We start from the raw sequence: 141,889 nt of genomic DNA, 5'->3' as shown, positions 1-141,889 counted from the left end.
AAAATGAGAGGAAACTTCAAAAGGTGTTAAATGGGATCAGGGACAAACAAAGTGGAACTAAACTTCAAAGTCATGTCCAATGCTTCCAGAGGTTTCTCAGGAGCTCAAGAAGCCAATACAATCCCTTGTTTTGTTTGTGTGGATCAGCTTTGCAAAGCCCAACCTGTCAATAACAGATTTGGACCATCCCAGACCAGAGGAAATCAATGCCATGAGGTCTCCCAGAGCTGTGTTTAATTTGGTTCTTGCACATCAGATGAATGATTCCTCTTTGGTGCTGGTTACACATTCCTGGCAAATGATGGATGGAAACTGGTTCATCTACTCCCTTCTTCATGACATTTAAAATTGCAAATGACCAGGAAAAGGCTCCAAAAAGAGCATTTTTCAGCTTTCAGAAGAGACCATCAGCTCTCTCCACCTAGTAGAGGAAAAAAATCTTTTATCTAGGTACTTTTAAATACGATGTGCTGGGAGCCAGAAGTGCTCAGACAGGACAGGGATGGTGGGATGTGCACAAGGACTCAGCCATGGGTGGTTCCTCACTTCCCAGCCCTATGACCAACCCACAAATTTTGCGGCATGATACAAATTCAAAACCTAACACTTAAAAAGTAATGGAAACGATTAGCAGAGCTACTTGACAGCCCTTGCCTGGATAAACCCACATCCACACTTAGTCTGGAGTGGATTTAAAGTCTTGAGGACTGTGGGACCTTCCTCACAAGAGGATCACCTCTGCACAGGATCTGCTGCAGAACAAAGGGTAACTCTCCACCTCTGAAAAGAGCAAACAGGAGACAAAGGCTTTAACAAGAAGGAATTCACTGAGTCTATGCAAATCGCGAGGTCTGCCTTAATAGGGTTAACAAAGCTTTGTTAGCACAGAGAGATGCAGACGGAGGGGAGTTTTTAGGGTTATTAACTCTCATACCTTGTTGGCTGGGATTACCATGCAGCAGAGAAATGTGATTTCTGTATGATGCATTTGTTTGCAAGGCCTGGGGCGTTTCAGAGAGAGGACCACCCTCGGATTGGAGCTGTTCGCTCAGGATGAGCAGGAGAGGATTCCTAATTCCTCCTCCTGCTCAGTGGAGCAGTTGGATGTCTTCAGCAGAGGAATTCGCTGAGGGTCGAGCAGCAGGGAGATAACCTTGCCCTGCAGGGATGGGCCATTTTCTGTATTCATCAGCCATTCCCTGGCATGCAACAACAGCATAGCAATGAGCTGCTCCCACCCTTTCCTCGCCTCTCAGCATCCTAGGAGTCAGGCAGAAGATCAAGCTAAGCTTGATAAACCTAGCCCTATTCTTTCTCTTCACTTCTCAGCTGAAAAATAAAGCAGAAAAAAAAGAGAAAGGAAAGGACTGGAGAGTGGAAATTCCGTGGGGAGCAACAGCTTTAAGGTCATGAAGCCAAGACAGGAAAAAGCTGCAAAGACAAAGCTTAACAACTGTGGATCTTCCATATTCCAGGTTCTTCACTGATCGTATCTAGTCAGAGGTTTCTCTCTTTTCTTTTCTGCAAGCTTTTTTTTTCCCCCCTTAAAAACTGTCTTTCCAAATGTTTTTGTTTGTTACAAATGAAACAAGAGGAAGCTGATTCACAGAGATGCAGGTGCCTCTGTTCTGGTGGGTCCGTACAGTCTGAAGCCTCAGAGGAAGGACAAGAGAAAGAACTTAGGTTTCCAGGAATTCATGAAAACAAGATAGGTGAGCCAAGGTGATAAATAATTATCCTTTTGGTGTTTACTTCAAAGAAATGGGTGAATTTAATCCTTTCTGTAGCAGGAAAGAGCAGTCTGAACCCCTGTTTGTGGCTCAGCAGGGAGTGAATACTGGGGGGCTGTTAATACATATGGAAAATTTCCATCCCTTTTTCTGCACCTCATGGAAGTGCTAAACATCAGCTTCAGCAGCACCAGCAAAGGAATAAAGTTGGGAGCAGCCTGCTGCACTCCCTGCCTGTATTTACTGCAGAGAGAATGACTCCTCCTTGTCAGGACTAATTCCATAATGGGACTGACAACCATTTAGGGGCTGAGTGGTGTCATTAGATGTGCCTCGCCTGCTCTCCAGCTACTTTTTCTGGCAATTTGTCAAAATTTGTCTTTCAAGATGTGCGGGAGGGGACGAGGGGAGGAGGGAGTGCAAAGGGTTGTCTATTTCCAAGCCATTCTTACAGGGGAAAACAAAATCCTGCCAGCTGAAGGGGTCGCTTGGGTGAGGCATGGAGAAGAGAAGGGAGTGGATGGGGAAGCAACCCCAGATCTGCTCCTGATCACAATGTGTCGATCCCTGTTGTTCCCACACACTCCCCTGAGCATTTGCAGGTGTCAGTGAACAGGCAACAGCTCCTGGTGGGAAGGGAACCCTTTTCCTGCACAGCAACACTTAGAATTTTTCACACACCCAGAGAAAGGCTGGATCCTTATTTTCATATCACTCTTGTGTCCATTTTTAGATGTAACAGTGCACATTCATCCAGGGTTTCCCTCCTGAAATTGCAGAGGAAGGAAGTGTTAAGCCCATTACAAATACACTTTTTGACTGACAGCTTAAAAAAACTTCAGATTGTGAAGCAAGTTGTCCCCATGTCAGATATTAATTACTTACCATTATTCACTGTGGAAAACAAAAGATGTGGTAACTCTCAGACACTCGTGTCAGCTTGACTTTGATCAAGGGCAAACAAAATAGGGAAGGAGAGCATCGTGCTGTTTGAGCTGGAAATGCAGTTGAGGTTTCATTTTTTGGGATCTCACCCTGAGGCCACAAACCAGCATGGGCTTTGCTGGAGCAGCACTCTTCCCATGGCACCTGGGCTGGCAAAAGCTTTGCACTTCCCATTAGTAAGTAGGATAACAAACATCACTCTTCCTTTGGACAGAAAGAAACCAATATAATGAGAGATGTGGGTAAAACTCAACCAAAACCTGAAAGAGCCTGAACAGGACCCCCTTGACTTTGTTCCACCTGCTCACCATAGTCTGGCATTGCCTTCTCTGGCTCTCCATGGCCAGAAGAGCCCCCTTGGTCCCAGCAGCTGGGGAGATGGCTGTGTCCCTCTGCAGGTGTCAGCAGCGGTGTCCAGCTGATCTGTTCTGACAGCAAATGAAGATGTTCTCCCCTCTTCCCCCATGGATAGCCATTCCTTAAAACAAGTTGGGTTTTTTTTTTCAGCTCTCACACTGGAAAACAGCAGAGATGCATTGAAATGATCAAACTGGCTCGGGGAGGATGGTTAATCACCTCTAGGTGTGTGACACGTCGGAGCCTCACTGCAGTGATACAGTTTTATGAATCATGTTCCCACGGGGCACAAAGGAACTGCACAGTTTTGTGTAACAATATGCATTTGGGTGATAAATCTCCCATGTACTTTACCTGGATGGCTCCACAGTTCCCCACAAACACTGTACCTGATGATTTTTATATATATTTGGGGGAATTTTTGGGTCCATTTGCACATACAGTTATCAGGGTTGACAGAAGTTATTCTTAGGAGAGAGCAGGCAGGCTGGGATTTAAAATAAATACAGATGTTAGAGAGAATTCATGTTGATAAAATATTTCAGCTCTCATTTTGGTGTAAACCAAAAGGCAGTGGTGGGTTATTATTTTTCCAGTTGTCAGGTGCAAGTTAGATTTACACAGTGCTGAAGGAAGAAGGTGGAGGAGAGTGGAAGAGAGAGCTGCTGGGCTCTCAGCAGCCCCAAGCTCTCACTTGGAAATAATAATTTATGGAGCTGACATTCTGGGGACAGAAACCTGAGGGCAAGCCAGCCCTGCGAGGGGAAGGACACATCTGAGAGACGTGAAGTGTGAGGTCCACATTGCCGTGAGTGCTGCCATATGTGATGGATGGGCAAGAAGTTCAAGCAAGTGCAATAATGGATTATGAAAGCTGTCCTCACTCTGGGAAGAAGAATTGCCCAGGTGCTGAAAGAAGCTGCAGCAATGGTGCCACAGGGAATGAAACCTTTATTTCTGTCACTGGAGCCCTGCCAGGAGGCTGTGTTTAGGATCTGCATGTCAGAGAGATTCTGCACTGTCCAATTTCTTTTCTGTCTCCTGGATGGTGATTGATTTACTGACCTTGAGCCCAACACCTCGCCCTGTGAGCAGCACACAGCCTGTCCCTGCTCTTCGTCCAGGCTCTTACCTTTTAAGTTATTTCTCTGTGCATAATCCAGGAATCTCATTTGATTTCAGTACAAAATAACAGGTTTTTGCTACTGCATAGTGTAACATGGGCTGAGCCTATTGCAGGGACTTGAGAACATGCATGGAGAGGCATGGAGAAGGGAGAAACACCTCTACTATTTAGTCATGCCTCAGAAGCTGAAAGACAGGGCTCTGCTGTCCCAGGGCATGTGGAAACTTGGTGGGGAAAGGTAAAATGAGCCTCCTGACATTTCTGAGGAGGCTCAACCATCCCAAGGGCGTCCTTCCATCCCGGCTGGGAGCCTGGAGAGGGAAGGAGTCCTGCTGTATCCCTGCTCTGGAAGGAGGAGGGATGTGAGCTCTGGCCTCCCTGAGCAGAGCCCTGGAGCAGCAGCTCAGCATCCCAGCACATCACCAAGTCCTGGTGCTGCCTGCAGAGCCTCCCCCAGCTCGGACATGGCCAGCTGGGCTTGTTGGGCTCTGCCTGCTCAAACTCCGTGTCCTGGCCCTCCTCCCTGCACAGCCCTTTGCCCGCTTGTCTTAATCACTTCGCAATCTCTTTTTCCCTCGCCTGGCTGCCCTCCCCCTTCCCTCCCCTCTCTTTTATTTCCACCTTTCCCGACATTTCCCCTCCTCCGTCCGCCTCCTCTTCCCTCTCCCCGCCTCGCATTGTCCTTCCTTTCATTCCCGATCCCTCTAAATCCTTTCTGACGTCCGAGCTTTTGTTCCTCTCCCTCCTGGCCCTGCTGGGACCTGCGCTGCCTCTCTGTTTGCAGGCATGCCTATACAAACCCCGTGTGTGATAAAGGCTGCACAAGTGCCCCTCTCAGACCCGTTTTCCTTTTGCAGAGCATCCCGTCCTTTGTGCCAAACAAATGACTCAGCGCTGCCTCTCGCTCGCTGCTCGAGAAAGGGGGATGCAGATGAGCTGCCCAGGCTTCGGGCTCAAATCTGTGCCTCGAAGATGCCTCCAAGTGAAAACAGCAGTCAAGCAGCGAGATGAGAAGGAGGAGAAATTATCCAACAACGTGAAATTAACTTAGCTTTGTTTCCCGCTGCCTGGATGGACCAGAGGCCAGACAAAAATCATCTCCTCTCTTGCGCTTGCCTACCACGTGCATGCAAAGGTTTCCCAAGGGTTTACCCACTCCCTTTGTGTAACTTGAAACATAATCATATTACAAACAGAAATCGCAGCATTTGGAGCTTTCAGCTAAGTGTTCTTGAACGGTCACTTGTCAGTTCGACTCCAGCATCCTTTTTCAGTCACTTTATGCCATGGCATTTCAGCTTGAAGACAACCAGCTGCATCTTTCAACATTGCCCACTTGATCTGGCTGCCAGTTTCTCTCTGACTCACAGCATTTTATTTTAAGCAAAAGAAATCATGAAATATTTATCTTTTTTCTTTGGGAAACTTGAAACTGGAGGAAAAATGTAACATTTTTGCTTTTTCTCTTCCTCCTCCATGTCTCTGAACTGCTCCATTCACTTTCTCTGGGATGAGAGAACTCACTTTACAGATATTGGGATTTCTTTTTGGGACTCTCAGTAACACAAAACCCCTTTCACCTTCTGCCTGTCCCCACAAATTCACCCTGTGTGTCCAAACCTGCCTTCCTGGTTCTGCTGGGGGTTTCCAGCATCACTTCTGGAGACAGGTAACTGCACACTTTCTCTGTGGATTCCTTCTTTTATCCTGAAGGAAGCAGCAGAACCCACTGTTACCGTAAATTTGAAAACCATGAAACAATCTACTGGTTATCTTTGTGTACTTTCTGTGCTCTTGGCACCCTTCAGAGATGGCTTGCCCTCATCTATCACCAGTGGGAAAAGGGGAAAGGCCCTTCTAGAGCTTCTTGGTTGCCCCTATAGGGGTATAGTGGGACCAAGCTGACTTTAACCCCCACGAGATAATAGAAACCCGTGGGAGGAGGTGATTAGTGGAACAGATTCCACAGGCGCCCTGCTGCCTCTAATCTGTCTGTTGTCATTCTGCTCCTGCTGTTAGGTCCAAACAGCCAGGCAGGGACATAGCCACGCATTTCCGTGGGGTTTATGTCAATCTTCTGACTTTTTATTTTACTGGGGTGTTTTTTTTTTTTCATTTATGGAAGGTATGGCATTGGGCCTGGCCTGGGCTGTGGATAATCTCTGCTTAGAGATTTTTGATCCATTTTCGAAAAAGATTATTTTAATCTCTTCCTCCCTTCCCCCAGCGCATCTCTCCACACCGAGGGATAATTATTTATCCTTTTGGCTCACCTCTCTCCCACTGGCCACTGTTTAATGCTGGCCAGATGCCTGGAGCAGGGGAGACAGGGTGAGTTTTTGTGCAGGGGATGTGATGTAGCACGGTGTCAGTGATTCGAGACAGGAGCACAAAAGGACTAAATCCATACTTAAGTAAACTACCACAAACAATAGTTTTGTTGCTTGTCTGTGCCCTGAGCCAGGCAGAGGCCAGGCCTGGTTTGAGCAGTCCCTGGGATGCTCTGCTTTGCTGTGGCAAGCTGTTCTGCTAAGCAAAGAGAGAGCAAACAGGGAAAACCTTCAGGCAGGGCCAGGCAGGTCCCCAGCACCCAGCATTGTCTCTGTTTTGCCAGCAAAAAGAGGCAGCAGCTAAGAGCTTCTGCCTGTTCAGGTGCTCAGTGTAAACAGCACTGAGTTTGCTCTGGAAGAAATTATCAGATTCATGTTCAGGACCCCTAAATTCTCCCAAAATGAGTCTGTTATTTCCTTCAAAGGCTGCTCTAAAGACACACTTTGGGAATGGCTGGGTTTGGTCTTCAACATGAAAATTAGGGAGAATGTCACCAATCTCAGGCCACATAGATCTGGACAGTGTGTACAGGCTGATAAAGGGAACTGGAAATTCACTCAAAAATATGATTCAGAATACATATTTTCCCCTTTCTCTTCCTCCTGCTTTTGTCTTTAGCAAACCCCTCTCCCTACTCACCCAGTCCTGGAGGGTAATTTGTCTTCTTCATGGCTTGTGGAGCCTACTTGAAAAGGTTCAATTAGTGAAGAAAGGTTCTGGCTCTGTATTTGCAATACTTCCATTCCCTGGTTTTGCTGAACCTCTGTCTTCATGGAGATTACACACTCATCTTAATTAGGAAGTGGAAGAGGAAAAGAGAGGCTTTTTAGCCTGCATTATTCAACTTTGATCTGACTCATTCCCTTTCATTCTGGAAGAAAAACATTTCAAAGACTTCCAGGAGCCTCAGTCTAATGGCATTGACCAGAGGCACTGTCAGTCTTGCTGGAGAAGAGAAGAATGCACTGATATCGCAGTTTCTCACAGAGTGTAATAATGCCCTTCTTAGAAACCAGCTTTCATTAGACAAATTTCTAAATTTAAGGTCATATTCTTTTCCCTGGGTGATTCTCAGTTAAGAGTCTATAATGCAGATGCATCTTACATTTTGGTTAGCTTTACCCAGGGAGAGAAAGCGATTCTTTGTCTCATACTTAGGTTTCACAGGCAGTTATTAAACACACTTAAATACACTCAATATTTTTAAGAAACTTCATGGGCTTTACCCTCAAAAAGGAGTAGGAACTCTAAATTCAACTTTCCTCCCTCCTGGTATATCATTGAGACATTGAGAGAAATTATTTACAAACTGGGCTGAGATTGTGACATCCTGCTCACTAATATTTGCTTAACAAATACCACAAACACAACCAGCTTCTGAGGGTTTTTTGGAGAGGGTTGGGGTTTTTTTGCCAACTTTTGCATTAAACACTTAAATATAGTCATGGGGTTAGCAATGTGTTGCTGGGTACCCCCAGAGATGCCACATTCTGTAAGGGAAGTGCACATAATAAAAGGAGTAATTGCACCAAAATTAAATTGTACCAGAGATCTTCCCAGCCTCTGCCATGATTGTGGTTTGAAGAACAAATGGCACGATGGAAATGTCCTGGGAGGTGTCTCTGGTTCTGGAGCTCACACTTGTGCCTCACTGCTTTAGTTGTCACCCTGCTGACCTCCTCCCCAGGCTGTGCAGAGCCTTCAGCAATAATGCATTATTAACATCCTCTTCCTGGGCACCAGAAATCAAACATTAATAGACTCATACAAAGTGCTCCAGTTCAGATTACTCCTTTCTTCCTCCTTTCTTTTGCTAACAGGAGATGTCAATACAAAGCACACTCCGAGCCGAGGGTTGGCTCAGGGTGGAATTTCACCACAAAGTGTTGGAAAAAGGGCTTGGTGAAGTTTTGGTTCACTTAGTCACAGTTAAATACCTGCTGCAAGATGGAAAATCCAGCTTTTGCTAGTGTGTGAAACATGGAGCTTCATTTGAGGTTTAATAAGTAAAACAAACAAGAACCACTCCCCACAGAACACACCCACCCTTCTCGTGGCCTTCTTGTTGAGCAGCCGAGACAGTTTCTCACTGGGATTTCCCACTACCTTTATTTAAAATAATAATGATAATAAAAAAGAATTCTTAAAAAAGTGTATGTGATTTTCAAAATCAGGCAATCCTTTCCCCCAGAAGCTCCCATTCAGTGCTAACAATTCCTCTTGATTTCAATAGAGGAAGACCCAGGGAGACTCTAAACCTGTGTGCGAGTCTTCACGCTGTCTCCAGCAAGGAAAAACAGTGAGACAAATTTCTCAGTCTCTCAGCTGCCTTCCACTTCTCACAGGACACAGACTTCTCTTCTTTTCAGATGCTAAAAGGCTAGTTTTTTGGGGGTAAATAACCCAAGCCACAGTGGCAAGATTTGTCAGATTGTTCCTTGAAAGGACTATGGGAAGCTGGGCAGTGGAATGGAACTCACTTTGCAACCTTGCTGCCCTTTTAAAAATACAATTAATAGAGCATTAAAAATATAATCATATCGAAAAAAACAGACTAGACCTGCTTCCCAGGTTGTCCAAAATGTGGAAGATCTTATAACTCCAACCTTAAATTTTTTATCCTCTCAAAACTGACCCGACAGCGTCCTTCAGGGACAGGGCATTACCAATTCCTGACCGAGAGATGTTTTGTCAGATACAGAGGCTGGGAAAGAGGCCAGGATCTGCCATCCAAGGGTTAGCCAAGCATCCTATTTATAGACTGTTCTGGTGACAAATGAAAGGTGAACCTGCCTGGCCAGGGCTGAGGGCAGAGCCTGCCCAGGATGGGCTGAGCAAAAGTCTGAGCCCAAACCGAGCTGTGCCAGCTCCCACCCTCTGAGCAGTGCTGTGTTATCAGTTCTGCCTCAGCACAGCCAGGTATGAATAAAATATCACATGAATACATTCATCACACCTGGAGAGCTTGTCTGACACACTGAGAATCCAGCCAGCTCTGTTTAATAAAGAGCTTCCTTTGGTGCTTCAAAGGACCTGCTTACACCAATCAATTGTGTCTTTCAAAAGCAGCTTAAATTGGACTTACATCCATTTTTAAATTTATTTATTTTAACAAGACCCAACAAGGGGACAGATAGGGAGACTCCTCAGATGGTGTCAAATTTTAGATTAGTTCCTGTAATATGGGAAAATCAAACGAATTTCAAGCTTTAGCAGGAGTGATTTTATATTTAGAAAAAGGCATTTAGGAGTGATTTGAAATGCAGCCTGGCTGAAGATGGACAAATGGGCAATACATACATTTCCAAGTTGTAATGAGGAGGAAGTAATTGGTAAGGGGAAGTGTTTATCCTTGCAGTGTTGCCCCAGAAAGAGTTTGTCTGTTCCCACACACAACATGGAACAAGCAGTGGAGCAGTGGAGCCTGGGGTAAATCCACAGGACCTGAGGACACAGTTGGTGACTTCTGGAACATGAACTATCCCAAAGTAACAGTGGGGTAGAGAAGAAAAGACAAACCAATGAGGAAAAAAAAAGGAATATTTTTTGCTATTTCACTTCCCAAGATGAATATAGCACAAAGCCATTACTTTAGAGCTCACTCTGAATTTAATTTCAATGGCACATTTGGGGGAAGAGCTCCTGCTCATCACAAAGGTGTCAGACACCGTGTGGCAGTGGTTCCCCTTGCTCCAAGCATTAAGCAAGTTTCTACATTTTATTTTAAGGTAATGGGTTTTCCCCTGTTGGATGAATCACATCCAAACCAGGTTTATATTTGGCTCTGTAATTCAGCTCCTTCCTCCGTGGCCTTTCAGGATGGAAAGCTCTCCCTCTTCTCTGCCTCCTTAAATGTGTCATCACCTTCTCATTTTATTTTGTTGTCTTACCTGGTTTCCAGCTTTCTTGAGGTGTTATTTTGATCAGCTCAACTGTTCCAGCCCCTTTCTGTGTCATGCCTGGCATAGGAAGGGCCAGATTTTCAGGGGGGATACAAATCTGCACAATTCCAGTGAAAATCATGGAATTCAGCTGCTTTTTTGCAACCTCTGGATGTGACTGACAGATCTTGCAAGAGCCAGATGAGGTTTTGATACACCCTGGATTGTGCATGTCAGAGTGACTCAGAGCCTGTGGAGGTGGGAATAGTGCCTGGGCAAAAATAACATTTTACCTTTTTTTTTTGTTGTTTTTTGTTGTTTTCTCTGCTGAAGGTAAAAGGATAAGCTTAATTAATTTTCAATACATTTTCCCTTCACATTCTAACTCTCCTTCCCATAATAGTTTTTCCTCCAAGGTGTCAATAGGAGCATCCTTCTCTACAAAATACCAATCAAGAGGATTCCAGTTAATTGCTTCCTGCAAACCCTTCTAAGCTAAACAAGCCAATCCACTGCTCTTTAATTCCCTTTTGCTTTCTGTTATTACGGGTTGGTCAGTGCTTAGGGATGCTGCTGATAAGCTAATAGCCGATTAGGACTCTAACCACGTGCCATCTGGAATGAAAAGACGACTCCAGGGAGAAGCAGAACACAGATTTAGTGTTGCTGAAGGAGAGAGCGGCTGCAGTGCTTGCAGTGTGCCTGTGGAGTGGCCAAGGGGGAGATGGCAGGGGTGGCCAGGCCCTCTGTCCCGGGGACAGGGGTGGGGACAGTCCCTTTGCTGCTTTTGGTAGAGGCGAATCTCCTGTCCCCTCCCCTGGCTGGGTGCTCAGGAAAGGCAGAGCTGGCTTTGCTGCATGGAACTGTTGCCACTTCTCTTTGAAGTGCTCAGGGAATATAATCTTGTTTTTCCAGACTCTCATCTACCTCATATCAGCTAAGGGTTGGCAAACGCTTCAGTCCTGCTTGGGAAGGTGTGAGAAGAAGATTAATATGTCTGTCTTTGACCCCAAAGATGGGTTCTACCTCACTTTTCCCAGTCAGAGTCTGGGTCTTTGTGCTACAAACACTTCTCACCTCAGTGAGTGCCTGGAACACGTGAATATCTGAAAGTCAGACTCCAGCAGCTCAGGAGAAGCTTCCTTTGGGTCAGTTTGAGTGGTCAGGACCTGAGTGCCATGACTTGAATGAGAGGAGCACACCCCATCCTCCCTCCCTGTGCCTGAGATGGTAACAGGCATCTGGGATATACAAATCCACGAAGGAACATCTGCACAGCCAGGCTCTGCTGCCCACAACCTGGGGGTCAACAGAAAACCTCCATTATAGTGTGTAACCTCAGGTTGGAAAGAGAGCAGGCAAAGAAAACAAAAGGCATTGTCTAGATAGAGTCCTCTGAGCTCCTTTCTGAGGGCACAGGGCAAATCACAGCTGAGTTATCCAGGGGTAAAGCTGTATCCTCCCTCCAGCTGTGCCCAGCTAAAACACCGTGAGCAGGCAGCTCCTGCCTCTAAGAGCAAGGGAGCTGCTCTGGGTCAGGACACAGTGCAGCCAGGCTTTCACCTGATGAAATGATGTGATGGTGAGCTTCACATTTCGTGGTCTATGGCACTGTAAAAATGGCTGTAATTAAAGAAAATCTTGGTTTGGTTTTGTTTTTACCCAGTGTGTGTTTAAAGAAAACGTTCGGGGTGGGGCACTGTGGGATGGAGAAGCACCAACTCCAGCTGGAGCCCGTGGTAGAGGAGCTGCCAGGGACCAGAGGTTTGATGAGGGAGGTCAGCATCACTCCTCCAAAGAGAGAGAGGGAAGGCACAAAGCCCTGGAGCCGTGCAGAGCTGCCTGCCTGCACCAGATAAGGGTTCTGCTGGACTGGGCTGCATGAGCAGACAAGGCTGAGGGGATAAGCACAGAGGTTTTGTGTTCAGGTAACTTAGTTCACGGTCAGGAACAGAGCAGGGTCACCTCAGCCAGGGACTGTCCCCAATTCCTCAATGCAGGCAGGTTTTTCTCTTCCATAATGGGTGAAAGAGGGTGTCTGTGCTTTTTAATTTTTTCTTGATGGGATTATTTTTCCCAGTTAAATAAACATTTGGTATTTGAACAGTTTATTGAAGCACCTCTGCCACTGCAGCCCCTCCTGCCCAGAAGGTCTCAGCATCTCACAGCCTGAGGGGTGGATGGAGGAAACTGCCATTTTCATTTTACAGGGAACTGAGGAATGGAGAAACAAAGTGATTGATCAAGATTAATCTGTGGTAAAGCAGAGCCCCCCATCCCAAATCCTACTTCGTGTGTTAGCCTTGCTCTGTATGCCTTTAATAAGAGCAGATTTAGTCCTAGAAATCAGGCTCCATTCATGCTCAATGCAGTGTGAAATCCTCCACTCTTTACAACATCTCTGGAGACCTGGGTTGCTTGTATGTGAGATCTGGCTTTCAGCTCTGGCTCCTGATTTTAATTTCTATCATCTACAGGTGCTTGGCTCGAGAGCCTGCCCTGCTGCTGGTCCTGAATGCTAATTCCTGCCATGCTGTATGGAAGAGCTGTTGTAAATGTGATAAGGAAGCACTGGGAGCTAGTGCCAGAGTCTCAGCTGATTGCAAACTGATACTGCTGCCTTGTTTAAGTGGAAAATTAGATGGAAAAAAATCATTAAAATATGGTAGACATTTTCTTGGGGCTCTTTTGAGGGCTGCTGTTTCTTGGTGCATTCCAATAAGATCTCTATTCCCTATGCCCATGTAATACAGAGCAACTCAATGGCCTGTCAGAAAGTACATGACTAACTGCTGTCTTTTCTCTGTTCTGTTGTAATTAAAGCTCCAGGAATGTTTATGGGATTTGGGCCCTTGCTTTTAATGAGAGTTGGACTTGTGCCCCCATTTTAATCAAGTATGGGACTGGTTATTATTAACGTAGGACTTTGGATGCACATGACTGATTCCAGAGTTAATGAAGATAGATTCTTCTCCCAGAATAGATTGCAGGCCCAGGTCCTGCAACCTCTGATTGTGAGGAGTTCTTGGGGAGTAAATCATGAGCTGCTGCAAGATGACAGAACTCTGAAGATCAGCAAGAACTGCCCCTCCTGAGGATGCTCTTGTGGTGGGAAATGATTAGAAGACAAATGGGATTTTCTTGTTTTGGATAAAATTTGAGTTGGGGTCTAGAAAATAAGAAACAGCAAGAAATCAGTCTTGGAATGCCCCATCCCTGGAAGTGTCCAGGGTCAGGTTGGATGGGGCTTGAAGAAACCTGGGATACTGGAAGGTCCCTGCTCATGGCAAGGGGGTGGAATGACATGAGCTGTAAGATCCCTTCAAACCCAAGCCATTCTGTGATCCTGTGATTCTGAACTCCAAAAAGCCAGTTCGTTCCAGGCATCAGGTTACTGAGTTCTTGACACTTTGCTGTTCTCACTCCCCATCCATCACACCCACCAGGCTGTCTGTGGCTGCACCCTGAGACACAAGCTCAGGCCTCCCTTGCCACAATATTCCTTCTTCTTGTGTCCCTTCTGCCCTTCACGTGCCCTAAGGCAGATCTGCACCTCCATGTGTCTCCAATTGCAAAATAAAGACACTGCTGTTTCTTGCTTAGTTCGACACTTTTCAGGCAAATCACATCCATTTTGTCTCTGTGCATCTTTGTGCACAGTGGTGCATGATGGCAGCTGGGGGTTCTTGGAGACAGAATAATAGAAATACTGAGTGAGAAAAATAGGGGAAAATAGGACAGTGTGAAGGGCAGGGATAAAATCCACAAGGTCAGGAATTTCTGGCCATGTCTGGCCTGACCAAGTGCTGGCATTAGTCCTGCTTCAAGCTGGAGGTTGGATTAGAGGCTTCCAGGAGCACTCTCCAGCCAACACTGCTGTGATCTGGAGATTATGCATAAAGTCTACACTTCAGCACATGCTGAATTTCACCAGTTCTAAAACAGACAAGTTGGGTGAATAAACTTACGTCCCCTGAGGTTCATGCCTCATTTGCATCGGAAGAAACATCCTTGTGTTTAATCTCCAGTAAGGCAACTTGGTTGTGCAGTGAGAAAAAGGGAAGGACAGAGGGGAGCTCCCCAGTTTGTTTCCATAACCCACATCAGCATGGACTGGCCCAGGGTGCCAGGTAATATGGCCAAGTTAGACTGATTTAATGAGGAATCTTAAGCAAATACATTTCACCATCCGAGGGGATGAAAACACAGACAAGGTTTTCTTCTTTCTTCTGCTGAGCTGAAACTTGTCATGCCATGACTTGATTTTATTTGATTATGTGCTTACATGATTTGGCAGAGAAACTGCACAAGTGTAGCACTTGTCTATGGGTCTGTTGAGTTGAGATGACTGAGTGCTGTCTCTGTTTTGGTAAGAGCAGCCCATCACTGGGTCATCAGCAGAGAGTGAAAATCGTGTCAACCCCTCTGCTGTTCAGCTTCAGGCTTCCCCTGCAGGTTTCCTGTGGAGGCTGTGAAATGTCCATCCCTGCAGACATTCGAAAATGGGTTGCAAAATGGCCTGAGCAGACTGGTCTGACTTCAAATCTGGGTCTAACTTCAAATCTGGGTCTAACACTGATGTTCTCTCTGCTTGGGAAGGGGGATGGAGCAGGAGGCACCCAGGGGTTCTTCCAGTTTACAGCCCTTCATGGTGTCACAGGGGGAAAATGAGCTGAGTTTTCCTCAGGAAAAACACTCAGGTCAGTGCTTAAACAGGCAGGGCCCATATGAATTACAGTGTCAGGAAAAGTTACCAAAGCATGAAATTCCTCCTTTACCCTGAGTGTATTGGAATTGATTCATTCTCCTGAGAAATGTGCTCATGTTTGGCACTCAATCCATTCACTTCCCTTTCAATCTGCACTGAACACCCACATTGAAAACTTGGGGTTGATCCCAGCCTTTTTTATTTTGTGAGGTTCTGTGCAGGTTTGTAGATCCGATGGCTGGAATGAGTGATTGCACTAAGCAGCCCTTAAAAAGAGAGTGATGAAATACCCTTTTAACTTTCCATCTTTCTAATCTGTCATCATATTAGAGCAGGCATGGTAGGCTCTGTGCAATCAAATCCTTCCACATTTAAGCAGTATTCTGCTTTCAAGCAATTGGTGTATAAAATTCCAGAGATATTCTGTTCCTTTTGAAAATTTCACAGCTCAGGATATTCCCACACTGAGGTCCATGTGACTCCTTATTTTTCTAGCTAGAGTTTAACTAATCTTAACCTCAACTGCCGAAAGCTATGAGAGTTTTCAGCATAAATATATTTTTACCTGGCAGTAGCAACTACCCTCTCTTACCTGTCAATAATTTGAATTTAAAATTCAAAAAAATTCCAGAAAAACTTGGTATGAATAAGACCCAGTGTATCACCTTTCATATTCAGGTGTTCTGCTCCCAGGCAAAGGAGATTTTAACTGTTTGATCATCCACACTATGTCTTATTCTTCCTGTAGGATATAATGCTCCATAGAAGCTGATCCATGCTGAATGACTAGCTGTTCTAAAATGCCTTTGAGAAAACAAAATGGTTTGATTACAGCTTCTAAGTCATGAAATCATGAAGAAAAAAAGGAGGGAATTGGAATACAGAATGTGCCAGAACTGGTCCTTTTCCCACTGGTTTCTGAGGACTGGGATTTTCCTGTTGGGATGACTCCTGGCAGTGCCAAGGGCAGCAGCATCCTGTGAGTGAGGTGTTTCAAGGACTGCAGGTCTTGGGGACACAAGCAAAGGTCTCAGGGACAGCCTGGTGCCTCAAATACTCCTGTAAAACTACAGAGTCTTCCCTGCTGCCGAGGGGGTGGCACCAGAGTTAAGGAAATGCAAACCCATTTCGAACGCAAATACCAAGGCAACAGTTTGCATTAAAAAATAGCAGCTCTGAATGTCAGGGAAAGAGTTTTAGAGGCTTCGTCTGCCTCATCTCAGGCAAGTTGTCCAAATGTGGGCAGGCTGCTATTTCCAGAAATCTGGGCTGGAAAGGGAAAAGTTGTTTGGATGGGTTCTCTAATCATTTCCGTGGGAGCAGTGACCTGGGAGAGCTCTGACCTCCTGTGAGAGACCTTTGTGGGAAGCCTGGGAGGATGGGCTGTCCCAAAGTGGGATTGCAACAGCAGAACTGGGGAGAAGATGGTCCAAGCTTCTGGAGACAGTGAGAGGATGATTTGAGAACGTGATACAAACTTGCTGAACAGTGGTAGCAGAACAGGAGATGTCTGGCAATGCCGAAGGCTGGAGTTTGAAAAACAGGAGGAGAAGCACCAGGGGTGGGCCAGGATTGACATTGTTTTGGAAGAGAAATATTTAAGGGTCTTGTGTCACTGTGACCTGATACTTCTCCCTCATGTGCTGTAAAATTTGTTTTGATCACAATTTTTTTTTTTTTGCAATAGGATTTCAGGTTAAAAAAATATAAAAAATTCACAGAGCTTTCCAAGGAAACAGAAACTGATGTTACCTCAACAGCTTCAGCCACCCCTTGCCAAGTTCTGCTCTGGCACAAACAGGTCCCTTCCATCTGCTGTGTATTTCTAGCTCTCTAAATTGGTGTTCTGTCCATGTGATCCATTCTCTGTAACAGAAAACTTCATGGGCCATTTCTAGCAGCTCACTCTGTCTCTCTGTCCCTGGCTCTGCAGACCATCACGGGTTCTCTGCCAGCACAGCCCATCGGGGCAGGCAGCTGTACAACTCCAGGGCTGGGACCCCCAAAAATGTCCCTGAGTCACTTCAAAATACACAACTCCAGGTGGAACAGCATCTCCAGTAACTGAAGAAACTGTGATTTGCAAGATGTTTGGTTCCTCCAGGGCATTGTGCTCAGATCTAGAGGATGGGAATGAATCCTTTCAAAAATACTACCCAGTTTCACTTTCTTTTAATTTTGTGCCCTGGCCACCATTACAGTTAAGAATAGCTGTAACTGCTGTTATTACAGACTGTTTTACCCACACACACTTCTTTACAGAAAGGCAAACTTTCACAGAACTCTTCTTTAAAAATAAGTTTTCTATTGAAGGAAGATCGGAGGCACTGGATAACATTTTATTTAAATTGTCCAATTAAAACCAAAGTGTCTAAGACCTAATAATCAAAGCAGATGTTAGCTCAAAATCTAAACCAATTATTTTTAAAATCTGTTCTTGATGGACTTATGCTAATGAACTATTTTATTATCATGAGAAATTGTAGCTTGTGCTGTGGTTTTAACAGTCTAATTACAGAGATAACGCTTGTTTTGTGTGCCCATGATAAGCACAGACTTTTAATTCACTCAGCAAATAGTGGCATGACAGGAATTGGCCAGGACTCTGCATCTGCAGCTCTACAGAAGGCAAAAACCAGGAGCTCTCAACATCTGAAGAAGTGTTCAGAGCTCCTCTGTGTCCTCTCTCCGTGGGGGATTAATGAGTGTCTCCAGCAGAGCGTTTCTTTCAGTGCTTGTCCCTGTGTAGACCTCAAGGAAACTGCCTTGACTGCATAGAGCTGGTGGCTGGAAGTTTTAGGACTAACAAATGTTTAAGGTATTTATTCATTTTCTATGCCTGCCTTTACTGCTCCAGAAAGGGAGAGAACACTGGAGATTATATCCCTGAGCTGCTGAAGAGCAGACTGTGGTGCTGTTACGTTGGCTTTTGATTTCCAAACAGGGAACTCATTAAATGCTTTTAAAAATCATTGAGAAGAGATCAGATCTTCATAACAACCCCAGGCAAGGGGAAATCTCTGCCCAGGAGGGAGAGGTCAGGGTCAGTTTGGAGCTTTCTTCACAATCCCTCTGTCTCTCGGCCCCATGTCCATGAAAAACAAAACTTGGTTTTTCCTTTTATTTTGCCAATGTTACTGCAGATACTTTAGCCAAAGGCAAGAGAACAGAACCTCTCTTTTCCTCTGTAGAAGTTGCTCTTTTTTATTTTTCTTTCTCTTAGCATAAATCATACCTTGCACAAAAATGGTAACTACAGTGAAGGACCCACAAGAGCAAGGATTTCCAGAAGTCAGGCACCAATCCCATCTGCCCCCACATCTATGAGATGCCTGGAAATTTCTCTGACCTCACACTAACACAACATCCATAAACAGAAAATTTTTAAGACTTTTTCCAAAACCATGTGAGCAAAGCTCTGTGTGTTACCTTCAGTAGGGTCTGGCTTTATCAGAATCAGGAATCCAAAATTCTGTTTATGCTCAGTCACAGCCACTAAAGTTCCAGTCCCTCACTTGTCCTGTGATTCCCTCCATGCCCCAGAGCCTAAGAATAAACCTGGTTTATTAGTGGGATGTCAGCAGTGCTTGGGGGCACCCTTGTTGCTGTCCCACAAGTCACAGGTGACACTGGAGCCCAGATGAGTGGCTCCTGGGAAGGATGCTGGGAATCCCACAGGATGTGGGGGTGATGAGGCTCTCACCAGCTCTCTCATAAAAGCAAACAGCTCCAGTGGAGCTGCAGCCATTGAGCAGCAGCCAACGGAGAACAAAAAGCCCCTTACCTGGACTCTGCTTCAAAAGGGCTGAATTGGACAAAACCCCCACTAGAATAAGTCTTTATTCAGAGTACAGAGGCAAATTCTGCTGCCTGTGTTTCTCTTCTGCCTGTATCAGCTGCCCAGCCTGAAAAAATTGCCAAGCTATAATCAAGATATTTTTCAAGTGACTCTGACTGCTGAATAAATGTGGAGGTCATGGGGCTGTTTTCTCCCTCCTTCTTCTAAAATCTGTTTTCATACAGATCTATATCTGTGAAGACTGAAGGAGAAAACAGGCTTTGGGAGTCAAACCTTTTCTGCTTGGAAGCAGGGCAAGAGCAAGAGGCTCTGCAGCAGTGCTGTATTAAGGAGCAGGATTTATCATTGCAAGCCAAGGTTGGCTTCTCTTTCATTCTTCAGCTGGATCCTTCCTTTCAGTGACTCTCATTTCTTCCTTGTACAGCAAGAGAGTGAATGCTGAATAAAGATCAGCACCTGGCACATCCATCCTCTGACAGTTTAAAGGAATTGTCTCTTTTCACAGCACAGGACTGAGCTTTCATCTGTTGGTACTGGTGGTTCCTGGGTACTGGAAATCTTGGAAATTAAAGAAATTGAAAAGTTCCTTGCTTTCTATTTTGTTTTTCCAGGTCCTCATTCACATGGTATGATACAGGTGCAGCACTGACATTCAATCACTTTGATCAAAATTCCCATTTTGCAGGCAATGTGGTGAAAAGCCTATTTAAGATTTACTCCTACACAACCCCATAATGTGGCTGACAATATTCTCAAATGCTGCTGAACTTTGTGTTGGTGATATTGGGTTTTTTTGTGCCTCCTCCGAGCTGAGCCTCAGCCACTGGACAGCAGCAGGAGCCTTCACCCCGTCCCTGTGTGTCCCAAAACCCTCATGTGAGAGCACAGGTTGCCCTGTCAAGCAGTTTGGGATGCTGTGGGGAAGTGGGATTCCTGAAGAGCTCATATTTCTGCAGAACCAGTGGTGCTTATCCCACATTTGCTGAACTCCAGCCCATGAAAACAGCTTTTTTGCATTTTGTGTAACACCACCTCACCCACTTAAAAGCTGCAGAAATTTGATTTGCAAGCAATCTGCAATTTATTCTTCTCCCAGCCACCCCATTTCTCTATTGAACACCCTCCCTATCAATATCCATCACAGAGCATCTCCTTCAAAGGCCAGCCTCAGCCTCCCAACCCTCTCTTCACTAGGAAAGGATGAAGTAAATCAGCTCTTCAGCTGGTCCCAGAGGCTTCCAGGCTGCGGTGGAAGATGAATTGCACCATTGCCTTTTATGAGTAATGCAGAGTAGCCATAGCAGGGCTTTACAAAGGGCCATACATCTTGCCAGAACCGTGTGTCCATTAGCTAAATAGCTCTGCCCCTCACAGGACAGCCTGCAGTTGTACAAGATGGGAGAAATTGTGCAGTTATCCCTCCAGCTGAAGTACACCCCAACCTGTGTGGGAGCTCCTTCCTTTCTCACAGGACAAACCTGTGGATATGGATGGGGTGAGCACAGTCTCTGTAATCTGCAGGACACAATGCAGGTGAAAGAACTCAGAACCAGCTTACCAGCACTGCATGAACAAATATCCCAAATTAAACATGAGGAGCCATCGACCCTGGAAATAAAGCTCCTGCACCCTCTGCTGGGGAGAGGCTCGTGGCTGCACAGCCTGGCACACCAATTTCACAGGACTTTAATCTAAAATCCCTTATTTTACCATGGAAATACTCGCAGGGATGTGGCTGAGATGGGGAAAACAAGACAGGATCTCCACCCATCCCAGCCCTTCCTGCCATGCCGAACAAAAAGCCTGCAGACCTCAGATGAGAAGGAAGCCTTGAATAATATATTCGATGCTATCAATAAATCATGTAATAAAACCAAAATAATGTTTCTTCTCCTCCCATCCTCAGCTTGAAGGGTAAGAGGCCAGGGAACATTAATATTCCTGTCTCTGGTTCTTCCCACACAGTAGCTTTTCCCACTTCACAGAACACCCCATTCCTTGTAAAAAAACATGTTTTGCCCCATTTAGGAACCCAGTTTCACTGGATGCCTTTATTTTTACCAACAGTGCTGCTTCCACTCTGCAAAAAGCAAGGGTGAGGCATCCTACGGGAGGCTTGTTAAATCAGGAAAGACCCCAAATTTGTCTGCTTTCTTCCCTTATTTAGGAAAAAATGAAATCCAGATGCTTTGGGCTACCGAGGTGGGTTGGGGCACAGCCTGTGTGTATGCTCAATTCTGGGAGAAATCTCCTGCCTCTCCCTGGAGAAAACATCTCCAAGGTGATGGAGCTGGCTTCCCTGGAAGTCCTCACTGTGTAAGTTGGTGCTGAGTTATAATCCCCATCAGGAATGTGGGCTCTGCAGGATCTCAGCTGGCAAAGGGAGGGAGTGAGGGGGCTCCACCGAGGTGATGCTGAGCAGCCGCGGGTTTCCAGCTCAGCAGCAGGTTCGTTCTGCCCTCTAGGGTCCAGCTCCGAGGAGGGCTGCTCACCTCCCTCCCCACGGAGAGCAGCTCCAGCTTTTCTGCAGGATGGGCTGGAGAGGAAATTTCGGCTTTGAGACGCTCCAAAAGCTGCCCTAATGATGCTCCACTGCTCAGCAGCAGATGGGGTGATGTGGTGCACCAGTTCTCCCAGTTCATCTGTTGTGCCTTGCTGCTGTTTGGTTTAGCCACTCAATTAAAAGTGTATTCATTGGTTTGTATTCATCATCTGACTGCAGTAAAAGCTTCAGCTGAGTCAGGAAAAAGCCAACTATAAAATAATATTTTAGCATTTACTCTTTAAGAAGAAATCAGGACCTAAAAGGACACAGAAACTGTGGTTTTTATTTAGTTTGGAGAACCAGTCCCAAACTCATGCGCTGCTTTTGTGCTCAAAAAGGAATTGAGCAGAAAGCTACGAAAATTAAAGATATGCCAGTATAACAAAACCCTCACACCAGTCACCAATGCTGACCAGTGACAGAGGGAGAAAAAGAAACAGCAAGGATTTCTACTCATTTTTGGTAGTAGAAATTTGGAGAGATAAAGTGTGTCAGTGCATCTTAAAACATTTGTTCAATAAATCATTGGGAAATGTGTAATTTATAGGTCTGTTGATGAGGGAATATCTAGGACTGGCTCAACTGAAGCTAAGAAATCTCTGAATCCAAAGTGGAAAGAGGAGCTCTGGGACACTTGTTTGTTTTATTTAACAACCATGGTGTAAAGAATAATCTTATCAGCTTTTTAGGTGTGTCTGAAACCTCCTCTCTCCATCTCTGACTTGTCTCATGCTAACAGTCCTTCGAGGGCAAGGAGATAAAAAAACTTGCTCATGAGTTTTGTATGAAAAGTCTCATGTTCCATTATTCACTGAATCCTTTATTCATACCAAATTACATAATCCTTTAAAGTGTGTCCTGTGCCCTCTTCCTTCCACTTCAATTTCTGTCTGCCTTTCTCTTTAATTATGTATGATTAACTTCCTTATATAAAGAGTGACCACCTTGCTGAAAATGGTTTCTCCTTCCAGAAAGACACTTTATGCCCAAAACCACCTTTAAGTTACTATTGATGGAAACAGGGTTTCATCAGGAAACAGGAAACAGCTGCCAAGAAAGTAATAAGGGTAAATTATACCCCAGAGCAGAGCTGGAGTAGCATTTAATGGATCAGAGAGATTTCATTCACTGTTCTGCCACTGAGTTATTGCACAGCTTCTTAAAGGAAAAAGGTTTCTGCCCACCCTGAGTTTAAAATCAAAATGCTGGAATCAGGTGTTATCAGGATTTAAAGCTGGGGTTGGCTTATTTTTCACCTTGGACTGAGAAGCATCAGCTTTGGGTGTCTTAAATGCAGTGCCCAAAAGCAGGACTGAGATTTTACAAACTGCACCTTAATCTTGCAACACCTGCTTAGCCCTCCAGTGAATGAGGAAGAAATGTTCTATTAATTTTCAAGGAGAGTAAATGGTTTAATTAGTCAGCAAAAAAGGGAAAAAAAATACCCAGACTGGGATTTCTGCTTAGGAACAGAGTTTTTGGCAATGAGTTCCTCCTGCAGAACTTCAGACTCTCTCACTGCATATACAATTCCAAATAACTGCACTAATTTGAAAAAAATCACTTTTACTTAAATTCTGAAATTTAGTTAGAGTCAGGAGGCTGTGCATGGGATCATCACTGAGTTACTGAAGGTAACTGGCATCCTGAAGGGCCAAGAGCTAAACAGCACTGAGGGCAAATTGTTCAAATAAAAATCAGTTTCCCTTGAGGAGCTGTATCTGTGAGAAGACCAGGTAGATCTGTTCCCATGATAGCAACTGCTCTCCTAAGGGATATAAGTAGTTTGTTTTCATATAATTTTTTTTCTAAGACTCCAATATTTACTTCTGCTGCAGGGAAAGGACCTTTCTGATTTTTCCAGACTATCAGGAGTCCAATATCCAAGGAACAGCAATGCCTCTCCTGCTGGTCTCCTCTCTTGGCTTGGCAAACATGTGAGAGAAGGCTGCAGGTCTGCTTGGCAGCTCTGCTCTGGCACAGCAGGTGCCACGTCTGGCTCCACCAGCATCCCTGTGGGATGCAGCAGGACAGTGTTTGGATGCTGTTCATAATCCTGTGCAGACTGGGGAATGTGCCTCAGCAAAGTGAGAATTTTCCTACTTATCTCACTGGTGTGAAACCTAATGAGATAAAGTGTAATGATGTTATTGAAGCCCACTCAGTGTGCTGTATCCATTGGGAAATGCTCACACCTGGACTTCTCTAATAGCTCTGGGGAGGATGGAGCTGCTGAAGGCTTTGAGCCAAGGCCTCTGGCACAAGCAGGGGCTGCTGTGCCTGGGCACACTGTTCATTCTGCCAAGCCTCTGTCACTGCCTTGCCCAAATGACTGGCAGGCTGTCTAAAACCCAGCCTCTGGATCATCCAGATTCCCATGCTACATCTTTGTGGAAAAAAATATCAGCACAGAGGAAGGGATTTTGCTTTTTCCTTTTCTCTTACAAAGTGGAACTGCTGTACCATCAACCAAGACCTCTACAGGAAATACTGTCAATCAATCCACTTTGCTCCTCAACACTGCTCCAAAATCCAGCTTTTTTTTTTAGGGCTGATGCCTGGTAAGCAAAGTAACTCATGGGTAACTCCATTCCCAGTGCCATTTCTTGGCTCTGAGCCCACCTTGATGACACCAACCTCCATTTTTAGCAGGGTGATAAGGAGCTGGCACAGGGAGTGAAAGGCTTCTGTAACCATCTTTTATCTGTCAGGATGTGGTTGATGGCGGACCTTAAGAGAGTCAATATTGTTTTAGGACTCTGAAGAGGCAGTGTCCTTGTAACTAAGGGCATTTGAGATTTATGAGCTTGATTTTATGCTCAGAAATAAAATATGTACTCTAACATTGGAAATAAAAATGTGTTTAAATGAGGTTTAAGTCAGGAAATCAGGTCCCTGTTTCTCTTCTCTCCATCAGCCATTAAATACATCCCCAAAGTACCAAGAAATCCCCACAAATAAAGAAACAAAGAGAACAGAAGAAGTGCAAAGAAAAATAAATGTGTATTTCATCTCATGAAGGTTAAATCTCTGGTATTTTTACTGAATGCAAATTTTCCATTCTGATGCTTCGAGGCTTAAATTAATGATTGTGATTATTTAATTTTCCTCCATTTCCCTTCCAGTTGCAACCGTTGCTGTTGGTTTTCACACCACACATAAAGAGTTTTGCAGCTGCCACAGTCATTCCTGTGAAGGTACAAGCTGACCCACGCTCAGTGCTTCAGTGTAAAAGTCTGGGCTACGTTGCTTTTCCACGGTGCTCATGTAAAACCATGTATGACTGTGTCTGTCAGCTTCCAGCCAGTCCCTTAGGAAAAATACAGGTTATTCCCTTGGCACCTGTCCCTATAAAATGTACATTGCACAAAGTCATGATTGAAATGTACAGAGGAAATTACACATTCACCAACAGAAATAAAAAGAAAAAAAAAACATAAAAAAAAAAAGAGAGAAAGGAAAATCCGATTGCTATTTTACAAGAGAAAAGTGTGTCTCATTCCACACATACAAAATGTTTTCAAATTGTACATAAGTACCAAAGGCATTATGAGAGATTCTTTGGAGATGAAACGAAAGTGCAAGAAAGCCAAGGCAACAGAGCAAATGAAAGGAAGCAAAGCAGCAGCTGTCTTTGCTTTCTAAAGGACAACCAAACTTCCCGGCTCAGCCGAGCCCCGGAGCTTCACACGCGGGACGCGCGGGCGTGCGGCCCCACGCTCGTCCCGGTGGGAAATTCACCTCTCAGCTCTCACTGTCAGGACAAAAACATCAACCATTTCCAGCTCAGGTAAGGCCAAATGAGCCAGATGCTGTTATTATCCATGGTAGCGTCAAGGTATCTCAAGGAAGCGGCAACACACTCCAGCAATGGATGTACCCTTTGCTCAGTAACCTGTTTAGGGCTGAAGCAGCTCTTACAGCTGAGAACTTTGGACCCAGAGATGAATTTCAGGCCAATACAAAAATTTGATTACTATTTACTCAAGGCATCCAGCAGTATTAAACCGGAAAATTAGCTGTTCATGCCTTTGTTTATTTAGATTAAACACTGAAGGGTAAGCTCTACCCAATATAAATCTTGTATCTGTGAAAATACTGGCAAAATTCAGTCCTAGAGGATGATTTGTTTGGTGAGGCTGGTGAAATCTCTGAATAGGGGCTATTGGAGTCTGTGGGCTGACCTGCTTGGAAAATCAGATTTATCAGTCCTTTCTTCCATAACTCTAAGATCAAAGATGGGCTTTTAATATTTCTTTTCTTAAACATCTCTTACCTAGGGTTTTTTTTTAAATATAGGCAAAGGTAAGACCCACGGGGCACTGGGATCCTCTGCTTGGGCAGTAGGTTTGTGGGAGACCCTGGCACTCCCACCACTGCCGTGGGACAACCTGGCACAGCACATCAAGACTTTGCCCTTGGATCTCCAAAAGCACAGGACAACTGTTTGGCCACACATTTTAGGAACAGGCTTTTTGGACTTGAAGTTGGCACTGGCCACTCTATTATACTTGTTTGTTTGAAAGGAAGCCAAATAAATTATCAGTCAAAGAACTGCCTCACTCTGCTGCATGGCCTGTGCTGCCTTCAGAAGTGGGATTTCTCCTTGGGATGGCAGTCACACACCAATCCCCTCTGCAAATCTTCCTTTTTTGAACAAAACAAACTATTGAAAAAGTAATTTGGTTTTATTTTACCCACTGTCTCACCTCCAAAACAGAATTTTTCTTCCCACTGTGCATCTCAGATGCAGCTTTATCTGTTTTGATAAAGAACACGTGTGCACACGTGTTCATACCCACATGTACATACAGCCCCACGTGGGTGCGTGTACTCCAACCACATGCACACGCTTCTGCAGCCAAAGTTGTGTTGTCCTTTTATCTTGCAGGTTATGACAAAGATAAACTGTGAGCTTCATTCAATCTGTACAGAATTTACAGTTCAGATGAACAGCAATGAAGAATACATAGGAATACAGTAGCTGTTAAGTATTTATGGGCTGTGTGTGTTCGTTTTGTTCAGGTATTTTTTAATTAGCATCACAGAGGCAATCTCGTATTTTAGCTTCCTGATAAAATCTGTTCAAAGAAGCATTCAAATGCAGTGAATTTCTTAACAGAACAGGATGTTCATTTTTTTCCCTTTTCCCAGCTATGTTGAGTCACATCACAAACCAGGCAGGTGACACTTTGGTGTCTGTTCAATGCACATATGTTGATTGCAAGTAGAGATACCTATCAGCACGTAGCATGTAATGTGCAATCTGTGTGCAGTACATGTGGATAATGTGCCAAAGTGACACCAAGCAAGATAAATTTCATAAATACAGTGTCTATATTGGAGAAACAGGAATATAGTTTTAGTGTGTGGAGTGTTGTTGCTGTATAACAGTGGCACCCACCTATATGAATTACTGATAAAAGAATAAAACATTTATAAGAATAATTTATTGAATCTCCTAAAGCATTTGATACACCACGCAGCAACTGCAGCTATGTTTAAAATCTGCTCTTGATTTAAAATAACAAAATCTCTGTCATTTATCAGCTATATCTTGTTTTGCCTCGGTGTTCCTGAAAGTCTCAGGTACTCTACACTGTGCGTGAATTTTTTGAGAAAAAGTGAAGAAACTTCAAATTTTAGGGGTTTGAGGGGAGGGAAGAGTAACCAACAAAAAAAGGTCTCCATCCTGCCTGATGACAGGAGCATGGAGTAACTCCAGCTCCAGGGAAGATGCTGGAGCAGTGTGAATAACCAGACAGGACAGAAGAGACCTGTCACCAGCCTTGATGGCTTGTCCTCAGGTTCTCAACAAGGCTGAGCATGGTGTTTGTGGAGATGCTAAAGAACCAAGACCTCCACACCCCCATCTGTGATCAATCCTTTTCATGAGCATCACTGCATATGGAAAACACTGGGTCATGGCCACTGTGTTGGTCAAGTTTAATGGATTACTGCAAAATGCTGCTTCTGCTTTAAAGGGAGGTGCCCATGGCATGTTAAAATAAGGAGGTATTTTCCCTTTGTGGCTTGCAAAGCTTGTGCTGATCTTTTCCTGTGTGGAGTGGGAAGGAGAGAGCATCTCCCCATGTCCACAGTCATCATTGTCAAATGGAGCTGAAATTCCAGCAGAGGCTTTGCTGGCAGCATGACATTCAGCCTTGTTTTGGGGTCAGAACCATCCAAACTGGAGGTTCTGGCATGGCTTCTACCTGAAATCATTAACCTGCCCTACAATTATAGGTGTAGCTACAGGTGAAATCCAGCTTGAGCTTGGTACTGAGCTTTGGAAAGCCTTGTGAGCTCAGGTTTCTCAGAACCAGGCAAACAGATGCTGCTTGAACAATTCACTTGCAGCTGTATTTACAGGAATTAGGAGAGGGCAAAATGTTCCAGGTTCACTGGCAGCTTTGGAAACAGCACAGCTTGGACCAGCTGCTTTCCAGTTCTCCCCATTACCGAGATGGAGCCTGGCATGCACAGCCACATCTGTGGGTCACCAAAAGGGACAAGGGTCTTGAAAACAGCTCTTGCTTCAGGGAGCAAAAACATCTACACTGGTAGAGCCTGTGAGCTCTCCTCAGAGATGTTCACCTGGACAAGAAAACCTGAGCCAGACCCTGATCCCTGTTTCATTTTAATCAGTTAAAGCCACGGGGACAAACCCTCACAGGGCACAGAGACAGCACAGACCCCATCCCCATATGGAAAAGCTCCAGCAGAACAAACCAGGGATGTGTTGAGGCCATGGTGGCTCAATGAGGAAGCAAAGAAATTGCCAATAAAAAGCAAAGTGTCATGCTAACAAAACACAAAGGCCCTCTGGTGCATCTGGTGATGCCAGGCCAAGTCTCAGAGCAGAGTTTTGGCATTACAGCTTCCCTGGTAAATGGTCTGGGCAAGGAAGGGTAGGATATGGGGCCAGGGTCAAACTAGGTCATGGCAGCAGTGCCAAGAGATGAGAGACTGCAAAAACCAGCGAGATGGACAAGCCCTGAAGGCCTCCTGACAGCCTGGTATTGCAGTGGGGAGAACACTGGCAAAATATTTATGGAGATGAAAATGCCACTCCATAAGGAGAGTGAGAGATGCTTCCTTGAGGAATGGTTATGGCACAGCTGCAGGGTGCCCGAGACCCCCAAGGCTGTAGAGAAGGGTGTGTGGAATTTCCAAAAAGTGGTTTCCAAGGTTTGGAAGTCACACTCTCCCCTGTGCCTCGGGCTGTGCTGCAGGCACAAAAGCACCTGGCACCCCAGGACTGGATGCAGGTGAGGGAATCCTGTGGGAATTAAACCAGACATATGGCAGGTCCCACACTGGTGGGTTCAAATGGCATCTTTGAAATGAAGACCAGGCCTCCATCCTTGGCACTGCCTGCTCCTCCAAACCCACAGAAGGGCTATCTGGGATGCTCTTTTTCAGAGGCATCCTGATGGAAAGGAGGTTGTGACACACAGCCAACACAATTCATATGTTTTCCTCCCCATTTACACGTTTGAAGGAACCACAGGTACAAACAGTTTTTTTACCCCGTAGTCACAAGCAGTAGAAATGGAGTCTGTGCATGCTGTATCAGAGGGATGGGTGATGACCAGTTGCAGCATGAAAGACACTTGGTATATCAGTGTAACCTACAGAAGCACCGCAGCACCCTGCGAGGTGGCTCACTGGGAGGACAGCCTCTCCCCAGAGTGATGCTTTTGGCAATGTTACCTTGTCAGGTACTACAGCAATCTGGGAGTGCAGATACAGCTGGAGCATATTGCTGTCTACTCATCTCAGGCTGCATGCAGTAGCAGGCAAAATTGAGAGTACAGTCAGTGAGATAGTCCAGAAAGCACATTCATAAGTTAAAAAGGACCCCGCTGCTACCTAAATTCAAAGCGTGATTAATAGTGTATCAAAAGGTGTGTGATCCCTCTCCCTCTAGACACTAAGGTAAGGCAAGCAGTATTGTGTCACTGGGGCATCAAACACTAAGATATACTAAAGAAGATTCCTATGCAGTATTATTATCCTTATTATTAAAAACCCACCCTGTTGTTATTGTTAAAAAACCAGTGAACCCCCAGCCCTGCTCTCAGCAGGTTTTGCTCCGTGAGGCAGAAGAGTTGGGGTGTTTGTGTGCTAAAAGCAAGGGTTTGCTTTTACACCTCTGAGCAGCAGTGACCCCGTGGGGCTCGGAGGGGCTGCTGCCCTCAGCCCTCCCCACAGCCTTCTCCTCAATGCTACCTGCAGCTGAAGGAGCTTTTGTATCTGATTTCCTTGTTTCTGGCTCAGGAAAAGGAAGCTGATGAGAACAGAAGAGGCTGACCCTTGATGGAGAGAGGATGGAGAGGATGTGGACGTGCAGCTGTGTGTTGGGAAGAAAGGGTTGGAGGCTCAGGGCTTGCTCAGCCTGAGCGTTCACATGATGGAGAAACAGAAATCCTCACCCTGCTCCTGGGATTTTTGACATGCCCAATAAAATACTCGCTGCTAAGGGTCTTTGCGTGGCACAACTTTGGGTAAATTCCTTAGGAATTTCAGTTTCTCTTTTAATACTTACATTTTAGTCTTAGCAATAACACTGCTGTGACCATGGTGGTCTGAAGATATCAGGAAAATGAGGTTTCCAGTAGCTCCCTCTTGGGAAAAATATGAGTGAAGGTGTTTTTCTTTTCTCTTGGGCAATTATCTAGAAGGGGAGCATTTGTATCTGAGGTGATGCTCTGGCTTCTCAGGTAGATTATACAAACTTTTTCTAAAAATTCACATAATTTAAAATTTTAAAAACCAATTAAAAATGTAAAAATATACCTATTTATCCATAAATAGCAATGACCTTGCAAAATTCATTTGGACCTATTCAGCAGCATTTGCAACAAAATGCATTTTTAGAAAATCTGATCTATCACATAGTCTGTCTAAAGAAATAGGATGGCTTTCTGAGCTGAATGAGAGGTTTGGTTTTGGTAAGCTCCTTGACCTTTTTTGCTTTAAAAATTGTTATTAAGAAAATGGGTCAACAAGGAAATTCACATACAAAACCTGCACTTGAGTAACATTAAAGTCCCTTCCCAAATATTGGGAAATTTGACTTATGGCTGTTTTTCTGTCTTGGGGTCACATTATGAAAGGCCACCTTGCAACATCTCCAGCCACATCCCCTGTACAGAGAACTCCTCAGACCACCTGAACTCGGACCTGAAGGACCCAAAAACTTACTGTGGCTTCATGTCCCAGCCCAGGCATTGCTCCATCATGTAGGTGGGCCAATTGCAGGATTTCTTTCCAGACCTAGACCCAGATTATGGGAAAAAAAAGCCCAGAGTTTTCTTGGAGACCAGAGCTCAGGCCCTGGTCCAAGGTCACGGCTTCACATTCAGCACAGGCACTCCTGGAACCAGGCTCTGGGCACGGAGCCGAGTGTGGGCATGGGCAGCCCTGGAGCAGTTCAAGATGGTCTGCTGGAAATTTGGCTTTCACATCTTCAGCTCTCTCACTGGACTCCTCTGTCCACACTTAGCATTGCCTAGAACTTGTTTCTGTCCTCCAAAAAATATGGAATAAGATCTGGGAGGAAGAGGGGAGCAAAGAGTAGCCCAAGAGAGGCTCAGCAGAGGGACAAAGTTTGCCTGTCCACCCTTTTAAAAGTCTTCGTTATCAGGACTGCCTTATCAGCAACACAAAACTGATTTATTTTCTTGTAGTCTGGTGGTTAAGACTTCTTGTGGGAGATTGCCACCAGGAATGTGTGGTACAGACATGGGGGGAGCTGAGCCATTAGAAGGGAAGACTTTTCAGAGAGTATTGGATTATGATTTAGGAAAATAATGGAATTGTTTATGTCAATAAGCAACAAGCAGGACCTGTCATTGTTTATGCAGGCTTAAATAATTTCATGGAAGTGATGAGCATTATTTGCGGCTAATTCTAGTGTAAGTTAACCCCAAAATCCATGATGTTTTGCCTGGATGAATGAGAAATGATGAGTTATGGCATGGTTGTGCATAGGGGTGTGTCAGAATTTCTTTGGTATGATACCACAGAAAAATATATCTCATACCTTCAAAAAAAAAAAATTCTATCTGAATTCTATGTGAATTCCATGAGAAATGTATATAAAACCAGTTTTCTGCAATCACTGATTATGGGACAAATCCAACAACTTTTCAATATGCAAGTCAAAATATATTTATAGATTCCAGTGCAGGAAGTTGAAGAGGAAAAACTCAATTTTTCCTATGCAACACCTGAAAATCAGCTTTAAGGTCCCTTTCCACCCAAACCATTCTGTGGTTCTGTGAATTGATGATTCTGTGGTTCTGTTACTAAAGATCAGGCATGTACCTGTGCTGGAATAGGAGTGCATGACATCATCCTTATCCTCATCCTCATCTGGCATTCCTGCCTCTGTATCATACCCTTGGTGCCAAATTTCCAGCAGGCCTTGAAAAGTAATTGCAAACAAATAAGAGAATAAATCTTTGTTATCTCTGACTTGGACAAAATTTGGAGTGAGCAACTGGCTGGAGCAATGTTGATTTTTGCCTCACTTCATTTCCATTCTTGTGGTCGGTAGAAAGCCCAGGCCACCACATTTGATTTAGGACATGCTGACACTTGTTCTAGCAGAAAGGATCTCATTTTGGAGCACACCAGAGGCAAATCTGCACGATTTACAACCATTAGGCATTTAAACTTGTCTCTGTGTGGAAGTCAAGGGCATCACTGTGTTAATTCTGCACAAAGAAATCTGGAGCCAGAAGGAGATCTGGAGCACAAAGAGAGAGGGGAAAACTGCAGAAGTTAACAAAAACATGGCCCAAGAGGGGAAAGAAAAGAACTAGTGTGGCTAGAAGCCCAGTTTCTCCCTAATAACAAGGTTTTCCCCTCCTGAATGGTGAAAAATGGCAGGGAAAGTTGTGAAGATACTTCCCTCTTCCTCACTCCATGGTAAGACCTGTGTGCTGGCCCTGGGCATTAGCACAAGAATGGTTGTATTTCCTGTCTGCAAGTTGTCAGACTGCACCCACATCTTCCCTAAGGCCAAAATTATCCTGGGTCTCCCCTGGTTGCTGTGTCTGGTCAAGCAAACAGGAGGAGAGAAAAAGGCTGTGAGTCTCCCTTCACCCCAAGCAAATCAATGTTCACCCTCTCAAAGGCCACACAGAAATGAAGTTGCCACCTAAATATCCTTAACAGGCTCTTGATATGACACAGGGAAAATGTGGAAAGATGGGGGTTTGAAATCACAGCAGAAAACACATGTGGGATTTGGGCTGTGGATGCACAGCAAGGTTCAGAGGCACAATGCCAGCCCTGGTGTCCCAGCCCTGGAAACAGATCCCAAACCAAACCTCTCCTGAACCACCCCCTTGCAAATAAAACCCCTAACAACTTATCCACATAAAGGATCACTTTGTGGCTTTGTTTTGGTCCCAAAAGAGACTTTGAGCATCACTTTTCCCCACACTTTCCCCCAGCTGAAGGAGCTGCTGAGGTTCCTGGCAATGACACAATGACCTTTCCAAGAGGAAGTGCTTCCACAACAACGAAACGGGGCAGACGGGGATTGGCACAACTCGCAGGCAAGCACGGGCAAGAGGCTTCTGAGAGACCATGAAGAAAAAAAGCAGCGCCTCTTGACTCAGCTTGAGGGATCCAAACAAACCAAAGGATGTCCCGAGAACATGGGGGTGAGATTCTTGGCAGGGCAGAAGAAGGAAGGGAAGATTTTCACGGGCATAGTATGTGCAAAAGTGTTCAGGCACAATGCAAACTGTAAGAAAAGTGCCCACTCTGACCAACAGGGCTTCCAGAGGATGGAACTCAGCACTTAACTCGCAGCAAGGCAGGGACCACAGCATCCTGCACGTCCACCCTCTCCCTTTGCCTGGTGGCTGTGCCTCCCCACAGCGCTGTTGGCCATGAGAATGGCTTGGGATCATGGCAGCCCTCCAGAGGGGATGCCTTTGGTTTGTCTTTGCTTTCAAAGCACCCCCAGGTCCCTTGTCAACAGAAGGAGAGATAATTAAGTACAATACATGGTTTAAAATATAAAATTCCATCCCCTTAGTCTCTCGTCCTCCTTCTCTGTCTCATTTCTCTGTTCTCTGGATTGTCCCTCTTGCACTCAAGCTCATATTTCTGAGTTTTTCCTAAGATGGGATCATTTCCAAATGCTCTGGTTCTGAGCAGTACCCCAGCAAGTCCCACTAAAGGCCATGTCTTCTTCTCATGCAAATATCCCAGCCACCATCCCTCTCCTCCAGGGGCCCACACAACATTTCCATGTATTATATTGGAATTATGTCACCTTCCTCACAGCTGATGAGGAACCACAGAGTTACAATCCCTCATTATTACACGTGCCCTGAAACCTAAGCCAGAAACAGACATGTATTCTGTCTGTGACTCCAAAACACCTAAAAGTGTGATCAGCTTCTGCCATGACATAGCAATTCCCACCTAACACTTGTCAGCCACCAGTTAATGTGATCAACAAAAGCCCTGGCTGGGTGATTTATTCCTGCCCTGCGCTTCTGAAGATTCCCAAGAAATGCAAATTGCTTACTCTGCGCCATGGAAATTTCACCTAATGATCTTAGAAAGAGAGTATGAAAGAAATCTGGACTTCACGGCTCCAGTTCGCTCATCACCGTGACCTCTTCCAAAAATGCAGGCTTGGACCTGCTCATTCCCCGCCAGAGTAAGCTGCAAGAAAGTATCTGCCAGCTAAGGGTGCCCTAGAAAGAGGAAAGCCTTAGCTGTCGGTCTCCTGGAGAAGTTCGGCACGTGGACAGCTGCAGCGGGCAGCTGCCAGCGCTTGGACGTGGCTCGGCGGCTGCAGGGAGGCTTCACTGCCGGGGGGCTGACCAGCCCATGTCACTGAAGGGTCCCTCGCCCGTGGCTGACCTCGGGGGGGGACCACAGGGTGTGCAGAGGTCAGAGTCGGTGTCTGACTCCCCTTCTGCAATGTAGGGTCTGATTTTGGCTACGGCTGCATAGCAACCGTTGTTAAGGATGTCCAAATTTTCTTTGGACTGGGAGATGCTAAAGCCGCTGAAAGAGCGCTCCAGTTCCTCGTGGTCCACCGAGGGGATGGAGATGGACGTGTCGCTGTCTCTCATGGCACTCTCGTGGTGTTTGGTTGTAATGTCTTCGTTCCTCAGGTACTCGGCGCTCGCCCGGTGCCCGCCGCTGTAGGCGGACAGGGAGCGCTCGTGGGAGGGCGGAGGTGGGATCCGGACCAGCGAGCCGGGGTCTCCGATGGGAGAGGAGCCGTGGCTCTGCCGCTGGCACGACGTGGAGGGCGGGCACGCGTTGCTTGGGGCTGGTGGAGCGGAGAAGTTCTTCTGACCCATGGAGCTGGTGGACCTGATGATCTTGATGATGCAGCCGTTCTTGTCGATGTGCTCCCTGCTGTCTTCGGGGCTGTGGTAGGGAGGGGCTGGGTCTGGTTCTTTGGACCCAAAGTAAGCCTCCGTCTCCGTTGGTGGGATGCCCATCCGCTGCATGTAAATGTTCACCAGGAAGTCCAGCTTCTTCTCCATGGACTGAACCTGCAAAAACACCACAGTTCCAGCAATTCATGCAGGCTGAAGCACGTTAACATCCTGATTAAGAGCAACTTCCATCGAGGCACAAGTGTGGGGCTGGGCTTCGTAGATCCTCCACATACACTGACCCACAGCATCTCAAACTTGTAGCGAATATTTAATTGCTCTGTTCTGGAGGGTTTAATTCTCCACCTTTTTACAAGGCTTCCCTTGTTACAGGATTTTCCTTATCTAATCTCTATCTAATTTTTATGACAGGCACCAGGTTCTAGAAAAGCTGAAGCACACTTGCTTCTTCTAGCTCCTTCCTGAACTTTCCACTTGTCTGGGCTCAGAAGACCATTGGAATTTCTGAGCCTTAAGCTCTAGAAAGATTTTAAATCTTCAGCAAGGCCAGCAGCTCCAGCAGCCAGTTTGAGGGACTCCTTTGAAATGTGTCCAGCATAGTGGAAAAGAAACCAATGTGCTGTTTTCAAAAAGTAATGCAGGCTTTTGACAAACTCACTAAAGTAGACTCAAAGTGCCCGGTTTGAAAGTAGCACTTAGGCTTCCAAGGCTTTTAGTTCCTTTTTATAACATCCACTTGCTAATTTTTCAAAGTATTCTGGGCTTTCACTTTTTTTAAACTAAAAGGCAATGTCCTAGTGAGGGAAAAAGGCAAGGAAAAACCAACACAATGCACGCAACACCCTCTGACAATAACCCCTTCCTGACCCCAGATACCTGTTTTTCAACTTTTCCAAGCCTGCCCATCATGCTGGGGTCTTCAGGCAGCTCCCCTTCTGCTGGCCCTTTGGTCCGATCCTTGTCAGTCATGGAGGATCCTCTCCCAACGATCTGGTCAACTCTACCGGGATCAGAAAATCCCCCCCGCCCCCGGAAAAGGACCTGGAGTCAGTTGGGGGCAGCAGGTGAGGAGGGCACCACTTGTTGTGCCTCCATGGGACAAAGCAACAGCCTCTCTCCCCAACTAACACTCCAAATTACTCACAGACACGCAGTGCCACTGAAGTGTTAATTCAGATGCAAAATTCAGAGCAGTATTAGCAGAGTTTGAAATTATCCATTTCTGTTTATACAGATAAAACCTGGCACATTATGCACAGTAAATTTACCCACTGCAAAGAATTTCTTTTACTGGCTTTCTTCCAAATCGATTAACTTCTTATTTGCACTGAGAAAATATTATTTTGGGGGAAGATCAAGTTTTCTGTCTAGCAAATATCAATGGGATCTTTTTCAGTCTTTCCAGCAGTTTCCTCTCCTCAGTGCAAATGCCCATGTGTAATTCTCATGTCCATGAAAACGAGCTGCTTGTCCTAAGATCCAGACAAACAGATGCAGTGATAACTTTTTTAGTGGAATTACATCAAGGCTGAATTTGGCCAGAACTCACTAAACATTACCAAACTTCTTGTCATCTCAATGCAGTTCTCACTTGTACTGCTAGATGTTTTTTATTAGCAGGGCACCCAGCTGGGAGCAGCAGAGGAGGCTCCTGCCAAATCTGCTGAGAAAGGTTACCAGGCACATAATTTGGTACTGACTTCTTTACACACATCACATTTGCACATCCTTATGCTCACTATGGAAGCACCTGGGTTGATTAACAGCTCCATATGCAGAGGAAGGAGGAGAGCAGAACCAGTTTGGAAGCTGGAACTCAATTTCATTGGAGGCATCAAATATAAATTTCTGGAGAGTAAACACTGGAGCTTCTCAATCCCTCCAAAGTCTGGGGAACAACTCATTTTGGAATAACTTCTTAATGGCAGCCAGGTTTAAAGACTAATTCTGTGCTGGGCAAACTTTACTCTTGCATAATGCGCCAAACGTAAGGGTGGCAGGGGGAAAGAAGGGTTAATTAATCTGACTGAAACCAAGTTGAGGTATCTTGAGCGAAAACTCAAAATGCTTCTTACGCAGTTCTGCAGTGTGGGCCATGGGTCCATGCACCAGGAGGAGGAAAAGGAAGGAGCTGAACACAGACAGACAGGGGAAAATGAACAAACAAAAACCAAGGAAAGGAATGAGACGTGAGGCTATTTCCAACACCATCTGTTTTCTTCACACTGGACAGGGACTTCATACGGATGTTGGCTGTTGACACTGAGGGACAGGTACCAGTGGGAATGGACCAGCGTGGCTCCCTTAGCTTATATTAGAGCAACAGCACTTTACAGCACCAGATCTGGCTCAAAGAGATGAAGTGGATGAGCACATCGCACCAAAGACAGAAAATATAAGCCAGCAATCGTTTCAGAGTTTAGCTTTGATCCCAGAAGCTACTTGATTTGGGCAGGGATGTGACAGAATTCTGTTCTGCTTAAAAAGCCATGTTTGATCCTTTGCTTAGCAATATAAGCACAGGAGTACAAGGAGCACCGAGTGCTGGAATTACAAGTGTGAGGAATACGCATGCCTTATTTCTCTCTTGTAATGGGAGAAGGAAATCACTGACATTTACAGGAACTTCCCACGAGGGATGCAATTACTGACAGGACATACAGCACAAGAAATCCTAGGACAATGTCGTTACCATGTAAGCAAAGAGCTGTTAAATTGGATACCTCGGGCTACCTTGGTGGGGAATCACAAGTCAAGGCGTGGTACAGCCACTGTATGAACTCCTCTCCTGTATGCACAAGCAAGTAGACTGGTAAAACAATGAACACGAGTTTAAAGAGGCCCAAAGTCTAAATGTTACTGAATATTGCAGAAGGCCAAGAACAATCAGGGTGCTCTGTCCTCCTGTCCCATCCAGCACCACACTGACACTCAAATGTGTCCACTAATGGAATGAGATGTCCCTCAGCAGCTGTGGAGTAGAGCAGGGAGGCAGGACAGACTGTGACACAGAGAGGAGAACCCAACATTGCATTGTAATAACAGAGAGAGTCTTGTGTGCCCTAATTGTAAACTTGCAGAAATGAAGGCAGGACTTCTGTTGTCTTTCATACCTGAAGAGAAGAGCTATCCAGTGAGTGAACCTCACATGGCCCACTTCAGGGGCCAGCTGGCACTTCACAGATGGAGTGATGGAGTGATCACTAAGAAGAGCACTAAGTTGCTGCTCACCTTCAAGGACAAAACTTGCCTTTAGACCTGCTGGGATTTAGGAGCAGGGCTGAAGCCCTTCACAGAGCTCGCCCATAAAGCATCCAGAAGCCCTTTCCTATTATACAGTTGACAGCAGAGCCCAGAATTCCCACTTGATTCATTCCCTTTGTGTCTGTACCTGGGCACAGTCCTGACTCCTGGGGTGCTTGTCTTCCACAGCTCTGAGGAAGCAGAGCTAGATCTCTCCTCGGAGGCAGGGCAGCACCAAGGATGGTGCAGGGGGGCAGCTCTGGGCCTCTGGCTTCAGTGCAGAGAGGGGAGAAGAAGGTGAACCAAGTCCTTCTGTCTTTATAGTCTCAAGGTCTCCCACCCCCTTGCTTCCCATGGCACAAGCTGGACCACAGGAGAGTGCTGCTACCCTCAGCAAAGTGCAGAGATTTTGTTTGTCTTGTCTGTTTTGCCTTTTGCTTTTGGATGCCTTGTCCGATACAAGAGAAAAGAGGAAATTCCTTGTGAGCTCCCAACCCACCTGCACCTAGCTGAGGACCACCAAAGGCAGGAGGTCCTTTTAGCCACCACAAGATTTCGAGATTTTGCTCAAATGGGAAACAAAGCCCAAAAGATGAAGAAGAAAGAACATATTTCCCTTTAGCAAGCAGAAGGGGATAATTTATGTTCTTACTGCATGACGAAGGACCAAGAATCTTCTGAGGTGCCCATCCCACTTCTACACTACAGCCCATGGGGAGACTTGTGTCTTCCCAATACTTATATTTGCTGTGCCAAATACACATGTGCAGAGGGAAGAATTCAGCTGAAGCTCTGGGAGAGGCAGCCCCTTTCTTTTCCTTTCCTGGCAGAAGAGGATTCAGGGATTCCTAAGGATGCACGACAAACTGTGCCATCTGCTGTCCTTGGTCGGCTCTGCTGGGCCTCAGTTTGGGAGGGAGAGAGAAGAGGGGATTGCTCTTTAAAGTGGACTTTACTGTCTTTCCTTCTTTCTAATGATACAAAATAAATGTAAATTCTTGCATCAGCCACAGTGCAGGTTTTCTCATGCTTCATTATGCTTCATGCTAACAGTGCATGCAAAGAGGTGTAATATGTCACCCTCGGGCCAGAAGCAGACATCAAAGGGTCAAACGGCTCAAATGAGATAAAAATGAAGTGTTTGGGAATTGATAGTCAAGTATTTTCTTTTTTTTTCTTTATCTCTTATAAATTTTTGTAAACAATCCAGGCATTGAAGCCAAACCCCCTTCATCCATGTCACAGGACTGGCTACTTACCCCTTCATTTGGCAATAAAACTTCCTCTGGACAAATTTTGATCTACAACTGTTGTCTAAAACTTACAGCTGAGATTGCACCTATTGTAGGCTAAATCAGCTGATAAAGGGAATTTTATCCAAATTGTCTGTGTGTAGAGCATGGAGCAAACACCATCAGCCAAACCACAGCTGTGGGCATTCACCAGGATCCCCCTGACTTTGGTGGGAGCTGAGTGCAGAAAGATTTTGGCTGAACTGATCAATCCATAGGGTCGAGACAGCTCATGGGACATCCCTGCCATGATGTTTCTCTGGGCAGAACTTGGCTTAAACAGGGGCTGCAGACTGAGAAGGAGGGGCTGGAGCCATCCATGGGGACCTCACAGGACACATCCCCACGGCACAAACCCACGTGGTGTTGGGGTGATGAAGATCACGGCAGGGTTTTTGGATCTGGGCTTGGGGCTGCTCAGAGCTCTGGCTCCCATCCATCAGCCCCTTGAGCACCTCACAAGTGCCACTGGTGTCTGTGGGAGGATAAGACTGCCAAAAATTAAGTGCAGTATAAGCCTTTTCATGGGTGGGAACAGAGATTTCAGCAGCCTTCTGTACCCTGCTGCTTTCTGCAGCCACAGCTTGATACCGGGGAAATGAAAAAAATCCCTGGAAAAGGGAGAAAACATGAAAAAGAGTCTAAACATCCCAGGAGCCTTGTGGGCATGTGCAAAGATTATTTAATCAGTATTAGAAACTTTATAAACAGTGGGGGGAATGTCATTAGTGTGAAGCTGATACAGCAACTGTCTTGGTCTGAATAAAATAAATATTCCAGTTTCAGGTGTCCTCCCCTCAGATCCATCAATCACCTTTGCTGTCTGTGAGGCACAAGTTCTCACATGAAAATCTTGTTTTTAGTGAAGGCTTGTTGGACATATCATCTTAAAGGTTAAATACAAAAAAATCCTGTTGAATATGTATTTTTGTTTTTAAATATAAATGTTTCTGCAGATAACGAGGTTATTTCATTTTCAAAGACTTCTTTTGGCAGGGAGGAGGAATGGGAAAAATACTTTTCTGAAAGCATTTTTTTCAAGCATAAAGCTTTGGGCTTCTAGAAAATTCTATTTTTTAATGTTTGAGTTAGCTGAGTGGGAAAAGGTAAGCTTTCAATATTCCTTTTACTTACATTTCTTGAGTGAAGATTACTCAGAGCAGCTTAAATAAAAATAAAGAGATTTGTCACATATTAGCTCTTAGGGAGGCAAATATATTTAGGAAAAAAAAAATATTTGAGGCTAAGCTTACTGCATTTAAAAATCACCTACTATTTCTTCATGGAAAATGACTTTCTGGCAAATATTTATACTTGCCTTGTGCTTTAGTGGTCTCAATGCAAGGAGAAAATACAGCCCAGCTCATGGCCTTGCTGCCCAGACCTCAGAATGCCCTAAAATGGGAATTTTTGTGAGAATATATTCCTCACTGCTTGAGCTTCAGATATGGTTTTACTCAGGGAGAGAACTTAATGAGAACTATCTTGCTGTGTGGCTGAGGGCTGGGTTTGACTCCTGCTCCTTTTGCTTGGAAAATCAGGATTGATTTATTATTTTTCAGAATATGAATCCCACGGTTTCAGTATTTTAACACAATTTTTCCCTCTGTGGTCACTAGAGTGGCACCGGGAAGAAATAGAGTCCACTGCCTTCACCAGCTACAAAACACTTCATTCTTACTTTGCCCACTGAAATAAACTCATTTCATTGTCCAAAGAGCTGCAGAGGCTCCTTTGCTTGTGTGAGGACGGTGTCATCCTCTAGGAAGTGGATTGTTCACTTTATATTGGTGTTGGGGGTAAATATTCCACCTTTTACGTTTGAAGACAGCCTGATAAAGTATGAGATCTTTTAAAAAGATATAATTTAGCTTGCTAACGCCTCAAAGAAGAATGAAAATAGGAAATAGGCTCGCTGAAGGAACTGATGGTTATTGATGAGTGAACGAACATCCCCTTTTTCGTTCCCCTCTGGCTTGAAGGCAAATCAGAGCACACCCAGAGCAGCAAACCCTTGTGAGTCATGATTTAGCAGGCTGCACTGCTAAGTGAGAAATGCCGTCATATAACTGGCATGAAAGGGGTTTGACATTAAGCAAATGAACAAAATTCCAGAGAAAGCGGCATTTTGGTGAATCCTAACCTAGGCGAGTACTGGGGAGACTCTTTGGAAGAATACATGGGTCCTTTGGTTGGATACTTCTTATGCCGGGGAGTTGAAGGGGGTGGGGGACCCACAATCATATCTATCCTGGCAAAGTAAATAAGAAAAAAGAGACCAGCAAAATGCATAATGAAGCAACACATAGAGAAAAGTTGGTCAGAGAAAAATCGCAGAAAGAAACAACTGAAAAACAGAACGACAGGGAGAGAGAGAGAGAGAGAGAGAATTTGAAAATATATTCCTCTGGAAACAGAAGGCTCTCTCCTACCACCTGGTTGTTGGTGAAAAACCAGAGTCTTACCCACCTCAGGGTAAGATTTGGAGATTTAGGCACCACTGCAACATCATTAGGAGTTCCCCCCGCCCCAGATATAACAGGCACCATGCTTTACCCTCTGGAATATATTTGCATATGTGTGGCAATATCCCATTGAGGTGGCTGGATATGAAACAACATATATTCATCCTCCTTTCAGTTCCAGTGCTAGAGAACACATCCTCAGCTAGTTCAGGGAAGCATGAGCTGCTGGGAGTCGGCGAGGAACGCTGCAGGACTGGATAACTCAATGAATGGGAGACATCCATGGTTGGCAAGGTGTCAGGATGGAACATGAGACAATGTGAACACAACACTGAAAAGAGCACATTGCAGACACAGTGACAGAGGCTTTACTGATTAAAGAGGAAAGTGCATGTAAACACCCCAGAAATGTGCTTGGATGCAGCTTTAATGCACCAAAGCCCTGGCTAGGGGAGGTGAGAGCCAGCCCTGCTGAGCTGAGCTGGCAGGCAGAACACAGGGCTTTGACTGATGAAGGAAAGGGGCATTAAAATATCTGTTCTCCAAGGTGACTTCCTCCCTGGGATGCCCATAGGGTGCAGGGTCCAACATTGGCCATGGCTTTGTCTACAGGGGACCCTTCCAGTTGTCCTGGGCAGGTGCCCAGCCATGGGACCTGCTGGTGCCCAAAGGATGGCCTCAAAGGGGTCTGCTCCCATCACCATCACTGATCTCCTGCTCAGTGGGGACAGTGAAACCTGTGAAGCTGCCTGGTAGTCTTGGATCCCAAATCTAGGTGCTTCATGCTTTTGAAGCAGCTCCTGGTCCTCCTGGCTTCCCTGTGAGAGGATGGGTGGTGGCCTTGACCAGCCCCAGACCCTCATCCTCACAGTCCCAGAGCTAGAGCTAAGAGGAGAATCCATTCTGGTCTTGGAAAGCTGCAATTCCTTACCCCAACCTCCCCAAAAAAGCAGACAACCAAAATGCTCTGTCTTTGCAGCATGGCCCTGAAGGCCTGGGAGACCTGGATGGGTGGTGAGGCAATCTGGCACAGCCCCCAGGGTGCTGGAGACTCAGGAATGCCACCTGGAGCCAGTGGAGATGATAACCCCGATGCCCAGTGCCCACTGCAGAGGCGGCCTCAAGGCCTCTTGTTTCAGGTTACCAAAGTTAGGAAATCTCAATCCCCTCCCTCTCCTCTTCACCCTCTATATTCAGCTACACATCTTGGATCTATGATCACTGAATTTGTACTGAACAGGAGAGAGAGGCTCACACAGAGGAAATTCTCCAGGATATTTTAGTCTCCATTGCAAGGGAGAATGTTCTTTCTGGGAAAAGCACAGTGTGCAGCAAGGCTGAGAAAGTTACCTCTGCGACTTGAACATCAAAAATAGCAGAGTTAAAATGGTCTCCGAGAGATTCATGGCAGAACAGAGATTCCTCTTTTTCCCAGTACAACTTTCCTACTTAATTCCTGAGGTTTGTGTCAGCTGTTTGCATACAAAACCACTTCTTATTTCTTCACGTTTTCTGACTCTGCCAGGGACTTAGATGGGTCTGAAATTAATAGAAAACTTCCTCAATGGCTTCTAGGGGAACCTGGGCTGCCACAGCCAGCAAGGGAAGCAATTTCATCCTCCAAATGTAAAAGCAAATGGTGTATTTTTTTGACTGGAGATTGCCCATGGCCAAGCCCTGACACAGTTCTGGGTGTCCTTCAAGCTCTGCAGAACTGGAGCTACTTCTGCTGAGCCAACACAAACAGGGGTGTTGGGGGCTTGGGGTCTACTTTTCCCATCAGGGCTGAAGGAGATTAAACTCTGACCCTCTGTTCAAGAAATCAAATTTATGTGTTTGGGTTTTATTTTTCCTTCCAGGAGAAACACGAAAAACATGGAACCTTCTCGGTTCCACTTGTCCCTTTTCCACATTCCTTCTCCTATTAAAATGAACACATCTTGCCCTAAAATCCCAGCACAGAAGCTGAAATGCAGCTCTGCTAAACCCCACCTACGCCGGTGGGCTTGGATGAGAAATTCCCATCTGCATGGATTTTCAGCAGACTGTGCCACCCATGGAGGGATTCCTCCTCAAGGGGCTTAGCATCCCAACAGGGGGAGGGGGCTGCTGCCTCCTCACTGCTCTGTGGCAGCAGGGCCACAGCCAGGACACCAAATTTTGTCTTATTTCACTCCCAGAAAGGCACCAAATGACCCACATGAGCCTTAACACTGGGGCACCAAACCTTTGCACCCTGCCAGGAAGACCATGGAGACCTATCCGTGTTTGCTATGGGATATACCATCATGCCAAAAGCTCCCAAAATAAAGCAGGAGGATGAGCCATGATTCTTGTATGTCCTGAAAAGAGAGTTTTAGGGCAGTCCCTCTCCTGCTTATCCCTGTGGGTACCAGCCATAAGCACTGATGTCCTCCTTGGGGATTTGTCTTAAAAAGGAAAATAATAAGCTGTAGCTGCAAAGGAAAGTGTATCTCTCCTGGCAATACCTCCACAGTGAACAAAAAGCAGTGGAAAATGAAGCAAAGAGAGGGGTCTCTTGCCTGGCCTGAAGGTTTTTAATCCGGGAGAGCATGTCCAGGTGCCCAGCTGAGTACTGCTCGATGACGTCCATCACGTCGTAGGGACGAAGGCTCTCCTTAAACTTGCGCTTGGAGACAAGAAACCTCATAATGCTGCAGGAGACAGAGAGCAAAATCATAACACAGTCCCTGGGTGCAGCCTGACCTGCTTAATGGCAGATAAAAAAACTCTGCAGGGAGCTGCTTTGGAAGGAAAATGGAATAAATCCCAACCCTGTGGGTTTGGGAGAGGATGCAGCAATAGGAGAGAGGAAGGGGATTGCGGGGGCTGGTGGCTGAAGCCCTGTCTGCGCCAGGGGGTCCCTGATGCCCCTTGGACTGTCATCTGTGCATGTGCTCTCTGCACCAGTTTTAGAAATGTCAGCATTAAATCTCAGAGCTGGTGAGAACCGTCATTTGGATGCATCCCTGCAGGGGATTTTCCTGTTTCTCCATTTATTCCTTCCCTAAGCAAAAAATTGCCCTTCCTGGCAAAATTGTCTGTAAAGCAGGGCAGGCCACCCAGGGGAAAAACAGCCTGCAGCACACACATGTCAGCATTTGCCAGCACTTCTTGGGCTTTACACTTCTCATTTTTCTCTATAATTTATTCTTCTGGACTGACTCCCCCCTCTCCCTTTCTTACCACACTGCCCTGATGCTGACTTTCAGCCCTGGTGTCAAATCTTCTGTCACAAACTCGCAGTTGCAGCTTTTGTTCTCATCAGGAATGTCTTCTCCAGGGAGGCTTGCTTCTGGGTTTGGGACAGGGAAGGAGAAACACAACACGTTATTGTTTCCTGTGCCAGTGCTGCACAAAGGAAGACGAGGCAGATCACAAACAGCAATCCCAGGGGAAGCAGCGGAGGAGCCTTTGCTGAGCATCCAGATGAGAGCACTTCCCAGGATGTGCTTAGGTGACATTCAGCAGTGCCAATTGCAGCTCTTACCCATCCCTGTATCAGTGAATCCCAGTGTCATTTGGGTCAGAAAAGTCCTCGAGTCCAACCATTCTCCCAGCACTAAACCATGTCCCAGGTGCCACCCCTAGATGTGTTTTAAATCCCTCCAAGAAGGTGACACCACCACTGCCCTGTGCAGCCTGTTCCAGGGCTTGACCACCCTTTCAGTGAAGAAATTTTTCCTATTATCCAACGTAACTTTCCCTAGCACACCTTGAGGTATTTTCCTCTTGTCTCAATGCCTGACTGTTCCTCCTTCCCTCATCCTGATATACAGAAATATAAACATTGTCACGGTTATCAGAAGGGATTTTCTTGCTTCTTCTAATCATTATTTATAAGTTTGGGTTGGAAGGGACCTTTTAAAAAGGCTCTCTAGCCCAACCCTCTGCAATGGGCAGGGACATCTTCAACTTGATCAAGCTAAAAGACTGGGAGGGGAAGGAGCCCCAACACCTTGACTTGCAGCTCTGCCCTTCTTAGGTGGGGAGGGAGAGGATGTTGGGTCCAGCTGGGAATCTGGGGTCCAGCAGGACACCCCAAGCCCTCACCTTCCGAGTTCTGCCGCGACGCCGCTCCCTTGATGCGGAACGCTTGCCGGGCTCGGCTGCGGTCTCCGAAGCTCCAGCTCTTGGGCACTTTGCTCGGGCTGTCCTCGATGCTCTGGTCAGCGCTGGGGGACCTCCTGATGCCCTGAGCCTGTGGAGAGCCTTTCCCTTTGGTGCCAGCACCGCGGGGACTGGAGAAGACACGATCTTTCAAACTGACCTTCTGACTGTTCAGAGAAACACGTTGAAACAAAGACAAAAAGGAGACAGCAGGAGGAGTCATTCTGGAAACCACGCAGTCCTTCCCCACCAGCCATTAGAAACCAAGAGCACTTCCAAGCAGCAGTGACATGTAGCTTTGGTGTTGGCTTTTCTTTTTTTTTTTTTCTCTTTCCAATATATATTTTTTATTTTTGTTTCAAAGAAAGCATTGTAGAAATGTTTCCGTCATCATGAGTGAAATGGGAATGGTTCATAAGAGAGAGAAAATAATGAGGACTTAAACAGAAGCCCCTCATGGGATGCCAGGGCTGGCGGGACAGAATGACATTAACAATGAGGTTATGATTCCTTAAATCACTGATCGACTCCGATCACGAGTTAGGAAGCTTTTCTTTCACAACTGCCTTCCAAAACACTATGGCTAATAAGAAAATACCAATTAAAAAAAACCCAAACCATTATCTTAAAACTTTTGTGCAAACACTTCACTTCTGGTGCTCAGATCTGTCCTTTCCCTTTCTTCAGCTCCTGTATTTCCTCCCTCTTAAAGCATGATCTGCCCTCTTTGTATATTCCAAAGAGTTTCTCTTTATCTAGTTACATATTGAAACACATAAATACAAACAGTGTGCAACTCCTTTGTATCCTATAAAAATCCCATCTAAAAGCTATCTGCCATCTCCCTGGAAGTCTGCTATGGGTGTCATAAACATGGAAAGTAAAATTTTAAAACTCCAGAATATGGCACTTTAATGCCTTTTTTCCTACTGGACTCCTTGCAATTATGGTTGGAAAATATGGTCTCTCCAGAAACAGAGATGATCTCACTGGGAAATAGTGACCACCCAACTCTAATTAGTTTCCAAATTTTGCAATTTGCATTTAAAGCCTTTCACCCAAATTAAGATGCTGAATTTTCATGTGAAAATTTGAGATTTTGTGAATCTTTATGAAACCACAAACTTTATAGAGACAGCATTGGGGAAAGCAGACTGCAAATAGTTTTGGACCATTTCATATTTTCTTAATAGCAATCGATGATTAAACTCCACTGATTAGATGTTGGACAACCAGTGCAAGATACTTGCACAAATAGCCAATATTTTATATATAGGTATATCAAAACTGAGTGAAGACAGGGATTTAATTCCCAACACTCTGTACCATTGCAGCAGCCACTTATCCTTCATTCTGCTGCCAACTCTCTGCCGCAATTTGCGGGAAGAACATTTCAGAAATTTTAATTTCCACATCACCAACCAAAGACCTGCTTTTTTTTTGCTTTTTTTTTTTCGGTGTGTCTTTCAGCAGCACCAACTTGAAAGTCAGAGCCACACGGCCCTTCTTTGCCTTCAAAACTGGCACGAGGTTCTTCAATCAGAACTTGGCTGCTGGTTTTGAAGCAAAGCAAAACGCTGCTCCCTTTTCCCAGCCGCCGGCTGTTCCCTGCTGACAGGAGCAGACAACAGCTCCAGCCAGCGAAGGAAGAAGATGTGACTCGAGGACGCTCAGGGAGCAGATTTGTCGAGTAAGAAGGTGCTATTTTTACAAAGTCACTTTACATTGAGAGACAACAAACATTTACAGGGAGAGAAAGGTGCTTAGGCAGCGTTTTGCAGAGTTTTGTGGGGAGGGCATCCCCTGGGCTGCAGGGAAGGGTTGGCTGTGGCCACAAGCTCAGCAGCAATTTCACACTGAAAGATGGATTGGAGAGAAAATAAAATTTGCTCATGACCAAACTAAAAAAGGCAGAATTATTCCAATTAAAGACGAATATTAATTCAGGTAAGTGCTGGGGATTGAATTTCCAGTGTGGTGCTCATCTGCAGGGGCTGTCTGAAAGACATGGGATCAGCAGAGCTGAAATCCAGGTCAGAGGTACAAATCCACACAGGAATCTGGGAACAACCACATGCCTAAACACCTTTCTGGAAGTAAGCCTTCATTACTAATGCTACCAAAACCATCGTACATAATGAGCCAAAGGTTTAAATGAAATTCTCACTCTGAGTTTCTTGGAGTAGAAACCAGATTGAAATTTCGTCATTCGATTCTAAATAGGCCAACTGGATATTTTTTCTTTATTTTTGTTGATTTGACAGAGTAACATTTCTTGAATCCACTGTGTTTCAGTAGTACTGTTACTTTGAATTACCTCTTTAAAAAGTAAGTTCAATAAAACTGCTTTAGCAACACAGAAATATTCAGGATTCAAAGTGATCTCTTTGTGCCCTGTACTCTGCTGAGTTTCTCCCATCACCAATCCCAGCATAAAACCAGTTGCCTTCCACTGAGTATGGCAGGGTCTTTTCCTTGGAGCCTCTTTTCCATTCCCACAACAAATGTGCTACAAATGTTTGCAGGAATCACAAAAAGCCAAAAAGGAAGGGTTGAACTTGGTGAGGGATACAAGCAAAGAGTTTCAAGCCTGAGAGCATGAGGAGCAACACATTAAAAAATCTCATAGAAATCTGATGAACAATTAGGATCTGAGTGGGTTTTGTTCCCAAGTGCTCACTAAGGAAAAAAACCCAACACTTGATGTAAGTTCCTTGTTCAAACACAGACGACATGAGACACCATGGACAATTGAATTTTTCTTCTGCCATGCAATTCCCTCATTGGAAATGACACCTGGAATCACATGCAAGTACAATCCCTGCAGAGGAGGATGCTGTTGGGGTCTGCAGGAGCTGGTAGGAAAAAAAATCCCAAAGGAATACAGACATACATAGGAATATATGTTGTCAGCTAATCCAAGATCATGTTCTCACTCAACCAGAAAGTCATGCAGAAGGACGCAGAGTGTCTCAGAGAGGTGTTTGGATGTCACTCCAGGATGGTAAATGAGCCTCAGTTGAGTGGGGAGTGTTGGTGACATGAAGGCAAGGACAGCAGGGACAGATGGACGCTCACAGTTGTGACAGTGGCACGAGCACAGGGCAGGAGCTCTGCTCGTGCCAGGGGAAGGAAGGGAAAGGGAACTGTGGCTTTGCAACCAGAGGCAGAGATTGGGGGAAGCCACAACAGCCTGACAGGGTGTGGTTTAATTCTAGGTCCTCATAACCACTCCAAGTGGCACCTATGAACACAGATTTGACAGCAAAAATTACCTTTCCAGGCTGACTGTGGGAAAGTTTTATAAAAATTCAGGTTTTGACTTGAATTTAACGTAGAAACTGAGCTAATTTTTCTCTGTTGCCAGTCAAAAAATTAGAGTCCATGCTGGAGAAACTGGATGATGTTCATGGCTTTAGTGGGCTTTGCATTTTGTTGAAGTCCAGCTGCCCAGCACTCAGCAGAGAAATGTGCAAGTACTGACCTTCAAAATGAGCTGCCATCAGCCTCCTTAGGATGCCACGGGTTTAAGCTCCTGTTTGAAATGCTCTGGTTTGGGGTTCATTCCAGTTCTCTATAGTATTAAATCAGCACTTTAAAAAAAATGTGGACTCATTACATTAGCAGTAATTTTAGATCAATAGAAAGTATCAGCTGTAAGGTCTTGTCATTGATTTTAAACTATGCTTGAGCCATTACTTCATTTTCTTCTCAGCTAGCCAGGGTGAGTTGGATTAGTACAGACTCAGATCCATTTCTGCATCCAAACTCAACCAGTATCAGTGCTCATTCTTCTGAGAAGCTGTGGCCAGGAGAAAAAGGTTGTCTCCTGTCAGTAGATGAGGGGGCTTTTTTAAAATCAAGAATTTGTGCTGAGCTTGTGGCATATGAGAACAACTCATTAAAAACCAGGCAGGAGTGCCAGGAGTGAATGATGGCCTTTGTGATTATCACTGGGCTCCAGTCTGCTTGCTGGTGTGGGTAAGAGGCAGAAACCAATTACTGGAGACATGAAGAAAGGAAAATAAAACAGTGTATGCAAAATCTGGTGTGACTAAAACAGAAACCAAGAGAGGGCCCAGCTCAAGCCTGGTTTGCCTCCAGCAATTCCAGAAAAAACATTGCTAAAAGGTGAATTCAGCCTAGAGAAGGCAGTTTCTAGAAGCAGAGAAACCTGGGCGTAAGGGAAACAAAACATCAGCCAGTGATTGTGTCATGGTGAGTAATCCCTCTCCTTTTCCTCATCCACAACCACAGTGCTAGACTTGGATGGGAGCCACCGAGGCTGTGATGGCAAAGATTGGAGTTGCACCATCCCTGCAGCCACCACACAAGCACGGGAAAGCACAGGGCCTCGGATGAGTGAAGGGACACCGGAGCCAGACTCATGTCTGTAACCTTTGCTGTCCTGCAGCATCCTGTTACAATCACCCATCTCATCCTAATTCCCAGCCCTCTCCTCCCAGACTGATGTTGAGTGCTGTCAGACACCACATCAGCCGCATCCTGCATCTTCTCCCAGCTGTTTGCGTTTCAGGAGCAGAGCAAAGGGTTGCACCTCTGAGCTGGCTGATCATTCCCAAACCAGCCTCCCAAACCCAGAGCCACAGGCCACTCAAGGGCTCTGCAAACACCTTTTCTTCACTGCCCTGGTGCCCCCATCCCACTGTGAGGTGCCCTCATCTCTGAGTGTGCCGGGAAAGTCTCTTACAAAGCAGAATACAATAGAGCTGATAATCTGGCTTGGTGTAGTTACATTACTGCCTAAAAATGAATGTGATATTGCATTTATTGACTAAAGATCACTGGTTTAGTACATTAAGAAACCACAGCTTCTAAGGAGTTTCCTATTAATTTACCTACATTGAGTTTTCCATGATTGCCTCATGGTGTGCTCTTATTTCGTTATGTGCATCCTAGATGAAGGCTTTTAGCACTCAGCCTGAGCTGCATCAAAGTGCTGGCATCTGCCCCAAGAGTTTGTGCAGTGGGGATTGTTGGCAGACACCCAAGGGTCCAGAGAAACAAGACATCTGAATTATTTTTACATCCCTTCACAGTTAACCCACAGTTCTACTAAAGCACAGGGTGTATAACACTACATTCAGGATAGATGCAGGTTACAAAGATGCTCTTGTTGAACTCCAAAGGTTCAAGGGTCCTTTTTGACTGGAAGAAAAACAGTCTGTTATCCTCCTTTTCAGACTCTCCAACAGATTGAGAAGATATTGAAGTAACACTTTGTTTCATCCTCCCTTTCCCTTGCAGAACTCAAGACAGGGGAGATGAAATGAGGACGACAGAGGGACAGAATTCAGTAGAAAACAGAAAAAAATTACACTGGCTTTAGCAATTAAAAACCTAGGAAGACATGCAAGGAAGACACTGAGATCAGAGTGGCTGATTTTCCAGAAAACAGAGCTAGACATGAACAGATGAGAGGACAGATTACGAATAGCACTGCTCATTTTCATCTCTGCCAAAAACAACCTCAGTGTTAAGCAACTGAGAGGAGGCTTTCTCTGGGGAGGAGTCCCTGCTCACACTACACCTCCACACATAAAACAGCCTCACCTGGCAAATGGGAACACCACAGAAGTCAGGATCATTTTTTCCAGCTAGACTATTGACCAAATCTTTGCCATTTGTCTTGAAATGCTGCCTGAGCAACTGATGATCACCCAATATTTACCCACACTTTTCAAGGCTAACCTTCAAGGAAGGCCACAGCACCACCAAATATGTAGCAGGAGGCTGACTCAGAGGTTCAGGCTATTTATCCAGATGTAAAGGATTTCCTACTGTGGAGAAACTGCTTTTTATGAACCCTAGATCATGCACCATTCCTCTTTGTTACCCATTCAGAGATGGGATTTACCACTCTACTTCTGAGCACCTGGTACACGCAAACCTCAGCCATGTGAGTCTACCCTCTAGACTGACAGAGAATAAAAAGAGCCAGCAGGTCAAAAAATAGCAAGAAAAGAAAAGATACAGGTTGAAACAATTAATGAAGATAATCAGAGATACATATACTGTTAGAGCTGCAGTTTTATACTTTCAAAGCTGTAGTTTGTTGGCTTTCTGAGGGATACAGAGACTGGTGATTTTGAGAATTAAAACGGACTCCAAAAAAGAGCATGCAAAAATCCGAGTTCACAAACATGCGGCATCACTCAGTGCCCTGCCACTCCTGGGCTGTCCACCTGCCTGGCTGCGGGGCGAGGAGCTCGGGGGTCCCCTGCCAGCATTCACAGCATGCAAACTCTGGGCAGTGGGAGATCAAGAAGGTGCATGTTTGCTGCTGAGGAGCAGGGGTGGGGGCAGAGACTCTTCCGGTGCAGGTGTGGAAGTATTTACGCACAAGATAAGATCTATGTGTCTGTGTATACGGCCATGGGTGCACTAAGGGATGCTCCTTGGGAAGTCCCTGAAAACACCTAGCAGTTGTCAGCTGGATGAAAAAGATGCAAACCCTGCTGGTACAAAGCCCTGAGCTAAAGCTGTCTGTCCCCCTCGGGGTCTAGAAACAGAACCATTCACAAGGCCAATGTCAACGCTCAGGGGAGCCCGTGTCCCCTACGTCTGGTGGGACAGGCTGAGATTAGTCCTTCTCTAGCTGCGTAGTAGAGGTGCTAGATAGGCAAGCTGTGGCTTCCAAAGGCCACCAGGCTAGGAAAGGTCAATTTGTCATGGTCAGAGAGCCAAAGGAATGGTGACTGAGCAGAGGCAGGAAGCTGGTATTTCTCATGCTACTAACTGGACATTGCTGTACAGTGCAAGTCAATTTGCAAGGATTCCCTGGACATTGAGGAGAGATGGAGTGAAAGGGAGGACGGGGTCTTTTTAAAAAAATTAAAATTTTTCATTTTTCTTTCTCTTTTTTTTCTTTTTTTTTTTTTTTTTTAAAGATTTCCATTGTTTGTTAAACTTCATTTCCTGGCCTCCTCCCTTGCTGAGCAAACACTGGCTTTGGCTTGGCCCAGCCCAAATTCCCCATCCTCATCCCTTTGCTTCGTGTGCTCTGCACAACTGGCAGCCAGGGAAGGCTCTAATTTCGGGGCGGGCACTGGGGAGGCTCTTCCACCTCTTTTTTTACTCATCTAGTACCTCTATTAAGCAGAGAAGTGATCAGAACGGGTGGTAGCAGGGTAGAGGGAGAATGAGCCGTGCAGCTTTTGATTAGTTTCGTGCGACGCATTTCCCGTGGTACCTAGAGTTTCCTGAGCAGCATCCGCATAGTGACTCTCTGCACGGTTTGCTTTTACTGGAAATGAGGGGAGAGTAAAAATTAGACCTGGAAGCAAATGCCAGACAGGAAACTTTTGATTACTGACTCTAGGTTTAAAAGACAGGTGTTTTGAGGGCCGGGTTCATGACAGGATTGTTCTGCTTGAGTGTTCAGTGAGGAAAAAAAAAAAAAAGTAAATCAAAAATCAAGAGGGTTTCTGAAATTTGTTTCACTGTGGTCAGTAAATTTAATTATTAGACATGAGGCATTCTGCTCATTGAGTTGTTGGCGTCAGTTTACCTACAATTAACTGCAAGAAGATTTTTCATCTGATTTGGAAACAAAAAAAATACTCTGTTCTTCTTCTAAATATATAAAAAAACATAGGTTTTTTTCAAATTGTGTAAACCATGGAAAGCGAAAACTGTAACTTGTTTTGTCAAATACTATCCAAAAAGCTCAAAATTGTTTGGTTTTTTTTCCCAAAAAACCAAACAAAAACACTCACAAAGAGAGTTAATTAATATGTGAATTATTTGCACTTTTCATATGGGAAATACCATTATATTAAGCCTGGCATTAAAAAAAAAAACAAACAAAAATAGATAAAAACAGGGTGTGGTGCAGTCCCTTTATGGGAAGGGAGTTGAACATCTGTGTTCACACATCTGGATTTTGTAAAGATTTTCGGACAGGCCCTACCACTTCTGGGGAGTTGCTCACTTTGAGGAGGCACCACCACAGCTCCATCCCAAACGTCTGCTCAGGCACTGCCCTGCCAGGAGATCCCCACCAGGACCAGGGTCCTCCACGCCATGGAGCAGCCCTCTACCTGTGGAAGGGGAATGACGTGGCCCCATCACCCCACCAGGCCACCAACCACCAGCACGCAGCTCTTGCCAGATTCATGGGCAGACTGGAAAGGCTGAAGGGCATCAAATCCCACTCTTATTTTACACTTGAGTTGGGTAATCAGAGGAGCTCACGGGCACAGCATCCCATGCAAGCTCAGCCGACACCACCCTCGGCATCCTGGGGACTCCTCAGGTGTCCACAACGGGACCCTGCATCCCCAGGTAGCCCCAGGGGCTGGTGGTGCTACCAGGGCTGTCCTGGAGCTGGCGTGGGAGTGGGATATTGAGCATGCAGAGCCTCAGGGAGACGCGTGGGTTTCTCTCCTCTCAGTCTCCTCTGCAGTCCCTCCAGAAAGATGCAGTTCCTTCCGTGCAAATAATCCGCTCCCCTAAAGGCAACTGATTATTTCCAGATTACTGTCAGTCCCAGCATGAGTCTCTGACACCAGTTAAATTAGTTAGAAGGCCAAACAGCAGCCCAGGCTCATGTGGCCCATGGGGTTTCTATGATTGACCCTGGTTTCCACGGGCAGCAGAGGTTCGGGACACCTCGGACATCCTTGGCTGGATGAGCAGGGGCCCACTGAGTCAACCAAAGGCATCCTCCAGTGCGTACAGAAGCCTTAATCACACCCCTGAAGAGAGATCTTGGGGTTGTGTGTATCTCAGACAGACATATACACACACTGAGAGATTAACACACAGATATACACACACGGTACAAGGGACCCAGCCCAGCATTCACCCAGTGCAAGGCCAAGGTCCTGCTGAGCTCACTGGGGTCAAGGACAAGCCACAGCTGAGAACAACCTTCCAAAGAGGTTCCTCTCATTACCTACAGCGCTGAACTCATGCTGGACAAAGTAATCTGAGTTTTAGCTTCCCTGGAATCCTTCTGTTTCTTTTTCTCTGATATTAATGTGTTATTATGTTCATTTGGTTCATCAGTTTTTAGCTTTTCACCCAATTGTACTTTGGAAAATGCAAGAGGAAGAAATGTGGTTGTGGATGCCTTCAGATGTTTCTCAAACCATCTGTTAAAGAGCATCTGAAGCCCACATTTCATACAGGAGCCTCCATAGCCCTGGCGAACCATGTGCTGTCTTTTTTGACATTACAATCAAAGCAAAACAAACAGAAATGAGATGCCACAGCTAATTTTCAGCCTGATAAACGGAAGAGTAACCACCCCCCATTACCACTCTGATCTACTGGCTTTCTGCAGCAGGAGGGGTGAGAAAAGCCCTAGCAGAGAGCAGGCCCCCCTTTCCTGGGCTATGAGGGAGAGTGGATTTGCATTTGGAGCCTGCGTGGCAGCAGTGTTGTCCTGGAGGTGGGATGGATCCCAGGGCAGCACAGCCAGCCTGGGGAGGGGCAGGGGCAGGGTGGACAAAACACCCAAATGATGGGCACCAGGAGGCTCTGAAAAGTGTTTGTTTTTTAAAGGGAGGAGAATAAAAAGGGGAGAAGGGGTACATAGCATGTAGAAAAAGGCCAGCATCTCTTCTGCTCATCGCAGCCTAAGCTCCACCTCTGGGAGAGGTGGGCTCCTGGCCCCCAGGCAAATCAGCACAGAGCGTTCCCAGCACTTGGATGTGGATGCAGACAAGCTCATGGTGGAAAAACAAAGCAGAAACCATAGAGAAAGGACGTAACCTGTCCCTCAGATCACCTGTCCCATTTTACACCAAGACTAAATCAAAAGAGAACCAAGAGAACCACCCAGGAGAAATTCCAGGTGACCCTGAGCCTCTGCCACACTGACCCCATCACCTCCTCATGTCCTCCCAGCCCGGGCAGCAGTTCTCCCAGTGCTGTGTGGGCAGAGATCAGCACTGGGGTCAGAGGGCAGGACCCCAACAGCCACCCTGCTCACTGGCAGAATGCTTGGGATGCTCCCTGACCTCACAAGACACTGTTTATCCTGCATAGCATAATCCCATGTGCCGTGCCAGCATGCCTTCTCTAAATTGAAATAAAGTAAGGTGAAAAACTGTGGAAAAAGCTCTTTCTGTTCCATTTGCTGCAGGGGGTTTGTGGTGTATAGGTTACAGAGAGAAGGATATAGGAAATCAGCCACTCCTTACACATTACTAAAACAGGAGGAAGATCCAGCTGCCTCCAGGTGTAAGACTGTTTCCTTACAGAGATGGAAATGCAAGGTGGAAAATCCTTTCCCAGCTGAAGCAGTGGAAGTGTGGAGCTGGGGTCTGCTGAGAGAGACGATTCATCCCCAGGAGCTTCCTGAGTGAAGCATCACCAGCAAGTGGGTGATTAACTGTCAGGTGGGCAGAGAAACAGGATGAGTTCTCTTTTCTAAGGGCAGGATGACACACTGAGCATCACCGGGAAGCTGCTGGAAATTCAAGTGGGTGGAAGATTTGGGATGTGAATGTAAAAGACACAGAAAATTTTATTGGGGAAAACAGGCAATTTGGGCTCCTCTGAACATAAAATTCCTTCCTGAGGTCTGGGGCATTATCAGATAGAAGGAAAATTACAGTGGGAACAGGTAGGGTTGGTATTGTTCTAACACACAAGGAAGAAGGAAGGAGCTTTGGTGCTGCCATGGCAGCAGAACTGAACGATATGAAATAAACTCCAAAGCTCTGCACAGCAGCTGTAGACCCTCAGCTAAGCCCTCCTTGGGCTGGGCTTTAGCAAGAAAACCCATGGGTGTCACAAGAGACAGGTGCACCACAGGAGCAGGAAACAGCACTTGGAAATGACTCTGATGAAGGCCCTATAAATAGTAAAAAATACTCTGAAAAAGGACAGGGAAGGACTATTTTTACTTCTTTCTGTGACATAAGGTTGAGAAAATAGAAAGTGATCAGGGAAAAACCTGCAACCTCTATGAAGAAATATTGTACACAACTTCAGGTTTCAAGAAAATAAATATGAAACCTGTAAGACAGGATTGAGATTCAAAAATCAGAAATAAGACTATTTAGTCTTAATAGATTGCAGGGTTGATGTGTGGTGTAACCCTGTAAGGGTCTGTCAGATGCCAAATTTCCTTGGTTATGGAGCTGATGGGGCTGAACAGGGATTTCTTCTCATTGCACTGTAAGAAATGTGGATTTACCCTTTGATGCAAACAAAGTTTATCACTGAATGAGGCAGGACAGCAGAGCATCCAGACCCTGGGATGAAATTCTGACCCTCCTGATGCCACAGGCAGGTGAACAAGATTTCAGCCTTGGTCTGCTCCCAGAGAGCTGTTCCCAAGTAATGCTCCCTGCTCTAATAATGCTGGATGGAGGCTGACTTCACTCCAGCTACATTTAAGACCTTAAGCAAAAAATAAAAAATAAAAAAAATAAAAAGAAATCTGGATAGTTGAAACATGATCTTGGAGATTTGGGTTATTTGGCAGGAAAGTAGATCAAGTGCTACAAAGGTTCTGCTTGCAAAGAAAAGCTCAAATGAATGACAGGGGGAAAAAAAAACGGGGGGGGGAGAGGGAGAAGGAAGGAAAGATGAAATTTTCCACCCTTTCTTCAGCAGTGTATCTAGCCAGATATCTTTGGTTGGCTTTTATGCCAAGGAAAAATTACTTTCTGGCCACTTGTAAGCTAAGAGGCATGGCAGAGAGGTACATCTGCAGAATGCCAGGCTCTAGCTGTACTTCTGAAAAATGTATGCATTGTTTACAAAATTCAGGCTGTAAGTTGTGTTTTGAGGAATGAGATGGAGGATCTGAAAGCCGAGCAGATGATCTCCACTGATCATCAGTGAGTTTGTGTCTCATCAGCCAAAGAAAAAAAGTGATTCAGTTCCAGAATTATTTTGTTAAAAGAGCTAGAAAATACAGGAGAAAAAAATCCCAGAATTAAATACTTCTTAGTGGATGAAGAGTGTCCTAAAAGTATCCCAAGCACCAGCCCTGCTGCTTTCCCTGGGAGTTGTGAACGGAGAAAAGCTCTACCACAAGTGAGATTTACGGCTGCCCTTGGAAGGTGCTCGCCACAATCCAGAGCACGCTCTGCACCGTGGGCTCGAGGCGTGGAGGGAAGATGGAGCAGGGAAGGTGCTTCCTCCCCAGGGAACGGGGTGCACAAAGGGTGTCTCTGCCATGCCACCTTGAGCCGTGCCAGAGAGCCCTCCTGTGTCCCACGGAGCAGCCGGTCCACGCCGTGCCCTGCAGCCAGAGGAGCTCAGGAGAAGTTGCTAACGCGGTGATGTGGCGATGGCTTCGTGCTCCCCGTGTCACCTCTGTCCAGCACAGACAGTCACAGGGTGACAGAGACACGGGCAAAGCGCCACCTGCCCCTGGGTGTTATACCGAGTTGCTCAGCTACTACCCCAGCAACGAAATAAAACAAAGAAGCGTGAACCAAAGCCCTGCAGTCACCCCCGTGAGTGCCTGCCAGCTCTGCCTGTGCTGCCACCACTCTCCGTACCCCCCCAGCCTCGCTGGCCTGCTGCTCCAGCCCGAGGCAGGCTGGAAGGAAGATATGATTTAAGGTCCAGCACACACGTAGATACATCGGACTGCACAGCACAGGAAAAGCACGGTAGTACCTAGGAATGCTTCCCTCGATGGTGCCACGACATGGTACACACACACACACACAGAAATCTACAGGGAATGCATGGGGATGGAGTGTTGGCAGTGATACAGACCTTGGCGATGGTTCGGGCTGCTGCTCTTTCCTTTAAACAGAAGCAATAGTACATTAGCATGGTGTCAGGTGGCAAAAGATGTTGCTGCTTCACTGTTAAAACATAACGAAACGACAATACCAAACAATACAACTAAGTGGAAGTTGTGGACAGAAGGAAGGGAAAGGAGTGCTTAATTCCTGAAGTTTCTGGCCCGGACAGAAGATCACTGGAGACTCACACAACCTCAGAGAAGACACACACAACGCACAGGGCTGAAGGTTTCACCCCAACCCATCCTTGTGCCTAGGCACCACTGAGACACCTGAGGGTTGTGTGATTTGTGTGAGCACGGGAGGACTTCTGTGGGCTCAGAGAGTGGCCCCCTTCCTTTGGAAATGCACTGCCCTCATGTTTCTGCACATGGGGAAGGGTTTGAATGGCTCCCATGACCTTGGTGCATTCGCTTTTCCTCCCTGGCCACTGGGACAGAGCTCACGTCAGATCTCCGAATGCACGGATTAATGCCAGGTGCTGGGGTTGGACATGGGTGGGAAGGAGCATGGACCCCTGCCCTGGCATCCTGGCACCCCAGGTGGGGTTTATGCCTCCAGAGCCTTTGGCAGCTACTTTACCAAAGCAGTTGGCAAAGGCACCACAGTCTGTGTTTGCAGTTTCATATTGAGATCTGAAACTGTATTGCCCCAAAAAATCACTGGGGACAAAGTGAGCTGGATGCCTACAAAAGGGCAGCCAGGACACTGCAAGCCATGCTAAGGCCACACTGAAAAATACCCCTCACCTTCACTGACCAGGCATTGGGGTGGTATTTCCCTCCAGCAATGAGGAAAACCTGCTCTGCCTTCAGCTGCTCCGATTCACAACTGCACTGGGGAATCGTGTTTAGCTGGGGCCTCCACCAGCCCTGCCCCTGCAGCCCCCCAGAGAGGGAGCAGACCATGTTTCTCAGCAGATACAGCTCTGCCTCCCCTAACACAGGTGCCCTCTGAGTGTGATGCTGCACCAGCCCTGGCCCTGCCACTGCTCAGCAGCGACCACTGAGACCTGCACAGAGCCCTCAGCTAATGGAGAGACTAATAGAAATCTCTTTCCGCCCCTCTGCTTCTTGCTCAGAAAAGCTTGGAAGCCCAGCCTCAGTCACTAGCTCAAATACTCACATTTTAAAATGTTCAGGCTGACCCAGGGGTGTATTCTTCAGGGAGGCACACAGCCCAGGGCAGGCCCCATCGCACAACTCCCAGCTGGCCCCGATGCCCACTGGCCCCTCTCCATCCCTCCCAGGGTCTGCACACTCCCCATTCACCAACAGGGCAGCCTTGACTGCTCAAAAACCCCAAGAATTACCCCTCCCAAGCAGAGGCTGAAGGTGCAGGGGATTCATGTAAACCTTGCCACAGCCAATTCAACAAAAATGTCTCACTGCTGCAACCTTGCCTGCTGTCACTGGAGGGAACAGAGAATGAATTAACACATCACGGGCCTGAGTGTCCTCTGAGTGTGGGGAGGAGCAGAAAGGTCAGAGGAAAACTGGGATCACAACCTCCATCAGCCCCTTTGAGAATACGACTTTGAGTTGTCAGTCAAGCACCGTGACATTGCTCCAGAGCCAAGTTAGGCTGAAGGAATTCATATAGAGCACAGGAGAGGGGCAGGGAGGAGGTCACTGAGTGACCCATGTGGGACCAGCTGTCAAACCTCTTTCATCTTCAAGGATGTCCATATGCAGGAGGGGAAAAAGAAAAAAGAAAAAAAAAGAAAAATATTGCAAATTGTGTGAGTTCCAAACTCTCTTAACTCTGCTGCTAACCTGAATGTCAGTCCTGACTTGCTCTTCAGGTTCCTCAGGAGCTCCAGCTGGTTCAGAGGAGGGATGAGTCTAGAGGGACAAAACAAAGAGCATTAATATCCAGACAGAGCTGATTGCAGAGCCTCCTGTCTCGGCAACTTCCCCTGCTGCCCCATCCTTTCAACCAGAACCAGCTTTGTGCCACCAACTGCAGCTGGGGAACAGCTCAGGAAGGATGGAGAGGGGGTTGGCTGCTACTTCCAACAGTGTCCTAAGGCAGAGCAGTGGGGTAAGAGAGAGAAAGTGACAGCAAGAGAGAGAGAGAAACTTGTCTGCACCACTGGATTTTGAACCTCCCCAAAACCAAGCAGCTGCCAGGGTTCCTGGGCAGCCCGGTGGTGTTTTGGCAGAGCTGTAGTCTGGCAGGTTGGCATTGCTAAATGGAGAGAAACTCCAGCTTTGGGGGAAAATAGGAAAACTCAACCCTGCTGCTCTCAGGGATGTGGGAGGGCATGGGAAGGGGCAGAGAAAATAAGGACCTGGGGTTGGGAGCATCCCAGGAGAAAGAGCAGTGTGCTCCAGTTCTCTATTCTCCATGTCAGGTTTTGTCCCAGAATGAGACAAAATCTTGTGTCACTGCCTTCCAGAAAACCACAGGGCTTCATTCCCTTCTCAGTTAAAAAAAAAAATAACATATATATATATATATATATATATATATATATATATATATATATTAAAAAAAGCTGACAATGGGAATCCTGGTAAGAATTAAAAGCTCAGTGAACAAAAATCCTGTGGCCTGCTTTTGTGCTTAAAAGCCGTGAAATTAGCTCAACATCCATTTTTAGGTTCTTCCTTGAGACCCTGGAAGTCCAGGGCTTGCTCCATCAATATTTAATACTGATATTCCCAGCCAGGTTTTCAACCAAGAGAAAGATAGGCTGGAGGTGTCAGGTGGAGACTGAAAGAAATGAGGCTTCTAAAAAAATAAAGGGAGAGATATTCATGCCCACATTTCTTCAGCCATGATGAGACCAATAGTTTCACACTTTAACTAGAAAAAAAACCAACTCAACTGGAAAAGCCTCTTCTCTGCATGCAAAAAACCTATCCTCAAAACCACAGTGGTTTAGCAGAGATTTTGTGTTCACAAGATTGAGGCAATCAGAAAATTTTCCAATTCTAAGTATGGAGAAAAGAATAAAAATAGGCCTGAAAAATTTTGGCTCGGCTCCCCAGTCGCTTCCATCCAGAGAAAAGCACATCCTGATCTGCTGAATTAATGATCCTCTTCATTCCAGACATCAGGAAGAAGCTGACCTTGATGCAGTGGAGCTGTGCATGAGTGCTGGGCTGTCACCTCCCTTCAAACACACCATAGGGTTTGGAGATGCATTCCAGGTTGGGAGAGGTGGTGCATAAAATCCAGCACAGGGTGTACTCAGCAGGTAATGAAGGGTACACAGCTCTTCTTTGGTGAATTAACTCCTCAGGGAGGTCCATACCCAGCAGAGCACAGGAAAATTGCCCCATTCTCTCCAGCTGGGATTGCAAATCCTGGGCTCTCACTGGTGCATGTCACAGATGAGGAGTTCATTAGCTCAAAAGACTGGAGGATTCAGGATTCCAAAATGAACTATTTCTTTTGCATCAGCCCATGGTCTGCAGCGTGCTGAAGGTGGCCACCTCTTGGGCCACCACAGATGCTTCCATGAGGAAGCACAGACACACAACAAACACAGAAATTCACCATTTCTGTGGTTGGTTCATGGGCCTGCTACGTGAGGTGGAAATCACCAGTATCTTACTGAAATAATTATTATTGAAAATGGGTGAAAACCTACACATATTTCAGGACCTGAAATTTAATCTCAGCTAAATGCTCAGCCTAACCTGTCACTGCAAGAGCAGCTTGGGGAACAGCTACTGCACCACACCATTTCTCCAAACCCTTAAAAACCAAAAAAGGCAGAACTCCGCACAGCTCTTGAACTGAGCTTTGCTGTGGAATGCTGGATGCACGGCCCCCTGCCCTGGTGTGTGCCCAGGGCACAGGGGACGCAGGTGCCACCATGCCAGGTGCAGGAGGAACCTCTGTCTGGGGCTCCTCACGTTTTCTCTCTCTCCTCCTGGTCCGTGTGTCACTGGTTAGCGAGGGAAGCGCGTTCCGGTTAAGGGGGAGCTGGCTGAGGAATCTGCACACCACGGGACACACACAGCTCATGCCACCCACCACAGCAACGCTTCTGAGCTGCTGCAGGTCCCCCCAGCTGCCTCCACCACCCCTCCCAGTACAGCACAGAGAAAGGCCACGCTAACTCCGGGCGCCGGCTCCCACATCCGCAGGGAAAGGCGGATCCGCTGTTCCTGGGAGCACAGATAACTTTTCAAGCATTAGGGGACGGGAGGGAGGTCATGCCTCGGGCCAGGACACCACCAGAACCCCACAACACGAGGAGGGCAGCAGCACACGGCACGGTGGGAGCTACAGGGACACACCACGACACGCACACGGACGCCACGATGATTTTTTTGAACAGTCCCAGGATGAACAATTAAGGAGACGGTGACAGGGAGATGGGTTCTGGAATGGAATGAGAACCTAAATGAGCCTCCATGCGGTGCTGGAGTTCCTATGGGCAGCCAATTTTCTCCCTAAACATGACTTTATGTCTCCAGCTGAAGCTATTTTTCATGACTGAGAACATTTATGAAGCTTATAAAATACTTCATTACAACAAATGGAACGGAAGTGGCACATTCTTATTCCTCTCCCAGTAGTAGAAAAATGTCTTAATTCTCAAAACAGGCTGTTGTTTAGCACAAGAGGAAAATATATTCTTAATAATATCCTTGCAGTTCATTGATGCAATTTGCTATAAATTAAGCACACAGAGCAGTAAGTGTGATTTACTAAGGCTGTAAAACTTGCATCTGTGAAAACTGGAACCGGGTTTCGAAATCAGACACTAAATCACATCAGCTCTAGTGGAATTACTGCATCTAGTGAGGATTTAAACTGTTCTAAGAACAGTGCTTGGCTTGCAGTCTTGAAATGCAAGTCATTTATTCCCCATTTTAAAATATTAACTTGACTACACCTTCAGATACCCATCTCATATAAAATACACCTGTGATTTGCACATCTATTCCTTTCTGCAGAACCTGAGAAAATATTATTTATCATAAATCTTACACAGCCATATCCAGGACTTTGCATTTGGATTGATCCCAAAAGGTTAAGTCCAAGATTGAATAACTGTGGCTAATAACTGCTTAGCTCTAGGTGGGTCTTGGAACTAAAAACTGAAATGGAAAAGTCCTGCTGAGATGAAGCATTCTTTCACAAAAAAACCAGATTGGATTACTCCAAGAAATGAATGATCGTATCAGTTTAGCCTCAGATCTTTCTCTTCTCCAGGTTTTTCCCTCAAAAGCAGGCACAGCTGCTCTGGAAGTTTTATTCTGTGCTACCACTGATGTGCCCTGTGGTGCCACCCCACCAGCAATCTCAAAGCCAGCATTACCAGGTGGGCACAACTCCTGCAGCTCAGAGCCAGATAAATGGCACAATGAAGGATGGGAGAAGAGGGCTGGAGAGAGGGAACACACAGGAGTGAGGGCAGAGGGAAATGGAAGATGAAAGGGGATGTTTTTCTTGTTAAGCGTTGCATGGATTGGGGGTGGGGGGAGGTTGGAAAGACCATCAAGAAATCATCCTTAACAAAGCAAGCTTATCAAGCACGCTCCCATTCTCCTTCCTTACATCATCATTTTGGCAGTTTCCCAACACTTGTGTGTACCAATAGCTAAAATGTACATAGGGGTGCAGGGGGTTAGTCTGTAGCAGCAGGAGGGCGCGTCTGCTTTGGGCTTTCACTCATTCCTTGGAAAAAAACTCATCTTCAAAGGTTTCTGTCTTTTTTGTTTGTTTGTTTTGTTGTTTGTTTTGTTTTTTTTAATTCAAGGCTTTGCATATTACAGTCCCAAATGAAGAACAAGGAGTGACATGACACACACTTTCAGAGTCACATGCACTTCATACCTGGAGGCACCATACGTTTGCGTTTGCGTGCTTTTCAAGTGTTTTCACCAAAGAAAACCAAAGGGGTAAGAGAAAGAAAAACAGGGAGGGGGGAAGTTGGGGTGGAGGAGAGGGGGAAAGAAACAGAATAAAGAAAATTAGCATATGAACGAAGTGTGTCCCCAGGAGCAGATGCTGTGGCCAGGCTCAGAGGTGAGCACAGGAGCGTGGACTGAGCTGGCTCCCGCTGTGGCTGGCTCAGGAGCCACAGCACGCCTGTGTCACCCTTGGGGACAGGCAGCTGGCACCTTGCTCCGAGAGCAAATGGGCACCACGGGGCAGGGAAAGTGTGGGGGCCTCCCAGAGTCCTTCCATGGGACATCCACAGCCCTCGGCCCCACCAGCCAGGTGGGGCTGGGCTGCTGAATGGGCAGGATGTGTCCATGGGTTTGGCTTTTTTAGTGAAAACCAATATATAACAGCAGTTCAGATCAAGGCCCTGCTCTCATGAGTGACAATAAGAGCAGATTTTTTTCTAATAAATGCAGTGGCTGATGCAGAACAGGTTATTTATGATCTCTGGGTGCACCAAGCCAACTCGTGCATTACAACCCAAACCACACCTGCACATGCAGAGGCCTTGTGCTTATTTTCGAATTTGGTTCTGCCACATTTTGGATTTAAAGATGAAATCTGGGATTCTCTCAGAGGCCACCATGTTTTCCCTGAAACAAATCAGAGTAGCTCTACTGCACTGCTTGGAGTGATGCTCTGGAGCCATGTGAGCTCCTCCAAGACAGGTGTAACAATTTTCTCATATCAAGCAGCCAAGCCTTTCCAGAGATGCCTTGGGAAGAGAGATGAGCTAAAGGCACAGGCTCCTGCTGTGAGGAATAAGCAGCTCAGTGTTGAGCAGAAAGGATGCCGAGTGGTGACTGCAGATCATCCCCGGGCACCAGAGAGGGGGATCTTGTGTTCCTCTAGCCCACCTCCAAACCACGCTGTGCACTGCAGCCATGGCCTTAAGGGGCTGCTGGGCTTGACGTGCTGCTACAGCTGCAGCAGCACCAGCAGCAGCACAGGGCTGCCAGTGCCTGCTAGCTGGGTTGGGAAAGTGGGGAGGCAAGGAGAGATGGTCAGTGTGAGTGATGCAAGCTGCAGCCAGAACATACAGTTACTCCCTTTTTTTAAAAAAAAAATAAAAATAATCCACCTAATTTATTTGACAGCATTCAAAATACAGTCAGAAGGGGTTCACTGCTTTTTTGGTAAAAAACACAAACAATTTAATTGAGGGCTGAATCCATTGGTGCACCCACGGCTCACTTGCCCGGGTGATGTTCACTTGATCTGAGCACAAACAGGAGCTGGGATTTAAGGGAGAAGCTGAGAGCCCAGAGAATCCATTTCTAAGGAAGCTCAGAGTGGCACTGCTGTGTGGGGCTGAGCAGCACCCACAGCAGCAGCCAGCAAAACTGCTACAACCCTGCTATAAATCTGTCCTGGCTTTTTACTCAAGATAAGCAGGCTCTCCAAACTACTTTTTTTTTTTTTTTTTCCTTCTCTTTCTCCTCTCCAGAGTTTCTATTTAGCCTTTTCTGGAGATCTTTAGCTCAGATTTCTTCCTACATATTAGCTCTGTGGAAATACAGGTTTTAACAAGGAGGTTGTGTAACAGGTAATCAAAAGGGTGTCACTGCATATCTGGCTGCATGGTAAGTTCAGTATTTCAAAGAGCAGTAAAATCTGCCAAAGTCCACTGAAAACAAGCCCTGAGTGCCTGCATTTTGCAGTGGATTTTGGGCCAAGCTCTGTCCTCATCCTCTCCAGTAGCTGATCCCAGGCAGTGCTGCAAAGTTACAGCCAGAAGGTCAGGTACTGGGAGGGAGAGTTTCAATGGGTGAGTTTAATGCTATTGGAAAACAGCTTTGTTCTGTTCTGTTGGGTTGCTGTTTTGGTTTTTTAGACAAAATCTTCAAGTTGGTTCCTAAATTTCTAGGGGAAAAGCAACCAATCAGACACACACTGGGAATGAATCCAATGAGAACTTACTGACCACAGCAATGGGACTTCCAACAGGTTTTTATGATGGGTTAAGAGGCTGGCTGCTGTGTTTGAAATACAGGCTAAAGCTTACCCCAGGAAATACATCCAGGCTGTCTGCCTGAGGGCTCGAAGGCACCAGTAATATGGAAAACAGGAAGGGATTATTCCTGCAGTGGCGCAGCCCAGTGCTGGGCACAGCCCTGCGTGGGAGCGGGGAGGTGGGGCACAGGGAGCCCCATCACACCCAACAAAACCCCACGGTGCTACAGGAATATCTAGCAAACATATCCAACCATTCTACAAACCCAGAGAGTCATGGATCACCTCTAAAAATCCACCAGGAATGGGCGCCTGGCTCTGCCCAGGATGCAGGGATGAGGCGTGGGGTGAAAATGAATAGAACATCGTGCATTTTAGCTTCTAAGGAAGCCACAAAGCCAAAGGGGGACATGAAGGATGCAGTGCTTCCCCATGTCCTGGAGGGCTTGGAGGCATGTCAGAGGACTCTGTCCCCAGCTCCATGAAGCTCCACAGCCCAGGAGGCTGTTAATTTCCACAGTACTGCTCTAACCCGTGTGGTTTCACCTTAAAAACCTGCCTGAGCAAGGCAGGTGGCTGCTGCTAAAACACTCTGGTGTTCAGCAGCCTCATCCATCATGGTTCCAACATCATTCCCTGCTTGTGTCAACACCCTGGGATGGATAAGTGAGATACAAGAAATGGGAAAACGCTCTCTGAATCCTGAGTTAGTTTTCCTCCTCTTAGAGACAAAAAAGGAAAAGAAAGGAAAGTAGGACCCAGGGAAAATGCACCTGGGAGAGTGCCAGGCTGGTCAAGGCTGGGAGAGAAGTTTGCTGAAAGGCAGAAGGAGGACCATTAGAGACCTGTTGGACCAGCAAGGAGAGCCTGAGAGGGCACGAGGAGCTGCAGGTAGGGTGAGGGTGGTGTTTACCTATGATCCAGGGCAGCTTGGAGGGAGGTCTTCACACCTGGGCACGGCAACTGTCACAACACAATGCAACTACCAGCAGGCGTGGAGAAATAAAGGTGAAAAGAAGAGCATGTACACACAGAAAGACATGGGAAGAAAAAAAAAACCACAAAAAACACAAAGCAACAGAGAAATTAAAATCAAGTCAAAAAGAAAAACAATGAAAAAATACAAAGAAAAAAAAAAAAAAAACTCCAAAAGAAAAGCATATACCAGCTCTTAGGAGCTCGAAATCAACTTTTTCAACCAAAAAAAAAAGTAAATAAATAAGCAAAATTATATATCCAGGTAACTATGGAGACAGTGGCATTACGAGGAAGGCAGTGGAGGAGGAAGCTGGAGGAGGAGGAGGTACCTGTACATGGGGACGGTGACGGTGCGTTCGTAGTACTGCCAGGTGGAGTGCAGGTCTGTCCGGGACAGGTTGGTGGCATAAAATCTCCAAGCCGCCTGTGCAGGAGGAAACCCAGTGAGATTGTGCACCCAGGCACAGCCAGAATCACCCCTGGGTTTATAAACCTCAACCAGCACCAAGTCCTGTGGGATGGATCCAACATTCTGCCTTCTCCTTGATTTGGTAGGTGACAAACTTGGGGTGGTACCATGATCCTCCTGACCATTCACTGCCAGGCTGAGGTCAGGATGGGTGCTGTTGCCCATTAAGAAGTGAAAAATGTGGAGAGAGAGGAGCAGGGGAATGTAAAATGACTCATTTAAATTCTCCAAGATGTACAGCGAGGCCAGCCTTCTGCAAGGACATCTGCTCTCATGAAGAAAATGCTCCCAACTGTACCTTTATATCAGGATAAATATTCTCTTTGGGGAGAAAAAAAGGGTGAAAACAGATTGTCCCAATGCATTTGTCTTGCTGAGCTGGCTGCTTGCTGAATTCCATCCCTTTTCTCTCTAGATTCCCCACCACATATGCTGTTTTCCCATGGTTGATTTCCTGGCATTTATTCCCAGACAAAACCAGTCACCAGCTGCTGTCTCACATCTTACACACACGGCACCATTTGTCTCCTCCCCATCTTCCAAAAGTCTATGAAGCTCCCCAAAACCAGGATGATGTAACCACAAGGTTCCTTGGATGTGACCCTCACCTGGATCAGGCCCGCTGCTGGGTTTCGCCTCTTCTCAAAGTGTTTTTGTCGATGCTGCTCTTGCACCTTCAAAGCAAATCCCGAACCCAAGATGCCCTGGGGAAGAGAACAACAATTTGTTGCTAGGATGGGTTTAGTTAACCTTCCTCTTAAAATCTGTGGCCAGCTTTCTGAAACTCCAAAGGTTTTTTTCCTGGCTCATTTTTTGATTCAAACATAGAGGAAGGAAGGAGCCTCCATCCCAGCAGCTGTGGCAGACACTATCCAAGGGGCAGCAGACTTTTCTGGCACTCACTGGAATTGTAAATTTTCCCAAACTACCTCCAGCCAACTGATAAAATACAAAAGAACCCCAGCGTGATGGCATTCAGCAGATTATCCCCATAGGAATCCAGATCCTGCAACACACTGAAATGCACTGCCAGAGGGACAGGGGGAATGTGCTGAAATGGTGTAATTGCAGAATAACAGATTGCATTGGGTTGTAAGGGACCTTAAAGCTCATCTCATTCCAACCCTCTGCCATGGACAGGGACACCTTGCAGTATCCCAGGTTGTTCCAAGCCCCGTCCGCCCTGGCCTTGAACACCTCCAGGGATGGGGCAGTCACAGCTTCTCTGGACAGCCCGTGCCAGGCCTCACTACTCTCACAGGGATTGATTTGTTCTTAATATCCAATCTAAATCTACTCTCCTTCATCTTAAAGCCATTAATTACCCCAAGGAACGGCCTTCTGGAGGAAAAAGTGCTTTTTATTGTTTCCATAAATATTTGTGCAGAGCCAAATTGAAAGTTCCCATCCCATTTGCTCATGCAGGCGATGCACAAACTGTGGATATTCAAACAGGCTTTTTCCTTTTCTCCCTCATTTTTTGATTCACAAGCCACAAAGCATCACAGTCAGGAGGCCTCTGAGTGCATCACGCTGTAGGTGTTAGAGTGCCACCAGCTCCAGGGGCTGGGGACAAGGCCCAGGTGAGCTCAGCTCCCCCCACTTACGGCAGGAAGGGCGAAGAAGGAGACGCCGATGAGCGTGAAGGTCGCCGCCAGCAGCCGCCCGTTCCAGGTCTGTGGATACTTGTCCCCGTAGCCAATGGTGGTGAGAGTGATCTGCAGGGAGGAGATCAGTGCCCAGCCCTTGGTCAGACAGCCTTAAAACTGAAACAACACGGCCAAAGCTCCCACAGCACACGGCGGAGCTGGGTCACCATGCCCTGCACTGTCTGAGGCGCAGCTCGGGGAGCTGGGGAAGCAGCAGGGATGGATACAGGATGCACAGACACCCCAACACCCGCCCTGCTCACGTGCTGGGTTTCACACCACTTGGGAGTGTTTCAGTGCCTTTTGCTGTCAGAGAGAGCTGCCATCTGGTGCAGAGGCTGGCGGTGCTCGGAACCTCCCCCAGGAGGGGCTGTGCCTTCGGCAGGGGAAGCGAACCAGCACCGTTCCCCCAAACTCCCTTTCGGCAGCTCAGGAAAGCTATTTGCATGCACAAAATCTGCTGTTTATTCCAAATCTTCCCAGCAGCGCCTATCAGCTGGTCTCCTCTCCCCTGTTTAAAAACAGCCTGTTAGGCTGAGAGGATGAATTATGGCTCCTTCACACCACCTCATCTAGGGATGGGTTTTGTGCTATTGCAATGCATCAAGAGAGAGGTGGAAAGCTGCTGTCTGTATTTTGGGGAAGGACATGAGAGATTTGTTGGAAACAGTCACCTGAATTTCAAACTCCAGTGGAAGACACTTTTTCCCACTTCACTCCATGGACATCACATGGGAAATGCTGGCTATTCCCCCAAGGCTTCCAAGAGGATTTGGAGAGCCTGGGACTGGCAGGGCAAGGCAGAGAGGGATGGTCTGATTAGAAACATCTTTGAGACTTCTGATCCCAAAGGCTGTCCCTGTCACACAGCCTCCACGGACAGAGCTGGCCCCAGGGATGGGAGCTGACACCATGCTGATGTGGCACTGGAAACATGCATTCCATTTAGAATAAAAAATCACTTTTACACAAATGGAAGTAGGATCCCAAAGTGCCTTTTAATTGGTCCCACTAAAAGCCTTATCAATTAGATGCTATTTTGACCAAGTGGTTGAAAAATGCATCAACATGGCTAATCCTTACTGAAACAGAGTCAGAGCAAGGCTCGCTCCATAATCACTGCAAATCTGGTTTACAGTATTCTTGTAATTTCTATAGACAACAGTAAGTGTTGGATACACTAAGATCAACCAAGGGATGAGCTTCTGACCCTGAAATTTGATTTATCCCATCTCTCAACATCTGCCCATATTAGATCCATGAGCTGGACTCTGACAAAAACTGTTTATTTTAATGAAGCTTAATTTATTTTCTGAACTTCTCAGTGCCAAAACAGTCTCAGAAGCAGAAGGGATAAATCTGCCCATGGTTCTCCCCAGACTGAGCTCTAATCTGAGCTGTCACTTTTCCCTCATTGTTTATTTTCTTGTTATGTTAAATTGGGCTTTGTTTTTATTTTTCTGTCCTAACTAAAGGGCTTGAAAAGCAATTTACAGCCTCTTTCCCTTTGTTGGAATGGAGGAGCTGCTTGATCAGCCGATTTCTCCCCAAGCCTGTTATTGGGATTTGATCAGATCGGGGATTTTCATTACATGCTTTGTAATCAAGGCCAAACTAGTGATGGAGCAGAAGAACAATAACACAAGAAGATTAGAACGTCATTAATTCTCTCTTTGTTAATCGGGTAATCCAATAATTCACATGCACACGCACAGCAAACCACAAGTATTGCCCTTTCAGCAGAGATGTGAGGGGGAGTGCTCGCCCCGCTGGAGACTTTCTGCTACTTAGGCCCTATTAATTTTATAAATTTATTCCAGCGCCTTGCCCAAGTGCACTTTGAATAATTAAAGGACAGCAATACTTGTCAAAACAATTATCAAAGCGCCCCATGGCGCTGGATCTCTCTGACCCACCTCTGTCGCGACAGAGTTCAATCCCACGACTGGGAGCACATGAGTTCTTGGTTCCCCAGCAGCTCCAGCTAACTCAGAAATGTGATCCCCCAACAATTTCTATGAGGTTTATGTAAGAAAAAGAGCTAAATGGAACAGCCTGAAGCCATTTAATAAAAATGTTAACTAAGCACTCTCTAAGTCAATACCTCACGTAAGTGATAGAAGACGGAGGGTTAATGGACATTTTATTTTAATAACCAGCAGCTGCTCTATGGAAATTACTTACCAGACCCCACCAGAGTGCATCTGCGTATGTATCAAAGTGCTCATTTTCTCCCTTCTCAGCCAAGTACACCAGGAAAGAGGCCAGGATGAGGCACAGGAAGCCAATATACCAGGCAGTAATCAGCTCCTGTGAGAACATTAAAAGAAAGAAGAGAATAATTGCAGTCCTGGTGCGCATCTCCAAACGCTGAGTTTCTTGCTTGCTGCTGGATCTGAACTTTCCCTGCACTTGTTTAGGTTTTGGGGCTTTGGCTGGAGATCAGTGATGGCACTTTCTGAGATGGGACCGTGGCTCTGGCAGGCCTGAAGACCAAATCATCCAAACACACACAGCAAATGGAGGAGGGGATGTTAAGAGCTCCATTATTGCAAGAACTGGAACTGAGATTTAAAAACTCTCATATTTCCCCAGTTCACACAGGGAAGTGGAGTTGAAACTGAAAAGGAACCCCCAGATCTCTGAATATTCTACTTAGGACAAGTCCAAGCCACTAAACAAGGAGGAACTGTGAAGTTGGGGTCTTGTTGGACTATCCCCCAGCTGCAGGGAAGTTTTAATTCAGAATTCACAGGAGTGATTATTTTTGGATTAGGTTAGTGCAAGGGTGGAAAAAGGAGATGCACAAATTTCCTATGATTTTTACACAGTGCTGGAGAAGCTGGCTAAGCTTCTCTGGGGAAAAGAAAGTGAAGGAAACAGGAGAAATGCTAAAATCGTAAATACAGCATCAGGAAACAGCAATTTAACAACAACCTCTTCCCAGACTGATCCCCCTACATCAGGGATTGGTCCCATGACTGGAATCTCTCTCTCCCTTCCCTTCTTGACTGGTGGAGCACTCCATCAGACCTTGTGTCTCCGACTGTGTTGCTCCTCTGCATTACCTACGGTGTCCCTCCAATCTCCTCTTCCAGGCCTGGAAGAACTTTGGGATGGAGAGCTGAACCAAAGCAGTGTCTCTGGTGGGGAGAACACAAAGAGCAGCTCCACGTCCTTGCCTGGGCCTTGCTCACCTTGCTGTGTGCGTAGACCACAGAGCCCAGGAGCTTCCAGGTGCCGCCGCGCCGGTCCATGCGGATCATGCGCAGGATCTGCAGGAACCTCAAGCTCCTGAGTGCCGAGGTGGCAAAGACGTTCCCTTGGGACCCCGCCGCCAGCACGGCGATGGATGCGATCAGCACCATGATGTCTGCGGGAACACGGGGCAGGGAAAGGTGAGGGAGCGCTGCCAGATCACCACCAAAGGGAATGGCATTGCCACTGCCTCGGGCAGTGCGTGACAGGGGTCTCCTACACCTGTGTCCCCTGCTGGAAGGGCACAGAACTAATCTGAAACTGGATGAGAGGAGCCACTGCACCCCTTTGTGGAAAGCTTTTTGTTCTCCATGCTCATCATTCCCATAGAACATGGGTCAAATGCTGCACAGCCTGAATTTTGATCTGATTCAGGGTTAACATGGGATTAAATCCTTGCCAAAGGACCTGTCTTTTATCAGTCATAGGTGCCTGTTACACAGAGAAAGGAACTCCCACATCTAAACTGGGAATGAAAATCTATACATCCTCCATAATCCTAAGGTGCTTAAGGACAATGGAAGTCCAAGAAATAGGCCATAAAACAAAAAAGTCTTGCTCAATACATATCAAAGATCCCATAAACCTCCCTCTTCCCTGATTTATAGGAGTGTTTTGCTGTGGAATAAACTGAAATCCTGCATATGTCCATTGCCAGCTCCCAGACAGTCACAGGCAGTCTCCATAGCGAAGGGCACGGCCACTCTGTCCATTTCTAATCCCAGAAAATATCACTGCTGTGCCCAGATGGTCCCTCTCACAGGAGACTTTCTGAGTGCTTTACAAACAATAATTAATTAAGTCTCACAACTCCCTTGAGAGGCAGCTCATCAGCACCAGGATGACACACAGAGTCTCGTTGACTTGGGAACAATTTGGTGTGGAGGTTGGACGTAGGATTGCAGGATTCCAGTTCCTCTGCTCAGCCTCTCCCTGCTAAACCCTGTTTCTGTGAGCTGTCAGTAATGCTTGAGGTGTGTAGGGTTAGGGTTAGGGTTAGGGTTAGGCTCCCAGGTCAGCAGAAAACAGGGAGAACCCTGTGATGAATAACAAAAGGCATGGCCATGGATTAGGACTTCTGCATTTTGGGGTTTTTTTTCCATTCTCAAGGTGACCATGAAGCAGCTGAAGTTTAACCCCCAAAACACATGCAAGACACTGGGGAACCATGCAAGCAAGTGATTGGAATGGCCATCCTGGATTGGGAAATCCCATGCAAGGCCTCAGCTCTTACCAATGACACAGAAAGGCTTGCGGGCAAATTTCAACCGTCCCCTCCAGCCCCGGTATCGGCAGCAGCAGCCGGCGGCCCAGATCCGCACAAAGTATTCCACCCCAAACACCACGATGGTGACAATTTCCTGTGAGGAGGACAGTGCCATTAGTGGGGAGAACAGGATGATGGAGACCACTCTCCCAAATCCAGGGAAAAACCCACGACCTCAGAAAAATACACCTCAGAAAAGTCATTACTGAGCTGTCTGCACCACTCAACAGAGAGCCCAGGCTTGAAAGATCATCAGATCTCTGCTTCTGTGTCTTTCCTCCCCCTCCCCAGGGTGGTGAGAGGTGCTGCACATTGTAGACATGAACTGGAGTTCTACCCTCCTCATATTGTGCTTGTTCCCCCAGCACAGGAATGATGAACACCTTGTTGTCTCCCTGCCACCAGCCTCCAGGACTCAACTCAGTTAATGCTGAGGCAAGAGCAGAGATGGGAATCACTGAATGGGAATAATCCTAGAGGATGACAAAAGGGGATGTCAGCATTTTCCCTAGAAAACTGGCTTGGTTTGCCTGTGTGTGCTGGGAGATCTGGTGCAGATGCTCCATCCCTTGATGCCACGTGAGCTCCTTCCAGCTCTTTCCAGCTCTTTCCAGCTCTTTCTATCTCTTTCCATCTCTTTCCAGCTCTTTCCAGCTCTTTCCAGCTCTTTCCATCATCTCCAGCTGAATGTCCCATGCATGCTCTCTTCCCTCTCAGATCTTGTCACATCTTTCTCATGTGTCAAACCCAGTGAAGCCCCAATTAGTCTGCAGCATTCTTTGATTTGATGTGGGGCAGGAATGGGGAAGAGGAAATCAGACAAAAGGAGAAGAGACAGATGAAGCCAGCAGCTGTAGACTTTTAAAAAGTTTTTTCCCATTTCTGTCCCACAGGCCTGAGTGGTCCCCTTCTCACAAGAGACAGCTTAAATTCTTGCCTCAAACACCCCCAGTCTCAGGGGTTTGTGTGGATTTGATTTGATTTTAATACCTCACTGTCAGCCCCCACTTACCAGGATATAAAGGGCCCCTTCTGAGCTGTTCTGGTACTCATCAATGGTCGAAAAGACAGACAGCACCAGGCAGGAGAACACTAGTAGAAAACTAAAGGACACAAAAAGGGAGAGAGAGAGAGAAGGTCAGTCTTAATGGCATACTCATTTTCACACTCATCCAACGAACCCAGAGAGCAACTTTGGATAAATTTCTGTCTATTTACTGCACAGCTGCTACACCACCACGTAAAAAGGATGTCAAGTGCCCAGTTTTGCTAGCTGGAAGGCTTCTTGTGGATGTGTGGATGGACCCACTGGACTATCCCCAGTTTGGCCAGTGCCAATCCAGTTCCCCTTCCAGCTGGCAGCTCTGGTCACTTCTGACATTTTTTCCCCAAGGAAGTGTCAGCTCTTTCAGCAAGGTTCAGATGCATCCAAAAGCATCCAAATGAGCAGGGAAATTTCTAGCTGGGACAAGAGGGGAGCATCTGGCTGAGGAACAGGAGCATAGGCTGAGCATGAGCTCCACTCCTGCTCTACTTATACATTTACATCTACAAAAGCTCACACAGAAGTGGTGCTGCAATTCTTGCCAGAATAGGACATTTTGGGTGGATTTAATGTTCCTTTCTCAGGCAGGTACTCCACGTTAACTTCCTGCTGCCCAGAAAGGCTGGCAACTTTTTGGGTTTTTTGGAGCATCACTGGTGGTGGGTGGCTGTTGCTCTGCTCTTCTGTGGCCAGACATGGGGGTTGATCCAGCCCAAGGGAATGTGATTTTGGTGCTGTTGGCACTGGGGAGGGAGCTGGGCTGCTCTCTGTCCCAGCTCTTTGGGGACAAAAGAAGCCTCATCCTGCCATAAGCTGTGGGGATACAACTCTGATATCAGCTCTCTCAGTCGCTGATTCACCGCAGAACTGGGGGGATGCTCAAACCCCAGCGTGCACCCAGATCTCACTGACATCTACATCCACGGGCAGCCTCCCAAAAGCAGCCTGGGCAGTGCCACCCCAGGCTGTCACTCACTGCCTGCCCCCAGCCAGGCTGCCCAGTGCTGCATGTTCTGATGCAAATCAAAGGGCACCGAATGAGTGACAGGAGCTCGACTCTCTTCTGACACTCAGCGCCTGAATCCGCAGCTGCCGAGGTGTCCTGGCATCTGCTCAAGGATGGAGGCTTCCACCCCTGCCCACTGCTTGCTCCAACAAAAGCAGGGAAATTAATTTACTTGGGATCGATTTACTAATACAATAAAGTAGGCCAGCGCAAGGAGAAACTAAAAGCTGCATTCTTTAAAAGCATTAAATAATTCATTTGTCTGACTTTGTCTCGCATTCCTACAAACTGCATTGTGAATATTTATAAGGTTTGGTTCTGCTGGTGGGGGCTGCTGCTTTTTGGTGAATAAAGGAAAGGAGTTTCACACCACCAGGTCGTGCTTGTGGCTTTGCAGTGACCATTAATGTCACGGTAACAAGTAAAAATAGGGAGATTTGCAGTATTTATTCGAACCACAGGCTGAAACATGGTGGTGAGGTAGGGACTGCTGGAAGTAAGGGACCTTCAGAGCCATCTCAGCCAAGGCTGAGCTTTATCAGCCACAAGATGAATCCAGTATCAGGCAGATAATTTCCTGACTTCTCACTGCAAATTTCTCCTTCTCACACCAGATTTAGTGTGCAGACACTTGAAACAACCTCAGGAGAGTAAGAAAACCTCACTTGCAATCCCATTCATGACATCACTCAATGCCTTATCCAGGTCTCACTTTAATTGTTCTTTTCTCCCCAGGCTGGTCTTTTTAAAACACTTGCCATAAACAATCCCACCAGAACCTGCCCTGCAGTCAGATGGACTCCATCCCTCCCAACAACCTCCAGATTGCTGGGGCCATGCCCTGGGAGCTGGAGAAGGGGCCCCACTGCTGCCCACACCGTGGCAGGGGGAGCAGAATCCCACACTCCAGGAGGGAAGGAGCTGCAACTAGGTTGCTGCACTCCTGGAATGGCCCAGATTTTGCTGCAAACAACAAACATAGCAATTTTGCTATGTTGAAGTGAGAAACAAATGAATAATCAATGAGAGAAGAAAGGGGGAACGACAAAAAAGAAAAACAAAAAAAAAAAAAAAACCAAAAAATTCAAAAAAACCCAACCAAGCAAAAATAAGATAATGAAAAGGGATCAAGGGAAAGAGAATTCTACATTTTCTGATTAGAGAAGTAGATTGTGAGTTGTATTTGTTTTTGTGACCAAGCATCACTGTAAAGTGCCTGAGGAAAGGCTGAAAGCAAAGTGCCAATATCAGAGCAGGCTTGCACACTGTTTTTGCTCAGTTGATCACCTTGGATGGATCCAGAATGAAGCCATTATCAATTCATGAGTCCTGGCAGGGACACACACCACAAAAAAAAAAAGAGGATTCCTGTATGTTAAGTTGTCACTAGACAGATATTGGTAGGACAGGGGGAACAAACAGGAATAGAATTTGCTTTATCACTTCAAATCCCAAGGACAGATTGTGCAAGCCGTGGTTATGGGGAGAGCTGGGGCAGCTCCAGGCGCTGCTGGAGCAGTTGGACACGTGGCTGCTGCTTCTCCCCCTTCCAGCACATCCCTGCAGCCTCATTCCCGGCCTCCCTGTGCTCCTCAGCTCCCCAGGGCCAGCTCAGGGCTGCTGCAATTTCCACTCTGGGCTCCCCAGAGCTTCCATTGCCAGGGAGACCTGATGCAGATCAGGCTGGCAGGGCCAGCATTAATTACAGCTCTGCCAAGCACAGGAGGCAGCAGGGAATGCACCAGCTTCTCCAGCAGAGCATGGGAGATCCACAGCCAAATCCCACAGGGACAAAAACCTCCCCCTGGCTCAGTCCCAACAGGTAAGGAATCTCCCTGGCCCAGCCACCAGGTAAGGAGCAGTCCTGCCAGCAAGGGATGCAGGCTCTGGATCAGCACAGGATGAGCTGCACACGAATCCCAAAATAGCTCCACGGTGATGTGCAGCCCCTCTGCCCGGCCCTGTGGCCCACCAGCCTCTGGGGGCTGGAAAAGGAGACTCAGAGAATGGCACCTTTCTGCAAGGGAACTGTTCTGGGGGCGTTGAGGTCTGTCTGGCTCCTGGGAGGCTTTGAGGGGTCTGCAGATCCCCTTTGGACAGAGGAGTGGAGGAGAGAAGCTGGGAGGTACGTGCACATCAGGGCATGAATCCTCTGAGCTGCCACAGAGGGAGGGCAGTGGGGAACAGGAAGCTGAACTCTGCTTTAATTCCACCTAATCTACCCAGACAGATCAGGAAAGGGCTCCAGATAATAATGGATAGCTAAGGAAAGGGAAACAAGACAATAAATAGTGTAGCAGTTAGGATGAATCTAATTTTTAAAGCTACGTATCTAATGAAAGCAAATTACGTCTGCAGCCTGACTCTGGGAAATGTTCATGTGCAATAAGGAACATTAATTAGGTCCCATCTAATGATTTTTACATTAAAGATGCCAATTCTGCTTGGAACATTGGAGAAGACAATATCCTCCTCCTGAGCAGACAGGTCCTGCTGTGGAGTCAGCACCCAGCGTCCCCAAAACTCCGGGCAGGATTCAGGGTGGTTTGGGACCATTGTCTCCTCTCCAGAGGGACAGAAAGGAGAAATCTGCCCGTTGGAGAAGGACACCTCATTGCATTTTCTCACCCACCTCATTCCTGCAGGCCCCCAGCACCTTCTGCTGCTCTGACACCCCTCATACCTGTTGCTGAGACCTTTAAGCTCAGCCAAGACTCAGCTGTGCAAATCTGACTGCTGCTAATACCAGTAAATCCAAAGACCTCCAAAGTCTGACTTTACATCCAAAGGTTATGTTGACTTAAAACACCCGTGCAAGCTTCTTATTACAGTTTTTAAATCCCAGCCCAAAATCTGCATATCCAGATTTCATATCCACCGTGCTTCAGGTTAGCAACAGAAAAAGGAATGACTGAACTCCCCCTTGGAAATAAAAATACTTAAAATGGCATGAAACATGAAAGATTGTCCCTTTTTTTTTTTCTTTCCTTCCTCAGTGAAAGCACATGATGGAATCATCATAAAGCTGCTCAGGTTAATCATCTAATTTGCCTTCCAAAAGAAACCCCCTTGGAATCTACATGCCCATTTACATAAGAATTTTAAAAGGCCTCTAAATTTATTCCTGAAATACTCATATTCAAATAGCATTCACTGACATTCAGAAATGTTGGGGTTCTTCTGATGGAGCACCACTAATTAGCAACTGGACTCCTGGAGATGGAGATGGATACAACACAAGGAGGTGACAGAAGCTTTTAATAAGCCACTGTGCTTGTTGCCCACTTTGATGGCTTTCCCTGGAATTGGGAAAGGACTTTAATGATTTGTTTAATTAGAAGGGGCAAAGCTGGAAAGGAAGGAGTATTTCACTACAGGCATTCAAGAGCTGCACAATGAAAAGCAACTTAAAACATTTAAAACACTTGAAAATTACTTTGGGGATGTAAACAAGGCATTGATAATTGTGCTAAAATAAAACTGACGTGCTTATGTGCAATCCAGCTGCAATCCCAGTAAATCCATTTGCTGTGGGCTCTGTAAAACGCTGCAGTTCAAGTACTTAAAACTTTGATGTAAATCAAAGGCCAGGAAAATACAGAAATGACAATAAGTGAAGGTGAAAGAGCATCCACAGCTAAGAAAAACAGAGACTGGCAAATGCCTTTTAGTGCTCAGAGAGCCTTGAAATCAGAATGGGAGTATTTGCAGCTCAATTTAAACCTCCATTGAGTCAGAAGAAAAACGCTGAGAAAGCCATGACTTTTCCAGCAATAAAGACTTTGTTGTATGGCACCTACCCTTAGCCAGGAGCATCCATCATCTTTATTCATGTAAGCAATCCTGCTGTGACTTGCAACCTGGCTGCTCATTTCCAAGGCTGAATAGAAGCCTAAATACCTCACTCTGGGTTCCCACATCCCTTGGTCTCAGCCAAAATCATCTCCCAAAGCAAATCCTGTCACTAGAAGAGCTGGAAATAGAAGTGGAGAGTCCTGCCTTTTGGTGCTCTCCTTCCCAAAAATAACTCCTGATGGCATCTCAATCCCCTCAGGTCTGGCCATGCCCAGCCCCATCCTCTTTCCTGAGATTTTGCTCCTTGGATGAGCCTGGAGGATCCCTGAGCATCCATGTGGGTAGGAAACATTGTTTGTGGTGAACACACCAGCTGGCTCCAAGGCAGGGATTGTCATGGTTTATAAACTTTTTAATAAATCATTGTCAAATGCCTGTCTGGGACAACATTTTCAGCTCCTGTGCATTCTCAGTGCACTCAGGTGATGCCTGAGCAGCCTTGGCAAGAACCTCCTTGCTTGTACAAAGCCATAAAGAACACTGAGGACTGTGGTGTGAACTGTGGAATGGTTTGGATTGAAAAGGTCCTTAAAGATCACCTAATTCCAAGCCCCTGCCTTGGGGCTGACACCTTCCACTGGAGCAGGTGGTCTGAAAGGTGAGCTGGAGCATCTCCAGAGGACCTAAGCAGCGTTCCAGGGAAGGCTGTGGTGTGCACAGCGAGGCTTTAGATGGTGTGCTGGGAGGTGAGAATTCATCAGGCTACAGAGAAATGGCTCTTACAGATCCACGTTAAAGGACTGGCCCTGGGATGGGAAGGAAAATCATAGAATGATTTAGGTTGAAAAAACCCTCAGGGATCTTTGAGTCCAACTCTTCCCCAGCATTGCCAAGGCCACCACTAAAGCATGTCCCCAAGTGCCACATCTACACATCTGTGAAACACCCTGGTACGAGCATGGCAAAGTGGCACGACCTAGTCACAGGAAAACCTCTTGCCCTGCTTTCCTTCTATTTAGGAAGCACATTTCTCAGAAATAAAAACAGGATTTAGGAAATTTTCCCTTCGATATCCACCACTTCTGAAATCAGTTTCCACTCCAAAAGCTCCTCCAGCCTTTTGTCCTTGCTTGTAACAGGAGTGCCAGAATCCTGATCCAAACCCTTGGACTGCAGGAATCTGAGCTGAAATTGAAATGACTTGAAATAACTTGTCCCTAGTCCAGAAAAGGATTGTGTGTCTTCACACTTAGGAGCAAGAGTGAGCTTAAGAGATTTTCTGGATTGAAGCCTCAAAGAACAAAAGCCGTCTGGAAATGCCAGGGAATGGAGATCAAGATCTGAACACTTACAGTGGGAAAAGGAGTTAAATGTAAGGAATTGCTTGGGTTTTTTACAGGCTGGCTCTAATCATCTAACTTAGGCTGAATAAAAGCCTTATTAATAATAATGACTGCATGCAAAGTTCTAGCTCCAATGTTCCGCTTTGTCCTCACCCAGAATGAATCACTTGGAAATGCTTGTCTGCGTATTCTCCTCACCCTGCACACGCAGCCTCAGAGGAGCCAGATGTCTGGAGGAAAACCCAAAGTATTAATCAAGCCCATGCACCTGCCAGAAGAGTCTGTTCCTGCTGGGATCCAGCTCTGCTGGGCTCAGGCTTTCTTTCAAAAAATTTGGTGTGGAGAAATATATTCATGCAGCTGCAGAAATGGTTCATGGGAGAGAATCCTAAAGCCCACGGTGCAATTATAGTGCATTGGGAGGTAAATTAAGAGTATAAAATATTGGACATTTAAGTAATTCTTAAAATGTCTGTGCAGGCATTTATTCAGATCATGTTCATTGATTTTAATGTGAGGGAAAGTTGCTGTCTCATGCAATACCCATATTATTCAGATTGAAATCTGAGCACTGCCTCTCTTTCATCCCACAGGGTATTCCCCCAAAAGAGCCTCTGCTTCCTCCCCACCCTGGAGAAATCATTGCTAGTGAGCACAGGAATACAAACCTTCCTGATCCAACCTTTATCCCTGTTTGAAGATCAAGTTATTTCTGTTTCTTAAGCCTCAACACCTCAAGAAAAGTAAATTTCAGAAGCCAAGGAAATGCTGCATGGTTGGAGAATGCAGGAATTAAAATTCCTCTTGCTGAGGTCAAACTCCTCTGACTGACCTGGGCAAGTCACTCCATCCGACTTGAGCGAGCTCCAAAACTGGGTTAAAAGAAAGCTGTCCCTCTAAAATGTAATGCTGCATCTCATCTAAACATTCCTCGAGGGAATGTGATATACAAAAATAGGCTCTGGTCTAATTGCAGATAGGAAGATTGTCTCCAATCGGGCTGGTTCCCGCGGCAGACAGGAATAGTAGCCGCTTTTTCAAAGGTCTGTCCCAGAAGCAGAGATTCAGCTGGAGCCTGAGGTTTCCTGCCCACGAAGGACGAGCTCCATCCCACTGAGCTCCTTCAGCTTCACTTCCCCATCTCTGACTTTGCACTAGTTCTACAGCACCACGAATTTCAGCAAAAATCCATCCTTAGGGAGCTGCTGCAACAGGGACTCGGCGGCTCTCAGCAGCCACCTGAACTGTCCCAGACCCACGGAAAGCAACTAAATGGTTCAAAATCCTTGTGCTGCCTTTAAAAACCTCAGTTTCCCCACAGGTGAGACTTTAGGCTTTGCTCCTGTAAAAGCAGGACCCCAGAGCTGTTGCTCTTGGGCTCCCTCCCAGCTAAGAGTGAAGGAGAACAGATGAGATACTGGCAATTTTGAAGGCACTCAGATGCCCCAGTCACTTCCCAGGGTCCATCCCAGCTTCATTCCTTGATAATTAAAAGACAAGGATGTGGTTTCTGAGAACCAGAGGCTAATGGATAACACCAAAGTGTAAAATGCAAGGATTACCAAAGCCCTGCTAATTTCATTTGTTCATTCATTTGTTTAATTAACAGAGTCTTGGGGAAAATAAGGAAGCATTTGCAAACTGCCCAGATAATATGCCTGAGAGTTGGTAATTTCAACATCTGTTTAATTTTACCTCTCTTGTCCCAGGCAGTGAGCAGGAACTCACAGCAAAGGTGCAAAAGAATTGGTTTACAGCCTTATGATTTCAGTCCCCAAAAGATTATGACCTCCAAACTGGGTGAAAAAAAACCCACAAGGAATAACAGGAATGCCACAATATTCAGGACTGATGTTCCCTCTCACACTCCAGCACAAATCAGGAAGAATCCCCTGAAAGCCAAGGGGCTGCACTGCCACAGGAGAGGCTCCAGCTCAGCTGGGTCCAAACCCCGCGATGCCTGAGAGACACCTGAGTTTGGCACAAGAGAAAATGCAGGATTAGGTGCAGCACCAGAAATAAAAGGCCAGTGGTCACTTTTGGAGCTCTGCATCCCCTCCCCACGTTGGTAGGATATCATGATCCTCACCTGGCAGACGTGGCAGAACACGGCCCTGGTGCTTTCCCTGCCGGTGAAGCTGCCCCTGTCAGGATGGGAACATTTTTCCAGGAGCAGCATCTGGGCCATGCAGACAGGCAGCCCAGAGGAGCTGCCCAGGGTGAAGGATGCAAAACAAACTTAGAACTCTGGAGAGCTCAGCATTTAGAAGACAGTGCTCTTTAGCCCTAAAAAATTGCTGAACCAGCCCAGTTATGCCACAGGGAGGGGAGAACATCACACCAGCTGCCAGTCAATCCCTGCTTAAATTCACCACTAACAGAACTATTCTGAGTCTCCCAGGAGCTGAAACTCTGAATTCAAAAGTCCTTTTGCACCTTTTCCTCTCCATCAGCAAAGTTTCCCAGGGCAGTTGCCAGGCCTGTGCTCCCCAGGGGCGATGGGGACATCATCCTGCCACCATCCACACGGGCACCTCCTCGGCTCACGGCAGAGAGCGGCCAGCTCGTGACACCTGCACAGACAGCGCCAGGTCTGCCAGGACACAGCCTCTCTTTGCACCTAATAAATCAATCCCCAGCACCAAAGGACAATTATTCGCTTCTGTCACCTCTCACTTCTTCCCTGGCATAACCCACATTCTGCAGGTGGATGGCCAGGTGTGGAGCAGCTCACACATTGAGAACCTTTTGCAGAGGGAGAGGCTGCCCAGAGAGCTGAACCCTCCAGAAAGTGGAGGAAAGCCATGGCCCTGGCACAGGAAATCAAGGAAGCCTCAGTTAATGAGGGAGTCTTGTTTGAACTGGGCAGTTTTGGGGGCCTGCTGCAAGCAGGGCTGGGGTTGAGAGCCAGCACGTTCAGGTCAGGGCCTTTGTGCTCACCTGGATACTTGAAAAAAGGTGACATTGCCTCACCCAAAGCTCCCCCCAAACATCCATCAGTGGAAGGGGGGAGGAATGACACCTGTCCCCCTCCAGCTGTCCCTGCAATGCAGCAGTTCCCAAGTCAGCACAACCCCTTCACTTCAGCTAAGGGTACATTACCCAGCCAGTTCCCAAACCCCACACCTGCCCCCACTGCTGCTCACTGCTGTGAGGCACCCAGACATGGGCAGGAGGGAATCAGGCTCAGACAGCACCAACCAGGTGATCTGTGCATCTCCTGACTCCTAAGGCAATGGATGAGCCTCACATGATTGCCCTGTCTGGCTGCCACCCTGTCTCTACCTAAAATTTGGACCTGTTGGCTGATTTTCATCAAGTTTGCCAAAGTGATGGGGAGCAGTGAGGATAAGAACCTCTTGCCCTCTGTTTTTGCCCCTCAGAGGAGGCTGCCACGTGAGCTCCATGGGGTTGGCACACACCAACCAGCCTGGGAAAGCCACGAGCTCCCAGAGAGCAGCTCCCCCATGTTCCCCCGCACAGCAAATGACAGTTTTGTTCCCTTTACTTATTTCCCTGTGCCAGTAAACACAACAATAAATAGCAAGCTGCAGGAGGCAGATGATTGTGTGGTGAAAGGTGGAAAACATCTAAAAATGATTTAAAGCAGGGAGGAGAATAGGAAGAGAGAGCTGTGGATTATAATCTCTGAGGAGGAGGAGCTGCATGGCTGGGGAAAGGCAGCAAAGACAGGGAAGGTTTTCCTTCCCACCCTCCAGCTCCTTGCTCTGGGTGATGCTCAGGTCTTCTGTGCAGGTCCCTCTTTGCAGAGGTCCCCAGACCCAGCCCTGGCACGGGACCCCAGCAGCCCTGGGACAGGAGCAGGAGCAGCACTGCAGGGGTTGGACCCTTTAAAAACTCCTCAGGAACAGGGACACAGGGCATGGACACAGTAAAGCTGGAGAGAGATTATCTAGCTGCCATTTCAACACGCTGGTAAATCAAAGTCGATGGAAGCCATATGCTCTGCTGGGAAGCATCCATCTCGTTGCCAGGGAAACATCCTTCCCGTTTAAAATGGCAGGCAAAGGCTTGCAAAAACCTGTTTTTAACCCCCTTTTCTCAGGCATGATCCAAGTCCCCCAGCAGCTCCCCCAGCCCTGCGGCATCGCTGTACTGCTGCTTGGGAGAGCCGCTGCAGCTTAGCCTGGGAACAGGAGGAGGAGATGGTCCTTCTCCCCTGGGGTCCAGAGGAAATCAGAGCCAGCCTGACAGCAGTGAGATCACACATCAAATTCCCATCTTACTCCCAAGGCAGCTTCCACAGTTCATTCCTCTGGAAAAACAGGGAATCACCTGCTTGGGTCACATCCAGCAGCTGCACTCGGGGATGCTGCAGGTGCCTGGTACAGACACACACACAGATGTGCCCAGCTGTGGGGCAAGACCCTGCTGCAGCAAGGGAATGACCAACAGCAGGAGCACGGTTGGGTTTGTGCTGCTCAAGCCATCTCCTGCAGAGCTGCAGGTACCACCCATTCCTTACAGGCAGCGAGCACCAATCTGACCTTGGGAATCACGGCAATCCGCAGCCAGGACTGCAGGAGCCACAGGAAACCAGCACTGAGCTCAGCAGCTGGCCCTGGGTCTCCTGCTCTGCATCTGCACCTTCTCCTTGCTCCCTCTAAGCCAGAGGTGCAGTCCTGGGTCTAACACGGCCAGGCTGGTTTGCTGGGGCCACTGTCAGCTGCAGGAGGGGGTGGTGGGGATGTGGGAAGGAGCACTTCCAGAGCACAATTTATAACCTGGCACTGTGGAAGTCACAGCAAACACTCTTCAGCCTATCAGCGCTGATGAATGTGCTTTTGTTTTCAGCAGAAGACACAAATCAGCGCCCACTGGAACAAAACTGGACATCCTCTGGGAAAGGTTTCACTGCTCTGTTTACCTGCCTCTGAAGCCCCTCATGATTTTTTTGGTTTTGATAGAATCATGGAATGGTTTGGGTTGGAGGGGACCATAAAGATCACCTTGTCCCCACCCTCCTGCCATGTGCAGGGACACCTTTCACTAGACCTCTGCTTCATGCCCCGTCCAAGCTGGCCTTGAACACCTCCAGCCCCCTTTTTAAAAACTGTTCTCATTTATTGTAAATCCCATAAGCAGATGAAGCCAAAACCAGAGCATTTTCTATTCTGATAAGTAACTATGCCTTAAAAACATTTATGATGGAGATCAGAGACAATATTTAATAATGCAAAACCTAGGAAGGTGTGATGGGACAAAGACAAATCCTGAAGGCTCCCAGTCTGTATGGGAAATGGTTATTGCAGCTGGAGGATGGAGAGGCTAGAGTAACAGCCTGGGGAGCAGGGATGCTGGATTTTTATGCTGCAGGCATTCTGTGTCACTGAATTCCTCTGTCCCTCAGCTGCCAACTGGAAAACCTGGTGATGATTCCCCCCAGCACACAGGGGCACAGCTGAGGTAAAGCCCAGGTCTAGCTCAAGACATGTCCATGGCCCTCAGCAAGAGATAAATCCTTCTGGAGTAGCACAAAGCCTGGCACAAAACAACTGCAAAGCACACCAGCAACCAGGGCTGACGTGGACCCGAGCCAGCACAGCATCTGAAACCACAGCACAAAGCCACCCGGGAGCTCACAGGAGCAATGTCCTCCAGCACACGACCCCAGGCCATGCCCAGCACCACAGCCAAAGGTTCAGTCCACCCCTAGGTAACAGCTCAAGGCGTTTGCAACAGCCTTAAATCCCGTTCCTGGGCGCTGGCTTGGCTCCGGAGCCCATGAGCAGCACGAGTCCCCATCAGGGCAGCAGCTCCTGCCAGAGCCGGGCAGGAGTCACCTTCACTGCTGCCATCGCAGCCACATCTCCCTGGCGACTGTCAGCCGGCCCCGAGACCTGCTCGGGCTGCCTGGGAATTATGTCAGCGGGCACTGTAAATATCCAGCGGCCCTTTCATGATCCCGCACATTCCCGCTATCCCTGCTTGGCTCGGAGCCGCGTGCGAGCTCTGTGCTGTGCGCTCAGGTCACTCAGCCACACAGAGCGATGAATGGATAACAGCCAGGTAGTATTTGGAGTCACAGCATCCTCAGCCTGCTGCTAAACCAAGGAGCAGCTCCATCCTGCTTGTGTAACCCGGCCTCGCAGGACTTTCCCCATAATTAGAGGGCCTTTCCCTGCAGTCCCAGGGGGGGCATATGCTCTGTGAAAGGATGCTCAGAGCTGAGCTTCCTCTCCTGCACATATTTTCAGTCTTCCCTAGAAACAGCAAAGAGCAAGAGGAAGCAGGAAGGGGAAAAAAAAAAAAAAAAAAAAAAAAAGTTTAATTAATCTTCATTTAATTTCTGCTTTCTTTTGGCAAATAGAAAATAAGTGAGCAAGCTCCTCAGGCCTGTGCTGCTGCCCTGGGCTCTAGCAGCCCTAGTGTTTCCCAGATGGGATGCACATCCCACCAGGCCACTGCAGCCAGCAGGGAATGCCATCACAGGGTCAGGCCTGACTCCAGCCACTCTTCCCAACACATCCCATGGGGTTGTGGCTGCAGGGTAGAGGGGCTTCCCCAGAAACAGATGGGGAAGCATCTCATTACCTTCAATCATTTCTCTGTGATCTTCAGTAGCCACCAGCTCCCAAGGGGGGAAGAGCAAGGCCAGAAAGGACTGAGTCCTTTTGGAGGTTCAGCCCATTTACCTACAGCAGGCTGGGGTTTGGGCAGATGCTCTCTGCCAAACATACACACACAGAAGGCTGTTTGCAAAGAGGGGAAGCAGAAATGGCAGGTTTGACGGAGGTGCTCCCCAGGTGCCCAAGTTCTTGCAGATGGATGGACCAAGTCCAGGCAAGATCAAGCCCTGAGCTATTAGTAGGTCTCCAAAGTTTGGGTGAGACCCAAGGTTGGAATATGCCCCACCTACTTTTAGATGTTTGCATCTCCACCTCCTGGTAAAAACAGTAAGATAGAAACAGCTTTAGAGTCCTATTCATTTGTCATATTCAGATGCTTCCATTACCTTTTCCTATATTTACAACCCCAAATAATTCTCCACATACTAAGATTGTTTAAAATCATTGCCAAATTAAAACCAAGTTTCATACCTACATGGTGTTATCTAAGTTTAGATAGAGGACAGAATCAGGTTAGGAAGAAATTCTTCCCTGTGAGGGTGGTGAGGCCTTGGCACAGGTTGCCCAGAGAAGCTGTGGCTGCCCCTGGATCCCTGGAAGTGCTCAAAGCCAGGTTGGACAGAGCTTGGAGCAACCTGGGACAGTGGAAGTTGTCCCTGCTTATAGCAGGGGTGTGGAATAAGTTTTAAGGTCTCTTCTAGGGCAATTCTATGATTCTATTTATCCCATTAATTTACTGATCCTCATACCAAACCTCAGCAGCTCTCTCTGTGTCATTTAATATGACTTGAGGTGCTCCCACCACCCACAACTGCATCGAGGAGGAGGGTGCAGGCTCTGGGTCTGAAGGGGCAGCTCAGAGAAGGTTTCAAATTATATCTGGCTTATGTTGCAGAAAATAAAAACATCATCAGCTACAAAAGGTTAGTGCAGAAATTCTTCCTATTCCTCATTAGCTGGCACAATAAGCGAGAAGCTGCTAATTAAGAATAGCATTAAAAACATCTAGATGTTAAAAGAAGAAAATGTGGAGAAGAAGAAAAAATCTATGCAAAATTCCAGTAAGTTACAGACAAAGAGGTCTTGAAATTCTCCTTCTCTCTAAGTCTTTTCCCTTCCTTACAGGAATATCCATAACCAAGAAACAGACCATGACAGAGATGTGCATCCCCTACCCACAAGAACCAAACCAGAGATCACATTAACCAAGTTCCTTTAGAGCTGATACGCATTAAATGCTCCATTCCCTCAGGCTATGGAAACACAGCCCTCATGAAGTGCCAGCAATTGAGTTCAAGACATAATGACATGAGGACTTGTCCCTCTGGCTCAGGGTGATGCTTAATTGGGTGTGAAGTCAGCTTTTGGATAAACACTGCCATTAACACGCTGGCTTCTGTGCAGCTCCCAGAGAGGTGCTACTCCTTTCCCCCCAGTTCACTGCAGGGCAGCTTTCTGCAGGCATGGGGTGTGTCTGGAAAGGCCCATCCTGGGGAAAAGGACACCACAAAACTGCTGCACTGGCAGTGTTTCAGAGGAGCCCAGCCACGTTTGCCCTTGGCACCTCCAGTCCCTGCTCTGCTACCAGTGGAGACTTACAGCTCCTCAATGCCTCATCTCTTCTGATTAATGAAAACCACACTAATCAAAAACCCAACAGGATCAGCAGAGCAACCTCTGGGGGAAAAAAAAGAGGGTACAAATCCCACCTCCCCCTCAGCCATGAGCCACTGAAGAGCAAGAACTGCTGCTCAAGGACATAGAGTGTGCTCAGGTCCCCACGAGCTGTCCAGCTGCTCCCCACCCCGAGATGGACAAACATCCCATGCAAGCTCCTACCCATGCTCCAAACAGCCATGCTCCTGCAGCCAGGGGAGATGGGATCAGCAGCACGGATCTTCCAAAGGATGGAGCCAGCTTGAGGGTTGGTTTTGTTGCTCATTCAAGCCTGGAGTCTTTATATAGTGTCAGGGCAGGATCCAAAAGCGGAAGAGAGACACCCACTCCCAGGGAGTGTAACACACACACTGAAATAAATAGCTCCCTGCCTAGGGGGATGACTCAGGAATCTCACTAGTCCTTAAAGCACAAATCACTGCTAATAAACTCCAGAAAGCTTGGAGGAAGGCCTAGCAATAGGTCAGCTGGGCAAGACTTGGCATTCCCAGCCTTGCCAGGCAAAAAGGAAGAGGAAGGATGAGTAACCAGTGAAAAATAACAATGTCCAGCATTGAGGCAATGGTCACACCAGCCTAAGCCCTTCCTGCAGTCTACCTGCCTGAAGAGCATTGAGTAGTCCTTGTTATTGGGAAGAGGTTTTGTTTTTCACTGGCACTCCTGGAAGCACTCAGGCTTACCCACCATATGTCTTGAAGTGGCAGGAGCAAACAGAGCCTCTCTCTGTTTGTCCAGCTATAATATACAGGTATTTATATTTACCTATTTTGCTCTCCTGTTGAGTGAAAGACAGAGTGCTCTTACATCCCTTATTACATTCTTCACGTCAGGTAACAAACCTCCCAGCCAGCATAAACTCAATTGATGGCCACTTTGAGACTCTGAGTTGAGCACAAACCCATAAACATGCAGAGAGCATCTCCCAGAGCTGTCATTTCACTGCCACATGTAACAAACACTCCAACAGGAGAAAGTCAATAAGACCCATTCACAGCCCTCTCTACATGCTGCATCTGTAATGAACAATGAGATCCCAGAAAATTGTTCCTCTGTGGGTGATCCATGTCATGGAGAAGATGCCACCTTCATGCTCCCAGCCCAACCTTAGCCCTGCTGAGGTTCTCAGACCACAGGTTGGCCAAAGCCAACCCCACCTTCCTTTGCAAACCCAAGAGCACAGACAGAAACCAAACCACCAATCCAAAAGCAAATCGGGTGACAGGAAACGCTGTTAAAAAGAAAAGTGGAGCAAAAAGAACATTTACCAGCAGTGCCCAAACAACTACTTTATGTCTTTTCTGTGTCTCAAATGCTCAGTACACCAAGTCTTCCAGCAGGGACTGGCTCTTTTTGACTTGATGGGCAGAACAGAAGCCTGTAGACTGCACTGCTAATGCTATAATATTAACAGAATAATATTAACTGCTGTAATATTAACAGAATAATATTTTCCCTTTCTATTCATTTTAACTATTCTTTGACTGATGTTTTTTCTTTTCCTTTTGCACCCCATATTAGCTTTTTCCACCATACCAAGCCAAATCTGCAAGAAACAGACAAGTACCCAGGCACAACCTACTGCCCTCACACAGGAGACACACGAGGTGTACACAAGTCACCCCTCAGTCAGGATTTCTGATAGCTTATTTTTTTCCTGGGCATCATGATAACTTCATGGAGAGTGACAGGCTCGCTGTGGAAGCTGCGTTAGGAGTGCCTGCCCTGCTGTGCTCATCCCTTGCAGTGCGTGACAGCAGCTCTGCTGCCACCCCAGCCCTAATTTGCTCCCACACTGTCACCTCCCCAGGGCTGGCAGAGCTCTAAACGAGAGAGCAGGACTGCCAGGCAGATCAGGGTTTGTTTACAAATGAGGAATTTGTGAATGCCTGGGAAAGACCCTCCGGAAGGCAGAATCTGTCCTGAAGAGACCAAGCACCAGGCACGACGGACTGCCGGGAAGCTCAGACAGAGAGTGGTTGCCTCCTAACCCAGACATTCCCTCTACCTTTGCCTGTCCTCTTGTTTCTTCTCCCTGTCCCACCCTCCCAGGGGAGGCAGTAAAAAAAGGAGGATCTCTGAATGAAGATGGCAACTGGGCACCTCACTCTGGAACACAACTGGAGCTGCTTAGGAGCTACAACCAGAATCAACGAGGCTTGATTGTTTCGGATTTTTTCCAGTCTTGGGCTGCAGATCACAAGAGTTGACTAGGGTTTGCTACAAAGATTCCTTTCTCCAAACCACTTCTCAAAGGTGGATCTCAGATCCAGGTCATCCCATTTCAATGTGGATCAGCCTCATCTCTCCACCTTACCTGCTGGGGTGTCCACAGTGCAGTTCTGGCTTTGAACACCCCAGTTCCCACAGGCTGTGGCAGGAGGTGGGAGATGCCTCCACTCACTCCTGTCTCAGTTTGAAATCATGCCAGGCTCTTTCTTCTCTCCTCCTTGCCTGGACTGATCCCACCCAGCCCTCACTGAGGTGTGCAAGGGAAGTTAGACTCCCTCTGCCATCAACAGAGAGAAATGGGCACCTCCAGAAGGCAAATCTGCCCTGCTAAACCTGCACTGAGGCTCCTGTGGGATTTGCAGAGGGAATCCAGCAGGTGTCTGAGCATCACCAAATTCACAATGAAAGCTCACTGCACCTTAAACATCTGGATATTATAGGTCCCAAGTCCAGTGACTGCTCAGTCACAAAAGCTTTCACCCAGCAACCCCAGTGACTCTGATGTAGCTTTAAATCACCAGCAGGACTGAGAGGTGAGAAGATTCCAGAGGTCTTCTTGCTTCCTCACTTGGAAAAGTCAGCTCTTTGACATCCAATCCACTCAAAAAAAAAAATCACTGGATGGATGCTTACCAACACCAAAACTTTTCCACACATCTAAAAAGCACATTAAAAGGCTGGAGTGATGCCAAGGAGAGACCAGAGTTCTGCAGGAACTCTCTGCATTCCCTCCTTGATTGGCAGTCATAGAGCCAAGCGGCCCCGAGGCTGTAACAAAGCAGCTCTTGCCATCCCAGCCAGTGCCTTGTGCGAGATACTCCCCACCAAACACTGCAAGTAATTATTTCAGTGCTTCACAATAAATGCCCACGAGGCCACCCAGACACCTCTGCTGGCAGTGTCACAGGAGGCTGTGTTTGCAGCTGACCCAGGGTGAGCCACGAGAACCATGTGGGGAGCCGAGGCCACCACAGCTTCAGGGAGCTGAGCAGGTTCACACAACTTGCTCATCACGCATATTGCTCTTACTGGAAAGCAAAATTTGCATTGAAATATCTACTCTTGCAGTCCTGGTGGAATCATCTATCATCACAGGTGGCTGTCAGAATAGCCCACATCTTTTTGTCTTGCAGCCTCATTAGGAGCCATTTAAATACATGGTGGTGGAGGACCCTGCAGCACTGTCCTTCTGCACTACCTGGCTTTGCCATCATGTGTTCACTAGTCAAGTACATCTAAATACACTCTAAATGCATTCTAAATAGATTCATGAAACAGTCCAGACCACCACAACAATCTGGTTTTGCAATGTGGTTCCCTTTGGACTATCAGGGGATAAAAATCATTGCATTATTCTAAAGAAATGTGTATCTCAGTGCTGGAGATTCCTCTCTTTGATCTACAGGGACATCACACCAACAGGGACAGGCCATTAATCCTTTGTAGGAACCACTCTCCACCTTTCTCAGCTCTACCATATCTGTTCCACAGGAGATGACATGATTATATGAGATTTTTCCCAGGAAAAGGGACTGGCACATCTCCCTGTCACCATGATTTAAAGAACAATCTGTTCCTCAGGAACTGAGAAATCAGTGAGCATTTGGGCTACCTTAAAAAGGGTTGTGCAGGGCTAAGTGTTTGCTGCTTAACTCCCAGAAGCTGAACACTAAATTTACATGCTTTTTATCCTTGAGAGCACCACTGATGCCAGGCAGGCAAACCCTGTGCCCTGCTCATCCTGGACAGTGTCTCACCCTGTCATCCCTTCCTTCTACTGCAATGCAAAAAAAAAAAATAAATCAAGAAACCTGATTTTTATAACTATATCTCTTTGAGCTGTGCCCATCTTGCCTTTAGTACAGGATTTGGGGCTTGCATTTTGGGTTATTCCTTTTTTAATACATTGAACCATAGCAAGACTCATCTGGTTGAGGTGTGTTGCAGCACAAAAAGGAGGTGACCCAGAGGATCAGCTTGTTTTTCATTTCCTTAATGTCAGTGTGGGGTGAATGTGATGGTTGGAACGTGACACATTAAAGCGACTGAAATCAGGTTGCTCCCACCAAGCTCTGACTAAGCAGCTGGAGAGGAGCTGGTGAGGCACCTGGTGGGATCACCAGGAAGGTCCCTGGTCCCTGGGGTGGACACAACCCCACAGCTCAGGGCAGAAGCACTGGAGGTCAGGGCTCAGCAGGTCCATTAAGCTCAGCACCCGTGGGAGGGAGATCCTTACTGGCCCCTTCATCCCACTCAGCCTGGAGGTGTGAAGGAGAATCCAGGAGAGGTCCCTGCACGTCACTGGTGGATGGGCTGAGTTTGGTGGCACCGTACCTGCCCAGGACAACCCTGGCTGAGGGTGGTGAGGGCTTGCCATGAATCACCTCTCCTCAGGGTTTGGGGATGGACAATCGAGACTGTCAGACCACATTTACCCCGAATTCTGGAGTAAGAGATTATCTGGGAATGGATCTATGTGAAATAACAGTGCTTTCATCACTTCTGAGGAGTGAAAAAAGTCACAAAAGAGGTCACTTCTGCAAAGAGAAACCCTGGAACTCCAGGGAAGCACCTCACCCACTCTCTCTGCTCCCCCTGTGCCAGCCATGGCCATGCCAGGATGCAGGCAGTGCAGGCAGGACACTGGAGAGAGAGGTGGCTTGTCTGGGTGAGAAGGGAAGAACAAATGGGATAGGGATGGTACAAGGAAATTTTAATAGAATTAGACAGGGAGGAAATGTTCCTCATTATAATTTAAGTTCATGCACTTGCTTAATTAACTAAATGCATGGTGCACAGTATGCAGATGAAAAATGCACCCAAACTATTTTTAACACAGTTAAAGAGGTGCATTAGGGCTGTAAATTCTAAGTAGGAAATGCAAGAATTATGTTGGTTCCTGAGCACACAGCTTTAAAAGTGCCTGAATGCAGGCTGTTTTCTTGCCACTGTTCCAAATGCAGCCCCTTCTTCAGCTCAGGGACCAAACCTGAGCAGCTCACCCAGGGATCAGCAAATGTGCATCCAGACACCCCAGATCCAGGGTGAGCACCTTGATTAGGCTGGCACAGAACACAGTGATCCCTCCTGAATTAAGATGGCAGTTAGGGACAAAAAATCACTTTCAAATATTGCAATTTCAGCCCTTCCTAAGCACAGGACAGGTTATGGAAACCAAGCCAAAAGGACTAGAAGGGAAAAAAAATAATCCAGAGTAATAGAATGGAAAAATTTTGGATGCCAAATGCCCAGCTGCACAAAGATCTAAATTGAGATCGAAGTGCTGCTGCACCCCTCAGAAAGCCTGACCTGCTATTTAGACACAGCTGAACTTTTCAAGTTTCAGCTTGAACTGAATGAAGCCATGTGCTGCATTGGTAAGGATCTGTCAAAAAAATAATAAAATAAAATGTTGGGGGAATAGAAAAATAGAAAAAGATGTTGAGGGAAATATTGGGAGAAGGTGGGAGATAAAGGAGGCTCAGACTTCTGGGAGCCAGAGACCATGTCTAACTACACCCAAAAATGGGGCCCACCAGGCTCAGCTGTCCATGGGGTTGTGCAAAATATATATTATAAATCATATATATCATATATATCATACACACAGCTCCCAAGAGCAGGTCACCCAGTTGTGTCAGTGTAGGAAGAGCTATTAAGTACAAAAATGAATCATAACACAGAAATATAAAACCGTGCTTTTCTCACAGAGGTAACGGCGCTTTTAGAGAGGCAACAACAGAGATGAGACCAGGGATGGGGGAGTGAGAGATTCCCTGGTTTGAATTTCCCTGATTTCATATGCATGAAATGGTGTGAAAGGGAATGATCGACAGCAGGAAGAGGTGGGGAATTAAATCAGATGGATTGGATCTAGGATGCAGCACTGGAAATAAATGCAACCTGCACAGGCATCTGAAGGCAGAGCATCAATGGCCCTGTGCAGAACCAGCCTGGGCCTCTGCAGGCAGGAATTTAGCAGAGCTACTTACCAAGTAAGTACTCTCATAATTATTAAAATATCTCCATGCTGGGAGAATCTCAAGTTTTTGTCTTGGATTTGCGTGCAGGGAGCTGCCTGAGCAGCCCCGGAGCATCTCTGTGCCTGGAAAGTCAGCTGGGTCTGTGAGCATCTCTGAGATAAAACCCAGCCTTGCAGCATCACAAAGTCACTCACACTGGAAGTAAATCTTCATGCAAGAAGTCCCCGTGAGCAGCAGGAGCAGGGAAATAGGGGTGCTGGCAGTAGAGAGAGCTGACTGAGCCCAGGACAGTGGCAGGGCAGGGCACCCTCATCCACAGTCTTCTGTTCCTTCAGGATGAGGGATAAAGGTGCTTTTGTGCTCCAGGCTTTGGCACAAAATGAGGTTTGGGGCACGAGGAGACAGAGGGACCCCAATAGCACAGGTAGGGCACTTCCCTGGCCTTTGGGACATGGGAATGGCTCCAGCTCTAACATACAAACTTTGTGACCTTGAGACAGTCTTGTCATCCTCCCACACCTTTGAATAAGCTTTTTATCAGTCCTGTCAGTCTGCATTACTGATTTCCAGTTACAAAACCCATTCCAGCACTCACAGACCTGGCACAGGCCATGCCAGGCTCACTCGGGCAGAAAGGGGGGATAACTGATGCGTGAGCTTATCCTGGTAACTTTGTGTGAAGGTTCCCATATCCTTCAGCTCTTCAAACACTCTAACAGCTAACTGCCAAGGCTGAGCCTATCATGTGCACAGTACAGAAAACTGGAGTCCACACAACTTCCCAATACACCGTATGAAATAATGATATCACCAACTCTTCACAGACATTGGAGCAATTACCACTTCAGCCCTGAATTCAGCCTCCATTTCCCAGCAGGTGCCTGAGGGGTGGGGGCAGAGGCTGGTTTTACACGGCTCCCTGTGGTGCCACAGTGGATACAAGTGGAGTCACAAGCCCAGAACAAACGCAGCTGCTTGGGATGGGAAGGATGCAGCTACGTGCTGAGAGCCAAGGAGCACTGGGAATGGGGCAGTTTGGGGTGACCCTGCTCCTGCCCTGGGAGCTCTCCTGGCTGCCCAAGCAAATGCCACCACAGAGAGCCAAACAGGTCAGAAGTTAAGACAGAAGTTAGCCGAGGAAGCCAAAGATGTTTGTAGAGCCCTGGCAGTCAGCGCTAGCCCTGCTGTTTGTCATTTGGGTTTTAGCCCCTTCCATCCCTGTCACTGTCACCCCCGTGTCCCCCAGCTGTGCTCTCACCTGTGTTTATCAGCACACAGTGCACATTGCACACAGATCCCCACCCTCAGTGCACACACAGGCAATAACCCAGCTCACAACAGGAACACCTGGCCCCTCTGGAAGATTTTGTGACTTAAACCACCCACAACTCCAGAGGATGGCCGAAGCATGAAAGGTGCTCAGGATGCCCAGTGCTGGACTTCACACTCCTCAGCTGAGCTCCACAGATGCTCTCCCTTCTCCTCTCTCATTTCCCTGGTAAGATGAGCTCCCCCAAGGACCCCAACTCGCTGCAGTGCTCAGCAAATCTCCCCCTTCCACCCAGCCAGCATCTCCCCTCTCCAACTGGTCCCACCAACACCTCCAAGGAAGGCCTCAATGTACAAAATGGCTGAGGAGCAGAAAGCACATCCCAACTCCTTATCTTACAGCAGCACAACAGCAAAAGGATGGAGAGGGGGAAAAAAATCAGAAAAGGCCCCGAAAATCCTTTTGCCGTGGTTGACAGAGGCCCTGGCCATGAGGAAAACCACAAAAACGAAACAAAAAAAGCCATTGGCACCAAGGGTAGGAACACCTCAGCCTGAGCCCAGGCCTGCGGAAGAGCCCGGTGGGACTGTGGAAAGTCCCAGAGGGAAGGGAGTTGCAGTAACACCGAGATTTATCTTGACCCTCCCTTTGCAATCCTGGGAACAACGGGAAGTCATCTGCGCTCCTATGCAGCAATGCTTCAGAGATTCAGGGAATCCTTCTGCCAAACGCGGGTCAGCTGGGCCATTTCTACCCAAAACCCGGTCCCAGGGGGAGATGTGCACCCAGGGATGCTCCTTTGTTTACCGCTCGGCTGTACAGGCAGGGAGCCCCAGACACTGATTACCATTTCTTTCTAGACACATCTCCCATTCAGACGCTTCCCACGGGGGCAAGAAATACCTCCAGAACCCTGAGCAGAGCCCCAGAACCAACCCCGGCCCCAAACCGACTGCAGCCACCCAGCAGGCAAAGATGGGGCCGGAGAGGGAAGGATGCTGGGGGGTGGGGGGGAGGAGAGACGGTGCCTGAGCAGAGCTTTTTGTTCCTCTGCTCACAGCATTGCTATGGTGATTTCAAGCAAGACGGAGGAACGGTCGCTACCCATCACTCCCGCTGCTCCAGCCCCCTGCACCGACCGCATGAGCAGCCCCTTCCCCCGCAAGCAGCAGCGGGCAGGGGGAGACAGGGGCTCGGTGCATCGCACCTCTCCTGGGAGCCACCCCCCAGCTCTGCAGGGGCAGCTTCTTCCCCCCCGCCCCTTTCCCCGGATGGCCATCACCGCCCCGTCCCCGGGCACCGCCTGGGCTGGGGCGAGGGATGCGGGATGCGGGATGCGGGATGCGGGATGCTGCGCGGCCCGGCCGGGCGGCCCGACCGGTCTGGGAGAGGATGGGGGGAGCGGCTCAGCCTCCGCCCCCCGCAGCATCCCCCGGGGCTCCCCAAGCCGCCCTGGCACCCGGCATCCCTTCCCCGCACCCGCTCTGCAGCTGGAGCATCCTTCCTCTCCGGCGCATCTGGGGGGCTGAGGGGGTGGAGGAGGGCACCCCGAACCGGGGGGGGGTCTCTGCCATCAGGTTCGCCCCCCACCCTTTTACTCACACGTATGCGTGGTAAATGAATGCCCATCCCCGCGGTCTCTCCAGCACATTGTAGAGGAAATTCTGCAGCTTGCGGTAAAAAGCATTCCTTTTGGGGGGCTTCCCGCTGCCCGAGACCCCGGAGCGGGGCTTGCTGAGGATGCTGCCCCGCTTGGAGCTCTCGGAACCGGCGATGAGGAGCGCTCCGTCCCGGCTGGAGTCCGGGGCTCCCGGGTCCAGCCCCACGAAGCCCACCTTGAGCTTCTTCTCCGCGGCGGGCCCGGGGTAGGCGCCTCCGTTGCGGGATTTCTGCACCATGGTGGCGGCGGGGGCGGCGGGGCCGGGGGCGGCGGGGGCTCCGGCGGGGGCTCCCCCCGCGCTCCCCCCCGCCGCTCCGCGCCGGGGCCGCCCCAAGCCGCAGGAGCCGCTGCAATCGGCTCCGCCAGCGCCGCCCCGCCGCCGCCCGCCCCCTTAACCCTTGGCATCCCCCTCCGGCAGCAGCCTCTCGCACTCCCCCCACTCCCAAAAATCCGGGTTTGACATTCCTCACCCCACCAAAATTGAAAAGAAAGCGGCTCCGACCGCGCCCCGCAAGAAGAGCAGGGTCTGGCATTGCTGCCCCGAACGTAGGTCCCCGCTAAAGCAGGGTCCGACATCCCACCCTCTGATCAAGACACATCTTCCCCCTGCCCCCAACCCAGTGTCTGCTCCTCAAAGCAGGGTCTGGCACCCCCCTCAAAACCACCACGGAGCCCCGGGAAGGGCTGGGCAGCACCCCCCGATGGGATGCCCATCGCTGTCGTCCCTCTGGCAGCGAGGGATGGGTGCAGACACTCACAGGAGGGACCCGATCCATGCCCCATCTCCATGAGCCCACCCAGACACAGACCTGCTCAACCTCTCCACAAATCCCAAACTCATTCCGTTTCTCCATGCTTCCCAAAAGCCCAACCTATCATCTTGGATGCCCAAATTCAGCTTTCATGCTGAAACTGCATCATGACATGGTCACCAAGCTGCTCAGAAGCCAAGCTCCCAGCACAGAAAGCCCATCTCCAGATGTGCTGATCCAAATCAGTTCTTTAACACCCCACTATTCCCCTCTTACACCACGGCTGGATTCTGCCCCAAGGAATATTTCCTTCTGACACACCTTCACTGGACTCAGGAGAAGACAGGCAGACTGCAGAAGATAGGACTGAGGTGCCTGCCCCACATAATTATTCTCCATGGAAAGGGTTCTTTGCAGTGCAATGAGAAGATCTGAAATCAAATAAAATCAAGCCCAAGATAATCAACTCCTTCCCAGTGACATTTCTATCTCTTACAACCCAAAAAATCACAGGTGATCTGTAAACTGTGCACTTCAGTGTGTTCTTTGCAAATAGAACTAGGCTTTAGGACAAAACTTTTTGTATGTAAATTAAATTGCAAGCTCAGGTAAGCTGCTCCTTTCATCACAAATACCTCAACACAATGTTAGTAGGGAAGCAGAAAAATGGTGGCCCCCAGTTTTATGGCTGCAGGAGCCACCCAGGGCCAGGTTTTGTTGGAAAAACAGCTTTTCCTGAAATTCATATGTAAATGAGAAAATCAACATAACCTTTCAGAGTGCACTTCTTAAATCCTGGCTTTTTGGTCCTCTCCTAATTTCTCAGGAGGATCCCAGTGAGAACTAATGGATAAGAGTAGAACTGAGATTAAAGCTGCTGCCTCTCACTCCCCAAATCCTGTCATGCACATTGAGAGAAGAGCAAGCGTGGAGCAGCCCTACATTTTTTATGAACAGAATGTTTCCTGTGACCCATATTCTCTCCAACACATGGCTGAAAGAGAAGCCATCTCTGCAAGGCAGGCAGAAAACTAAAGCTGGGTTAAATACTGGAAAAACAGATCTGCAAGTATGTCAGCGAATAAATTGCTCAATTCAATGAGGGGCCATTCTATTCATTATTTGTGAACACTTGTAAGATCATTAGTGTTCTTTAATAGGGTGGCCAATTACCAATGTGCCTGGCACTAATGTACAAAGTGCATTATTATAGATCCAGTGACGCAGTCCCAAAGCAGGAAATATCCCCCTCCACAAAAAGGCCAACAACAAACAAAGGAAGCAATTTTCAATTAACAAATTCAAGATTACAAATAGTCTGTGAGCCCTAAAGAAGAATCTAAATTCAATGCACTCCTCTTTGCCTAATTAGTTGGTCACTTGCAGTGTCACACTGCAGCACAGCTTTGGGTATCCTGCATCTCTGAGACCACCAGAAATCAGGAGTGGGAAAGGGAAGGGGTGGGCTCTCCCCTCTCCAAGTCATGGGTGGGCTGAGGAAAGGCACGGTGTGGTGGTAGGGACTGTCAGGGATTGTTGTTTCACTAGGAGGGAGGCAAAACCTCAAAGACAAGCAAGGCCAAGAGCAAGTGGCATCAAGGATTGCCTCCTTTTGTGAACAGAGTGGTCTTTGGGAGGTGGAAAAGGACTGATATTGTGGATGAAGGCATGTTCCAACCTCACCCCTTCTTTCTGTTTACCTTGGACTCTTAGGGCATCTCTAACTCCTTTCTTACAATATTGCATGGGTTGGCGGTGCCAGTTGCAGTTGAGTGCTCATGGCACATGGCTCTCCCCTTTCCATCCCCCCATGGCACTCACAGGAGCCTTGATCCCGTCCCCAGTGCCTGGCCAGCTGCAGCCCTGAGTGGAGCAGCACTCTTGGGGAGCAGCTGGGACACAACACTGAGCTGTGATGTTCTGCATGGAGCCTGCAGGAGGTGATTTTGGAGATGAAGTCATTTGTGTGCCACTTCTGCTGGGTGGCAGAAGACAAGACACAGCCATTAACACTGGGAATTAATGAGGTATATAAAAGCAGCAGTGGGAAGGTGCTTTTATCTGATCCAAGGACATTATGTCTCCACAAATAAACAGAATTACTGAGTCAGTCCTTTGCTTTCAACACTGGTGATGGCTTTAAAACATAAACACCATGGCAGATAGCTTAGACCCTGAAGGTAGGATGAAATCCATCAATCCATGTTAAGATACAGGAAGTCCATGCCCGTCCCCTGGCGATTTTTGAGATGTAGTAAGAAATGACTGGTGTGAAATATGTAGAATGACTCCAGGGATAAATTTCTGCTTGAAACACTGAACGAGAGCCCTTTCTCCATCCCCACCCAGCTGGTGGTTTGTGTGAACTGTGCTACCCGTAGCTTGGGTTTTGTCACCCACAGCTCTCTCCCAGAGCTATTTTCAAACCCTAGAGCAGATGGCTTTACCTCCCCTTGTACAGGATGCTGCAACATCCCAGCAACACTAACCTGCCAAGGGAAAAGACATTAACAGCTCGGTCTCTCTGCACCCAGTGTCCACCCATCTCGCTCTGCTTCAGCTCCCCCTCACCTCCCACCACCCCCATCCTCTTCTCCGAGCAGAAAACAGCCCTCAAGAGCCCCTGTCTATTGATTATTCATGTCTCTTCCCTGCTTGACTCTTCCCAACACATGCAAAATCAGTTTTGGCGTTGAAACCAGTGGCCCTGACCCAAGAGAGGTTGGTTCATACAAGGAACTCGACCTGGAAGGAGATGCTTCCCCAGCATAAGGTGGAGCCCTGAGGGAAAAAAAAGCTGTAGGAGGGATAATTCATGTACACAAATGGAGAAATCTACATATTTCCAAAGGAGAAAGGTGAGTGTGACATTTCTGGCTAGAATAGAAGGCGATGCTCAGTGGAAGCTTCCACATTTGGGATGAAGAGATGTGGGCACAGCTGCAGAGTGTTTGCAGGGTGGTGAGGACACTGGTGCAGAAGGGCCACCTCAAGAGCAAGAGGGTCCAAACTGGGCAGAGAGCAAAGCTGCTTTTGGCAATCAGTCACAACCACAGTTTCAGCACTGATTTTTTTCAGCTTTTTTTTTAAATCACCTGAAATGAAGATGAGCCAGATGGTTTTCCAGTTCTGATCAAATCTGACAGTCACCAGTTTCAATGCTAATTACGTTTCTATCAATTTTCATCAAAACTAGAAGCCATGATAGACAGAGGCTCCCCAATGATTCCTTCTTCCCCCTTCAAAGGGGATTTTATTCTCTTCTTTACCAGGCACAGGAAAAGGTGCCCATGAGGATGCCACGCCTCCCAGCCACTAAAAATCTTCAATCAGAATTTGCAAGCAACATGCTGATAAGAAGAAGCCAGGCTCCCTTCATGCTGCTGCTGACAGAGCTGCTTATTTTATATTACATATTTATTGGATGCAAAATTTCTGTGCCACCATCCATCTTCCTGCCCTGTGCTTAGACAGCACCGACCTCATTGGAGGCTGCTCCAGAAAAACCCGGGACAAATCCTGCTGTATGAGATCAGCTAGAGCTGCAGCTGGAAGTGTCTGACTGTATGAACAGAAATCTCCCCAAGTTACACTGAACTGACTTGTGAGACACACATGCTCCATTCTTAACCAGAAATTTATGCTCCTCCTTTCTAAGGGTGATTAAAATTGCTGAGGTCTAAATATTAATTTGTGCTGTGGAGGCCTGACTCTAAAGAAAACTGGTTTCTGGAAAGAACAGCTGCTTGACTCGGCATGTTGAAGGAGAAACAAGTGGGGAAAAAAGCAAAATTAAGGCAAATTCTATTGAATTAAATTGCACTACTCTCAGAGCACCCACAAAGCTGAAAGTAAGTCATAGAGGGACCAGCAGCCAGCCCATTTCCCTGTCATCTTTAGACTGCTCTGCACAGACCCTTCTCCTGGCAAATTCCCCGCTGGCCAGGTCTCCTTCCCCATCTCTACTCTCCATGATTCCGTCATTGCCCTCCAGCTCCTTCTCCTGCCCTCCCCTCCTTTGGGATCACGTGTAATTCCCTTTCTTCATTTATACTATTACCTTGAAGGTATTTTTAGCCCATGACCACAGTTGCCCCTGATCCTTCCTTTTCCCAGACTCTGTAAATTTAGCTCTCTTAGTCATCCCTCATGTCTCCCAGTGCTCACATTGTTCCTCCTGACCTCCTTGGCTTTCCACCTCCTCCTGCACCCACAAGGACCAAAGCCACGCTGTCAAATTGCTGTCACCTCAGTGCTCCCTGACCTCATCCCCCAGGACAAGGCTGCTCCAGGACCTCCTCGCACACCCTGATGGCCACCACAAGCTCCTTGGGGATGACCACCCAGAGATGGAGAAGCCTTCCCACTAAGAGCCCCTTTCCAGTGTCTCCAAACCAGCGCTGTGCTCTCCACAGCACACAGCTAACTGCAACAAAACTAAACTTGGTCTCACCTGGGAGCTCTCCCAGCCTTGCCTGGTTTCAGGAGCTTGGAATCCAGCTCAGGACTGGCTCTGCTCCCAGTAAAGCACCTCCCAGAACCATAACTGCATCCTGGCTGCAGCCCAGTCCCACAAAGCCCATTAGGTGCTTTGTTCCCATTCAAGCACCTGCCTCCCACCGACTTCAAAGCTGAATCAAAACCTGCATGAATATTTAGGGACTGGAGGTTGTCATCCAAAAGAAACAAGCCCATACTGAAATAGCTGATTCTGACACATCATCTCTGCAAGGAGGGGCACATCAGATTGCTCTGTGCTTTATCCTGACATAGAAGGGAAACCAGCTCAAATAAACAGGCTCGAAATGGTCCCAGGTGTCCTGGGTTGGGAGGGACCTTCTAGAGCCCAAGCTTGGTCGGTGCTGGGGGCATAAAAGGGGTGTTGGTGTGTGGGGCAGGAGATGCTGGGGCAGGATGTGAGAGGGGTTCCAGCTCTGTTTGGGTTACAGCACGTGGGGAGCTGTGCTGGATCAGAGGTCTCTGAAGGAGATAATCCCATCTGATCCTGTCCCAGGGATGGGGTGTTCCTTAGGGAAGAGCAGGGAAGGGGGGTAGAAGGCACTGTCTGGGAGGGTCCCTGCCAGCAGCATGAGGAGATGCAAAAGCTCTAAACCTCCATGGAGAAAAAAATATTTTCTTTTTTTGAGCAAAAGCTCTTTTTTACGATTTTTTTTTCTTTTTTTCTAAAATGTCAAAATCTACAGATTTGGCAAGTAAGAAAACCAAACCAAATTACTAAAATACTGAAAAGCTTTAAGGCTAATTACTTTACCTCTACATTATGGAGAAAGATGAAAAGAAATCCTTCCAAATTTTAAAAGAAATCTGCTTTCTATTTTTTTCCATGCAATTTTTTTCCATTTCAATAAAGAAAGCATATTAGATTTTGATTTTAGTTATGAGGGTTGCTTTTGATCCATGTTTCAGGTTAAAAAAATGGAAGTATTCTGTTGGGAAGCTGCCAGGCAGACGTGGTTGTCTCCATGCTCCTGCCTCTGTCACAGCATACCATGTGTCATCTGCAAAGGAAAACTCTTGAAGTAACTAAATTCGTGGTTCCTCTGCACCGTGGGCTTTTGCTGCAGGCTTTCTTCAGCCTTTCAGCCTGGACACCTGGGAAATCAAAAGAATGTGAAAGGGCAAGAGTTTATGATTTATTTATCTTTAACCTGAGGTCTTAAGGAAAGCTGGTGTACGTGCATCTGCAGATCTCTTCCCTCCTTTAATAACTGCAGAGCTTTTGGGCAATTTTTATCTTCTTTATTAAAGATAGGGGGGAATTTCAGATTGCTTTGAGTGAGAATATGTGATGAGAGAGAAGACAGAAATCTCCTCTCTGCAGGAAATGGTGATGCATGGACACGATAATAATGGACAGCAGAGAACATACAGGACATTATTTGAAACATAAATCCATGGGAAAACGAACACTCCTGGCTCTACTGATCGTGAAATTCCCTCCTCGAGGGCTCACTTTGCATCCCGTGTGGGAAGCACCTGCTAAACATCTCGGGTGTGGGACAAGGCAGGATCAAAAGCTTTGGGCACGTTCCCCCAGGCAAAAATGCGGGTGCTGTGCCTGCAGGGTGGCATTTCCTCACTTACAGCCTGATTTTCATGCAACCCCTGTTTTGTTCTCGCAGCTTTGCCTTGCTCACGCTGTTCCTGTCCTCTGGGCATTCCGAGGCTCCGGCTCTGCCCTCAAAACCTCTCATTCAGCATCTCTGCGTGCGGGCAGGGCCGGGGAGGCAGCCGCGGAGCTGAGCCGTGTCTGCAGCCAGACAGGAGCTGCCAGCTGCCCGGAGAGGGGCTCCAGCTCCACCTGCACATGTGCTCAGCTTCGGCCACCCCGCGCTGTCCCCACTCTGGGCACATTCCCCGTGGAGATTGATGGCGGGGAGGACACCGAAGCCACGGAGCTGCGGCAGCGCTTCCCTGGCAGCCGCGGCTGCTGGGAACCGCTCGGAGCATCCTCGGAGCTGCGGCCCCATCCATCACAGCCACCTCCCTCTGCCACCAGCCGCCCTCGCCTGTCACCGCAGTCCTCCAGGGAGGTGCTGGAGCACAATTCCACGCTGTGTCCTTGGAGCTGGGAAGCGTTGGAGAGGATCCTCTCGCCGCACTGATGTGTGAGAGGTGGCGGGGCTGGCGCAGACACCCCTGCACTCCTGCCCCACACCAAAACCCGGCTCAGAAATCCGCAGCCTGTGCCCAGTGAGTGCCGTCACAGCCACGGCATCCCCACAAGGCTGATATTTGGGGATTGTCCTCCTCTCTTTCCCCTGCTCGTGTCCCTGTCCCAACGCCTGGCTGCCTCCAGACTCATCACTCTGAGTGCTCGGCTGGGGCTGGCCGGCACTGCAGAGAGCATTAAGATATAAGACATGAGAACAGTGCCAGACTCGGGGTGATTACAAATCATTTAGACTAAGCAAAACCAGGCCATCCTAAATTTGTAGGCAGCAAAAGAGTGTTTGTGAGCAGAGCTGGAATGAGTTATTTCAAGATGCTGCAGTACCTCTCCATAAAACATCAGAGCAGTGGCCAAATGGTACACGAGGCAGAAGGGAGGGTTTGGCCCAGAGCTTCACCCTGGGCTGTGCTACAGCTCCAGTTTCTCTTCAGCTCAGCAATATCCCTGCACAGGGTGAAGAACAGCCCAAGAGGAGGACAAGATGTGGTGCGTTGCCCTGGCCAGAGCTGCTGCTTTGTGTTCCCCTGGCTGCAGATGCACCTGAAAATGTGGATCTCAAACTGGGGAAATGCAGAGGGAGGTGGTTAAAGGAAAATACTCAAAAGCTCCCAGGTTTGGCCTGTGGCATGTTGCAAAATGTTGGAGAGCCTGGCTTTTCACCCTCCTGTCTGAATTTGTACCTCTGGAGCCAAGGGTGGCTGATGGACTTGGTGAAGGGAGTGCAATGGAAGCAGGATGGAGAGATGAGACCCACCCAGACGTGGGATGTTCCCTGCCCTGGTCAGCCCTTTCCCCAGCTTCTGGTCTGGCCCATCCTCGATTTCCCAAGAACGTTTAGTCTGAGGGGTTTGTGTCCAGCTCCAAGGATACAAACCCAGGGAGAACTCATCCTCACTGGGCCAGGCACTGCCCAGGCTGTGGGGATGGCCCCAACCCCGTCTGCTCTGATCTGGGTGCCCAACATCATGCAGATCTGCTCAGGAAAGAGGCCAAGCCCAGACATTTGGGCTGGGGAGCAGAGCAGAGGTGACTTACACCAAGGGTGGATGGAGAGCTGCCCAGTGGCAGTGCAGCTTTGCAAGGGGAAATGTGCTGTGCAGCTGCCCAAGGAGAAGAGATGTATCTGCTGAGACACAAGGAAAGACATCGGTTCATGATGAAGTCACTTTCTGAGGTCACATAGTCACTTTGTGCTGCATGTGCATCATTCCCATCGCTACCACAGATGATTCAGCATCTCCATCACTAGCAGGTGATGGCAGGACCCCCTTGGGTGATGTCCTCTGGGAATTCTGGGCTGAATGGCACCTTGGCCTCCTTGGCAGTCAGTGACATTGGTTTCAAAGGCAGAAAAAATTGAATGGGTGGTCAGGAGACCTTTGTTTGCTTTCTTCTCCCAGTGGGATGTGTTTTCAAATGTTGTGCAAATGCTTCAGATGTCACCAAGACTTTTGAGTCAGTGTGACACAGGCAGGACCTCACTGCCTGCATGGGGTTAAGGTTCAGCAAAATCTGGTGACAGATGATGGAGCCATGGGAGGAGAACTGCCCTGACAGAAGAGGTTTTCTGAGTGCCAGTGATGTGTGGCCTGTGCTGGGTCTGCAGGGACCTGCCCAGACTGGCAAGGGGTTGTGGCTGATGCCTCAACTCCCCTCCAATGCAGAAGGGCAGCAGGAGGTTCAAATTCCCCCAGCTCAGCATCTGCAGCCTGGATTCCACTTGCAATCTTGCAAAAGCCTTATAAATTTTTTAGAGCAGCCCCAAACGCCTGCTGAGTCAGCCAATCAGCTCCAGTGGATTAAGAAAACTTACTTTAAATTATTAACAGCACACAGCCAGACACGAGGGTAGAGGTGGGAAAGGAGAAGTACTCGTTGCTCATTCCAGTGGATGCCACAAGAGGAGTGTGGGGTTTGCCAGAGGTGTCCATTCACACCTAAAGGATGGTCCCATTCGTGGGATCTTCCCTTCTCCATCAGGAACCCCTACCAAAGCATCAGAGCCATGCTGTGCGCAGGCTGCGCTGCATCGTGGAGATTTCCTTTTGGAAAGTGGGTTCACATCCAACCCACACCCCCTTCCTTCCTCTTCCCTCCTCTTCCAGGCCCATTGGCTTCTCTCCTCTTGAAGAGCTGGTCCCCAGCTGTACAGCAGAGCCAGTCCTAAAGATTTTTGACTTTCCTGCAACCTCAAGTACTTTTCCCTCCGCCAGCTTTAAATTTCAGGAAATACAATCACATTTGCAAATTCCGGTCCCCAAAGAAACGGCAATAAGCACTTTGCATCTCCCGAGGCTATTCCTTCTGCTTTGGCCGTGCTGCCGGGATGAGGGACGTGGGTCTGGGCTTCCTCTGCTTGGCAGCTGTTCCAGGAGGACTTTGAACCTGTTTCCACGAGATGGCACCGATGAGGCTGCTACGGGATCAGCCACCGCGATGCCTTCAGGGAGGACTGGGGTGGAAAATGACTCAAAAACAATAAAAGTTGCTATGAAAATATGCCTCTGAGCTCTGGGTTGTGGCGTCCCAGCACACCTGGACATGGCAGGGAGGAATTAGAGGAGAATTTGACATTTTAAAATCCATCTCACCACCACAGTTCTGTCACCTGCCATGGGTCACACACACCCACCTGCTCTGACACAGTGCTGATGGTTCCAAAATCAGCTTGAGCTCACTGCGAGGCTTGCCAAAATCCACCCGTGGTCAAGTTTGGGGGGCTGTTGGGTTGTTTATCATTTTGGTAGGATCCCAGAATGGATCATGTCAAACTAAGGGCATCATTGCTTGTGTGCCTGCAAGCCCTGTGGGGCCAGGCAGCGATTGTTGATCCAATCCCAGAACACAGATCCACAATGGATTCAAACCCAAGGTTTAGCTGGAGGCAGGTTGTGGCTTCATTGATACCGAGTTGAGATGCTCAGAAATTCAGCATATTTTTCTTTTGGAACCTCATCCTTTGAAGTAGGTTTAAATAACACTATTTCTGTTCATTCTGTCTTGCTAAGGATCCTGACCCAGACCTCCCAAAATGAGGGATGCTGTTGCTGCTGAGATCTCACTTCAGGCACCATCTCTTCTTTCTGCTCCTGCAGATCACCTGGGGTGCCAACCCACATTGAATTGAGGCTGGAAACTTGGCCCAGCTCTGAGCCATGAGCAAGTCTGAGTTAAATCCTCTGGGGTTTATATTTTTGCTGTTCTGCAGTTCTATCATTAATTACCTCACCACTTGTGCAGTGCTACCAGAGTGTCTTTCACAGCTCCCCTGGCATATTTCTATGGAAACGTAGCCGTGGTTTTGTCAAGCCTGTTTTTGCTTTTAAAATAGCGAGAGAGGTGCAGACTTTGCGCCTGCTCTTCTCTGTCCCCCACCTGACCCCACGGTTGTCCCCACTCCTGCTGTGCCAGGGGCTGCTTCCATGGGGCACCAGGGAGCTGGAGGTTCCTGAGCAGCGTGGGAGGGATATTTCCACATGAACTCCTGAAGCTGCTGCTTTTAAGGATGCAGGAAGATCATGCACATGAGGATGTTCTCCTGCTTGGAAATACCCAGGAAGAGGCACAAGCTGTCTCAGGGAAAACATGCCTTAGGAGCTGGGAAATGCAGGAGGAGCTGGAAGATGAGATTAAACTATCAGTGGGAGAACAGCCTTCTCCTGTGGCTGTGCTGTGCCTGCAGGGATCCCCAGATCCCCTTCCAATTTGTGGCATGCCAAGGACACGGCACTTCAGAGAGCCCAGACACTGCAAAGACCTTGGGAATCAAATAGTTTTCTATAGATGAAGCTGGTGGATGTGGGGTGTGTGGAGAGGGGTGAGGAGCCTGGGTGGCCTGTGCACAGGTTTGGGGATCTTGGCCCAGGGAGCCAGTCCGTGTCCGTGATGCGAACATGGGATGGGGAGAGTTTTGGGGGAGCAGGCAGGGTGAGATCATGCAGAGCTCTCTGTAATTCAGCTGCATGTCAGCTCCTTGAGGCTCTGCCTGGGGACACTCAGCACTGCAGAGAATCAGATGTTAATTAGGATCATTAAGGGCTTTGTGACACAAACAGTAATGATGATATTTGTGTCTCTGGAGCTCTCCTGGGAAGGGCCTCGCATGATGCTGCCCTTCGCAGAGAGGGTGTAGGGCCACGTTCCCAGCACTGTCTCCTCCTGAAAGCCGAGCCATGGGCAGAGACAAGCTCAGGATGCCCCAGCATGCTGCTAATGCCTCCTTCAGGGAGGAAACGTCCCTTGGAAACATCCCCGGAATGATGTAGTGGAATCACAACTCTCACACTGCCTCCCTCCTTCTCCCCACCCCATTGTACCACCTACTGCTCCTCCTCACACTCGGTGCTCCCACTCAGTCCCCCTCACAGCTCCTGGCTGATGCTTTTTGGTCAATCCCAACCACCCAGCAACCAAAACCCCTCAGACTAGGACAGCTGCACTGGGGGGAGTTGGGAGAGCTGCACACCTTGCCTGGACTGTGATGAGAGTCAAGACACTGCCCTGGGTGAAGACCATGAGTTTCAGGGCTTCTTGTGAGACCTGAGTCATGTCTGGGTGTCAGTAAGGAAGAAATGTTCCTGTTGTGTTATTTGGAAAGGGCTGGGGGATCCACCATGGATGGGTGATGCCACAAAGCAGAGCAGCTGTCTCAACCACTGCTCCCAACATGATGGGGAATGACAAAGACCCAAAGTGATGCTGCTCACCCTTACAGGAGACAGGGGGTGCCCTATTTTCCTTTCTCTCAGTGGCATAACTCTAGGAGCTCAATTTAAGCTGTTTTGCATAAAAAAAAAAGTATTAAAAAGACTCTGGAAAATTATTTTAGAGGCTTGAGCTGGTTAAGGAGACCCTCAAAACTGCTGTGAGAGCTGTCTCTGCTTCAGGCTGGGGGAAGCACTTGGGTCAAGGGGTGCAAGCTGGGGAAGGGCTGAGTGCTGGCTGACACCCTGAATACGGGCTCCCAGCTGTCCTCCTTCCTCCTTATTTCCATCCCAGGCCCTCCTGTGCCCATCCCCACCATCTGCTCTAAGTGAGACTACAGAGCCCCCAGCCAGCCCAGCCCCTGTCAGTAACAGATGCACACACACACAGCTCCACACCTTTTGGGTTGGTTGGTTTGGTTTGTTTGGTTTTTTTTGGGGGGGGGCAGTTTGTCTGGTTTTGGTTTGTTGGGTTTTTTTGTTTGTTTTTTTTTTCCACTGTGGATGTTGTACCAGTTTTATTGGTAAAATTAACATGAAGCCTCACAAACGCTGGAACATGCTTTTCCTTTTAAAGAATTTCCACTGGACCTTAATGGTGAGCATCCAGTCGTTGACATATAAACTCTTACAAGCTGATGTGCACACGTGCGCCCGGGGGAGACGGTGGCAGCGTCCTGGTGTCAGGGATGGTTTCTGCGCGATGCACTGGGAGCCCACGATTCATTTGCCAGCCTTCTGGGCCTTCTGGGCAGACTTGGTGACTTTCCCAGCCCCACCACTCTTCTTCTCCACGTTCTTGATGACGCCCACGGCCACGGTCTGCCGCATGTCACGGACAGCGAAGCGGCCTGAGGGACAGGGAGAGGAGGAATGAGAGAGACACACCGAGGCTGAGCTCTTCTGGGAGGATGGGGGTGGGATCTACATCCCCCACTCATGGTGCTATGTGTATGCCCTTGGAGCAGGTTCCTGCAGGGACAAGCCCTGAGCTATCAACTCTTGCCAGTCCTGATGCTCCCCCCTATTTAAATTACTGGTTTTTAATGTTAAACCCCATCTCTTCTCTGCAAGCTCCCAGCACTGCTGAAGATTCCAGATGTGCAACATCAGCCTGGTCTAGTGGAAGGTGTATCTGCCCATGGTAGGGGGGTGGAACAAGATGGCCTTTAAGTCCCTTCCAACCCAAACCATCCTAGAACTCAAGCATGGCACGTCCCTGCATTTAAGGGTGGCCTCCACTGCACAAACTTCCCTCTTTCTTCTCCTGACCAGTTGTTTCAGGGCAGAGAGGAGGAAACTGGAAAATGTTTCAGTGTTCAGAAACTATCGTGGTTTAGCAACCATAAAGCAAAGGTCTTGTTGCTCCCAGAGGGAAAACCCAGCCTTTGGAGACCCAGCTCAGCAGCATATGGGGGAGCAAAAAACATCCTCGGCTCCCTCCCCATCTAGCTGGGAGAAACTCAGCATGTCTGGTGTGAGCTCTGCACCCACAGAGCCCTCATGCTCCTCCACAGGAGACCTCCAAAGAGCCATTCCCTTACCAAGGGGTGGGTACTGGGAGAAGCTCTCCACACACATGGGCTTGCCAGGGATCATCTCCACGATGGCTGCATCACCCGACTTCAGGGACTTGGGGTTGTCCTCCAGCTTCTTGCCAGAGCGCCGATCGATCTTCTCCTTCAGCTCGGCGAACTTGCAGGCGATATGTGCGGTGTGGCAGTCGATGACGGGCGAGTAGCCAGCACTGATCTGGCCAGGGTGGTTCAGGATGATCACCTGGGGGACAGAGCAGTGTCATGGCAAGGCTGGGAGCAGGGGGACGGCGGCAAACCAGGCATGGTGGCATCAACACGTCCTGCTCACCTGAGACGTGAACTGCGCTGCCTCCTGCGGCGGGTCCGACTTGCTGTCCCCGCAGACGTTCCCGCGGCGGATGTCCTTCACCGAGACGTTCTTCACGTTGAAACCGACGTTGTCCCCAGGCAGAGCCTCGCTCAGGGCCTCGTGGTGCATCTCCACGGATTTCACCTCAGTGGTGATGTTCACAGGGGCAAAGGTGACCACCATGCCAGGCCGCAGGATTCCGGTCTCCACTCGGCCCACAGGGACTGTGCCAATCCCTGTGGAGACAAGGATAGAGCGCAGCAAAATTCAATCTGCTTGGTATGTCCCTGGGCCAGAACCCACATTCAGCAAAAGCAAGATTTCTCCAGTGGTTGTCACCAAAGTATGTTTGCTCCTTGCCCAAAACCCCCAAGTTTTCAGCAGATAAACACAGGGATTTTGAAAATCACTATGATTTTCACAAAACTCAAAGTTCTGTAAAAAAGAAGTAACCCATAGTCAGAAAGTCCTGAGCAATGCCCCAAAAGTTCTTCTCCTGGAGCAGCTGTGGCATCTCTGGTGTGGAGGACTGGGACATCCCATCATGTGTGCAACGCTGTCCACATCCCTGGTGGCCACACCACCAGCTGTGACAGAGAATGAGGGTGGCTCATTAAATATCTGGGATCTTTTACCTTGGTGACTCTGTGTCACCAAGAGACTTTGGGAAAATTCCCCTTGGAGGCAGGTAAAGAATTATTGAGAAAAACAACATTGAAAAGAGATTGAAGAGATAGGCTGGACCCATTTGCTCCTCCACATCCACCCTTCTGCCTCCACCTCCCCTCTTCTCATTGTGCCTCTGCTCCCCAAGGACCTGCCTGCCAGTAAAACCAGATCCCTTTGCCCCAGCTAAGCTAGAGGAGGACACAGACCTGCTCACCACTTTTCATGTCCACTGCAAACAACAGCAGCCTGCATTAAAAACCCTGCTAAAATCCCATGTTCAACCCCTGCAGTGCATGTGTCCTTGGAAAAGGGTGGGAAAGGTCTGGAAAACTCAGTGCCTGCCTGATCCAGCAGCCAAGGAGTCAGCAGTGCTGTCCACTTATGCCAGCAGGTCAGAGAGCTCACAGGGTATTTATAGCTGAGCAAAGTGTCCCCATCACCTCTCCAGAGGGAAGGGGACATGCGTCAGCCACGGCTCTCCCTACATGGCTGGCACAGCTTGGCAGGAGGAGGTGCTGATGATGGACACCAGCATTTGGGAAGCTCGGGCAAGTCACAGCCAAGCTGCCATGCACCAGCTTCAGTGGCCCTCCCTGCTGGTCCTGTCTCTCACCTGGGATACAGAATGTTTCTTGCTGCCTCCAGCTTGCCAGCTGTGACCTCTGGGGTCAATTTGCAGCCATTTTGGCATCATGTATTCCCTGGGGAGAGCTCACAAACCTGCTGCTCCTCTCTGGTCCCTGGGCACCTCTGGGCACATCCACCTCCACCCCAGGCAGCCCAGGCTCATAATGGGGTCTTTGTCCAGGAGCTACCACCCTTTTCTCCAACATCGTCTCTGGTTTGAAGAGTCAAATCCCTCCAGCTTCCCAACACCTGGAAATGTCATTCCCAAATTTCTGTGGAATGAAGACTCGGGTTAAGGCAGAGGAGTGGCAAAGCTCACCTCCAATCTTGTAGACATCCTGGAGGGGCAGGCGCAGGGGTTTGTCTGTGGGGCGGGTCGGGGGCAGGATGGTGTCCAGGGCCTCCAGCAGGGACACCCCACTGGCGTTGCCTTCTTTGCGCTCCACCTTCCAGCCTTTGAACCAAGGCATCTGGGAAGAGAGCAGCAACAGAGAGCCATAGAATCACAGGATGGTTTGGGTTGGATGGGACCTTAAAGACCATCTTGTTCCACCCCCCTGCCATGGACAGGAACACCTTCCACAAGACCAGGTTGCTCCAAGGCCCACCTAACCTGGCCTGGAACACTTGCAACACGCACTGAGTGTGCCTGTCCTCAGCACCCAGAGGTAAGCCCAGAGAGATGTCCCACCAGGACAACCTTCATAAAGTCAGTCCTGCCATGTCCTGGCTTTACTAGGGGCTGGGGAGCTCCTTCCACTCCACCATCCCTGCAGACTTTGCTCAATCTCCCTCTCTCTTCTAGAAATGAGCAAGACATCCATTAACAGGAGAAAAAGGATGGAAGTGGTTAAAGCCAGCAAACTCACAGCCCCCACTTCCAACAGCAGCCCATGGGCACTGCACCAGCTGCCTGGATCCTGCCCTCCAGGAGTGCTGCCTCCAGCACAGGGACCACAGGGTCTGCAGCCAAGCACCAGCTACAAAGTGCTCAACCTTCAGTCCTGGGGTCCAAGCTTCTCCAACGTGAGCCCTAAAGAGATGTTTCCCCTCACTCACTCCTGCTATCACCCCTCCAGGGTTGGGATTCTAAACCCTGGCTTGGGAGGATGCTGGAAACCCATCTGCCAAGAGACAGGATTGTTTTTCACAGATGTTCTATTCTCCTGTCCTAAAGTGGGTATTAAAACTAAAAATTTCCCAGAAAAGAGGCAGAGTGGTGGAAATGTGCTGAGGTACCATGGTTAAATGCAGGGAACTGCAGTGCTTTATTAGGGTGATGCTGCACATCTGGATGTTGTAGCAACACCTGGAGCTTGCTGGCAAGACAAATTTAGTCCTGGTCTGAGACAGCCCTAATACAATAAGCAGAGATCAGAGTCTGCAAGGCCATTCCCCTGCCTCTGCACAGAGAGGGTTAGACAATATTTTCCCACTCAAATGTCAAATGTTTCCTGTGTGTCCCAAATCCATCACACACTTTGTGGATGTGGCTTTTTTCCCTTAGCACCAACACCAGTGCAGTGCAGTGGGCATGGGGGGCTGGGGTGAAGCAAGACCCCCAAAGTGCCCCCAGCTTCACAGCAATCCCTGCAGGGTGTGGCTATGCCAAGTCTTATGGTTTCCTATCCTGCAATCTGCACCAGCTTTGGGAAGGAGAGAGGGAAACACAGGATGCAGCCAGGGAACTCAGCTTGCATCCAAAGCATTCAGGAAAATAACCTTCAGGGGGTCATGTCTGACACCACTTGTCTTTCTTGGCGGCAGTGGCAGGAGGAGCCTGGGGACTTTTGCTGCGGGTTCTTCCCAGGGCACTGCAGCTCTCGGTGTGCAGCCAGACCCAGAGCCAGGCAACAGCTTGGCAAAATGAAAACTCCATCCAGGCAGTGAGGGAGCCTCGTGTGATGTGCAGGATGACTCAGACCTTCCCCCATTCTGCTGTCGCATGGCCCAAACGCCAGGCAGGGACCTGTGCCAGCAGCTGCCTGGTGGCCACCTGCCCACAGGCTCTGCTCTCGAGGATGACGGCCACCAAGTGCCCACAGATCCTGTCCCTCTGCTCCACACAGCTCTGGCACACAGGAAAATAACAACCTCTGCCCAGGACACCCGGCTGCCAGAGCCATCCCTCTCTCCAGGGGACTTCTGACATGCCAAGAATCAGGTAAAGATGAACTTGGACACCTTCTGGGAATGAATCTCTGCAAAACCTCAGCGTGGCCTCAGGGTGAAAAGCGTCTGCAAAACCTGGTTTGTGCTGCCTCCTATGGCCACCCAAATAAAACCTCTGTCATGTATTCCCCAAATCTGCTCCCCAAAGACCAACTCATATTCCACCACTCCTATGGCAAAAGTAGGATCTGACCAAATCCTGCAGACAGCCTCCAGCTCCCCAAAATATCAGCTGAACTCCAGCTCTTTTACACTCAAAGTTTGCTTTATGAAGCAGGTGCATTTCCCTGATTTGGCCCAGCCCACGAGCACCTCAGCACCCCCACCACACACCCCAGTGGTGAGGCTGCAGTCCCAGGCAACCACACATCCTGCCACCAGACACTGGGTGTGTCTGGGCTGCAGCATCCCATGGGGTGAAAGTCTCCCAAACCACATGGAATGGCCCCGTTCTGCCAGCTGGAGCATCACAAAGCTGCTTCACAGAACACCCCACTTCCCAAAAAGCTCTCAAATGCCAAACTTTGGTGGAAGCACAGCCCAGCTGTCATTTTTTGCAGTTGGCCTTGGGATTCTGTGCAACAGGGATGTGGGCTGGAGTCTCCCACACAGAGCCGGTTCCAGCCTGATGTACCCTCCTTGCTCAGAGGCAACAGGAGCTGCAGGGACATCATGGCTCTAATCCCCACTTTCTGATAAGTCCCCTGACAGACAGACAAGTCACTTGACTGCCTTGTGCTTCAGTGAAACCTGTCCAGAAATTACAAGTGAAAATAATCAGAGCTTTTTCAGGAGAGGAAAGAGAGAAGAGACATCTACACCAGGTTCCTGCTTAAGCTTTCCCTGAGGTGGTGCAATATGAGGAGGAGTCTGTCCCTCAACCTTCTCCAGCAGAACTCATGCTGTTCCAGACCAGGCCAGGTTTTCTTCCCAATTCCCTAGATCAGGCAGAACCCAGGAGCCAGCTGCTTCCTTAGGACAAAGGACAGAGTTGTTTCATCCCCTGCCTTCTCTCAGGTGGCACATCACACTGGGAACCTGCCCTGAGACCCCTCTGGAGGCAGGGAGCCACCAAGCCCCTCCTGCCCCATGCCTCCCCTCTGCTGTCTATTTATAGGAGAATTGTTCAGGATCATCTTCCCGGCCCAGCAGCTGCTGACATTTGGAGCTTGCCGGATTTGAGGCACCCAGGAACCACGGGGCTGGGTTTGGCATGGCTGTGACTGACCTTTATCCCAGCTCTGCTCCTCTGGGAACAGGAATCTCCCAAGCACCCCAATAATTCCTTCCTTCCAAGCCATCCCAAGGGAGCTGCCTTTCCTGTGCAGGGCAGGAGCTGTGTTTCATGGCTGTGTGAGTTTCCATTGCAGCACTCTCCTTCCTCAGGCCTGTGATCCCTGACCTCCCTCCGTTGCTGATGGACTCATGGATTGCCTCCCCCATCACAGAGCCCTGCCCTAATTCACAGGTGATGTCCTGAAGTCCCCCTAAGCATCAAATTTCCCATGGGTTTCACAAGAGATTCCTGGGGTGTCTGATCTCAGCAACTTGCTCAAGGTCACACAGAAGTCACCAGGAGAGCTGGGACCTTCCTCTGGTCAGAACTTTCCAGCCCATTATTTCTTTAGAAGACTAACCCTGAGGTAGCTTTTCCTCCAACAAAACCAGTGTCAGAATAACAAGTGATTTGGGCAGCCTGTCTGCCAAAACCTCCATCCTTCTTAAGCCCTTCCTTCTGCTGTACTAAATGATGGCACGGGCCCACCCAGAGCACTCTGCCTTTGTCTCCCCACCACAGAGGGAGTGAAAACCGATGGGAAAAGGAGCAGCCCCAAGTGGATACTCTAGGGAACTGTGGTTTTGGCATGGGAAACCTGGTACTTCCTGAAGACAACTTTAGGAGTGAGATCCCAGCACTGGAAGTGGAGGTTTGGCCCCCACAGTGACACAAAGCATCGATGGGAAAGGGAACCTGAGACCCAGCACGAGGGAGCCTGGCTGCACTGTGGCAACTGCTCCAAGCCTGACCCCAGATTGTGCAATTCCCCTCAGAAAACAATGCCCTGAAAACACACCCACTGCTCCTGCTGAGTGACAATTGCTGCTCTAATGTCACCGTGCGTTCTGACAAGGTGAAAACTTCAAATCCCAGCCCAGAAGCAAAGCCAGACTGATCACCTCCTGAAGATGCTCATGTTTAGCTGCTGGGGTGCCTGGCCAGGGCACAGCACCCATGAACAGAGAGCCCATTCATCCTGCCCAGGCCCAAGCAAAGCTCCATGACCCATCATCTGTGCTGCCAGCACATGTTTGCAGAGCAGAGTTCATCTTCAGCCTGGGTCAGGGTCCTCAGGGTGGGGGGAGAAGTGTAACACAAGGCACACTTACATTGGGAGAGGGCTCCAGCATGTTGTCTCCATGCCAGCCCGAGATGGGCACGAAGGGAACTGTGGCCGGGTTGTAGCCGATCTTCTTGATGTAGGCGCTGACCTCCTTGACGATCTCGTCGTAGCGTTTCTCGCTGTAGGGGGGCTCTGTGGAATCCATCTTGTTGATGCCCACGATGAGCTGCTTCACCCCCAGGGTGTAAGCCAGCAGGGCGTGCTCGCGGGTCTGCCCGTTCTTGGAGATGCCGGCTTCAAATTCACCCACACCGGCAGCGACGATCAGGACAGCACAGTCAGCCTGGGGGCAGAGAGCAAATGAATTGCTGCACGGCCCTGGTGACACCCCTGAGGACTTTGGTTACCCACAACACTGCTGATCTGCCTTAAAACTGACCCAGCTGTGCTATTTCAGACTTGCCAACCCCACATGGTTCTGCACTGTGGGTGAGAAACCAGTGTGGATCCCTCCTGGATGCAGGACTCTGACCAGGATCATCTACAGACATTACAGAAGTCTTGCAAAAAACCTCCCTGAGTGACAGGTGTGACTCCAGCCATGGAAACTGTTCCCCAAATTACTTTTGTACCAAGAACACACAGCAGAAGCTGCCTGGGTTTGGCAGAAAGCCATGCCCAGTCCAACTGGTACCTCAATGGAAATCTCCCTGGGCATAGTGGGGTTCACCCAGTGCCCATCAGTCACAGGGAGATGCAGGAATGTCCCACAATTCCTACCCAGGAAGAGTAGGCTCTTTGGTTTGGCAATATTATGTGGGACAAAAACAGCTATTTTGAGGAAAAGGAAGGAGAAAAGATCTGTGGAGCCTCCTTTATCCAATAAAACCTAGTGGATTGTTGGAAGTTTCCTGTATACCTCATTTGGCTGAAGCTAAAATAATGTGGAGATACCCTCACACAAAGGCCTGTAGCTCCCAGGCAAACCACGTTCATCCCACCTTCTCACGTGGGTGGAAATGGGGTGGAGAAGCCCCTTCTTTGTGCCCAAGGACACCCTTTCTCCCAGACACCCAGTGCAGGACCATGGCGTGCTGGGTCCCCTGGCACTGCCCAGTCTCTTGGGTGGACCCTGCTGAACACTCCTCGATGTCAGCTCTCTCAACTCCCCGCCTCCTAAAGGACTCTAACAGCACCTGCATGACCCTGAGCTCGTGAACACGCCTCAGCCTCCCATCTCCAGCAGCACCCCACGCCCTGGGCCCCAGCTCTCACCTGGGAGGTCCCAGTGATCATGTTCTTGATGAAGTCCCTGTGGCCAGGGGCATCAATGATGGTGATGTAGTACTTGGTGGTCTCAAACTTCCACAGCGAGATGTCAATGGTGATGCCACGCTCGCGCTCGGCCTTCAGCTTGTCCAGCACCCAGGCGTATTTGAAGGACCCTTTCCCCATCTGGCCAATGCAGAGACAAGAACTAGTGAGAAACTCAAGCCCACAGCACTGGTGGTGGCCTCGCACCCTCCAGGCACTTCCCCAGCTCACACAGGGTCACACTGCAAGCATTTAATGGTAAAATTCCGTAAATTCAGTGAGACCTGTGGTCTATTTACTAAAAAATACAGGTGAAAGAAGATATTGTTCTCAAAACATTCCTCAACAGGATGCAGGAGAGGCTGGAAGAAGAGCCATGGAGTGAATCTATGAGTGGGGCTGAGTGGGCAGGACCTGGAGGCAGCAACCCATGAGGTCTCCTCCATGAAACACCACGGTCCTGCCCTGCTGCTGGAAAATCCTGTACAGAAACATGTAAAGCTGCTTCTTGCCACACCAAATGTCTCTGAGACAATATTCATATACTTAGCCCATTTCCTAATGCTAATGCAGTTATTGAAAAATGTCTGTTTATGAGTTTTGTTTTATTTCCCATGGTTTCACAGAGATGCACACACAAGGATGTGGTCTAGTGGTGGGCTTGGCAGTGCTGGTTGGACTCGATGATCTTAGAGGACTTTTCCAACCTAAATCATTTTCTGATTCTGTGATTTTAATCCATGACTCAGACCAGTGAGGCAGCTGGTTAATGGGAAAGGGCATTGCTACATGAGTGAGCCCAAAACTGGCAGGGGTGGAATGGGTTAAAAGAAAATTAAATGAGAGTTGGTTGCTATGAGCAGAATAGAAACGTGATTGATTCTTGCCACAGAGTGTGCAAATTCACAGGAAAAGCTACTGTGAGCTGCAGCCAGACCAACTGTCGCTGCCAAATGGCCAAAATCTCAGCCAACATTGTAATGCAGGAAATCACGCTGGGGGAGATTGGCTCCAGTAAATCTTCCTGCCCTGTGATAAAGCACATTCCCTGGTAAAACCACAGTGCCACTTCCGAAGGGCCTTCTCCTCTGGGTTGGAGCCCTTTGACGTCACTGCACCAGGGGAGCTGGATTTCCCTCCAGCGTGGAGGTCGTGCTCCCAGTCTGAGCTGGATCCTGCCAGGTGGAGATGGGGCAGGACAAGCCCACCCTTGCTGACCACTCTGTGTGCTGGAGCAGTCAGGGCAGCCTGGCCAAAGCAAGGGGTTAAAATGGGCTGCAGCCATCAGCTCTTGGCCTCAGATACAGAGGGGTTTTAAGGCAGAGAAAGGAATTCAGGTAATTTGCAGATGATTTAATGGTCTCCTATTGCTCCACAAGGTCAGAGTTGTGATACCCTGTTTCCATCCATCCATCCATCCATCCATCCATCCACTCCCTGCAATCACACTTTCTTCTGGCCCATTGTCAGTCAGAGAGAAGCATCTCCTGCTGGCAGATACCAAATGCTCCAGTGCTGAGCCTCCCCAGGAAAGAGAGCACATCCAAACCTGCCCTGCCTGCACCATGCCCAGGGGCTGGTCTGCTCCATCTCCCACACTCCAGCCCTGTTCCCAGCCAGCACAAGGAATTAATGGTGACAGCCTGTTTCATAACAGCTGAGTGCTGCGATGACTTTGCAGCTTGCTCTGGAGGATTATGGGCAAAATCCTAAAGCTAAGGGTAAGATTTCCCCTCCTCAGAGGGGATGCCAGGTCGAGGAGGTGATGCCTCATCTCTGCTGGGAAGCTGTGAGCTCTCACTGGGATGGAAAAATCCAGAATCAAGTCTCTGCTCCTGAGCATCTTCCTGACACTGGATTTAGCGAGGGGGTAGAGCAGGAGCTTGAAGGATTTTAGAATCACAAAATGGTTTGGTTTGGAAAAGACCTCACAGATCAGCTCATTCCAACCCCTCTGCCATGGACAGGGGCACCTTCTACTAGACCAGGTTTCTCCAAATTCCATCTGGCTTGGCCTTGAACACTTCCAGGGATGGGGCCAAGTTAACCCTTTCCAGCACGTACATCAAACTCCCCCTTAGGGAAGAGGGAGGAGTCATCAGAGTGCACTCATTTACTGCTGGAAATGGAGATACATCAGGGAATGGAGCATTTGTGCACTGCATTAATAATGGGCTCTTCTCGGGCAGGAGGTCAATCAGCACATCCCACAGCCTTTCCCCCATCAGCAGCCTACTCCCTCCCTTCTGGGTGGGGAAACAGGCACAGAGTAGACCCCTGGCTCTCCCACAGCAGCTGAGTGGGAATCAGCACCTTCTTGCCATCAGCCATGTCCACACACACAACCAGCTGCTCATCACGTGTGAGACCCCCCCAGAGCTCGGCATCACACGTAACGTAAAGACAAATGAGATCCTTTATTCAGCAAACAGTTTCCCTCCTTTCACGGGGTGTATTCAGTTACCCAGAGCTGGTGTTGAAAAACCCAGGGTATTATCTAGCTCTGCACAATACCTTCCCTGTTCAGTGCCAGAAATAGCCTGAATTTCCCTGATCAAACCCCAGCGGAGGGACAGTTTTCTATCTGGAGGCCACAAACACTGATTATTTCATTTTTGTTTTTTTTTTTTTTAAACAGGACAACTCTTCTTTCAGAGATGCTGTTACCTCTGCCCTTGAATCAAAAGAAAAAAAAAAATAAAAGGGAGAAATCCTCGCTCTTTTCTCTTAAATAAAATAACAGACCCTGGGGTTTTTTTGTTGGCCTTTTGGGTGCACGCAGGCCTCCATTTCCTGTGAATGCCACCTAATGGAAGCAAACCCTTCCCCAGCCCTGCATCAGAAAATGGAGTCTGTAAGCTCAGTCAATAGGCTATTAATAGCAGCCTCCGGTGCCCGCAGATCCTGGCAAGTCAGTGAAAGTGTCTGTTCAATTAAAATCACTGCAATCACATCGACGATAACCTTATCATGTCTTATCTGATCTTATACGTAAAGGGAGGGGGGATTTATGGAAGGATATCAGCAATCATTTTAAACCAGGGAACAGGGATCATTTTGTATGAAGGAAGAGGCTCTTTGGCTTAAGGATGCGAAAAAAAGGTTGAAAGGGGGGCAGGAAAACAAGGGATTTAGCTCAGATGCTATTGGAAAATTAAAAAGGTTAAGACAGACAGCAAAATGTGAAATCAAAAGTGGCAGCTCTATAAATCTTTTCTTTCCTTTTTTTTTTTTTTTTGGTCAATGAAATGTGAGATCTTGACCAGAAAAAGAAAAAAAAAAAAAGAAAATAAAAAAAAAGGAGGGATATCTGCATTCCCGGAGCGATGACGACAAGCTATATTTTGAGTGACAGGACCTGCCCTATGGATAACACAGCCAGGCTGTTCCTGGCTCACCCACATCTCTAGAATTTACCATCATTAATTTGCCAGGACTCCCAATTGACATTTTTCTTCCCAAGACTGTTTCTTCCTCATTAATCTTGGGGTTTGCCACATTACAGGTGTCGGGTGGTGCTTTGCTGTGCGGCAGCTTCTAAACATATGCACAATAAAATCGTTATAAATGCCACCATTGCAAGGGTTTAATTTAACTTAAATGCTCAGATTTCCAGCCAGTTTTCTGTGTCACAGGCTGCCACTCACACTACACACCAGACCACCTGCCTGGAGAAAACAGGAATGAGGTTTTTCAACTGGATCAAATCAGTGGTCCAGCTGATGCTGCACCTTGTCCCCGGCAGGCACTGAGATCTGATGCTTCAGAGTGAAATTCAGGCAGCCCTGACCTATGAGGGATTATCAGGTTTTCCCCCTCATGCACCATATTTAGAAGGAATTTCATGCCTTGAAGCACCATAGTTTGTGGCTCTTCCAGAATCCTAGCGATTACTGCTGGTTCCCTAGCCCATCCTGCAGACCTCGGCGTGCCCCTGCCCTCATTACCAGCCGGCAGCAGGGAGTCCCCCAGCTCCGGAAAAGAGGGTGGCGAGTGCCCAAATGGCCTATTTTCCCAAGGCCAGAGAAGTCGGGAAGACCCAGGGGTGCAGAGGGAGAAAAATAGATGGGAACAGAGGGAGAAATAGAAGGTAAGAGAAGGGCAGCACCAGCAAAAGGGGAATATTGCCTGCGGGATACCGGCGGGGATCAGTGAGGAGCATCCCCGTGGGTGGGAATGCGGGGTGGGGGCAGGCTGAGGGGCGGGCTCCTCACCTCGGCAGCCTCCTTCTCAAATTTCTCAATGGTCCGTTTGTCGATGCCCCCGCATTTGTAGATGAGGTGCCCGGTGGTGGTGGATTTCCCAGAGTCCACATGCCCGATGACGACGATGTTGATGTGCGTCTTCTCCTTCCCCATGCTGCTGGGCTACGCGGGGCTGGCCGGGGCGGGCGGTGCTGGGGAGGGCGGTGGGAACGCGGCTGCCTTTTGGGGGAGGCTGCGGGGAAAGAGCCAGGCGAGTCAAAAGAGCCCCCCTTGTGCCATCCCCCTCGCCCAGCCCTTCGGGAAAGGCTGTCCTCCCCTCGCCCCACCTTCCCGCTGGACCACGCTCCCGGGGGTGCCCGGCCTCGTCTGGCAGCTCTGCCCGCGCTGGGTCACGGCCAGCCTGCCCCCGGGATGCCAGCCGGGCTATTTCGGGCGGCCACGTCCAGCCTCCAAGTCTCGGCAAGGAGCCGTGTTTTTGGGCATCTTGCCCTCCACCGCCCTCGCAGAGACCCCCAGTTCCCAGGGCTACGTCATCGATGCTTCGAAGGTGCCCTTCCTCCCTGGAAAACCTTCCCGCGACTCTGGGCTGCTCCCGCTGCCTTCTCGCTCTTTCCAAACCCGAGGGCATCTCCTCCATGTCGTGGCTGCCCTGGGAGGAGCCGAGGGTGCCCGTCCTCCCGGGCTGCCCTCACCGCTCCCCAGCTGGGAACTGTGGTTCAGGTGACAACAGAGCGTCTGCAAAATGGGGTGCACAAAAATAGCCCTCGCCTGCTCCCCCAAGCAGGGCTGCGAACAGCGGGGCTCCTCTGAGCCTGCACTTGGGGGGTTTATTGCATTTTGCTGCCTTGAAACTGGATGGAACAGAGGGAGGAGGCTAAAAACGCAAACGGATATATCCGGGGAGCTGTCCTGGCATCTCCCGGCGTTGCCATGGCTCTGCAGCTGCACACAAACCGGGCACAATTAGGAGCTTTAATCTGACGTCTAATAAAATCCAATTTCACGAATCTGCCCATAGAAGTAAAGGAGGTCAGGAGGAGTTTGCTGCTCTAATAGCGATTCAGTCATGCGGGTGACAACATTCCCAGCGAGAAGCTTCCCTGGGCAGCAGGAGCGGCGGCTGTCCCGTCCCTCCTGCCCTTGAACCCAGCCAGCCCGGATCTGGCCATTTTGCGGCTCCACTGAGATGCTCGGTGCCGGGGCTCCCAGTCCTGGGTGCGGGTCCCTCTCTCCCCTGCAGACCCCTGGCACACTGGGGGACATCAAAGCAAGAGCGCTTTGGGAATTGGGGGATTTTTTAAATTCCTTCCCCAAGGAACTAAAGGCATCCCTGCCCATGGCAGGGGGGTTGGAACGGGATGATCTTTAAGGTCCTTCCAACCCAAATCATTCGAGGATTCTATGATTCTAAAGGCGGGAGGGGGGAGCTGGGGGGGATTATCAGGTTTTCCTCCTCATGCGCAACATTTAGAAGGATTTTCACGTCCTGAAGCACCACGGTTTGCGTGTTATTTCCCCACCTGCGGGAAGACGCACCTGCGGGATGAAGGAATGGTCCAGCCCCATCCTTTCCCTCCTCGGGGTACCCCCCACCCCAGGGGCTGACAGCACCCAGACACGGGGGGGGTGCACTGATCCCCCGCAGCCCCTGGGGCAGGACATCCCCCTCCCCATCCCGGCTGTCCCCCCCATCCCGCCGGGGTCCCGCAGCTCTTACCGGGGCGGCGGTCGGGGCGGCCAGAGGCTGCCGGCTTGGGCTCCGCCGGCTTTATCTCCGCGGGAGGGGCCCACCTATCGACGGCGGCAGCGCAATGCAGCGGCCCCCCCGCACTACGGCAATGCGGTACCGGGCGGGGGAGGAGGAGGAGGAGGAGGAGGAGGAGGCGCGGGGGGGGACGGGAGAAGGAGGACGACGACGAGGAGGAGGAGGAGGAGGAGAAGGGAGAGGCGGGAGAGAAGGGGGACTGGGAGGGAATGTGTAAGGATGGGAAGGAGGTGGAAGGATGGGAGATAAAGGGATGGGAGGAAGATGGAGGGATGGGGAAAATGGAGAGGTGGGGAGAGATGGAGGGGTGGGAGATAGAGGGATGGGAAGGTGAAAGGCTGGAAGGCTGAAGTCAGAGGGAGACAGCAAGATGGAAGATGGAGAGATGGGAGGAAGGTGGAAGGATAAAAGATGGAGAGATGGGAGACATGGAAGATGAAGGCATGAGAGGGAGGTGGAGAGATTGGAGGCAGAAGGAAGGATGGGGAAAATGGAGGAGAAATGGAGAGGTGGACAGGTGGAAAATGGAGGGATGGGAAGATGGAGAGATGGAAGACTGAAATCAGAGGGAAACAGCAGGATGTAAGACAGAGGGATGGGGGAAAGATGGGAGGATAAAAGATGGAGAAACAGGAGAGACAGAAGATGAAGACATGAGAGGGACACAAAGGGATGGAGGAGATGGAGAGACTAGAGACAGAGGGATGGGAGGAAGCCAGGTAGGTGTAGGGAAGGGTTTTTTGGAAGACAGGGGAGATGATGGAAGTGCTGGCCCAGGGGGACTTGGACTCTCCGTGGCAGCCTGGGAGCGAAGGGACAGGGCTGGCTTTGGAGGGGGCCACCAGATCCACATCCCTGGCTCTGCCCCAGTGGTGCAGAAGGGCTGTGCTCCCACAGGGGCTGGGAAGAGAGGGGTCCCTGCAGGGCACAAGCAGGACCCTGGGCAGACCCTGAGGGCTCTGCCCCACATCTCTGCCTCGCTGGGAATGCATCAGGCCAGGGGCAAGTGGCAAAGCAAGGGACAAACAGAACAAAACAGATTTCTGCACCTGCAACACGAATGAGGGCTACTCAGGAATTTGTGATTTAACACCATCATCTCATTTTTAACAGGAAATGGGGTTCAAGTCCTAGGAGGACAAGGAAACCAGAAGTAATCTCCTTCAGTAATATAATGACATTTTCTTTACATAAAAAAATAACATGCAGTGGTCAGAATATTTATGTCTGTGTCAACTGTGCATTTCCAAGGCCAATCCAAAATTTTCTGTGTCCCAAAGCCAAATATAGGCCAAAAGAAAGCTTATTTTGAATAAAGCTATGAAATAACCCAGAACAATTTTTTTGCCCAGACCATCCTTCCAGTGAATTTAACAGTTAAATTAGATACCCTTATGAAGATAGTCTTACCTTCCTAGACTAATGGTTAAAAACTCACTCATCATGTAGATAAAACTGTTCCTAACTTCTCATTAGTGCTTAAAGGGAGGCCTTTTTTAATGAATATTATAGCTCACTGGTATTTTCTTAGAAATATGATAGTCAAACTATCTTTTGTTTTTATGAAGCATTCCTTGCACAACATAAAATGCACTGAGTGCCAGGAAAAATAAAAAAGAAACTCCCAAGGAGAAGGCTCTAAGAGGATTTAAAGAGATTACTCCAGCCTTGTTTTGGAACAGGGGTAGAAGCTTTACCACAGGTCTGGATGGGCTGGAGATGGACAGCAAGTGTGATAACATGGAGGAGGGAGAGGTTAATAAATCCCTTATTCTTCCTATCCATATTTTAGCACTTTGCCCTTTTTTTTTACACAAGGGCAGGGGCAGCCTGGGAACTGCCCTCAGGGGGAAATGGCTGAGTTTAATAATGAACGTGGGAATAGAATAAATCCTGGTCACTTCTGCCAGGTGAGCATGGGATGGGCCTCTCCTGCCTCCTTTCCTTCTCCACTAAAAAGAATTTTAGTTTCCACCCCTTTTCCCAGGCGGGAAGAAGGGAACTGGGCAGTGCCCTGTTCTGCACTGAAATAGAGCCTGACAGCCCATCAGCCTATAAATAGTCCAGGACCTGAGCAGGAGAGAGGGCTGTCAGACCTGGCTAATCCCGGCTGCCTTAAGCCACTTTACCCCAGCCTGGAGAGGCTTAAAGCCACAGCTGTGTGCCCACGTTTGGCTGGCACCAGGGGCAAAGGGCTTCACTGAACACATGTGGTCCTAGGGACCATCAAGCTCAACTGCCATGCCTGAGAGGAATAACTTTCCCTCTCAAAAAACCTGCGTAAATTTGCCCTTAAATGTTCAGCCCTGCAAAATAACAGAGACTAAGCCAGTGAGATCCGAGGGTGGTTGAAGTTTAGCGCCCCATCTCCCTCCATCTGGCATCAGATCCACATCCCTGCTGAAACAGTTCCCCTACAGCATATTGAGGCTTGATTCACCCTCCCCATAAACCATCACCAAATGATTTAGGGTGACTCAAGAAAACAGAAACCCTAATTCCCCAGAAGGGATGGGGCTGCACACAAACATGTCAGGGACCTCTTACTCCTTTCATCATCATCACCTCCACCCCATCCAGCCCCTCAGCCCCTGGGTTGAGATTTGGTGCTTTAAGCTAGGCTAAAATTTCCATTTGCCCAGACATAACAACTGGAATTTATTTTCTTCCCCAAGAGGCCTGCACAGTGTGACTGGACGAGGGAATAATCCGCAGTGCCGGTAATTTGTATGGATCTGGGATGCGAACACCCCAGGCTGCCTGCCTGGATTTGCCCGGCTCTGGGGGTGTTTCTGCCCGTGAGTGTTCAGCTCACTGAGCAGTTGTGTGTTTGTGGTTATAAAATGCAGCAGGTCTCCTCTGAAGGAGGAGGTTTGGGCAGAGCAGATGGCAGCTGTGAGGAATGCCAGCCCGGGTATCGCTCCAGAAGGGAGAAGCTGGGGCTTGGGCAGAGGGATGGCTGTAAATTGCTATTTTCTTTCTATTCAAAGAAATAGAGTCCTTGAAAAGAAAAAGTGCAACCTGTCCTCATGCAAGAGCCATTGGAAAAGCAGATCAGAGGTGGGTAGGGCAGTTCCCTCTGAAGGGCAGTTTGTGCACAGAGTGGAGGCTGTTAGGTTTCCTTCTTCCCATGTTCCAGCTGTCAGCTCCTTCCACAACAGCTTTGGAGGCTTTGCTGAGGCTTTGCACCCTGACATTTCAGCATTTACCATCTGCTGGGAGTGGACAAGCTCAAAACACCAAGGCACTGACCATCCTCTCTGCTTGTGTACACATTGTGCATCCCATGGCAATCCTGACTGCTGGTGCACACAAAACAGGCATTCCCATTGCAGCTAAACCCCAGATTAACTGGTGTTAAAACAGGATGGGATTCCCTGCTGTACATCCCAGGGGTTTCTAGAGCATGTTTACCTGGGGCTGGCTTTGAGGCCAAACTCCCCAGATCCTTGTGTTTACATGTCAAGACCCTCACAATGCATTTACCTGGCAACATTCCTGGCCCACGGCACCAAACAGGAAGAAACCATAGGGTGTAGAATCCCAAACTGGTCTAGAAGGGATCTTAAACATAATCCCATTCCAGCCCCACTGCCTGTTCCAGTGGCAGGGACACTTTCCACTAGACCAGTTTGCTCAAAGCCTTCTCAAACTGTCCTTGAACACTTCCAGGGATGGAGTAGATTTCATGGACTTTTAACATGAGCAGGTTTTTCAGCTCATGTTCATGTTGTAGACCTGGAGAGGGGATATAAAAACAGGATTTATGGGACAGAAAGGCAGGGGAAGGAGGAGAAAGGGAATATTTTGAGGTCCTGCACTCAGCGCATGCTGCTGATACCTTTAAATTGGAGGCAGAGATTTAAAAATAAACTTTGGGAGCAGGAACAAGACATCCAAGTCCTCCAGCCACTTTGGCCAGCTGGGGACAGAGTCTGGTGTCATCCCTGATGGGACAGCAGAGTACCTAGTGCAGGGTGGGCTTCTCCTTAGGACCCACCATGGTGCTCACACCGCTGGGACCTGCCCAGTGGGGTTTAGTCACAGCCATGGGGGGGTCCAAGGTGATCTGAGATAGCAGTGCTGGAGGGACAATGCTTAAAGGCTCTGAAAACTGTCCCCACTCATCCTGGGTGTCAGTGGTAGCACACAGCTCCAGGGGATGCTCTTCCAGGAACCTCTTTTCCACCAGATATCTGAGTTATGGGGTTGAGGCTGTGGAGGATAAAACTACTCAGCCTGAGCTGCTGTCCATCTGGGATGCTGCCAGGATGAACATTTCCATGCCCTGAAGTATCTTTTAGCATCAGGGAAGGAGACAAACACCATTTCACCCACATCTCATCAGGGACACTGTGACATTTCTGGTGCCTGCATGCAGCATCTGTGGGGGCTGCGAGACGCTGATCCCTTAAATCTCCCCATGAGCTGGGGATGGGCAGAGCCCAATCTAGGTCAAGCCCAAATGAAATAAGGCACCTCTGCCCTGTGGTTTAGTGCTGTTTGCAGGATGCTGCCTTGCCCCTGGACCATGCTGGGTTTTCAGCAAAGATGTCTGGTGCTGTGTCAAGCTACACCAGATTGATGTGCTTGTTTTGGCAGCTGTGCACATCTCCCAGTTAGGAAAAGCCTTATTTATCCCAGGGATGGATTTTCCTATCAAACCACAGCCACTGAGTGAAAAGAGCCCTGGCTGCCCATATCTTCTGATGGCTTTAGTGGAAATGTTAAAGGAGATACCTGGATAACAGCATAAGCTTTGGATGCATCCAGAGGGTGAAAAGAGGATCAGGGAACCTAATGAGAATTTTTTTTTGCTGAACCAACCCCCATCAAAGCCCTAGGGTTTATATTGGTGAATAATTTGTTTTCATGTGGTGGTAGTGACTGGTAGTGGCATCTCCCCTGATCTCACAAAGGAGTTGCTGGTCTGGGAGTTTTCTGCAGACATGGATCCTGCTCAGTGATGCTGCTGGTCTCTGCAAGATGATTTTCCAGTTTTTTTGAGAAGAACAGATGAACCAAAAGCCAGGAACTTGTGGAACCAAGTTCACCACAAGCCTCTGGATTACAGCAGGCAGCTGTCATCTCTCTTCACTGGCTTTTCCAAACTGGAGACATCCCTTTTGCACAGCCAAATCAGACAGTTTGTGACTCTCTAACTCTCCACAGTGTGTTTTCAAATCAGACTCAGAATTCCGGGTGTCCTGATGCCAATTCCCTGTGCACTTTGAGAAACTGGACTGCAGGTGAGGACAGCAGAGCTGCTCCCATCACCGTGGGGACAGAGGTCCATGCCCTGATCTGACTTTGGTTTATTCTCCTGCTAAGGTGGCACTTGTGTCTCTGCTGCACACGTCCCAGAAAGGCAGAGCACGATTTCCAGATGACAGGTAAAATATGCTGCTCCAAGCACTGTGCTTAAGGAAAGCCTTTCCCTGCATTTCCAGGACGTTCCCTTTTCCAATTTAAACTCGTACAGGCAGGGGAAGAAGTCCAAGCATTTCTATCAGGCCACAACCTGAGCATGGGCTTGGCTGCTCTGTCTCTGACCAGAGGTGGCCCTAAATGTGGCATCTGGGATGAATATTTTGGGTGTTTATTATCCATAGGTGGCAGCAGCTGCCTGTGCCGGGCGGGCGCTGCCCTTATCCCAAAGCCGGCAGTGAGTAACAGAGCCGGGGAAGGGCTGGGGAGGAGGAGGAGGAGGAGGAGCGAGAGAGGGAGGAGCAGGAAAGAAGGGCAAGCCTGAACACAGGTCGTGCCTGCTCTCCCCTCTGCAGCAGGAGATCCTCGGCAGAGGGAGAACAAGGGAAAGGCCTCCGTGGGGCAGGATCAGGCTTTGTAGCACTCTAGAGAGCTCAGCTCTGTGTTACTGAGCAGGGTGCCCAGAGCAGCTGTGGCTGCCCCATCCCTGGAAGTGTTCAAGTCAAGTTGGACAGGGCTTGGAGAGCTGTGGATTAGTGGAAGGTGTCCCTGCCCATGGCAGGGAGTTGGAATGAGATAAGCTTTAAGGTTCCTTCCAGCCCAACCCAGTCTGTGATTCTACTGCTGTGCCAGGACTAAGCTCTGCATCTTACCCAGGAAGAAAATTGCTGCGTACTCCGGTGGGGAGGGGCTGCTGGGCAACCTTTTCTTGACCAAATTCCTGAAGCCACTGGGATGTCACATCCCTAGAAGGGATCTGGTGGCAGCATGAAGCCATTGGGGTACCCCACACACCCACTGATGCTGGCCCATGTGTGCTAGTGGAGTCCAGAGGCAGCAGCTCCTTCAGCTCTGCAGCTTTGCCAGCTTCCAGAAATTTCTGCCAAGTTCAAAATGACACAAGGGCCTCACAAATGGCAAAAACCAGTTGACAGAAGCTAAAAGCCAGATTTAAAAAAAAAACAAAAGAAAACCCAAAGAACAAACAAACAAAAAAGCCCCCAAACATAGAAACCTTGCTGAAAAGCGAACTGGAGAGAGTTGCAGTCCTAGGCTCCAGCCTAGAGCCTCTAATGAGAGGAAAACCAAAGAGAAAAATCTATCCAAATCTTGTCATCTGCTCACTTTAAAACTACCATTTCTTGATCAATATAAATGAAATGTATCTTCCTCTTTTCAACATGTCTGATATGAACAGGCTTTGTCCTGGGAAACCAGGCTGGCTTCTCCATCAATCTCCCCTGGCTGCTCTGTCCTACCCATGCTGCTCCTGCTGCATCATTAGGGAAAAATGGAATTGATTTTGAGAGGAAAAGCAGAACAAGGCATGATTTGCTGGAGACTGATCCCCCTGAAGTAGAAAAGCCCCGATTCACCCCTCATGGCTGTGGGTGCAGCATCCCACCCCCCATGTTATCTGCTTAATGAGGTGATCCTTTAAAAGCAGCCCCAAATGTGGGTGTAAATGGTGTCATTGCACAAAGGGGCTGGGGCAGGTTTCTTCATTTCTGCTCTATCATTAATTAAAGCAATTAGCCTGCTCAGGCTTGGTGGGGTGCACAGCCATCCTGTACCTGCTGGGGAGAATATAATCCATTATTATAGAATATAGTCTTTATATCAATACATGTAATTGCTGTGTACACGATTAGGGGGACAGAGAGTGCAGGAATACATCTCCAGGGACTTGAGGAGGGACCTGAGAGATGACACAGGTTACACTGAAACAAAAGTGACTTATCATGTCTGAAGCACTGAGTTTTTAGCCTTCTGTCATTCCCTTCTGGGCCAGAAAAATCTCCCAAGCCTGTGCCCTAGAACTCTCCATGCTTTGTAGCCAGGCGGCTCTGGGAGAAAATGGTCTGGGAGTGTGAGGACCCTGAAATCAAATGATCAAACCCAGTCACGCAGCACAAAAGCAAAGCCTTATGCTGGGCATGAAAACAACCACGTGGCTGTTTAAACTGCCTGTTGGAATTTGTGTATTCAAAGTCCATCACAACCCCTAGCCAAATCCTTCCCTGGAAAGCGCTGAGTCAGTATTATCAGCGGGGAAACTGAGGCACAGCTGGAGGAAGTCAGTCCCCAGCTGGACCACACATGTGCTTGTGCTGGCCCTTTAACCTCTGGGGTAAATTTTGGAAATAATCTATTTATTTACAGACTTGTGGTGCCAAGGTTTTCCCTGAAAGCTGTCCTGGGAGGGTGCATAGAGTGTCCTTGCCAGTAGCCATGGCACTGGTCAGTGTGGCCTTCTTCTTGGGTCAGCTGGGGACATGGCTCACATGGAGTGTCCCCATGCTGGGGTGCTCACACCCCACTGAGAAACACACCCGTGAGGGCAGCTCGGCCCTTTGCCTGCCCCATGAGCTGTGCAGGGAGATGATTGTCCTGGAGCAACCCAGGGCAGCCTCCCCTGGCACTGGTTCCTCATCCTGGTGATTAAAGAATAACTCCAGATTATTAAGGAAAAAAACAGACTGGGGAGGAACGAACCTCATTGCATGGGGAGTTTGTGACAAAACCACCCCAGGTTGGGATGTGGGCTCCCTTCTGCCATCAATCCTAAAAATGGTTAAAGCATCACCCCCCAAAAACATTCTTTCCCACAGCTGTGCCCAAACTGCAAGGTTTTGCTGCAGCCCTCAGCATGCTGGGCTGCAAATCTCTGCTCTGGAGCATTACTGAATTTCAGGGGAGAAAAAATGAGCAACGTTTTAGGTATACCAACTACCAAACTGCCTTTCTGGAGATACCTTAAAGCTCTGGCATCTTTTCGAGTGTTTTGTTCTCAACCCCATTTCTGTTCCAAACAGAAAGAAATTTTCTGTGTAGTTTCTGTTCCTCTTAAACAGGTCTGCTTCCTTGTACACACATCCATTGCCTTGGCTCTCCCAGACTCACATCCCACAAAACCAGTGGTTTCTGGAGCTGGTACCCAAAGACGGAGGAGCTGATCTGTGGTGTGGGTTGTACTACAGCCTTGCTGCAAGCTTTTCCTCCTAAATAAAACGCTCTCTCCTAGAACCGATAAAGCCCAGCCAGCTCAGAATCCCTGGAATCCTTATTTATTCCTTTTCCACGTTTACCCTCATGAAGGAGAAACTTCGGAAAGGGAGGGGAAGCACCTGCTGTGGGAGGGCGGGCGGGGTTTGGGGTGGCGGCGGTGGTTCGGGGGTGTCCCCTTGTCGCGGCCCCGCTGTCACTGGCGCTGCGGGCGGGGCGGCTCCCCCGCCCATAAAAGAGCGCAGCGCGGCGGCTCCGGCAGCGCCGCGGCTCAGGCCGTGCGGTGCGAGCGATCGGCGGCCCCCGTGCCGGACCCCCCTGCCCTGCCCTGCCCTGCCCTGCCCTGCCCGCCGGAGCCCGCACACACACCAGGTTTGCTTTGCGGAACTTCCCCCCGTGCCTCGGTTTCCCCGCTAAGGAAAGGTTGATTCTCCGCGCTGGCGCTCGGTGGCCGCCAGCTGTTGGCAGCTGGCGCGTTTGACCCCCCCTGAGGCTTTTTTAGAGCTTTCTGGGAGAATTAGGGGTCGGACTGTGGGAAGAGACGGCTGCTGGCAGGAAGGTGCTTTGTACCCGGCAGAGGGAAAGAACTTCTCCAGTTCAGAACTGGAGCTGAACCACATCACAGGTGAAGGGCAGCCAGGTTTGTCCCGGCTGTGGGTGATGGGGAGGCTGCTGAGGACAGGCTGGGGCCGAAACTTCTTGCAGGAACACGCTCGGTGTGTGCCCCAGCTCAAGGTTTCTTTGCTCCTTATGCAACATCCGCCTGGGATTTTGTAACTCCAGATGTTGACCCAAGGAGGGGAGCTGGATTCCTGCAAGAAAAACACCCGGGGAGGGGGGGGATCGGAACGGGGCTGTGCCAGGCTGTGCTCTGGGCAGGCAGTTGAGTATGACGGAATTATTTTGGCTTTGCACGTAGCGCTTGGAGCTCTGTGGATTTAATCCGTGTGCGGTGAGCACCAGCCGCTGTTCCCAGCGCAGGGTTGCACATCCCGGTTCTCCAGTAGCCACGCTGGTTCCATTGACACCCCTGCAGCGTTCGGGGGTGCAGGGTGGGTCCGGGTGGGTGCTGACGGCTGCCTGTGTGTTCCCAGGTTTAGATCTGCACAAGAACCACGATCAGGAACCATGGCATCCATCCCATCCAGCGGCTCGCTCATGGCCACGCACAACTATCGCAGAAGTAAGGGCAGGCTGGGGGCTGGGGGCTGGGGTGAGCATGTGGGGGGCTCTGCCAGGTGTGGGGGGATGTGGCTGGAGCAGAGATGGAGCTGAGCTCAGGTCTGTGCTTTCAGCTGCTGCCCCATGTGAGTGTTTGGTGAGAAAAGGGGACAGCCAGCAGTGTCCCTGCTGCTGCCCAGACCTCCTTTGGGCCCCCCAGCCCAGCTGTACCAGCTGGTGAGGGGGCTCAGATCTCCTTTGCTTCTTACTGAGCTTGTAGGGGATGGAGTGGACTGTTTCACCTTGCACTGTTGCTTCAGAAATGATCTGCAAAACCAGTCTGGGCAATGGTTGCTCCTGGTACCTCACCCGGGGAGAGTTTCTGGTTTAATGGATTGCTCAAACCAGAGGGAATTAAAGGATTTCCCCGGGATGAAACAAGCAGCAGGCTTGTAGCTGTTGTACGAAAAGTGCATGGATTATACACAGGAATTTGCATCCTCTTGGTCTCAAGTCATCTGCAGAGGCCTCTCAAAGGCACTAAATTTTGTCCTTGGGGTTGCAGATTTTTTCCTACAGAGGTGTTCAGGTGTTTTCCTGCTCCCTGCAGTTGGAATCTCCCCAGTATTCCCGTCCTAGTGGTTTTTGCTGGCCTGGTGCTAAACTGGGCAAGTGGTGGAGTGAGTTAGTGGTGAGGCTGAGCTGTGCTTTTCCAAGGCTGTGTTTTCCTTCTTGTGGCACGACCATTGGTCAGCAGTAGTTCTGATGGCCAGGATTTTTCCACAGGGCGCCTGAGCTCCACATCCAGCACCAGCTCCTGCAGCTCAGAGTACTCTGGGGAGGTCATCCCCCATGGCCCAGGTAAGCGTCACCTGTCCTGGCTCTTGGGGACTCTGCTCCCAGTCCCTCCTTGGGAAATCTTACTGGAGGTGAGCCAGCCTCTCCTGTGGGATGAGGGTGAAGTGGCCATGGGGCTGCACTGACCTGGGCTCTCCCTGTCATGCACCATTCCTCAGACCTGCCCAAGTCTGACCCTGGCCAGTGGTGGGCCAGCTTCTTCTTTGGGAAGACAACTCACCCAGCCATGACAACGGTGTCAGAGTCCCAGGAGAGGTGAGTGCTTTGAGGTGACACAGGGGAGCACCAATGCAGCACGCAGGGCACTGGGGGATGTCCCTGCTGCATCCCCCAGGGCGCATTCTGACCCAATGCACCACGTGCATGCCCAGGGCTGCCACCCCTTCGCTGCAGGAATAAATGCAGAGCAGTAACACCGCATTCGGGGCTTGGCAGGGTTGCTGACTCTCTCTGTGTTGCAGCCTGGGAGCCCTGCGGGTGGCCACAGGACCGGTGGCCTGTGGGCTGGTGGCAGGACGGAGGCGCCACGTCAGCGAGTCCAGCGCGGGACCCTCGGTGTGAGCGGGCACTGCCCTGCTGCCCACCCCGGCGGGCACAGCCCCTCCCTGTAGAGTAGCTGGCTGCTCCAAGCACGAGGTGCTGCTTTCTGATGGAAAGGTGCAGCAACCCTGACGATTCCACTCCAGCCTTTTTTACTCCCTCCCAGTGTAACTAAGCCCTCTCAAAGCAGACTTGGTAACATGCTTTTATTACCTTAAACTTGTACAATGGCAATGAATAAACTGGAGCAGCCTTTTAAAACCCTGTGGGTTGTTCTTTGTCCGTGGAGGGGAGAGCAGAGCGGTGCTGGGGGTGCTGGACCAGGACACAGCACAGCCCCTGGCAGCAGCAGCAGGATGTGGTGGTGGCAGATAGCACGTGCCAGCCTGACTCACCAGGCCCTGTGTGTTCTGCATGTGAGCCGGATCTGGCTGGGCTGTGGTGGTGCTGCAAGCGCCTTCTCTCACCCTCTTCTCTCCTTACTTGGCTATGCAGCTGTCCCTGCTGGCACTGAGCTTGTTTTGCTCCCCAAACACACTGTCCTGCGCTGCTTTGGTGGCTCGAGCGGTAGGAGCGAGTGCCAGGGCAGGTGGGACTGGGGGAGGGATTTGAATGCACAGCTCCATAATGAGGAGAGAGATAAGGCTTGCTCAAGGCATGCATTTTGTGCGTCTGGATATCAGGCTGGAGCTCCTGGTGTGGATGGCAGCTCACAGGCTGGGTTTGCAGCCCTGGATCCCAGCTGGCCCTTGTGCTGCACTGCCCCGAGTGCTGCTTTGCCTGATATTTGCCTTCAGTTAGTCAGTTTGGCTGTTTGATCCTTGTGTGACCAGCCTAATAGCTGGGAAAACAAGATCCTGCATGAAGGGAGTGCCTTTATTCCTGCTGGAGGAAAAAAAACCTTGCAGAGGTTGATTTAAAGGTGCCAAATGTTCCTGCTCTGCTTCCAGCAGCAGCATGAGGTGCAGGGCTGTCCCTGTGTGCACCAGGCAGCTGAGGCCATGGGACCCCTGAGCCGTGACTTTTCCTCCTGGTGTCCCGTGCTGGCAGGACAAAGGGCAGGGAGCAGCTGGGGGCAAGTGGCTGCTCGGCAGGGGCACCCAGGGTCACTTCCAGCTCTGTTGTTTCTACAGTGGAAAGCACTGAGTAAGCTTTTCAGTGAGCTCTGCTTCCCCAGGCACTGGTCCTTGTCTCTGGGGCAGAGAGTCTGTGCCCCCTGTCCCTGTGAGGGGCCAGGGTGGCACTGGCACCTCTGCTCCCCCTGTGTCAGTGTGTGCATCCAAAGGGAATGGCTTCAGGGCTGTTCCAGCAGTCTGCACACACAGTTTGGACCCCAGGGGCTGCCAGCACCCTGAAAGTGACCCCCATATCCATGGCAGCAGCTGATCTGATGTGACTTCCAGTCAAACTGCTGTTGCTGTGGGGCTGCACATCCCAGAAAACACATGGCAGCCTTTAAACTTCACAAAACACAGGAAAATCAAGATAAAATAAACCCTTTCTGAGTTAGACAAGGCAAGGTGGGCTGGCTGGCTGGGATGTGTGGTTGTAGCACCGCACCAGGGTCTTCCCAGGCCCCAGAAAAGCCCTTTGGGTGCTGCTCAGCCCCAGGATGCCTCAGGGATCTCCTCTGCTGCTGGTTGCCAGCAAAAGCCACGTCTTTTGGAGAGACAGATATTTTTTTCCAAGCCTGGAAATCAGTGTGGACACACAAAGGTAAAGTCAATATTGCTGTATTTGCTTGTTGGTCTTGTGATCATGGAGGGACAAACCCATCAACTGTCCCCAGGCACCCAGGGCAGGCAGTGACAGAGCAAAGGTGTCAGTCCTACATCCCTGGCTTTCATCTGGGCACATTCCCCAGCCTGATCCAGCTCTAAGTGAGCTGCTCTGTGATGCCATGAGCACATGGATGCTCCCCTGTCCAGCTTTCGGATGCTGGATGAAGGTTAAGTTCATTCACTGCTCCAAGGTGTGTTGGATTTACAGAAGGGACTGCAACTTCTGACAGTGTTCTGCCCATGGTTCCCTGTCCAGTGAAGCAAAACTGCCTGGAAAAGCCCTGCTGAATTAAAGGCTTTTTTGAATGTGTGTGAAGTGTCACAGACTCAGACTCCTCTGCTAGGAGTGAAGATCCCCCCAGATGTGCTCCCAGGCAGCTTCATGGCATTTCTGAGAGCAAAGCCCTAGGCATTGCCTTTTTTGCTTGGGATTAAAAGGCTTTTAGTGCCTTTCTCACCCTTTCACAGCCTTCAGACATATTTTGGAAAAGCATCTGACAGCCAAGCAAATTTATTTTTGTTCTGTTTCCATCTCCACTGCTGTGGGTGTCTCTCTTCTCAAGTAACAAGTGATGAGAGAAAACTCTCGTTTCACAATTCTATGGAACAACCTCAGATTGTGCCAGGAGAGGTTTAGGTTAGGATATCAGGAACAAATTTCCACACTAAAAGAATTACCAAGCATGGGAACAGGCTTTCCAGGGCAGTGGAGTCACCATCCCTGGAGGGGTTTAACAGACCTGTGGTTGTGGCACTTGGGGACCTGGGTCAGTGTGGGCCCAGCAGTGCTGGGGGAACGGTTGGACTTGATGTTCTTAGAGGGCTTTTCCAACCTATGGTTGAACCTATGGAATCTATGATTCCAGCTGATTTGCTGTGTCCTCATGTTGCTGCTGTGGTGGGACAGCAAGGGAAACATTGTGCAGTAGAAGCAAGAGGATGAAAGGGGCTCCCCATGCACAGCACACCTCCCTAATCAATCCCCTTCTTTCTGTAGGGCTTGATATTGGAGGGGCAAGCACCCACCTCCCATAGAATCAACTCCACAGGGACTGATGTCCCCCCTCTGCTCCCTCAATGGTGTTTTAACTGTTAATTAATCCACATATTTACTAAAAACTCGCTGGTGTTTTCTGCTCACTCGTCCCTTGCAGCAGCCCTCGTGCCACCCCACCGCCTCCAGTGAGAAGTATTTCTTTACATTCCCTGCCTCTTGCTGATGGGGGTTGTTTTGGTTTGGTTTGTTTCCCTCCAGCAGCTTTGCTTCCCCCTCACCCTTCAAAGGGTGATGTGGGACCTTAAAAATAGAAATGAGCTGTGCTGCTGAAATACATCGCCTTAGCCTGAGGCTGCTTCCAAATGCCACTGGGTCAGGGCTCCGGTCCCTGAATCCGCACACGGGCACATGCCAGGCTGCAAATGCAACAGGAGAGACCTGTAACAGCAGGATTTGCAATGCCCTCTAACAATAGGATTGGCAGTGCCCACTCTGGAGTGGTTCCAGAGGGACTGGGACCCCAGCATTGCTGCCTTTCTGGAGCGGATTTAAGGAAAAGCCTGGTCCAGTTTTGGGGGGAGGGCCGCAGTGCCCAGATCAGGCTGAGCTCCTGGGAGAAAAAATTGGGTTCTCCTCCCCCCCCACTCCCAAGTTTATCTACTTTTAGAAAACAAGTAATGACTCTGAGAAGTGCTAAAACCCAGGAGACCGTGCTGGAGGACAAACTCAGGCTGTGGATTGGCTTTTCATGCAGCGGAGGAGGAGGAGGAGGAGGAGGAGGAGGAAGAGGAAGGAAAACTGCTGTGGGCAGCACAGTGTCATCACGTCCCCATATTCCCTGTCCACATCCCCAAGAGGTCACTGTGACTGCTGAGTGAGCTGGTTCTGGGCCATGTGTCTGACGGGCTGGTGCCCTGCCAGCCCTCCTGGCATCTCCAGGTACCCACCATGGATGGCTGTGTCCCACACCACCCCCATCACCCCCACGCACACCCTTCTCCTCCTGCTTATTTTCGAGCTCCATCTGGTGGCAGCCAGACCTGCAAATTTACTGTTGTTCCTCTATTTGAGCAGCCTGGTCTCGTGGAAAGTGTCCCTGCCCGTGGCAGGGGGCTGGAACAAGGTCATCATCAGGGTCCCTCCAACCCAAACCGTTCTGTGGTGCAGGAGCCCCTCCGTGCCTGCACCAGGAGTGTCCCTGCCCTTCCTTAGTGTGCCATAGCCCTTCACCTGCTGGATGTGGCTTCAGTCTTTCCTTTCCTGCAGGAGAGGGCCTGGGCTGTACCTAGGTGTGCTCTCTGCTCAGCTGTTTGATCAGGCTGCAAAATGTTTGTGCAAGGAGGGGATTTCCTCCTGCAGCCACTTCCAAACCCAACCTGTAGCTTTTTCCATCTGGGAACACTCTAGCCATGAGCTGCTGCCTTTCCAGGACAGGGCTGCAGCTCTGTGGACATGAACAGAGCAGGCTTCATCCCACCCCTAAACCACATTCCTGCCTCCCCTTTCCAGGCCCCTCGTGCTTGCAGACTTGCTCAGCCAACAGCCAGACTTGTTTCTGCTGTTCTGCACAGCATGGACCCTGCCCAGGCGTGGGGAGTGTTGCATAAACTTTATTAACTTTATAAATTCCAATGTTGCTGTTGGCTGAGTCCCACTGGTCACCTGCAAAGGGCCAAAATGGGCTTGTCAGGAGGAATTCTAAACCTCTGCCAGCTGCCTTTCTCCCACAGCCTGACTGCTCCTGCCACCAGTGCCACAATTTTGGTAGGGCTCCAAAAGGCCTGCTCAGGCTGCCCCTGCCTGCACCAGCCTGGAGACTTGGGATGGCTCCAATTTCTGCTTTTCCACGTGTTCTTCCACTGCTGCCAATGACAGTCCGGCCGCTGGGAGTGTTCATGGGCTGGAGCCTGTCCTGGCTTGGGAGGTACCAGAGGTTCAAGGTCCCCCTGCAATGCCATATGCTGGGGTTAGGGGGGAGTTGGGGGTGGGGGGAGTATCTCTTGGCTTGCCCAAGGTGGGATAAAGAGCAAAGCAGGGTGGTGCAGGGTTTTGCCTTTGCTGTCTGCACCTGGGATAAGGAGGCATTCAATATTAGAACACAGACATTCGTTTTTCTTGGAATAACCACACGATGGTGGAGTGAGACAAGGATCCAGAGTGGAGCAGCCCAGTCAGGTGTGTGGAGTCCTTGGGGAATGTGGGACTGCTGCC

General features: G+C 48.6%; 3 protein-coding genes across 6 annotated transcripts; 1 reads left to right on the top strand and 2 right to left on the bottom strand.

Annotated features, from left to right (window-relative positions):
• Positions 1-24,406: 24,406 nt before the first annotated feature.
• On the bottom strand, positions 24,407-99,016 carry KCNQ2 (potassium voltage-gated channel subfamily Q member 2). Of its 4 annotated transcripts, none has more exons than XM_005524792.2 (16): positions 98,721-99,016; positions 75,193-75,283; positions 74,148-74,274; positions 72,853-73,028; positions 71,840-71,965; positions 69,614-69,724; positions 68,615-68,710; positions 67,867-67,961; positions 64,496-64,525; positions 60,469-60,537; positions 58,662-58,691; positions 45,891-46,114; positions 45,024-45,132; positions 44,360-44,491; positions 35,693-35,816; positions 24,407-34,972 (listed from the first exon to the last, which is right to left on the bottom strand). In XM_005524792.2, the coding sequence occupies exons 1-16, from the start codon at positions 99,014-99,016 to the stop codon at positions 34,268-34,270; spliced, it is 2,541 nt and encodes an 846-aa protein (XP_005524849.2). In that variant the 3' UTR covers positions 24,407-34,267. The 4 variants fall into 4 exon arrangements, with proteins under 4 accessions (XP_005524849.2, XP_087920610.1, XP_087920609.1 ...); XM_088064484.1 differs by lacking the exon at positions 58,662-58,691 and adding an exon at positions 53,161-53,214; XM_088064483.1 differs by lacking the exon at positions 58,662-58,691.
• A 12,414-nt stretch (positions 99,017-111,430) lies between these two features.
• EEF1A2 (eukaryotic translation elongation factor 1 alpha 2) lies at positions 111,431-125,991 on the bottom strand. Its single transcript, XM_005524790.3, has 8 exons — positions 125,861-125,991; positions 124,153-124,375; positions 119,900-120,079; positions 118,671-118,967; positions 114,430-114,580; positions 112,794-113,050; positions 112,472-112,706; positions 111,431-111,778 (listed from the first exon to the last, which is right to left on the bottom strand). Exons 2-8 carry the CDS (start codon positions 124,294-124,296, stop codon positions 111,651-111,653), a joined length of 1,392 nt encoding a protein of 463 aa, XP_005524847.1. The 5' UTR covers positions 124,297-124,375; positions 125,861-125,991; the 3' UTR covers positions 111,431-111,650.
• An 8,574-nt stretch (positions 125,992-134,565) lies between these two features.
• On the top strand, positions 134,566-137,161 carry PPDPF (pancreatic progenitor cell differentiation and proliferation factor). The gene is made up of 5 exons (XM_005524789.3): positions 134,566-134,713; positions 135,436-135,524; positions 136,289-136,363; positions 136,519-136,615; positions 136,822-137,161. The coding sequence occupies exons 2-5, from the start codon at positions 135,470-135,472 to the stop codon at positions 136,919-136,921; spliced, it is 327 nt and encodes a 108-aa protein (XP_005524846.1). The 5' UTR covers positions 134,566-134,713; positions 135,436-135,469; the 3' UTR covers positions 136,922-137,161.
• The last annotated feature ends 4,728 nt before the right edge of the window (positions 137,162-141,889 follow it).

Source organism: Pseudopodoces humilis, chromosome 19 (assembly GCF_049639895.1).
Source record: "Pseudopodoces humilis isolate 2021_Gansu_Grassland_sample_001 chromosome 19, ASM4963989v1, whole genome shotgun sequence".
NCBI lineage: Eukaryota > Metazoa > Chordata > Aves > Passeriformes > Paridae > Pseudopodoces > Pseudopodoces humilis.
Note: the sequence above shows the minus strand (reverse complement) of the source record. Positions and strands in the feature narration are given on the sequence as shown.

Excerpts from the sequence above, each read along its gene's own strand:
- KCNQ2 (XM_088064484.1), bottom strand. The coding sequence starts at position 99,016 with ATGGTGCAGAAATCCCGCAACGGAGGCGCCTACCCCGGGCCCGCCGCG. Across the intron at positions 71,966-72,852 it reads TGGTCTACGCACACAGCAAG|GAGCTGATTACTGCCTGGTA; the intron begins GTGAGCAAGGCC and ends ATGTTCTCACAG. Across the intron at positions 64,526-67,866 it reads GTCACCGTCCCCATGTACAG|CACGCAAACGCAAACGTATG; the intron begins GTACCTCCTCCT and ends ACACTTGAAAAG.
- EEF1A2 (XM_005524790.3), bottom strand. The coding sequence starts at position 124,296 with ATGGGGAAGGAGAAGACGCACATCAACATCGTCGTCATCGGGCATGTG. Across the intron at positions 113,051-114,429 it reads GGATGTCTACAAGATTGGAG|GGATTGGCACAGTCCCTGTG; the intron begins GTGAGCTTTGCC and ends TTGTCTCCACAG. Across the intron at positions 112,707-112,793 it reads CAGCGCAGTTCACGTCTCAG|GTGATCATCCTGAACCACCC; the intron begins GTGAGCAGGACG and ends TCTGTCCCCCAG.
- PPDPF (XM_005524789.3), top strand. The coding sequence starts at position 135,470 with ATGGCATCCATCCCATCCAGCGGCTCGCTCATGGCCACGCACAACTAT. Across the intron at positions 135,525-136,288 it reads CACGCACAACTATCGCAGAA|GGCGCCTGAGCTCCACATCC; the intron begins GTAAGGGCAGGC and ends ATTTTTCCACAG. Across the intron at positions 136,364-136,518 it reads GGTCATCCCCCATGGCCCAG|ACCTGCCCAAGTCTGACCCT; the intron begins GTAAGCGTCACC and ends ACCATTCCTCAG.